The sequence below is a fragment of the Osmerus eperlanus genome, chromosome 28, assembly GCF_963692335.1.
Source record: "Osmerus eperlanus chromosome 28, fOsmEpe2.1, whole genome shotgun sequence".
Lineage (NCBI taxonomy): Eukaryota > Metazoa > Chordata > Actinopteri > Osmeriformes > Osmeridae > Osmerus > Osmerus eperlanus.
This window is the reverse complement of record NC_085045.1, coordinates 7590271-7703022: the sequence shown is the minus strand read 5'-3', so window position 1 is coordinate 7703022 and position 112752 is coordinate 7590271. Positions and strand designations below refer to the sequence as shown.

General features: G+C 43.9%; 7 protein-coding genes across 20 annotated transcripts in view; 2 read left to right on the top strand and 5 right to left on the bottom strand.

Annotated features, from left to right (window-relative positions):
- Nucleotides 1–8706: 8706 nt before the first annotated feature.
- pnpla7b (patatin-like phospholipase domain containing 7b) lies at nucleotides 8707–21377 on the bottom strand. 5 transcript variants are annotated; one of them, XM_062454307.1, is made up of 35 exons: nucleotides 21285–21301; nucleotides 21140–21188; nucleotides 20470–20510; nucleotides 20198–20272; nucleotides 20015–20117; nucleotides 19791–19873; nucleotides 19456–19550; nucleotides 19227–19370; nucleotides 18808–18967; nucleotides 18610–18690; nucleotides 18370–18498; nucleotides 18060–18140; nucleotides 17821–17935; nucleotides 17577–17660; nucleotides 17371–17477; nucleotides 17103–17261; nucleotides 16778–16855; nucleotides 16376–16581; nucleotides 16101–16232; nucleotides 15692–16005; nucleotides 14694–14843; nucleotides 14546–14609; nucleotides 14212–14380; nucleotides 13635–13817; nucleotides 13176–13294; nucleotides 12590–12746; nucleotides 12363–12479; nucleotides 12140–12209; nucleotides 11442–11558; nucleotides 11135–11283; nucleotides 10870–11022; nucleotides 10639–10755; nucleotides 10368–10449; nucleotides 10073–10188; nucleotides 8707–9747 (listed from the first exon to the last, which is right to left on the bottom strand). In XM_062454307.1, exons 3-35 carry the CDS (start codon nucleotides 20506–20508, stop codon nucleotides 9682–9684), a joined length of 4014 nt encoding a protein of 1337 aa, XP_062310291.1. In that variant the 5' UTR covers nucleotides 20509–20510; nucleotides 21140–21188; nucleotides 21285–21301; the 3' UTR covers nucleotides 8707–9681. The 5 variants fall into 5 exon arrangements, with proteins under 5 accessions (XP_062310291.1, XP_062310290.1, XP_062310289.1 ...); XM_062454306.1 differs by lacking the exon at nucleotides 21140–21188 and having other exon boundaries at nucleotides 21285–21377; XM_062454305.1 differs by lacking the exon at nucleotides 21140–21188 and having other exon boundaries at nucleotides 20470–20528; nucleotides 21285–21372.
- Nucleotides 21151–22876, top strand: mrpl41 (mitochondrial ribosomal protein L41). Of its 3 annotated transcripts, none has more exons than XM_062454313.1 (2): nucleotides 21151–21227; nucleotides 22324–22876. In XM_062454313.1, exon 2 carries the CDS (start codon nucleotides 22345–22347, stop codon nucleotides 22750–22752), a length of 408 nt encoding a protein of 135 aa, XP_062310297.1. In that variant the 5' UTR covers nucleotides 21151–21227; nucleotides 22324–22344; the 3' UTR covers nucleotides 22753–22876. The 3 variants fall into 3 exon arrangements, with proteins under 3 accessions (XP_062310297.1, XP_062310295.1, XP_062310296.1); XM_062454311.1 differs by lacking the exon at nucleotides 21151–21227 and adding an exon at nucleotides 21384–21496; XM_062454312.1 differs by lacking the exon at nucleotides 21151–21227 and adding an exon at nucleotides 21520–21638.
- Nucleotides 22877–25096: 2220 nt separating this feature from the next.
- On the bottom strand, nucleotides 25097–38353 carry dph7 (diphthamide biosynthesis 7). 4 transcript variants are annotated; one of them, XM_062454967.1, is made up of 10 exons: nucleotides 38211–38353; nucleotides 37581–37761; nucleotides 37299–37432; nucleotides 37112–37202; nucleotides 36856–36950; nucleotides 36541–36698; nucleotides 36175–36247; nucleotides 26695–26760; nucleotides 26362–26534; nucleotides 25097–25915 (listed from the first exon to the last, which is right to left on the bottom strand). In XM_062454967.1, the coding sequence occupies exons 2-10, from the start codon at nucleotides 37719–37721 to the stop codon at nucleotides 25452–25454; spliced, it is 1395 nt and encodes a 464-aa protein (XP_062310951.1). In that variant the 5' UTR covers nucleotides 37722–37761; nucleotides 38211–38353; the 3' UTR covers nucleotides 25097–25451. The 4 variants fall into 4 exon arrangements, with proteins under 4 accessions (XP_062310951.1, XP_062310949.1, XP_062310950.1 ...); XM_062454965.1 differs by having other exon boundaries at nucleotides 38125–38321; XM_062454966.1 differs by lacking the exon at nucleotides 38211–38353 and adding an exon at nucleotides 37841–38115.
- A 13-nt stretch (nucleotides 38354–38366) lies between these two features.
- dimt1l (DIM1 dimethyladenosine transferase 1-like (S. cerevisiae)) lies at nucleotides 38367–41390 on the top strand. Its single transcript, XM_062454970.1, has 12 exons — nucleotides 38367–38550; nucleotides 38706–38779; nucleotides 39062–39148; nucleotides 39234–39295; nucleotides 39401–39494; nucleotides 39606–39655; nucleotides 39759–39882; nucleotides 40041–40133; nucleotides 40267–40331; nucleotides 40450–40513; nucleotides 40713–40819; nucleotides 40906–41390. The coding sequence occupies exons 1-12, from the start codon at nucleotides 38493–38495 to the stop codon at nucleotides 40946–40948; spliced, it is 921 nt and encodes a 306-aa protein (XP_062310954.1). The 5' UTR covers nucleotides 38367–38492; the 3' UTR covers nucleotides 40949–41390.
- A 384-nt stretch (nucleotides 41391–41774) lies between these two features.
- On the bottom strand, nucleotides 41775–58053 carry LOC134015445 (kinesin-like protein KIF2A). 4 transcript variants are annotated; one of them, XM_062454961.1, is made up of 22 exons: nucleotides 57851–58053; nucleotides 53605–53699; nucleotides 52935–53057; nucleotides 52474–52528; nucleotides 52223–52339; nucleotides 51974–52018; nucleotides 50635–50735; nucleotides 50365–50460; nucleotides 50217–50271; nucleotides 49336–49498; nucleotides 48934–49024; nucleotides 48378–48441; nucleotides 48185–48276; nucleotides 47840–47982; nucleotides 47385–47589; nucleotides 46190–46300; nucleotides 46029–46096; nucleotides 45581–45697; nucleotides 43860–44010; nucleotides 43572–43673; nucleotides 43188–43323; nucleotides 41775–42776 (listed from the first exon to the last, which is right to left on the bottom strand). In XM_062454961.1, the coding sequence occupies exons 1-22, from the start codon at nucleotides 57909–57911 to the stop codon at nucleotides 42691–42693; spliced, it is 2277 nt and encodes a 758-aa protein (XP_062310945.1). In that variant the 5' UTR covers nucleotides 57912–58053; the 3' UTR covers nucleotides 41775–42690. The 4 variants fall into 4 exon arrangements, with proteins under 4 accessions (XP_062310945.1, XP_062310947.1, XP_062310946.1 ...); XM_062454963.1 differs by lacking the exon at nucleotides 45581–45697; XM_062454962.1 differs by lacking the exon at nucleotides 51974–52018.
- A 46064-nt stretch (nucleotides 58054–104117) lies between these two features.
- Nucleotides 104118–109316, bottom strand: plk2b (polo-like kinase 2b (Drosophila)). The gene is made up of 14 exons (XM_062454481.1): nucleotides 109091–109316; nucleotides 108845–108952; nucleotides 108618–108734; nucleotides 108334–108463; nucleotides 108013–108196; nucleotides 107586–107784; nucleotides 107224–107371; nucleotides 106973–107067; nucleotides 106665–106797; nucleotides 106326–106406; nucleotides 105979–106138; nucleotides 105676–105805; nucleotides 105355–105465; nucleotides 104118–105071 (listed from the first exon to the last, which is right to left on the bottom strand). Exons 1-14 carry the CDS (start codon nucleotides 109271–109273, stop codon nucleotides 104880–104882), a joined length of 1971 nt encoding a protein of 656 aa, XP_062310465.1. The 5' UTR covers nucleotides 109274–109316; the 3' UTR covers nucleotides 104118–104879.
- Nucleotides 109317–110412: 1096 nt separating this feature from the next.
- Nucleotides 110413–112752, bottom strand: part of si:dkey-190g11.3 (uncharacterized protein LOC567059 homolog) — an 11664-nt gene continuing 9324 nt past the window's right edge. For both annotated transcript variants that reach the window (XM_062454483.1, XM_062454482.1), the window contains one exon: nucleotides 110413–110870. In XM_062454483.1, the coding sequence (XP_062310467.1) occupies nucleotides 110691–110870 (180 nt within the window). In that variant the 3' untranslated portion in view covers nucleotides 110413–110690. The remainder of the gene's footprint in view (nucleotides 110871–112752) is intronic.

The window sequence follows — 112752 nt, the reverse complement described above, 5'->3', positions numbered from 1 at the left end:
AGCCAGTAGAACTTTTCTCGAAGCTCTGGTAGGTCTATATAAAACTTTTTTGAAGCCTTGCTCACAATTTATTCTGTGGCAGCACAATCACCATGTGATTTTTTTTATCATGACACTGGAGAAGAGAGGCCAGGAAGCTGACAGTGAAGACACATTAGGAGAATGTATCAGAAGTTGAAGACAACATAGAATATGACCCAGACCAAGAGGCTACTGATGTGGAACAATCCAGTGATGAGAAAGAGGGCCATGCCGATGTAGTTGTTACATTCATGTCAAAGAATAGGAGTTTGTCCTGGTCTTCATCCCCACCTGAGAGGACAGGTCGGCTGTTGGCTGAAAATGTTATCAGGATGACCCCAGGGCCAATGAGGCTGATTTTGTGCTATCTTAAATGTGTAATGGTTTTAAAACTGATGTCCTTGTTAAACTTTGACATAAAGTAGGCCTAGTCTGTAATAAGTAGCACAAGATGCTTCATTTGAGTATTTGTTATAGTCAAAAGAATCCATACATTAGCCTATGCTTTTTTCTTTAGTTTATTTTTATTTTTTTTACTAAAGAATGAGTTGGAGTTGGTCTACTTTTTTCTTTCTTTAATGTGGGGCCGGGTCGTTCTGTAACAGAAAATTACATGGGCCGGAGTGACTACCAGTAAGCTATTATTGTGGAGATGTTATTATGATTTCAAATGTATTTATCATGCTAGATTAGTTTATTATTTTGTTATGCACCGTAAATATCTAGGGATATATAGCCTATTAAAAGAGCATTATTACAATCATAATTACATTTTTTCATATTCATTGCTATTAAAATCAAAACATTTACTTACTTATGCATATTAATCAGTGTAAACGTAAAATAAAATAATGTGTATATATATATATTTTTTAAAGTCTGGCATTGCTCAGAGGGAGGGTCCAAATGTGTCGGTGGACCGTATTCAGCGCCCGCCATTTTGGAGACCCCTGGCTTACACACAAAATCCTTGCTTGTCACACAATTTCTGAAACCTGTCACTCAAACACCAGAACTACACATAAAATCTGCAAAACCATACGCACATTTTTGGCCTTTGACTCAGTTTTCAATTTCATAAAACACTTTTTGCAAAACACAACACAAAATTCTCCACATAACACACAAAATTCCACACTAATTCATCAGTGCCTCACACTAACTCCTCACATGTGCAAATACTCATTGCTTTATGCAACACCAACCAATCATGGCTTTAGAATAGGCCTATAAATAGCCTAATTTGAGTCGATTCTGTAGTGGTAGGTATAATTTGAACATTTACTGTAGAAATGATAACAGGTTTGTAACAATCTACTGTAATGCACACATAATATCTGTTTCATCACAACACACGGTATACTATACACATACATATATTTTAGCACCCATGCATCCATTGACTGCTGCACTGCATGATTGGTCATTTGGTCACGGTCTGGTGGATTACTGTATCATACTGTGCAACAGTACAGTGACTGTAAGAAGACATTCTGACAATATTGTAGAAAATAGTATATATTACTGTATGCTACAGTTCATGGCACACACATACCAATCCGTAATCACCTTTTTCAAAATTAGGTATGGTTTCTGTTCCACTACACTCTTTCTTTCGTACTGTGTAATACTGTATTCACAACCACAAATGCTCACAGTAAAAAGAAAAGTTTGGTTTCAATCTTGTTTTCGTGTTTACCATGAATTTTTCAACATCTCTGCCATTACAGAAATGTACATAGGAGCTCATGAAAGATGAGTTTTAGGTTTTGAATAACTGTGTGTATATGATATATCCAAATGTAATATTATGGCAAAGGTGTTTGCAACCTAAGAGAAATGTTTGTGATATTTTGAATGCAGTGCTTCATTTTGCAAGAGATGCAAGGCATTTTTTATTTTTGTGTGTGCAATTCTTGGATTTGTGTGTAACGTTTTGAAAAAAATACTAAAGTCCATCCATCCATCCATCATCTTCCGCTTGTCCGGGGGTCGGGTCGCGGGGGCAGCAACCTAAGCAGGGAGGCCCAGACTTTCCTCTCCCCGGCCACTTCCACCAGCTCTTCCTGGGGGACCCCGAGGCGTTCCCAGGCCAGCCGAGAGACATAGTCCCTCCAGCGTGTCCTGGGTCTTCCCCGGGGCCTCTTCCCAGTGGGACGTGCCCAGAACACCTCACCAGGGAGGCGTCCAGGAGGCATCCTTATCAGATGCCCAAGCCACCTCAACTGGCCCCTCTCGACGCGGAGGAGCAGCGGTTCTACTCTGAGCCCCTCCCGGATGACCGAGCTTCTCACCCTATCTCTAAGGGAGAGCCCGGACACCCTGCGGAGAAAACTCATTTCGGCCGCTTGTATTCGCGATCTCGTTCTTTCGGTCACTACCCACAGTTCGTGACCATAGGTGAGGGTAGGAACGTAGATCGACTGGTAAATAGAGAGCTTCGCCTTTCGACTCAGCTCCTTCTTCACCACAACGGACCGATGCAGAGCCCGCATCACTGCGGACACCGCACCGATCCGCCTGTCGATCTCGCGCTCCATCCTTCCCTCACTCGTGAACAAGACCCCGAGATACTTGAACTCCTCCGCTTGGGACAAGATCTCCTCCCCGACCCGGAGATTGCACTCCACCTTTTTCCGGTCGATAACCATGGCCTCAGATTTGGAGGTGCTGATTCCCATCCCAGCCGCTTCGCATTCGGTTGCGAACCGCTCCAGTGAGAGCTGGAGGTCATGGCCCGATGAAGCCAACAGGACCACATCATCCGCAAAAAGCAGCGACCCGATCCTGAGGTCCCCAAACCGGACCCCCTCAACGCCCTGGCTGCGCCTAGAAATTCTGTCCATATAAGTTATGAACAGAATCGGTGACAAAGGGCAGCCCTGGCGGAGTCCAACCCTCACCGGGAACAAGTTCGACTTACTACCGGCAATGCGGACCAAACTCTGGCACCGGTCGTACAGGGACCGAACAGCCCCGATCAGGGAGTCCGGTACCCCGTACTCCCGGAGCACCCCCCACATGAGCCCCCGAGGGACACGGTCGAACGCCTTTTCCAAATCCACAAAACATGTGTAGACTGGTTGGGCGAACTCCCATGCACCCTCCAGAACCCTGCCGAGGGTATAGAGCTGGTCCACAGTTCCACGGCCAGGACGAAAACCATTGCTCCTCCTGAATCCAAGGTTTGACAATCCGACGGACCCTCCTCTCCAGCACCCCTGAATAGACTTTCCCAGGGAGGCTGAGGAGTGTGATCCCCCTAAAGTTGGAGCACACCCTCCGGTCCCCCTTTTTAAAGAGGGGAACCACCACCCCGGTCTGCCAGTCCAGAGGCACTGTCCCTGATGTCCACGCGATGTTGCAGAGTCGTGCCAACCAAGACAGCCTTACAACATCCAGAGCCTTAAGGAACTCAGGGCGGACCTCATCCACCCCAGGGGCCTTGCCACCGCGGAGCTTTTCAACCACCTCGGCGACCTCAGCCCCAGAGATAGAAGGGCCCCCCCCAATGTCCCCAGACTCTGCCTCCACGTCGGAACGCGTGTTGGTGGGATTAAGGAGGTCTTCAAAGTATTCCTTCCACCGATCCAGGACGTCCCCCATCGAGGTCAGCAGCGCACCATCCCCACCATATACAGCGTTGACAGTGCACTGCTTCCCCCTCCTGAGTCGCCGGATGGTGTTCCAGAACCTTTTCGAAGCCGTTCGGAAGTCATTCTCCATGGCCTCGCCGAACTCCTCCCACGCCCGGGTTTTTGCTTCCGCGACCGCCAAAGCCGCATTCCGCTTGGCCTGCCGGTACACATCAGCTGCCTCTGGAGTCCTACCAGCCAACAAAGTCCGATAGGCCTCCTTCTTCAGCTTGACGGCTTCCCTCACCTCCGGCGTCCACCACCGAGTCCGAGGGTTACCGCCGCGACATGCACCGACCGCCTTGCGTCCGCAGCTCCGGTCAGCCGCCTCAACAATGGAGGCCCGGAACATGGCCCATTCGGACTCAATATCCCCGGCCTCCCCCGAGACATGGTCGAAGCTCTCCCGGAGGTGGGAGTTGAAGCTCCTTCTGACAGGGGATTCTGCCAGCCGTTCCCAGCAGACCCTCACATTACAAAAATACTAAAGTAAAAAGAAAAATTGTAATCAGTTGACCCCCCAGGTCAATGAGGCCTACAGGCCATGAATAGCAAATAGAAGTTCAAAACTTGTAACGTGTGCAAGAACTTACAGTTTTTTCCAATTGCTTAAGCACAATTTTGAAAACAGGGCTCACTTTGTCAAAACACAACACACGATTCACACAACTAGACACACAAGTAGCAGAACACCTCCAATCTTTTGCTAAATGAAACACTTTGTTCAAAACTATACAATCATGTATAAAAACCCATTTCTGTCACCGTATGCCACACACATGGCTCATAAAATTGGACTCTGTTTGAATCAGTTACACACTGTAGTGAAAAATGTAAAACACTTTTACACTAACTATTCTTTTCTAATGATATAACCTGCTTGATTTTGTTAGAGATATTGTTCCAGTAGAGTACGTACAAGTACATGAATATGTTGACCAAACACAACACACAAGACTAGTACTGCACACTGCTGAAAATATTTACTGTATTTCTCCACATTGTCTACGTAAAGGTTGCGTTTTGCGCAGAAAATCAGAACATATTTCAAATTGAAAACTGCATAGTAGGCTACATACTGTAAACACAGCAAATACATTTGTGGAGACAAATGAAAGTATTCAGCATATGAAATACAGTACATTGTTTCAATCATGGACTGCTGTGAATGTGTACAAAGTACTGATGTAGTGCATATAGTAGGCTACATGTTACTGTACTGTAGACAGTAGAGAATAGTAGTTTTCATCTGTGCTCTTGTTGAAATGTCCAAATTACTGTTGCAACAGTATATCTGCTGAGGTTGGGCTAAACTCTCTGTCAAGCCTCTCTCTCAATGTTGCCCCATGGTTCACAACATGGTCAACCAATGTTCGAATGTCATTAGACACTGTAAATTTGGCCCTATTCTTCCACGGCCTCCAGGTCTACCTCTCCCTCTCCCTACCACTCTTCCTCCATGGGCTCCCCCTCTCATCCTTACTCTCCCTCTTCCTCTTCCTGCAACATTGCCTTCCATTTTTGATGAGGACAGGTACACTGACCTGTTGCCTTTTTACAGAGAGAAAATGGAGGAAAACAAAGATCACTATCCACTACAATATCTACAAAGATACACTAACCACCTATAACAAAACCATCCGTCTAGCAAGGAGAGAATATTTCTCCAACATTATTACAGAAAATGCCAGAAATTCCAGAGTTCTCTTCTCCACCATTGACCAGCTGCTAAACACTGTCCCTGCCCCACCTCCATCCTCAGCAGTTAAATGTGAAGAGCTTGCTTTGTTCTTCAAGAACAAAATAACTTTGATCAGAGCTAGTATTATTAATAGTGGGGTCGAAACTGACATCAGTAGATTCTGCAACGTAACCATGAGCACATTTACCTGTATCACACTTGGTGAACTTTCCAAAATTGTCAACGAATCTAACTCCACAACCTCAGATATTGATCCTATACCCACAACATTCTTTAAGCGAGTGTTTGATAGTGTCTCAGGTCCGGTGCTAGAGATTATAAACACATCCCTTAGAACTGGTGTCTTCCCAGATGCCTTCAAAACAGCTGTTGTAAAGCCCCTATTAAAGAAACCCAAATTGGATAACAGTCTACTTGCAAATTACAGACCAATATCAAACCTTCCATTTATTAGTAAAGTATTGGAAAAGATAGTTTTAGTCCAATTAAATTATTTTCTTGAAGAAAATAACATCCTGGAAGTCTCGCAGTCAGGTTTCAGGAAATATCACAGTACTGAAACTGCTCTCACCAAAATAATTAGCGACCTCAGACTAAACTCTGATGCAAATAAAGTCTCTATCCTTATCCTGTTAGATCTCAGTGCAGCATTTGATACCATTGATCACGACATCCTAATCAATAGACTGGAAAAGCTTATTGGGTTCACGGATAGTGTATTGAACTGGGTGAAATCATATATCACAGGAAGGAAGTTTTATGTTAGTTTAGGTGACCATAGGTCCAAGAAACATGAGAACTGCTACGGGGTTGCTCAAGGAAGCTGCTTAGGTCCATTACTTTTTTCTCTTTATATGTTACCACTCGGCGACATAATCAGAGAACATAACATAGATTTCCATAGCTATGCGGATGACACACAACTATATATATCCACTGAACCCGATGATGCAACGGCCATCAATTCCATTACCAACTGCCTGTTGGCAATAAACAAATGGATGAATGATAACTTTCTTAAATTAAATGAAGACAAAACCGAAGTCCTACTATGTGGCCCCAAATCCAAAAGAGAGATGCTTATTAAGAATCTTGGAGGCTTAACCCCCTGTCTTAAACCAAAGGTTACGAGTCTCTGTGTAATCCTGGACTCAGATTTGAATTTCAACTCTCACATTAATAAAGTGACCAAAACAGCTTTCTTTCACCTGAGGAATATAGAAAAGGTACGACCATTCATAAACCAAAATGATGCCGAGAAGTTAATTCATGTTTTTATATCCAGCCGGCTGGACTACTGTAACGCACTTTTCACTGGTCTTCCCAAGAAAACCACTGAAAGACTCATTCAAAATTCTGCAGCTAGATTATTAACCAAAACTAAAAGGAGAGAACACATTAGTCCTGTCCTAGCTACTTTACACTGGCTCCCTGTTACCTTCAGAATTGACTTTAAGGTCCTTTTCCTCACATACAAAGCTCTACATGGACAAGGACCTAGCTACATTGCTAACTCCCTTATAAACTACACACCAGCTAGAACACTGCGATCATCAAATGCAGGCCTATTAGAGGTCACCAGAAGCAGTCACAAGAAGATTGGTGATTCGGCCTTTGTCAATTACGCCCCAAAACTATGGAACAAATTACCCATAAATATTAGGGAAGCAAACACTCTAGACATTTTTAAAAAACAGATTAAAACCTACCTTTTTACCGAAGCATTTAAGTAATTTTATCTCAAAAGGGTTTTCCTACTTTTATTAGTTATATTATTGTAGAATCTTGGTTTAGTAAATTTGGGTCATTATTTGACTTGCTATTTTTACTTTGTCTAGGTCAGAGTTGGCGAACTCTGATAGCGTACAATAACTCTGGTCGCGTGATTTAAACAAATATGTCAAACAATCTGTATTCTTGATCTGAGGCAAAGGATCCATTAACAGAGAATACGGCCCATACTCTTGACCTGGGGAAAGGATCTGTTAACAGTGTATGGTTTTATATATACAGACCAGGGGTGAACCAAATGTATGTGTGTTACTTGTAATCCTACTTTTATTAGTTATATTATTGTAGAATCTTGGTTTAGTAAATTTGGGTCATTATTTGACTTGCTAATTTTACTTTGTCTAGGTCAGAGTTGGCGAACTCTGATAGCGTACAATAACTCTGGTCGCGTGAAGTATTTAAACAAATATGTCAAACAATCTGTATTCTTGATCTGAGGCAAAGGATCTGTTAACAGAGAATACGGCCCATACTCTTGTCCTGGGGAAAGGATCTGTTAACAGAGTGTATGGTTTTATATATACAGACCAGGGGTGAACCAAATGTATATGTTACTTTTAAGATGCATGTTTAAAGTTGTTTTCTCTCTTGAACAGAGATCTTATTGGGATTTTTATTTTTGTTTGAATTTTATGTAAAGCACCTTGAGCTACAATTCTTGTATGAAATGTGCTATATAAATAAAGTCTTACTTACTTACTTATAGTGCTTACACCTGATTGGTATGTTTACAGTTTAGCACTTTAGTGCTTGTACACCTGACGCCTGTGTTTGATCCATTCGTTCACGTGTGGCATTTTACAAGGCAGTGTCTAAAAAAGGCAATGAAGTGACATAATCTTAAATTTATGTGTCTAATGTAGAAAAGTGTGTTTAGTGATTTGCAAAACACTGTGTGTAGTATTTTGCAAATAGTGTGAGGATGAGAATGTGCTTATCGTTGTGCAGGTCTGGGCTTCTGTTTTGCTCCTTGAGTGTCAGGTTTCACTAACTGTGTGTTATTTGACATTTTTGTGTCTAAGCAATCGGAAAAAACTGTAGCACCCATGCATCCATTGACTGCAGTGCACTGCATGATTGGTCACAGTCTGGTGGATTGCTGTATCATACCGTGCAACAGTACAACAACAATTGCAAAGAGCAAAGCAGAGTAGTAATTTCTGATCAATTTTGAGCTACTATGATAGAACATGTTTTTGTTCATCAAAAGACAATGACGGATAAATCTGAAATTTGTTTTGAGATTACGTAAAAATACTTCTCCCTGAGAACTATGTTTTGAAAAATGTGTTTTCTATTTTTTGGTGTATTGTTTACTGACTGCTCGATAGTGTATAGAATTTTGATCACTTTGTTTATGATTTGAGAGCAGTGTTTGATTTTGAGCACAGGTAAATCTGTTTTGAGGCGAAAGTTTCATTTTGCAAGAGTGGTTTTGTAAATAGTGCTTGAAGATGAGGTTTTGTGTTTACAGTTTTGAGAAAATGGGTGACTGTTTCAAGAAATGTGTTTTAGCAATTGTGAAAAACTGTAATAAATAGCAACCAGAAAAGACACCACCTTCAACTGTTTAATTCTTTTTTTAATCATAGGCCTACTGCAAATTCTGCAAGTGCTTTCACCATTGGCTTTAAAACAGATGCAGTTATTATTTTACAAGGCACCAACTAAAAGTTCAACATATCTAAATGAACATGAACACAACATAACATGTCAACATTATTAGACATAACATGATTAATTTAACACAAATCCCTGATAAAATGGCACAAGGAAAAGAACACAAAAGAAACTCTCAAATCTATATCAATATTACTAAATTATTTTAGATTTATGTAAAACAGTCTAACTAGATTGCTCAGTCCCTTTTTCATCATTACACATATAGGTCATATATGTTACATTTGAATCAAAAGTAAAAGACCACCATGATTGTTAAAGACACATGGCAGCATAAAAGAGAGTAGAAAATTGCATTGATATGTTTGCATGATAATGATAATGCCTGTACACATAAGTACAATGTAACTATGAATGAATGAATACTGCAACATTGATCGACATATAGCAGCTAAGTAAGGGAGTTGTGGTTTTTAAACACAATTTTCAAAATATTCGGTATGTATAGCAGACAGGTAAGTGAAATACTCATTATCTTATGCAGTTCCAGACCCAAGACAGAGTAATTGTTGATCTTGTTCATTGTTGCACCCTATGACGAGTGTAGCTTATCATGGTTTGCTCCCAGCTTTGAGCCTATAATTCACATTACATTTGTGTGTGTGATAAGAAACCTTTGATCAATCCCTTCTCTGAATGGGAGAAAATCCCTTCAATGTACTGAGTAAACACTAAAACTAAAATAAAAAGGAAGTTGTTCTAATTGGCCTTCAAATGAATGGACAATAGGTGGATGTCAAGCATTCTCTCCCCCAAGTAATACAAAATACTGCTTTTTGCACTGTCTGGACTGTCTGGAATAACTATAAGCAGATCTGTGACCCAGGCTGTATGTCAAGTATATGATGGATGTCACAGGCCGACATTGTTGGAGTGGTTCGGTGTCCGATGTCGAACACCAATCTGAATTTCTTCATCCTGAGAGAGGAAGAGAGCCAGAGAAACAGAGAGGGAGAGAGAGAAAACAGAAATTAAATTGAGTAGTTGCCAAGCCAGGTCACACCTGTTCTTGTTGGGATGATGTATTATTGATTAAACCTGAACTGGGCCAGTGGAAATCAAAACAAGCCAATAATAATTTATATATTTTTTGCTCCATATTTGATACACTTTGGATATCAAGTTCACTGTTGTGTTTGTTGCAAAGTTTTCTAAGGGCATCTTAAACTGATTATTTAGGGTAGAATTGTTTATTGCTTTGCTGGATTTTTACTTTAATGGTTTCCCTTAGTGCAGTACGTACTGTGTCAGCAGTCTCCTCCCCTTGCTCACTGTTGTAACAAGACATATCCAGATCAGACAGGGCACTCTCCACCGCCTCCTCATCATAGTCTGTCTGGTACTCCTCCGAAAACTCCTCTGGGATCGGGACAGCGACCGAGTGAAGAAAAAAGTGACATGGAAGCCTCAGCAAAATCTCTCAAGCATTTAAAATAGTTCTTTGTGGATTGAAAACGTTGCAAAAATCATGAATAGTTTGCACAATGAAGCTTTTTACAAATATTTAAATAAATAATTTGTTTTTCCTGTCCTCTTACCGTCCATCAGGGCCGGTTTAACTGGCTCAATTCTAGACACAATCTCTGCCAGGTCAGTAAAGGAGGCATTGGGACACGTCACCTAAAAGTCAAGAAGTGGTTCAGTAAAGAAGCCCAAACAAGCTCCAGTTTAAAGAGCTACACTACCGTATCCAGAAAGTACATAAATTCATCATACACAATATGAACAAACCAATGAGATAGGCGTAGGCAGAGGGATAAGCAGCAAAAACAAAACTGAACAGTACATTTAGGACAGGGTGAAACTCACGTTGCCACTCTTAGTTTTATGAAACTCCTCTTGGTGTCTGTCCTTTAGCATCTTGTCCACAACCCCGCTGCGTAGCCACACGTCAAACAGTGTTTTCCCATGCTGGTATCCCACTTCCTGAGACGGATAGGGGGAGAGAGAGAGGGGTTGAGCGATGGTGGGATTAGCTGAGATTAGAGGAAGCAGATGGAGAGCCTTTGGGACAATGAGGAGGAACAGAGGGACACTCACAGCGATTTCGTCAAATTTGCCAAAGTCCAGCGTGCCGTAGCGATCGATGGGGGGGCGTATGTACTCGCAGTAATCGCTGTCTTTCACGGACTCCAGCTGCCTCACACAGCACACATAGGCCAGCCTGGTCTGGATCTCTGCCATGTTCAACACCTGAAGAGAAGGGGGAGGGGGGGGAACCATGTCAAACTCAGATCAGACCATGCTGAAATAGAACAACTATATTGTGAAACTGACAGCTTGGTACAATGGAGGCAGGTCACACCTTGACTTTCTCTGCCAGGGGGTTGAAGCGTTTCCATAGCAACCACCAGCCGTTGAGCGAGTCGCCGTAGTTGGTGAGGTCGGTCTCGTCCTGGCTGCCCACGTCAACGGCTATCACAACCTTGGCTCCCATGGATCGCGCAACGTCAGCTGAGAAGACAGAAGCCACATTGTGTCACCCTATGATGCTGGAGGATTAAGGTTAATGTCATGGTCAATCTAATATGGCACATACTCACTTGTTATAATTTACCTAATAACAAAAAAATTATACCTTGGAGGTCCTTTGGATAGAATCCACTTCTTACCAGGCAGGTTGTTGATGTAACCTCCATCCATGAGAAGGTGTCCATCCTTAGGGTCACAGAGAGGGGGAAGGTAGCCCGACAGAGACATGCTGGCACGGACATACCTCCACAGTGATCCTAGACAAGCACCAAACACACTTACATTTACATTTAGTCATTTAGCAGACGCTCTTATCCAGAGCGACTTACAGTAAGTACAGGGACATTCTCCCGAGGCAAGTAGGGTGAAGTGCCTTGCCCAAGGACACAACGTCATTTGGCATGACCGGGAATCGAACTGGCAACCTTCAGATTACTAGCCCGATTCCCTAACCGCTCAGCGTAGGTGAGGAGGAGGTAGGATGGGTAGAATGAGGAGGTAGGATGAGGAGGTAGGATGAGGAAGGAGCTAGGATGAGATAGGGGTAGAATGAAGAGGAGGTAGGATGGGTAGGAAGTACAATGAGGACGAGGTAGGATATGGAGGAGGTAGGATATGGAGGAGGTAGGATGAGGTGGTAGGATGAGAAGGTAGGATAAGGAAGAGGTAGGATGAGGAGGTAGATGGGTAGGATGAGGAAGTAGGATGAGGAGGAGGTGGGATAAGGAGGAGGATGGATGAGAAGGAGGTAGATGGGTAAGAGGTGGTATATGGGTAGGATGAGCAGCAGGCAGGATGTGGGGGAGGTAGAACAAGGAGGAGGTAGTGAAGAACACACCATCAGTGTGGACCCTCATGGAGGAAGCTGTGATGTCTGTAGTGATGTTGAAGTAGGGGATCCACAGATCCTGTGAGAAGAGAACAAAAATGTGTGTAATATTTATTGTGTATTTAATAAAACAACTTTTCCATTAAATTTTCTTGTGTTTTCCTGCTGTCTTCTCCATTAATTAATTGCAATAAAAAAAGAAGATTTTGAATCAAATGTAACCTAGTCCCACCTCTATCTGTTTGCCCTTAAGGGCCGAGCTAACGCTGGAGTTGAAGGAAGCTCCGGAGAACATCGAGGTGACAGGATAAGTGAGGTCAAGGACCTTCTTGAAGATGGAGGTCATGTCCTGGGGGATTGAGGAGACAGAATAACGACACAGAGGGTGAAAACCGCCAGCTCAGCTGTCCAATGGACATCCCCCCCCCCCCATCAACCCATCGGAACACTAGCGCTCACCATCGCCCATTCCCGAGCTCGGACTCTCAAGCGACTGTTGCTCTTTTCCTCTGCGTATAACGCCCCAATCAGAGAGCCGATAGAGGTTCCACCCACCAAGTCCACAGGGATGCCTGATTCACTCAGGGCCTTGAGGATGCCGACTTGAGAGCAACCCCTGAGAAGAATCGTGAAGGATTTCAAATCAGTGAACACATGGACGACAAACTCAGTGGTGGGTCAGGAAGAAGAGGGTGTTTAGTCTAAGCAGGGATCACCCATGGCTATGTGTGGGGGAGAGAACCCACCTTAGCTCTGCTCCACGACATGCCAGAGTAAAGCAGAGCGAGAAACAGCAGACAAAGAAGCCATCAGAGAAGATATCAGCACAACCACAAACTGGGCCACCAGGAAATAAACAGGGAGAATGCCAACACACATGGCCAAACTGTTGCTTAAATGTCATAGGATTTCTTTTAGATGACGAAGCACAAACAAATATCTAAGTTGAATGGGTTTAAGAAATGCAAGGTTAGAAAAGAATGGAAGGTTAAACAGCCCAGAGTTGCTATCCAGGTCCAGTTTTTTGTGTTGTCAGTTACAGTACCTGGCTCCCCCTCCCCCCAGCACCAGTGCGATGGTGTTGCCTGTCAACACCCTGGCCAGGCGGGAGAAGTCCGAGTGACGGTCTGGAGGCTTCTGGAACACACGCTGGTACATCTCTATCTGAAGGTGATACACACACAAAAGGAGTAAGAAAGTGAAGCAAAACTACACCAAAGCTCTACTGTCTACTCCAATACCCAGTAGCTTTAGACGACTGTTGCAATTGAAAGTGTGAGCAGTGAAGCAAGACAGACTAGCTGGAGGTAGAGTTAACAGATTGATTCCCAAGCGGTGGCCACATTCTGTCTATTGGCTTATTCTGAACGACACCCAACTGAGGCAGGAGGCTAGTGTGTGTGTGTGTGTGCGTGCGAACAAGATCGAAAACGGGTGTGAGAGAAAACGTGACAGAGAGAAAGAGCCGGACAGAGAGAGTGTGTGTGTGTATGTGTGTGTGTACCAGCTTTGGCAGGCTCCTCTTGGAGAAGACCCTGCGCGGGCAGGTCAGGTGGAGGTGTCTGGAGATCCAGCTCCTCATGTTGAGCCACTCCACGGTGCCTCTCGGGGGGGGTCCATCCTCACGGTGCAACAGCACCAGCTGTTTCTGGGCTCGCACCGCGCTGCCCTCCAGCATGCGCTCCAGCTGAGGGCGCGGGCAGGGCAGAGTCAAACACAACACACGGGTGGTCACGCTCAAATTTCTGTTTTCTATTTTAAAAAGTACGTGTGATGTCTGTTAAAAAGCGGAACAGGATTTGAAATGACTCTGAAGTCAGTCAGACACCAAGAGGGTTTGTCTCAGCAGGTTATTAGCATATTAGCAACCCTAGCTTTAATATAACTAATAGGCTTAAAGCCTAATAAGCCCTATAAAGAACACATTTAGATGTCACTAATCCGTGTGCACTCATTACACTGCATCCCAACTCAAACAAGTAAGCCTACTTTCCATTGTACTAAACAGTTAGCCACTAGTTAGCTACTGTGGATCACAAGGTTTACCCAGACAGACAGAGCTGGGGTCGGTTTGGCCTCACCTCCCCCACAGCCGGGTCCTGCTCGCCCAGTCCCACGATAATGATGCAGTCGGCCTGGCGAATGCAGCGCTGGGTCCAGGGGGTGAGGCTGGGGTCGGACTGGTAGAGGACGATGCGGTGGATGTCTTCCTGTTGACCCAGCCAGCTGGACAGGCGGTACTCATGAACACTGACGGACGGGGCAGATGAGGAAACATAAAAGGAGGCAGATAAGGTGGCAGAAGAGTGCATTCATGCTGTTTGTTTCAAAGCCCGCTCAAGCTTACCTCAAACAAGGAATATACTGTCACCAATAAAAAAGAGAGAAGGAAATGTATTATACGAATATATCTACCTGTCCAGTGCTGCAGAGCCCAGTCGCTGCTTGATGATGTCACTTGTCAAGAGTAAAGTTGGACCTAGAGCAGCAATAACAACCTATTAGTTTGCAATGAGTGAAGAGAAACAAAAATGCTGGCGGTGAGAAGATTGTCTGTGTGTACCGATGGCAGTCAGTGCGTGGTGCAGCTCCAGGGTGAAGGCAGTGAGGGGAACCTCGTCTGACACGGGCAGGATGGTGACTGTGGAGAGGTTGGAGGCCGGGTTCCCCACATCCCACTTACTGCCCGGGGTGTGGAGGGCCAGACTACGAACTGGGGGGGAGAGAAAACCCACCAACAAATATTAACAGATAACTAGGGGTGCTCCAAGCAAGATTTTTGGGGCCGATCACCGATTTCCGATCGCTAGAAGGAGTATCGGCCGATACCAGTACCGCTCACCAATCTTTTTTTCTTTTTTCATGTTTTCTTTTTTTTTTCTTTCTTTTTTTTCTTTTTTGCCCCTTAGTATTAGTTAGACCTTGTACCGTTAGTAGTTTGTATAGTTACACTTGTACACCACTATTCAAGATTTATGATCCCTATATGTTGAATGTATGCGCCTTCCTGCCAAAGTAAATTCCTTGTCTGTGCAAACTTTCATGGCGATTAAACCCCATTCTGATTCTGATTAAGGGGTCTATTTGAAGCTAGCTAAATAGGGGTCTATTTATCATGTAGCATTATCTATTTAAATATTCTTAACAACAATGTATATTAAGTATAACAAAGAATAGATGATAAAATATTATGAATTACCAACAACTGTTTATTTAGTGGCAGGAAACATGTTTAACATATTCCCCAAAAAAATTCTCTAGGTAGGAGATAAAGAACCATGGGCAATAAAGTGCACAGCAAAAAAAAAGAATAATCGGCCTTTATAGTGTGTACCGATCTGTGTATTTAAAATGATTATCGGCCGATAATGATCGGCGACCGATCGATCGGAGCACCCTTACAGATAACAAACTAATATCATACCAAATACAACAAATATTATCATTGTTGATACACCAGTGTTGGAGGACACACACGCACGCAAATTTTGTTTATGGAGGAGACACAACACACAGACAGTACACGTGTGCACGTATTGCATAGTGCACACACACACACACCTGCCAGGGGTCCATTGACCTGCTGCATGTTCCCCAGGATTTTCTGCCCCAGCAGGTGGATGAGCCGGGTGACGACCTGGGGGTACTTCCTCTTGATGGAGTTGAGCGCCCCCTCTGGCAGCTTGGCTAACTCCGAGTCCCTGACAGCGTGCACCGTTGTTGCCCGGTTCATGTGGGTCAGGGCTTCCACCACGCCGATCAGGTCACCGCGGCCATACTCGCCTGTCAGCTCCTTCTTCCCATCATCCTTTGCTATGACCGACCGTAAGCGGCCGCTGAGGACTATAAAGGTACTGTCTGACTTGTCTCCTTGTCTGCAAGCAAGCACACAAGGAGGGAAGGAAGTTGGGGAAAGTTTAAGCAAAAGGAGGAACCTGTTTGAGGCTATACTGTAGATTTACAGCTATACCTGTAGACAGCACGACCTGCCTCCACTGCCATCCAGTCCAATGCAAAGTCGATCTGTCTGACAAAGGAAGACACCCTCTTCACCACCTGGTGAGCTACGCTCAGCACCACCCTGGGGTCCTCACGCATGATCCTGCATGGAGACAGAAACACACACACACACACACAATTAGACAGGACAGCAAAAACACGGTATCAAGTGTGTGTGTGTACATCATGGCACGTGCACGTGTAATTATCTGCACGTTCACACGGGGCATTCTGGCGGACGCCTACTCATAGAAGTGGGCCTTGGAGATGGATAGGAAGCTGCAGTCGCGGTGGGCGCGTACACTGAAGATGAGGGGTTCTCCTGTGAGCACGGCCAGGTGACCCACCATCTCCCCAGGGTGTGTGTGGAACAACAGCATGTCCTCCTCGCGGTCTATCATGCGCTGATACACGTGCAGCACACCCGAGATGACAAACTGCACACTCACGTCCTGGCACGAACACAGAGGACAAACGGAAAAACGGTAAGAACCCTAATAAGGTACCTGGCGGCTCATTGGGTATGGGTGCCAAAAAACAAATGTTTTAGTGGCTTGCTAATGACAGAGCTGAGATGAAGGTGTTGAAGCCAGGCCCTTGCCTCAGGGCGTGGCAGCAGCAGTGATGTGAGTTGGCATGCAGGCTGACCTGGTCCCCCTGGCTGGCCACCACACATCCGGCCTTGACCTGGCGTAGAGTCACCCTGCCCTCCAGCAGACTCAGGTCCTGACACACACAGGGGGCACGAGGTGGTCAGAACACACACAAAAACACAAGGAGCCTCCTCTGGGAATCTTTTCTTGATGACTTTCTTGATATCAGAATTGGCTTCACATACACCCATAGAACTGCACCTAAACCAACCTAAACCCTCAAGAAAGACAATGAAAAACTCCCACATCTGACATCTACTTCTGGTAGAATTACTGGATTGCTCACTTTGACCAATCCAATCAGAAAAGATGAGCCATACCTGCAGTTGGAAGACTTTGAGGAGGTCCTTCTTGGCAGCCTGGAAGATGGCGTTGACCTTGCTGTGGTGAACATGGCCTGTAGAGGGGCCCCCTGCCTCGGTGTAGTGGTGCACAGCCGAGGGGGTGTGGACCATGGTCACACACTTCTTCAGGATAGACTAGGGGGGAGGGGGACAGATGCATGGACGACAAGGACGGATTGGTTTTTAGCATGTCTTTATGACTTAGACGTGAGTAGGTAATGCACATTAGGAGTCCTTCACATACCTTATGTACAGAAGGGCTTGGCGGGTTCTCTTCCTGTGATGTCGGTTTCTCCTGCTCCTTTATCTTGGCTCTCTCGTACGCAGCGTTGAGGTCTGCGGTGGCGTTGTCTATGGAGGGAGACAAATAGTCATGGTTATAGTACATACAGTAAATCACAGTGTACTAGTTTGAGAGGGCATTGTGGCTGCTGTGCTTGACCGCTGTACCTGTGACCGCCATAGGAGTGGAGTGAGAACGAGACTTCTTGAATTTAATGGTGGGGCTCTCTGAGAGGTGGGACTTTTCTCTCTCTGGAACAGAACATTGTACTACTTTGTTGAGATAGATTACATTGCTCCCAGAGACTTTTGTACTATTTATATATACAATTTTGTCCTACATTTGCTGTAGTATTTATGTATTTTTATTACAATTTGAAATGACAGTCATAGTGATCCTTGTGTAATTGACCTGTGTTTTCAGCTCCCGGGTCCTCAGACCCAGAGTGCTGTCTCCGTAGACCTCTGCCTGGGTTGCCCTCCCCCAGCACACTAGCCACCGACACCAGGGGTATGGCCTGGCTCTCCTGAAACAGAGCCAGACATGGAACCATCAGACATGAGTGTGTTTCCCTTTCCTAAGAAACAATGACATGCAGCCATGTGTATCCCTCATGTCATGCAGGAGTGTACTTTACGAGCAACCAGTACCGGGTTGAAGAGCTCCGTGGTAAGGCCCAGGTAGTTGTGTAGGGCCAGAAAGGTTACTCTCTGCAGGCGAACCATAATGATCTACATCGAAGAGGAAGTGGACATGAATATAGATCCCGCCAAAAAGGCTGCACTGTATTTAAGAATTAAATCACACACAGAGCATAGCCACAATGTCCTTGACAGTACAAAATTCTCAGCATGGCGACTTTGCATTATCATGGAGTTTGGCGCTGAAAGGGCTTTTTGTCTGATCGATTGATCTCTCTCCCCTTGAGTTTAAAGGTCACCCTGTCATTGGATGCTATACCTGAATAACGCGGACCAGAGTCTCTGGGTATTTTTCAAACACAGACTGAAAGGCCGCCGCTGGAAGGCGCAGGATGGTGGTGGGGGTGGCAGCCCTCGCAGACACCGTCTTGTAAGGCGCCGGGTAACCCTGGGATACGTAGAGACATCAGGCAGGGCTTGATATTGTACAGGAATTACTCAAAGCGATGTGTAAAGTCAGCAGCTAAGTCAAAAAATCTGGGACAAAGGCTTGACTTACGGTGATGACATCCAGAATACTGAGCAGGCTGTGGACACTGTCTCCAGGTAACACCTCCTTAACTACTGAATCTGTGCCATCCTATAACAAGAAAAGTAAAAGGTTATCCTGTCATTTTCTTGCCTCGAAGATAATAGGATGAGATCATGAGATAATCTGCGAAAGGCATATGAAGAAAGAGGAGTGTGGTGGACTCACACTTTCACGGATGCAGAGCTCCAGGCGGCCATCTTGCACCACGTAGATGCTGTCGTCGGTGTCACCGGGGTGGAACAGGCTTTCCCCCTCGTGCAGCTGCACAAACACCATGTGTCGACAAAGCTCCAGGAACAGAGGCTTCTCAAAGTGTCCCAACACCCTGGACAAACACACACATGGACACACACACAAAACACATTGGAAGTATTTTACAGTCAATGGTGTATGCTTGTTGAGACCTCCTGATGTGCCTGACTTTTGGCTTGTGCCTAGGCCCATGTGTTGTTTTGTTGTATGCCTAGGTGGTGGTCGGTGTTTCCTGTATTCATGATTTTTTTATTTTGTCTGTACCGGACTTCAACGTGACTTGCTTTATAAATAAACATGTCAGTGTTGCGTACGTGTGTGTGTTTCCTCACCTGACGTTCTTCAGCATGTACAGCACCTCAGAGGGAAGATGAGAGTTCTGCACGTCAAACTCTGTGAGGTCAGCCTCCAGCAAAGAGGGAGGGGGCTCCTTTGGCTGCAGGGTCGGAGATGGCTCTTTACGAATACGCAGGATCCTACAGTGGCACACATCGGGACAGTGTCAGTATTGCGTTCAGATAAGGTTGGAACACCTTGTAATACACTGTCATAATGCCTTACTTGCGTGCTATTGATAACACTTTCGTTCTCTTCCTGGTTCGCTGCCGGGGCGCTGAGTTGGAGGTGGGGGTCGCAGCAGAAGACAAAGTCTGCACCTACAAGAGAGAGTCGTCTCACTTTATGGTTTAGGATAACTATGTACTATACTGATAAAGTGTGAAACAAAGATATCCCCTTGCAAAATATTACTGTGTTATGCACTATAGCATTCAATGGACCCCAGCCAACACCTTCAGAGTTCACAATGACCTATATAACTTCCTGGATGTTCCAGTCAAGACATCAGTGATGTTCCAGTCAAGACATCAGTGCCAATAGGCCATGAAATGACTGACCTTTCTCATGATCTTTCTGCCATAGAACATGACCTTGTCTCTTTTCCTAAAACGATACTGAGGAACTCCAGCCTGATCCTCTTCTAAAAAAAACAACAACAACACACGTATTCACATTCAGGAACATGATGAATTTAAATGTTACTTTAGGTTTAGTGGGTTACTTGGTCAAACTAGTTGCTACATGAAGTGATCTTTGAGAACAGTCAGGCTATTATACTGACTGGCCATCTTGTATCTTCTGTAGAGCAGAAACACCACAATGCCGATGAGAGAGACAGATACAACAGCCCCGATAAGCACACCAGTCCACTGTGGAGAGATAGGCTGACAGCAGTTAGGCTTAGAATACAGTAGGAAGGAAGCTATTTTAAAGCAGTAACAAAGGTACTGAAAGTGTTGGCTACCACAGAGGTCTCTGTTCTGTCCTCCATCAAGTGCTGCACCCTTGCTGTGATCTCAGTGCTGAGTGGAACCAGACTCTGGGGGAAAAAACAGCAAATACAGTGAAGAGAAAAGGTAGGCCTAATTTAACAACATGGGGGATTCGTGAAATGTGGAGGTATACACATTATAATAAACATCTGAAGGGGGGTGAAGATGTGCAAGAGCAAAGGTAAAGCAGTAGCACAAGGCTGTAATAAGGGAATTACAATGGACAGCATAGCAAACAACATACCGGATAAACACTGCAGCTTTCCTCATTTTTGTCATCCATTTCTTAGGACAGAGAGAACACTTAGAGAGAAGATATAGAAGAAGACATAATTACTTTCATGCAAAGATATTAGCTATGCTACACAAATCTGTAAAGCAATCAAGGCAAAGTGTCAGGTACTTGGACCTGTGTCCAAGCGACTGTCAGAGAATGCAGACTGAGAAATGCAGGTCACAGGTTCACTATAGGTTTAAAAACAACTGCTGACAGATCGCATGGCATTGGGTTGACAGAGTAGTTGTAACCAGACACCAACATACTGAAATGGACTCGCCCACAGGGCCACAAGCAAGGAGAAAGTCATGGGACCTCGTAAACAAGAGCATAATTATTCATTCATCACTGTGGAGTTCTTGGTGAAAAAAAATGTGTTTGTGATTCTGCACAGATTTTCTTCCTAACTGGCCAACTGAGATGTCGGTATCAGCATTTGGACTTTTGCCAGATCAGATGATAAACAAACTCAACTGATAAACAAATGCGATCAAATAACATGCCCACCTTTAACTACACAGCTAAAGGGCAAAACATACTGAGTAGAGCTTGTTAAATGTGTGTACACGTATGAGTTATTAATACTACATTATAAGTATTTCTTTCCACTGTTGAGGAAAACAGTTCTCTTGCTCACAACTTTGAAGTGACAGCCACTCCAGAGTGCAGCGGGGCTTCACAGATCTCTGTAATCACCCACTAGGCGAATTACTACAATTCCAAAGGTAGTCGAGGATAATAATGTTTGTGAATGATCTATTAATTTATAAAGAAACACTTACTTGAACGTATTCAACTGCATTCGTTACTGCATGCCCCCTTTTGTGTCCAAGTTTCTTGGCTTCCCACGCTCGCTTGTCAATCCCTACCATTCACTATGAGCATCGAGGATTTCTATTGGCTAGTTTAGACTCACTTAGGCCAATCAACAGCGATTTCATTCGTAGGCGAGATCATTCTACTGGCTCTAAAGAACTGAAGCATTGTTGTCAAGGTTAGTGATCCCCATAATAATAGTGAAAATTGTCATATTAACGTATTAGTCATCTATTTAGGAATTATTAGCAAACGATTTTCAGTAATATAATATTCAGTGGCCATGCTGCTGAAACTGTCAAGCATGATGTGTTTTCAAGGTAAAATGTATTGGACAAGGTAGCTCTAACAAGTAGTCTAACTAGAGCTACCCAATGTGTGCTTGAAGTTACTGTACAATTGGTTTAACGCCGGTAAGCTAGTAAATTGTACCAAAGCCAAGGGTCAGAGTGTACATCAGAAGTTGGCAACTTTAGTTTATCTAGCTAGCTAGCCTGGAATGCAAAGCTAAAATTTCGATACAGCTTGCTGTAGCTAGCTCTATCTTAGCAAGCTAATACATTCGCAAATAATCTTGCTCAAAAGCACACTAAACAATCCACAGTCACGCTACAGTAGGCTACCCCCCACGTTGCCTTTCCAGACACACGGTGAATTAGACTACAGTAGCTAGGATTCTGTTTTTTTACGCCACTAACGAGCTTAGTGTTTACTGGCAATTACAAAGTGGTTGACGTTCCCATCCCACACTTTAATTTTAAGCAGATAGCTAAATTGCATAGAAGATCATAGGATCACAATACGATATTATACTCGATCCTCGCTAACACCCAATAGTGTTTGGCAAGGAGACGTAGAATTGGATCATGATGAAGGTTCCTGATTCTAAATTGTAAACTTACAATTGTTTTAATAGTAATTATTATAATAGCATTGTGCAGTCATTGCCTCAGCAGTGTTTGGTATATTTGTCTGACTTTTTATTTTGAATTACTGCAAAAACAGGTGGAGTAACACTTGAATGCAATGGGTGTGCTCTCAGCGATTACTCGGGGCATTGTGAGAGGAGCAGATCGTATGGCTGAGTTTACCAGCAAGCGTGGTTCAAGGACTCATTACAAAGGCAGAGGAGCACAGCCAACAGGACGACTGACGTCCAGTCGAAAATTCATCCAAGTGCGGGAAATGATTCCACAGTTTGTGGTGCCTAATTTGGAGGGGTTCAAGCTTAAACCCTACGTATCGTATCGCACCCCGGCTGGAACAGAACCCCCGGTCACTCCTGAGAGCCTGTTTACTGAAGCAGTTGCCCCAAAGATCAAGAAGGACTTTGAGGAGGGGACATTCAATAAGGAACAACTAGAGAAATACGGATTTGAACCCAGACAGGAAGGAAAGCTTTTTAAGCTATATCCAAAGAACTTTGTGCGATAAACAGACCCCAGGTCTGAGTTATTTGTTTGTGTGTAATTGAAGAGGTTGGAAATTGTTATAGCCAATATTGTGAAGCTGACAGTGTTGTTGAATTTCATTGAATAAAACTTAAAACTGTATATCACGTAGGCTACTTATTCATCAATTTCAATGTTGTGGTGTATGTTCTCTTCATCAACGAACCGCTTGTCATCCTAATAATCCTCTCAACACAGATTAGGAAAAAAGAATTGACACGCAAGACTCAAGAATGAAAACGTGTTTCACGTCTTTACAATCATTATTAAATACCAACCAGTGAATGATATGGTGTTGACTTGATATGATTGGATAACCATGATGGTGTTAAGTGATATTCCTGATCCAACATACAGTTAGGTCCATAAATATTTGGACATTGACACAATTTTCATAATTTTGGCTCTGTATACCACCACAATGGATTTGAAATGAAACAATCAAGATGTGCTTTAAGTGCAGACTTTCAGCTTTAATTTCAGGGTATTTACATCCAAATCAGGTGAACGGTGTAGGAATTACAACACATTTTATATGTGCCCCCCCCCTTTTTAAGGGACCAAAAATAATTGGACAAACTAACAATCATAAATCTAATTGTCACTTTTAATACTTGGTTGCAAATCCTTTGCAGTCAATGACAGCCTGAAGTCTGGAACCCATAGACATCACCAGACGCTGGGTTTCGTCCCTGGTGATGCTCTGCCAGGCCTCTACTGCAACTGTCTTCAGTTCCTGCTTGTTCTTGGGGCATTTTCCCCTCAGTTTTGTCTTTAGCAAGTGAAATGCATGCTCAATTGGATTTAGGTCAGGTGATTGACTTGGCCATTGCAGAACATTCCACTTCTTTGCCTTAACCCTTGTGTTATCTTCGGGTCATTCTGACCCATCAGTCATTGTGACCCACCTTCGTATTGCGACAGATTTACCGCATACAAAGACAAAGTGAAGCATTTTCTTTTAACAGCTAGGCTGTCTCAGACCCCCCACATTGCAAAGGTTAAAAGAAAATTATTTTAATTTGTTTTTGTATTGGGTAAAATTGGGTAAACACAACGATGGTTCGTTATGAACCTTTGGGTCATGTGACCCGAAGGCAGCACGAGGGTTAAAAAACTCTTTGGTTGCTTTCGCAGTATGCTTCGGGTCATTGTCCATCTGCACTGTGAAGCGCCGTCCTATGAGTTCTGAAGCATTTGGCTGAATCTGAGCAGATAATATTGCCAGAAACACTTCAGAATTCATCCTACTGCTTTTGTCAGCAGTCACATCATCGATAAATACCAGGGAACCAGTTCCATTGGCAGCCATACATGCCCACGCCATAACACTACCTCCACCATGCTTCACTGATGAGGTGGTATGCTTTGGATCATGAGCAGTTCCTTCCCTTCTCCATACTCTTCTCTTCCCATCATTCTGGTACAAGTTGATCTTGGTCTCATCTGTCCATATGATGTTGTTCCAGAACTGTACAGGGTCTTTTAGATGTTTTTTGGCAAACTCTAATCTGGTCTTCCTGTTTTTGAGACTCACCAATGGTTTACATCTTGTGGTGAACCCTCTGTATTTACTCTGGTGAAGTCTTCTCTTAATTTTTGACTTTGACACAGATACGCCTACCTCCTGGAGAGTGTTCTTGATCTGGCCAACTGTTGTGAAGGGGTTTTTCTTCACCAGGGAAAGAATTCTTCTGTCATCCACCACAGTTGTTTTCCGTGGTCTTCCGGGTCTTTTGGTGTTGCTGAGCTCACCAGTGCGTTCTTTCTTTTTAAGAATATACCAAACAGTTGATTTGGCCACACCTAATGTTTTTGCTATCTCTCTGATAGGTTTGTTTTGATTTTTCAGCCTAACGATGGCTTGCTTCACTGATGGTGACAGCTCTTTGGACTTCATATTGAGAGTTGACAGCAACAGATTCCAAACACAAATACCATACTTGAAATGAACTCTAGACCTTTTATCTGCTCCTTGTCAATGAAATAACGAACTCCCATGAGGGAATAACATACACCTGGCCATGGAACAGCTGAGCAGCCAATTGTCCAATCACTTTTGGTCCCTTAAAAAGGGGGGGGCCACATATAAAATGTATTGTAATTCCTACACCGTTCACCTGATTTGGATGTACATACCCTGAAATTAAAGCTGAAAGTATGCACTTAAAGCACATCTTGATTGTTTCATTTCAAATCCATTGTGGTGGTATACAGAGCCAAAATGATGAAAATTGTGTCAATGTCCAAATATTTATGGACCTAACTGTATGTGGAAGAAAAAAAAGAAAAGCTGAAGGTGTAGAAAGGGCACAAATGACACTGAGGGATTTGTACATTTTTTATCCAAGTATCAAAAAAAAGCTCCACAAAGATGTGCCAAATGCCTGACACATTGAGGCAGCACAGTGAGACAGGTACCATGATGTTTACAGTGAAGGACATCCTGCCACTGTATGACATTTTAAATTTGACTGAAGCTTTCATAGCAGATATGTTGAATTGGTATTGGTGCTGGTAAGTTGGTGTGTTTCAACATTCAAGTGAGGTTAATCAATCACCCCGACGACCCATACGGAAATTATATAATCTATTGCTCCCTTTTCATTATGTACGCATTCTGTGTGTGAGTCCTTTGATAAAACGGTTTCAGTACAAGTCTTAAAGACCTCTGTGCGTCTCCTATTTCAGCGCACTGGCCTGGCTCCTGGCTCTCTCGTCTTCTGCTCCTGTCCCTCCCTGCCCCTCCGTGGTGCTGTCCTCTTCGGGAGTCCAGTCCCAGCGCCACACATGCAGCATATGGTCATAGAAGGAGCAGCTGGCCAGTAGGCAGGACATAGAGGGGCTGTCAGCAGCCGGGCGGGGAGGCACACCTGCCCCAGAGCAGGTGGGCGAAGAGGTGACACATTCAGGGATGTATCGTCCTGCATCGTCCTCAAGCGAGGTGTCAAAGCTGGCAGTGGGAGACTCATACTGGATCCTCAGGTGTTCTCCGCTCTCTGCCAGGCACTCCCTGGGCTCCGCGGCCTCATGTGGGGAGCCAGGAAGAGGCCCGTCCAGAGACATGTGGGACCAGTCAGCACCATAGGCCAACGAGTTGTGGAGGATGTATGAGGCGAGGATAGGACAAGATTCTCCGCTGCCCTCTAGAGGAACACATGAGAAAAATAATATCCTCCTGAGACCCAGGAAAAAAAGCTTTGGAAATCTTTACATTTACATAACATAGGTGTTTGGGCTTGGCTAATGAACATATTTGACACAAAATAAATGTCATAAAAGTCTTCTTATTTGATAAAGTTCTGGATCTATAACTTTTATTAACTATCTAGAATTACACAGCAATTCCTTAGGTTATTAACATTTGTGACCTCATTAGAAAGCACACAATGTCCTCAGTTGGACTAAAGAGATAGATACAAAGGGCAGTATGACTGCTAAGTCATTGCCCCAACACATTTCTTTTGCTGGGTTTCAGGCTGAAACACCTGAAACTGACGAACAGGCTGCAGGCAAATGTTGATTTGACAGTTTCTTTTGATTCACATGATTTAGAAATATTTTGTTGTCAGTGAATGTTCCTGAGACTAACCAAGGGCTTGCTGGCAGTGCAGGATGTGGAAGTCATTATGCATGCAGGCAGCCAGCAGAAGGTGCTCATGGGTTGGATGCCACTTCAGTCTCCAGACTCCACCACCAAGAGAGCTCTCACCGAGGGGCTGACGCATGCTTCTGCCGTCCCACAGCAACACCTGCTCATCATAGCTTTAGAAGGGAAGTTTGGACATTGACACAGTTATGTTTGTTGATAAGATCACCATCTCTGTTAAGTCGTGGTCGTGTGGATATGCACTTACAACTTGAGGCCTCAGCCTATGTTTTCTTTTTACAAATCAACTCAAATAGCAACGTTGCAGTCATTTACCTTCCTGTGGCAACAATGTGCTCCCTGTGTGGGTTACTGTGGATACTGCATACACCCATGGAGTGCCTAGTAAGAGGGAAAGTTCTGCTTACATTTGGCCCTTGTGAAGTTTTGGTGCACCCACTTACTTTACCAATAGGCCGCAAGGTGAACCACGAAAAGTCTTTTAGAAAATGATTCCCGCTCCACAGTCTGGCATCTACAGTCGTGCTTAGCTACCAAAAAAAAGTTTGTCGCTAAAATTCCAGTCGATTGTCGATGCATCTATGTTTTATACAGAACTAGTTTCTTCAGAGCGTAATAGGATTTTGGTGGCACGGTTTGACACGTGATTGTTCTACACCAATAAGGTAGCTGCTTTTTGTCCACATGGATGGATATGGTTGGCAAATAGAGGATGGGACCTTGCACGTCACCTGGATGATCAGAAATTCGGCCCCTGACAGTGTTTTGCATGTTATACACTGCGGCTGCAAAAGTGCCTGTGAGACAGGCAGATGTTCCAGTTTTTCGCTAGGACTGTGTTGCACAGACTTATGTCGTTGTTGTAATTGTGCCAACACAAAAGAAACTGAGGAACTGGAAGATAGAAGATAGAAGAAGACAGTGAGGACTGTGTGTCCTTAATCTGTTATTCCTTATTCTGTTTTGTACAGTTTTATATATTAGGGATGCTCCGATCTGATCGGCGCCGATCCATATCGGCCGATATTCCCATTATCGGTTTTGATCGGCGTTCTCAAAACGGCCGATCAAACATGACCGATCAGATGACATAAAATCTGCGAGAACTACTATCAGAGACGTTTCAATAAAACGTTAGATAGGCATTTCAGGCCGCCAATGGTAAGAAATGATTCTTTAACCTTTAGATGCGTGAGTTCTAAATATTTCCGACGCTTCCACCAGTTTGTTTTCCAAAACGGAAGCTAGCTAGCTTTAGTTAGCTTCCGTTACCTAGCAACCTAGCATAATACTCGTAGCAATGCTACTACCTGCTAGTGTTACTTGTTAGCCTATAATTGTACATTTTGAAGCCATACTATAGCGTTTGCCATAGTTTTTGCCTATCGGAAAATAGTCGGTTGGAATTTTCAGAATCGCACATGTGCGACGTTACTCTGTGAGACACGCATTCGAACGAAAACAGTCAAGGACAGCCACTGCTTTTTGGAAGGCCAAGAAAGACCTCTTTCCTGCTCTCGCACAAGCAGCACGAGTCTTCCTCTCTGCACCTTGTACAAGTGTAGATAGCGAGCGACTTTTCAGCACAGCAGGACATATTTTAGATGAGAAGAGGAACAGGTTGACTCCTAAAAATGCTGATATGCTTATATATAAGCATATCAGCAACACTGATCAACCACTCACTTCACGCACTCACTCACTCGGAGAGGGGGCATACTAGAGTACTAAAACCTTACTTCTGATTAAGCAGCATCACTGGAAGATTTTCCTATATTTATCAAGGCAAATCTTCCAGTGATGCTGCTTTGCACGCACTCACTCACCTCCGAGTGAGTGAGTGCGTGAAGTGAGAGAGTGAGTAAAGGATGTGAGAGTGAGTGAGACAGATAGATATACATGTTTGTAGGGGAGTCAGGTGGCTGAGCGGTGAGGGAATCGGGCTAGTAATCCGAAGGTTGCCAGTTCGATTCCCGGCCGTGCCAACTGACGTTGGGCAAGGCACTTCACCCTACTTGCCTCGGGGGAATGTCCCTGTACTTACTGTAAGTCGCTCTGGATAAGAGCGTCTGCTAAATGACTAAATGTTTGTTTTTTTTGTTTAATTGCTGACTTCCTGTGCACCTTTTATCTTTATTGGGTGTGCTCAAGCCTTCGGCGAGAGCTCAACCTTTGTTCTCTCACATATATATTATTATTATTATTTTTTTTTTTCTTTTTCTCAGACGTTAGTGATCGGTGACTCCATCACTCGTAACATTAGATTGGAGCAACCAGCGACAGTTTACTGTGTACCTGGGGCCAGAGCTACCGACATAGAAGCTAATCTCAGGGTGCTGGCTAGCACTAGGGCTAAGGCAAAGGCCCAAGCTAAGGCACATGGCGCACGCACTGATGATAGGTATGAGAATATTGTCATTCATGTCGGCACCAATGATGTTAGGCTAAGGCAGTCAGAGGTCACGAAGGTTAATATAGCTCGGGCATGTGACCTTGCCCAAAAGATGTGTCGGCATCGAGTAATAGTCTCTGGCCCATTACCTGTTAGGGGGACTGACGAGATCTACAGCAGACTTGTCTCTCTTAACCGTTGGCTCGCTTCTGTTCAGAACAGGGTTTTGGATTTGTAGATAATTGGTCTTGTTTCTGGGCCAAACCTGGCTTGTTGAAAAGTGACGGGCTCCATCCGAGCTGGAGAGGTGCTTTTCTATTGTCTAGGAATATTGAAGCTATTTTAGAGCAGGCCTGACACTCACTAGAACAAGCCGGGCCTCAGTCTCTTAGAGAGTCTGATAGGTATGTTGTGAGCTGTTGGGGGCCCGATAGCCTAGCTTGTAGTGTAGTCAGTGAGGTTGCTGATGTCGTTTCTCCCATTGAGACGGTGTCGGTCCCCCGCCCTTTCTCTAAATTTCGGCCTTCAAGTATTAGGAATTATACCAATTTAATATGTATTCAGCCTTGCTCCCCCGTTGCTCTTCCTACTAAGTTTTCTGATGACAGTGCCGCCCTCTCAGAAGTATTATCTACGTCTAAATCTGCCAAAAACCCATACTGGAATGTTGGGCTCCTAAACATCAGATCTCTATCCACAAAGGCCATTTTGATTAATGATCTAATGTCTGAATACAGCCTGGACTTGATTGGACTCACCGAAACCTGGTTAAAACCTGATGAATATTCCCCCCTGAATGAAGCATCGCCTCCGGATTTTGCGTACTCACACATCCCTCGTGTATCAAAGAAAGGTGGTGGTGTTGCTATGATATATAAAGCTAGCTTCAACCGCAGCCTAAAATCTGTAAATACCTTTAAATCATTTGAAATAATTATCATGAAACCACCAACTATTTTAAAAAGGAATAATGCTACTACTCCTGGCCCCCCTCCCTCATTTTGTATAGTTACTCTATACCGGCCCCCCGGCCCGTATTCCCTCTTCCTGGAGGAATTTGCAGATTTTAGTGCTGATCTTGTGACATATACTGATAACGTCTTGATTATGGGTGATTTTAACATTCATGTGGATGACCCAAAAGATCCTTTAAGTAAGGCCTTTACTGCTCTAATGTATTCCACAGGTCTCACTCAGGTGGTTTCCAAATCTACCCATCTTCACTCGCATACATTAGATTTAGTTCTCACGCGGGGAATCAAGATTAGTGACGTCATTGTCCACCCCCACAATCCTATATTATCAGACCATTGTCTGGTCACCTTCAAAATGGACCTCTGCCAGAGCCTTGGAGGCACTAAGAATATTTCTACTAGCCGCTGCATAACCCCAAACACAGCTCTGGAACTGGCTAATATTCTACCCGCTGCACTAGAAGTCCTTGACGTCCCAAATAAATCATTAAATACTAAAACGAGGGATCTGAATTTGGTTCTTCAGCTATCCCTAGACTCTGTTGCCCCTCTCAAACCAAGGAAAAGAAAGGACAAGAAACTGGCTCCATGGTATTCAGAGGAAACCCGCACTCTTAAGAGGTTCACTAGAAAACTAGAACATAAGTGGCGTACCACTAAATTGGAGGTTTTCCGCCTGGCCTGGAAGGACAGCTTAATGGAGTACAAGCAAGTCCTCATTAGGTCCAGATCAGATTATTTCTCTAGGTTGATTAGTAAAAACAAACACAACACTAAGTTCCTATTTGACACTGTTGCAAATCTCACTAAGAAAAGTACACTCTGTGTTAGTTCAGATTTCTCTCCCAATGATTTCTTAGATTTCTTTGACCAAAAAATGTATGCAATAAGGGACAAACTACAGACTAGTCCTGGAGGAGTGGCCATCAACACTGAACTTTCCCCTATACCAAGCATGCTGCATGTTGAGGCTCTCACTCACTTTAACCCTATTTCTATGGAAGCGTTCATCGAGCTGATAGACTCCTCGAAACTCACTAGCTGCCTTCTCGATCCTCTCCCTGCCAAACTCTGTAGGGAACTTCTCCCTATTATTGGATCACCCATGCTTAGTATTATTAAGGAATCTATTGTAATTGGCCAAGTCCCCAACGATTTCAAACAAGCTATTATTAAGCCCCTTCTTAAAAAACCAAACCTGGATCCAGGTTGTCTTAGCAACTACAGGCCAATTTCAAATTTGCCATTTATCTCCAAAATTTTAGAGAAGGCTGTGGCACAACAGCTCACTGAGCACCTCTCCTCAAATCAGCTTTATGAACCTCTCCAGTCTGGATTTCGTCTCCACCACAGCACTGAAACTGCATTAGCCAAGGTAGTCAATGATCTACTGTTAGCCTCTGACGCGGGTTCTTTCTCTGTCCTGGTTCTTCTAGACCTAAGTGCAGCTTTTGACACGGTGGATCATGAGATTCTCTTGGAGCGTATGGAGAACTATGTTGGGATTTCTGGTACATCACTTCAGTGGTTTAGATTGTATCTATCCGATAGATCACAATATGTCCACTATGATGGCTGCTCATCCAGGAGCTCCACTGTAAAATACGGAGTACCACAGGGTTCAGTTCTAGGCCCTCTGTTATTTTCTCTCTATATGCTGCCTTTAGGAAACCTAATTAGAAGCTCTGGGGTAAATTTTCACTGTTATGCAGATGATACTCAGCTATATATGTCTATAAAGTCTGGAGAATTTCCACATGCTATGGAAAAATGTGTTTCTAGGTTGAGAGCTTGGATGACTGCAAATTTCCTTTTCTAAATTCGGATAAAACCGAGGTTCAAATTTTCGGTCCTAAAAAATATCGAAATAATTTTTCCAATCTGACCTTAGACCTAGACGGCGTCAAAGTCTCTCAAAGCCAGCTAGTAAAACATTTAGGAGTCACAATGGACCCAGACCTTTCGTTTGAGTACCATATTAAGCAAATTACTAGAACTGCATTTTTCCATCTACGTAATATTGCCAAAATACGAAAATTTCTCTCAAAGGATGATTCCGAAAAACTAATACATGCATTTGTTACGTCCCGATTGGACTATTGCAATGTGTTGTTCTCTGGCCTCCCAATTACCCACCAAAAAAATTTTCAACGGGTGCAAAATGCTGCTGCTAGACTATTGACCAGAACAAGAAAGTTTGATCACATAACATCTACTCTTGTCTCTCTACACTGGCTCCCTATCCAAGCCAGAGCTGACTTCAAAGTTCTACTACTAACCTACAAATCTCTGCATGGATTGGCACCACTGTACCTCTCCGGTCTCCTTGCACCCTATTGCCCCGCAAGGACACTTAGATCTCAAGATGCCGGCTATCTGGTGGTTCCCAAAATTAAGAAAAAAACAGCTGGAGGTAGGGCGTTCTCATATAGAGCGCCTCTTCTCTGGAATAAACTACCCGTCTCAATTAGGGAGTCTGATACTGTTTCGACGTTTAAAATTAGGTTAAAAACGTTATTGTTTAGTCAATTCTACGACTGTTAAAGGTAAGTATGTTACTAGTTGGAGGCAACGGGGGACGGGTTGTTTCCATCCTTATTCTTTAAGTATAACTTATTTTAGAGTTCTCTTCCCCTGGAACAGATTTCATGTTCCAAATGAGGGGGGCTGTCGCTGTCTTGGTGTGTGGGGTTGCATCAAATTCCCCCTTTTTGCTCTGTTAAATTGCTGCACCAGTCCACACTTGACCGGTGGGGATCTCATTCTATTATGACTGTAACTGTTAGCTGCTCCTGGCATTCTCTAATCCCTGCTCTCCTCTCTCTGTCCCCCCCACACACATCCCTTGTGGTGTGGGGGGTTTGAGTTGTCAGCACCTGCCTGGTCGTCGGTCAGCCAACGCTGGACCTGGTCGCGAGTCTCCCGGTCCTGTCCTACATCTATAAAGTTGAATAATGGATTTTGGTGTTTTAAAAACCCATCGACACTGTATGTTTAGCCTGTGTTCTGCTCCTCTCTCCCACCAACCGTCTCTGGAGGAGGGGATCCCTCTCTGAATTGCTCCTCCCAAGGTTTCTTCCATTTTTTTTCTCCTGTTGAGAGTTTTTTGGGAGTTTTTCCTTGTCTTCCTTGAGGGTTTAGGTTGGTTGAGGGGCAGTTCTATGGGCATATGTGAAGCCCTCTGTGACATGCTTGCGTGTAAAAAGGGCTATACAAATAAATTTGATTTGATTTTTGCCCCCCTAAAACTCAGTCAATATTTGGCCTACCTAGACAACCTAGGTGTCAAAAGTTTCGTCTTGGTAGCGATTGAGTTGCTTCTATTGGGATTTACGTTCCGTTGCATGGTTTAGGCTGAAGTTAAGTTTTTGTGGCGAAAAGTGAAGCTAACGGTGGCTAATTTGCTAGCCACAGTCACTGACGTTACTAACGTCACTACGTCACTAACGTCACGAAAACACGCGTGACTACCTTTGGCAGAACATTCGTTTCGTATCTGTTAACTTGGGGGATAGCTAGGCTAACTATAGCTTTACTGCAAGGCAGCTAATTTGCTAGCCACAGTCACTGACGTTACTAACGTCACTACGTCACTAACGTCACGAAAACACGCGTGACTACCTTTGGCAGAACATTCGTTTCGCATCTGTTCAGGGATAGCTAGGCTAACTATAGCTTTACTGCAAGGCAGCTGCAGAAACGCCACAAGCAAAGAGGCCAGGGTGATAACTATTTACTCATTTTACTTTGTGATATGACACACAATTGTGATGTGTAATGTAACTACAATATAAGCTGATATTATTAAGGAAGTACATCTACTTTCGGAAACAGTAGTCTACTATTTCACTGAAGTATTAGCATCATGACATTATAGCCTGTGTTGCCCGGGCAACACATACTACAGTGGTCTATAATGTATCTGTTTTCAATCGTTAAAATACACATTCCTCACATATACATTTTCGTTGTAGGATTTATTCTGACATTAGTAAACAATTTGTTGGTGAAATTACCATTACCTGTGGTTTCAAAGCAGTGTAGCTAACTGCAACGCTGTAGCTTACGCGAGACACACTACAAAAACATACAGTACACAGCTGTTTAGGAAGTCAAACGGCGACAGAACATGTTCGGCACTCTCCTTACTTAAATCAAAAGTCTATCTAACTACTAACCTGAACTTCATTGCCACAGCCTAAACGTTGTCAATCTGTTCATGAAAATAATTAATTTCAGCCTAAACCATACAACGGAACGTTAAATCCAATTCAACCAACGCAATTGCTACCAAGACGAACACAGCAGTAGTCTACTAGTACTGTACCGTAGTAGTACAATTTACCGGGGCAGCTTCTCCACACAGGGCTATATCGCATTTTGCGTTGTTACTGACAATGGTCGCTACCAGTGAGCTTTTTATGAATGAGCGATTTTCCACTAAATAAATGTCAAGCTTATTTACGTTTTGGGGGGCATATTTTCAGTTAGCAGATGGTACTGTTTGAATCGCGATTCCATCTTCTACTGCCGGGTAACGTCGTAGAATAATCTTCAAAGGGGGTTCTTTATTAATGAATGAATGCAATGAGTAGGCTACATGCCTGAAAATATCACGAGAAGGGAAAAACTTAAAATGACGTTGAAGTCATAGAGATTAGGTCAATTTTTACACCGGTCTGACAAATGTATTCGTTTTGATTCAAAGATGAGGCTGCCTCTTGCAGGGGAAATGAGAAGACATCTATTTCATTCTACACTTCACTCGTATTTTCAGTTGTAAATGAGCAGCAAAAAAAACATTCTTTTAAATCTATTTAATCTTTATAAATAATAACTATGCATTTTCATATAAAATATACAGAAATCAGTTGTAAAAATGTCATTCAAAAACGGACCCCTGTCCAACCGACGCAAGCAAGCACACCCTACAATTTCCCCAGAAATTGTACCCTCTCTAGTTCTGTCTGTTATCTCCTCCTAAATGCAGACAAATTGACTTGAAACTGACTGACTTGAAACATATTGGATATAGCCTGTTTATGTTGCAGTTAAGTTTGTATTATTGGAATGATACATGAGTGGAATTTTGCACATGTGATTCTATTGTTGTGATTTTTATTTAAAGATTTATATTTTTATTATTATTTTAATATGTATTATTATTTACACATTTTATAGTAAGCGAGAGAGCTTCTACACTGGAATGTTGCACGTTCCCTGCAATAGAACGGATGGTTGTCAATTCATGATACTCTCTCGTCTCGTAATTTGAATACTTAAAATACAATACCAATGTTGTTAAGAATAATTAATTTCATAAATAATGCTACACAATAAATAGAATTCTTCAATCGACACCGTGATCGGTGATCGGTATTATCGGATCGGCAGATACTGATTTCAGTGATCGGTGATCGACACCAAAAAACCTGATGGGAGCATCTCTATTATATATCATATTTCATACTTATCATAAAAATTGTTTTTATGGTTGATCAGTGTTGTTTTCATTCGTGGAAGATTGAATGCATTACATTTATGCATTTAGCAGACGCTTTTATCCAAAGCGACTTCCAAGAGAGAGTTTTACAAAAGTGCATAGGTCACTGATCATAACAACGAGATAGCCCCAAACATTGCGGGTAGCAAAACATGAAGCATACATTGTGAAACCAAATAAGTCCCAAAGGGAAGAACAATAAGAGCATGTAGTTAGACAAGTTACAATTGAGCAGCAAGAACCTCAAAAGTGCAAGAGTGTACCTGTGGAAAAAGCAAGCAACAATAATATATTTCAGAGCGAGTACAATCATTTTACGACAGTTAAAACAAACCAACAAGAGCAACAAGTCTCTCAATAAGAGTCATTGTGATCCTGGAGGAAACTAACCTCAGGTCCAGCCAATCATTCCTAAGTGCCGTTGTACTCCCAAGTGAATTGAATATGACAACAACGACATAAGTCTGTGCAACACAGTCCTAGCGAAAAACAGGAACATCTGCCTGTCTCACAGGCACTTTTGCAGCCGCAGTGTATCACATGCAAAACACTGTCAGGGGCCGAATTTCTGGTCATCCAGGTGACGTGCAAGGTCCCATCCTCTATTTGCCAACCATATCCATCCGTGTGGACAAAAAGCAGCTACCTTATTGGTGTAGAACGATCACGTGTCGAACCGTGCCACCAAAATCCTATTACGCTCTGAGGAAACTAGTTCTGCATAAAACATAGACGCATCGACAATCGACTGGAATTTTAGCGGCAAACTTTTTTTTGGTAGCCAAGCACGACTCGTTCTTTTTTATGAGCTAAAGATTGTGTAGATGCCAGACTGTGGAGCGGGATGAAACGATAACAGGGTTCACCTTACGGCCTACAAGATGGATTTGAGGAATGGACATTGCACCACTAACAGCATCTCTCACCTCTTGCTGGTGAAAGTGGGAGAAGAGGGACCCATCCTAAGATCCCAGCCCTTAAGTTTGCAGTCATCCCCACCTAGTGCATTCCATTAAGTTGACGACACAGACAAGCATGCAGACAACAAACACAAGGTCAACCATTTGCAATGGAAGATAAAGAACAGGATGTATATGCCACTTGTCACAGAACCAAAACATGACTCACAAATCAATATGATGTAAATGCATAATCCTGACATTGTCTGGGCCAAAGTCAACATGCACACATCGCAGACAGACATTGAGGCAGTTAAACAGGGACACAAGGTCTGACTTGGGATAGACTATACACTTCAGAGGGTGTGTGTGCATCCAATGTTGGCGTGGTACCAGAGTAGATGAGTTGAGTGTCCCAGTAAGAGAAGGCAGAGATCCAGGCCTCAAACTGATGAGCCTTCCACTGTGAGATGATCGACACACTGGCAGACTCCCCCAGAGACAGAACACTGAGACAGCCAGCAGAGTCACTGGCCACCACACGGACATCACTACAGAAGACATCGGAAAAACTGTTAGGAGGACAACTACTAGAGTTCAATGACCTGGATAACAAAACACTGTGTAGGACTAAACTTCACATTATCTGTACATTGACAGGATGGAAACCATACCCATAGTATTTCACAAGCACTCTGTTTTAGTCACCTGTCACCTCTCCCAGTGGACCAGTCCAATGACAGAGCCAACCTGTCCTCTCCTACTTCTGCACTTGCCACAGGTTTCAGATCACAGCGGCCTTCCTACTGGAGACACAGATCCATAAGAGCAGGGGCCAAGCTATACTGAAATCTAGACCATGCGCATTATACGGTATTAAAGTATTACTATCTAGAGTTGAGCATCTATAGTTTGTGTGCTAGATTGATTAACATCGGAATTAAAGGCAATGTGGGTACCTCACCTTATTATTGGCTGTGAGTGTGTGCAGTTGTAGTTCCCCATTGGCTGTAGCCATTCCGAGTAACGGCTGTTCTGAGATTGGCACATGACACCTGTGAGCAAATTCATCAACACAAGGTTAGCTGAAAACAAATCTTCCAGCTATAGAGCAACTTAAATGTGTAGCCGTGGGCCTAATGGTTTTTTACCATTTTAAATCCAGAATAGCTGGCGTGTCAATGCGCTGCAGTTCAGTGAGGGGTGGGCACATAGGTCCTTCTTGTCTAAACTGAAATAGGTAGAGTCTGCCAATCCGATTGGGTGCTGCAGTCCCTTCCACAGCCTTTGGGATAAGATTAGTAGTTAGTTAGTAGTAGTAGTAGTGGATGGATATCCACCCCAGCATCATTCCTTTGTACCAGGTCACAAACATACCGGTAAGTGTATGAGTCAGATAGACATCATATTTTAATACACTGCTGTGCACTCACCCCATCTTGGCCTTTCTGCAGTTGGTATGTTCCACATGTCAGAATATTGTGCCATTGTGGGATTGGACACCACTCCACTGTGTCTGCACTCAGTTCAGTGTCAAACACCTGAAGACTGCGAGTCCTTGACTTCCAAGCCATATCCAAATATTCTGCATACTGTGCCGCAGCAATATGATTTCTGAAAATATGTCCCCCAAAAAATTACCACCCTGTTGGATGACATTTTACTGTATGACCAGCAGCTAAGACACACGTACCATATATAGTGGTAGAACTGATCGGTCCAAATGTATTCATTGCAATGTTGTAGTTTGTTAATTCGGTAAAAGTTGTGCTGGTATGCTGTGTACCTTGCTAACGTTAGCTTGCTAACTTTCCTCGCTGTTACAGGAAAATGATCTAAATACCATAGGCCATTGCCCGTCAAATATATATATATATTGTTATCTGCATCTGACTGTGTCAATAATATGCACACTGTTATGTAAATGTAATAAGCATAACTAATTACTGTACTGAAAAAGAAGAAACATAAACATACACGTGAAGCAGCCACTGCACAGCGCACACTGGACAACTTCCTCAACCCCAATACGTCACTAAAATGTCGGCATTTAAAATCCAAACCTTTTACAATGTTGCAAAATCAATCCGCAACCGTGACGTTTTTAAGTTAATTGATTTGTATAAATATACCTAAAACAATGTATACGTTTAACGTAATACATCCTTTCTAACACATGGTGTGTTTGTGGATACTTGATAACAGGATGTGCGTCAAAGCTAAAATCCACCTCCTCCGCTGTCTGTCGTCAACACGTGTGTGGCCAACAATTCTCTCCTCTGGATTCTGGATTACGTTACTGTATATGTCAAATTTTCTTTTGGAGAGATCACACAAGTTTAAACATGCCGAAGGTTCGAGCAGAGAAGAAAACTAGGCAGCATCAAGAGGTCAAAAACCAAGGTTTGTTTGAAACGCCAGCTGGCATCGCCTTAAAGTTTAGGAATGTGTCTAGATAATAGCTATCTAGCTAATCGTTAGCATGTTTCTTTGCGTTTGTATTATTTAATGTTTGCATTGCTTGCATATTATATTTGAAACATTTGGATTGCCTTTAGGGATCATGTTCAATACGGGCATTGGTCAGCACATCTTGAAAAACCCATTGGTAGTCAATGGGATCATCGAAAAGGTAAAGCGTTACCCTTTCCATTGTAACACAAATATGTTACTGCCGAATGACCATGGCTTTAACAATGCTAACATGGTATCCACCAGAAGTTAATTGCTTTCCTATATGCTTGCAGTTTATTTTAGTTCTGTGCACACCTCTGAACCTAGAATTGAATTGGATGTCCAGTCACCATGCACGGACAATGCAATAGTGTCAAGTTTTACTCTGCTGATCTGAGTTTTGGCTTGTTTATTGTAGTAAAATTATTTACATCGGTCTGTTTTATATTTGTGTCTAAAGGCAGCTCTAAGGCCGACAGATGTGGTGTTGGAGGTAGGGCCTGGAACTGGAAACATGACAGTTAAACTACTGGAGAAAGCTAAAAAGGTGAGATTCTGTCCATCCAGCAGATATGAAGTTGTCGTTTGAGGACCTAGAAGCTGATGTTGCTGTATTTTGTCTGTGTTCCAAGGTGGTAGCTTGTGAGTTGGATGGCCGGCTGGTGGCAGAGCTTCAGAAGAGGGTACAGTGCACGTACGTTTGTAACAAATACACATGAATCCCCAAAGATAATAGGTTTAATAACAATTGTTGAAAATATTCATGACTAGTTTTGTGACATGTTGTCATCCATAACAGACCTATGCAAACCAAACTACAGATATTGGTGGGCGACGTCCTAAAAACAGAGCTTCCTTTCTTTGACGTATGTGTGGCCAACTTGCCTTATCAGGTAAGAATTGACACTATTGTAAGTCATAATCCCATAACTATAGATATCTGTAGCCCTATTTTGCAGTTTCACACCTGCATCTAACATTTTCTTTGTGTGTCTATTGGTCAGATTTCGTCACCTTTCGTTTTCAAGCTGTTGCTGCATAGGCCATTTTTCAGGTAAATATGGTCTGACGCCCGGTAATTGCTCTAGTTTGTTCCCTGATTGGCTGGTTGGACGCACCACCACACCTATCCACATGTTGACCTTGTGCCATGGCAGGTGTGCAGTGCTGATGTTCCAGAGGGAGTTTGCCATGCGTCTGGTTGCCAAACCAGGAGACAAGCTTTACTGCAGACTGTCCATCAACACCCAGCTTCTGGCACGTGTTGATCACTTAATGAAGGTCAGTGTGGTTTACATTTTCTGGCAACCTAGCAAAACATTACTGCTTTCACATGTACCTAACCACTGAAAGTGGGTTCTTAAAAATGTGTGTGACTTGCCCCATAGATATAAAGGAATATGCCAGAAAATGAAAATGTCCTTGATTCTTTTTTTCAGGTGGGGAAGAATAATTTTAGACCCCCTCCAAAAGTGGAATCAAGTGTTGTTCGAATAGAGCCCAAGAACCCCCCACCTCCTGTCAACTTCCAGGTGAGTCCTGCTGCAAGGTCAATCGGTCGGTAACAGCTTATAGCATAGAGGACTACTTGGTGTTAAATGCAGTTGTTGTGCAGTACATATTTCAGTGAAATTAATTTTTATTTTGTTTTTGTACTCCCAAAAGGAATGGGATGGCCTTGTCAGAATTGCATTTGTGAGGAAAAACAAAACACTCAATGCAGCTTTCAAGTGAGTACCAGGCCCAGACCAAAGACCAGGGCCAAATAAACTTCCTGATCCCTACAGATGGCATTTATCATCATCATGATGAAAGTGAGATGAACCCATATGTCAATGTCAATTGTAGGTCCACAGCAGTTGAGCAGCTGCTTGAGAAGAACTACAAGATCCATTGTTCTGTCCACAACGTGGTGAGTACAAGCTTACCATTCCCTGGACTCGAAACATATTTTATTATTAACTGGTGTTTTATACCAGTTACAGTCAACCAACAGTTAAATATTTTGTCGTCAGGGACAGCAGTCAGCTAAAATGTTGTTCAGCTGTACTGTATTTAATATGCAGTAGATTTTTTGATCAGTGTTCTGTTCCTCCTGCTCATTGGAACAGGAAATCCCAGCCGACTTCAGCATCACTAAGAAGATTGAGAGTGTCCTGCAAGTGGCAGAGTTCAGTGAGAAGAGAGCCAGGTCCATGGATATAGACGACTTCATGGTGTAAGTAGATAGTTGTAGCTCACTAAACCATTTTTTGTTGTTGTGTTCCATCATTTCTCAGTTGTTCATTGATATACTGCCCACAGACTTCTCCACGCTTTCAACTCAGCTGGAATTCATTTCTCATAACCGGCTGAAGACGCAAGACCACACAACAAAGCCATCCTGAGTCAAATGGAACAATCATTCTTTTTCTTATTGGACAGATGAGATTGAGATAGAATGACCCACCTGCCTTAGAACCCTTACCTTATGTAAAAGAAGCTGTCAATGAATTAACAGAAGTGATCTATGCGTAGATTAAGTGTACATATGTAATAGATAAGAGGCAATGTGTACAGCTGTGCTATGAAGTGATACAGGTATATGGTCAGTGTGATGACAGTTACAGATTGAATATCCCTTCCTGCTGTCTGGGTCAGAGAACCTGAGTCTGAATAGCTTTTGGGGACTGTGACTCAGGCAGTGAATGCTGAGTCTCAAATGTCATTTTTACATGCAGTGATTTGTGATGCATGTAATTGCTTAACCTGTATCAGAGACACATGTTTATTAAAAGACCCTGGGTTGATTCATGTAATCCATTTTTATAAAATGTAACGTTCATTAAATCAACCTTTAACTGGTGCAGATAGCAAAAGAAGACAAACATTAAGCCAGGGTCTTCTCTCTTGTACTTTAATAACCTATCTACTGCTGTCTCTGTCCTTAGCTGGTGACGTCATTCTGTTTTATTGACTGCCCTCCAGCGCAAGACCCTGGTCCTGCCTCTAGGTGGTGCTGTTGACTGGGTTCACATGAGGCCACTAGTGGCTTTGTCTGCTGTTCTTGCAGGGCTGCTTCTCCACACTTTGCCTTCCTGGCTGTCTCGGGGCCCTACAGACACAGGAAATCTAACAGCTCAGTGCTTGTTGGCCACAGTATGAATGTAACAATGTCAACCGCAAAAGCCGACTCAAACAGGAGATTTTTTTTATTACTTCAGCCAGCGTAACATCTGGTGCAAACACTGAGCAACAAACCCAGCAGTTATCAGTGGTATTAACTATACATGTTAAGTTGTTTCAATTTTTCAAAATAAAAGTTAAATGGTGCAGACAAAACAATGTATTTTACAGTAAGTTAACAGGTAAAATGGGAAACGAGTGAACTGAGTGGCCACAAAACATGATATGGCACAAAACTCAACCAGACTACAAGTACGGTAGAACATCGTCATGTTGGAGGATATGAAGGAGGAAACAAAACACACTGATTACACTTCCCAACTGCTAAACTCAAGATGGAGAGGAAATAAAAAAAGGGGAAGAGTATGTTTACAGCTACGTATCATACACAGCCAACTGAGGGAGGGGGACACACCAAATCAAGCGTGGCGTTGGAGAAAGGTGGCATACGGATTTACGTTATCACAGTGAACACATGCATATGTGTCCGTAGCGCCATAGTCCACGCACCGGTGTAACATTGACCTACATCGGTCAGCGGGCAAGCCTGTGAACACTCGTTCAACAGAGGAAGTACAAAGAAGTACAAAAGTAAATAAATAAAATGGAACAGGGCCAAAAAAACTAAAGGCTTTAAAAATGTTTCAAGCAACCATCTAAAGAAATGGGGGGAAGGGGGGGGGGGGGGGTTCAGATAAAAAATAAAGCTTCATCCTCTTGTGTCTGATGCCATTTTTTGGAAAACAACCTTGGTTTGTGAGAACTGGGAAATAAAGTGAAAACTTTGAGTGTGATTGTAAAAAGTCCTTTTAGCTTTGCAGCCAGCATCTCAGAGAGCCACCTGGAGCCTCTAGTGGTCATGTTCCGGTATGTGCCGCTCTCTGCTGGCTTGCTCAAAACAAACACAGACCCTGCCACTCGGTCTTACAGGGCCCGCGGTCTCTTGGGATTAATCTGCTTACTGGCATGTTCCTCCTCCTGCAGCGCAGACCGGAATGACTTCACTTTATCTGGAGAGGGAGAGAGTAATGCGAGTTAATAAAATGTTCTAATTTGACCTGAATTTCTAACCCATAATGACAACTGGAGTGTTTACTTCAATAACTGTCTAGGGAGTGTCTAGAAACTATCTTCTTGGACTGAAGAAGAACTGAGAAGTCCAGGATAGCGTTTCTCCCCAAAGATATCCTACGGTGGGATTACATTTAGTCATTTAGCAGACGCTCTTATCCAGAGCGACTTACAGTAAGTGCAGGGACATTCCCCCCGAGGCAAGTAGGGCGAAGTGCCTTGCCCAAGGACACAACGTCATTTGGCACGGCCGGGAATCGAACTGGCAACCTTCAGATCACTAGCCCGATTCCCTAACCGCTCAGCCACCTGACTCCCACTGATTAGCTTATGTCTCTGCTCCCTCCCACCTCGGAGCTCAGTGAGGATGTCTATCTTCTGGTCCAGGATGTGTTCCAGCTGGGTGGCGTAGGTGTCCACGTCGTAGTCCACCTCCTCCGTCATCTCCAGCAGGACCTTCTCATCCTCCAGCCAGCGGATAGACTCCTGCAGCCACAGCAGGGAAATACGGAACCGCTTCACTACATGCCCGTATTAAAGCGATACACCACGACAGGGTGTGGTATGTTGCCAAATAAGCCATGGCAATATGGCAATGCTGCGGTCATATAGGCATGAGGTGGCAGCCGTGGAAGAAAAAAAACAACAAAACATGAATATATGTTTCTGGTTTGAGTGTGAACAAACTGCTGTGAGTTGCGAGGCGTGCGAGGCTGGGGTGAGAAGGGTCTGACCTGGAAGACAGCGCGGTGGTCCTCCAGCACCTGCTCCTCCATCTCCACCATCTGGGACACGGCCTCATGGAAGGTGAAGAGCTGCGGGGACACCTCCTCCTCCTGGGAAGAGACAAACCCAGCACACCCCAGAGAAGAGTCAGGGAAGAACACTTACTGAAAACAATAAAAGGCTTTGAGGGTTCATAACTAAGCTTGTCAATGTACATCTCGTCAAAAGGTAAACACACTTCCACACACACGTTGTAATGTCTGTAGCCGGTATTGAGAGGGAAAAGTGTTTCTTACATTCTGCTCACAGAGCAGTTTGAGGTCATCTCTCTGAGGGGAACTCCCCAGCCAGTCCTCATCGTCCAGCAGGTCTATCTGGTTGACGGTGTGGTTGTTGGCTCGACCGCCCTCCACCAGCTGGTTGGTGTCCACGGTCAGCTCCTTCACCCTGCCGTCCCGGGGAGAGCTTGTTACGATGGGAGTGGGCTCGCAAGTCACACACACGAGCAGATATGCACACGTTTAGACAGACACACACACACATACGGGGTCTCCTTCGCTGGGGTCAAAACATTGCGGATGTCACAATAACATCTTGTGGAGCTGGGGAGGGTGATGAAGACGTCCTTGGAAATGTTTCATCCCACTGAATAGTCATGAGGTGCAGTGTTTCCCCTAGGTTTACAGGGGGGGGCGGCGACCATGTAGAGACAGAAATGACACGCCATCGTGTAAATAACATACACAAAGGGGGTGCCCCCTAATATAATGGTAGGGGAAACACTGAGGTGACTGTAGTGACCGCACCAAGCCAATATGGTCCCACGTCCATGGAACAATCTCTACAGCTCGGAGAGGCTCCCGGGTGATTGAACATCACTTGATTCGTTTTTTCTTTAAAAAAAAGCCAAATATCACAAAAAGTACCATTATCACTTGAGCTTGGTTTAAATCGAGGGTCGCAGCACAACAAAGAACCTTCCTAGCTCCAATCAGAGCAGAGGGCCTGGACAGTGCTGTATTTAAACACGGGTATCTGTGTGGCTGGGGCTTGTGTTTAATGAAGGCTGACTGAGCTGATAAGGTAATACTGACCTGGTCCTGACCCAGCAGGTAGAGAGCTCATCCATTAAGACTGGGGATGGGAGAGGGGGGGGGGATTATCACTGTGTGGTAGCACAAGCCAAGTCTAATGCCTTGTTTGGGAACACCACCAGCACCACAGGCATGGCCTCCTCTCGTTAAAGAGCCACTGACTAGAGTCAAACACTGCCGAGAAACCACCTATGTCGAACGTTCGGCTCATTAGCAGTCGGATTTAGTGATGACTCGCTGTGTGGAGGACTCTGCAACAGTGACACATCCCGTGTCACCTGGGATAAACAGGCCCGGGCTGTTTATGGTGTCATGTAGCGTCAACAATATATGGAAAATGGAATGAAGCGTTGGGCCAGGAAATGATTCAAATGCACGTTGCACGCGCACAAAACACACACACACCCGCACACACACACACATGCTGAAACACAAGTGGCATTTTTGTTGTTATGCAGGGATGAAAAGTCATAGCATATCACAGGATGAAAAGAAATGCCGCATGCCCAGGCTGTAGAGGCAGGGGAGGAGGCAGAGGAGGTGGATGATTAGAGGCATCTGCAGGTGCAGAGATGGGCTGGAAGGGTGGGATATGATGAAAGGGGGCATTATGCACCAGCCATTCAACAGTTCCAAGGCCACAGAATGTTCTTTAGTAGTGTGAATGCCTTTAATACATCGAGTGAGCGTGGAGTACTTGTAAGTAGTACATGCAGCCATGGTAAGGGTGTTGAAATGATGTGTGTACTTGTGCATGAAGAAGTGTTCGTGTGTCTGCCTGTGTGTCAGTGTGTGTTTATCTGTATGTGTGTGTGTGTTTGTGTATCTGCCCGTATATGTGTGCGCGTCTGCCTCTGTGTGTTTGTCTGCCTGTGTGTCAGTGTGTGTATTTGCCAGTGTGTGTGTGTGTTTGCCATGACAACCTGCTGGGAGAGGTGGCAGCAAAGTCATCAAACTCAAAGGTGTGTGTGGGCGAGAGTTCGGGGCGACCTCCCTGGGAGAAAGGGATGTCTGAGGGACTGATCCCAAACTCCTTTACCCTGCTCAACGACCACCACCCAGCGCACAAAGGGACAGGGACAACAGCAGGAGAGAGAGAGAGAAGGTGAGAGGGTTAGACAGAACTACTGAGAAGGACAGACAGGTCATTTTTTATTTAAAACCCTCACGTCATTCATTACACCATTGAAGAAATTATTTGAAGTAATTCCATTTCAATATTGTTAAAGCAAACCTGTCCTTATATAACTGGGTCAACCCCCCCCCCATCCCCACCCAAAAACTGTTTTCTTATTCTCAAGTGACACATTAGCCAGAGATCAGGTATTACTGAGGAGTGTTCCAGTCATTCCCAGTATCACAGTGTCCTACCTGTTAGCGTAGCGTAGCGTGTTGAGGGTGTTTTCGCAGGAAGTCATGCCGGGAGAGATGGTGGCGATCTGACCAGGATGAGAGGAGGCAGGGGGTCAGGACAGGGATGTCTCGAGACAGGAAGGGTGGAGAGGGGGAGAGCCAAGAGAGATGAGGCTCACCATGCATGTGCGGGAGTTCTCCCCGATGAAGGAGTCTCGGAGGACCTGGGTGAGCTTGCTGGCCCTGAACGGTGTGTGGGGCTTGTTGAGGCCCAGTGCCCTGATACATTCCTGAAAGGAAGAGAGAGAGTGATTGAAAAATAAATAAGCTAGTAGCCAGTCTGCTCCAAGACCCCCCCCCCAAAGCTGTAAACCTAGGGGAAACACTGCAGACCCAGTAATTAGAAGGTTTCAACACCTTCTTAAACAACAATGACTATTCAAGGAAAGCCCAATTCAAGGACACAGCATTGTTTGAGACACGGATCAAGGTTAATGACTGGTTAAGGTAATTCTTATCATGAGAACTATCAGGCTTACAGAACACACCACGGTTACTTCTATTCTGCACAACACATAACAATTCAAGCACTTTCAATGACCCATGTCCATTTATGTCTATTTTCACAAACTATCAAGGTCTTAAGAAAATCCTTGTCTTCCATTCAAACTTTCAAGGACCAAGGAACCCTGAGTGAGTGCAGCAGTCCCATCCCATAACGACCCTGCGCTACCAACAGAGACAGCTGCTACTGCTAAAGGCCGATTTATACTTCTCCGTTTTTACGGAGACGGACACAGGGAACGCCCTCTCCGACGAGGAATTCCCTCTCCGTGCCCTCTCCGTGCCCCTCGGAGAGCTCTACGTGCACCTCCTGATTTTCCTGACTCTCCGTCTGTCCGTCCGTCATTTTACGGATACCCCTTGGCTGTGATTGGTCCGTATTAAGAACCGCTTGCATCAGGGGCGGGGTTGTCGTGATAAACAGGACAAACAGAATCCTTTGACCGCCATTGCTGTAAGTTTTTACAATTCATATTTCAGCTAAACAGTACATGTAAATCAGCATCTGAATTAAAATGTGACGAGAAATGGGCAGTGTAGTTTCTGAAAATGTGCGTATTTTATTGATGAAACGGCTAATTTGTACATTTGCTCCGACTTCTCGATAACCTAGGTAAATAAACACTCGATGACGACTAAAAAAAAACGTTGCGCCACCTACTCTTCTGGCGGTTAATTGTTTTCAGCACCCACAGCCTTCGGAGTACTATAAATTCAATCAATCCGTCCGACTCCGTCCGTCCGTAACGGAGTCGGAGAAGTATAATTCGGCCTTAAGACTCTCCCCGGTGCCGACCTCTGCCCTCTGACCTTGAGAGCCAGCAAGCTCTTGTTGATCTCGGCGCCCTCCAAGCGCGTCTGGCGGTCGGCGCTGGACGTGTCGGCGCCCCGCTCGTTGCCCGCCAGGTCGATCAGGGAGAACTTGCCATGCATCTTGCCCTTCCGGCGCAGGATGATCTGGAACACGGCGTGGCTACGCGACGAGTGGGCGTTGGCCGAAGTCTGGCCCGACGTCCTGGTGGAGGAAGATATGTCGATGAAAGTGCAGAGAGAGAAAGAAAGGAAGAGAAAGAGAAAGAAAGGAAGAGTGAAAGCGAGAGAAATATAGAAAGAAAAAAAGAAAGAAATAGTAAGAAAGAGGGTAGATATGAGACGAGGAGAGTGTGAGAGAACACGTTCAGACATGACAAACGGATGCTCTGTCCTGAGGTGGCCATGTTGCAGTAGGCGGTTTGTGCCTGCCTCCTCTCGCCTGCTCCGCTCACCTGCAGCTGTTGCCCACTTCTATGAGCTTGAGGACGTCCTCGGTACAGCGGACATCCTTCTCCTGGAGCCCCACCACCTGCACTTGCTGCCTGCCGTCCTCCAGCACGCGCAGCTTGGCCTTGCGGTTCAGCAGGTCGAACACCTGCAACCGCAACCCAGAAGCTTGTACGGGCAGCGCAGACATTACACTCCCAGCAGCATGACAGTCTAAACCTTTGCAACGCTGCAATTTGTAGGCCGTGGAGACAATACAGTCCGACAGAACCTCAAGTTCACAGAGTTGAACTTTTCATTTCTTTATAAAAAGAAATCTAGAGTCAAATGCTTTGTTGTGAAATGCTTACCTTTCCACTGTAGATCTCAAAGAAGGTGGCATACACCTGAAGGTCCAGCTTCTTGTAGTTGGGTTTCTTCAACATGAGAAATACGTCCCTAGCTGCAGGAGAGGTCGAGGGATTACGGTGTTTCAACAATAATACGATCAGGGTGCTTTAAACTGTCCAAAACAAAACTCACAATCCACTAAGAATTACTTACCAGCTAATGCATAAATTCCTTTAGAACAATCCTGGTTCTTTCCAGAAAAATCCCCACCCATAGTCTGAAACGCAAACACATGCATGAGAACCCAAAATCCAAATTTGTGTACTAAAAGTAAATGTCCAGAAACTAATTTGTTTATGTGGATCAGGGGTGGCACCAGATCATTTTTTATGCAGATGCTGAGTGGGTGCTAGATCATTGACAGGGAGAGCTGCAAAATTATATATATATATATATAAATACTATTAATAAATGAGCAAAACTTGGCCCCTCGTGATGCTAATTTGAATGGAACTGCAGTTGTGCTACCTGCCATCTCTGCATCCGTGGCAAACGTATCAGCGGACTGCTCCGTGTCAGGTTCCGTACAATTAACATCCGATTCTCCGATCGGATTTTCCAGAAATTATTTGGGTGCTTTGCTTTGGTATTTCTTGGGGGTGCTTCAGCACCTGCTAGCCCCTCCCTAGCTCCGCCCATGATGTGGATATTAAATACGGTTATAGGCATTTTCTATAGAAGGAGACGTGATGAGATGTGTGTGGCTCACGTGTGTTTTGCCACTTCCTGTCTGTCCGTAGGCGAAGCAGGTGGCCATGCCGCGCTCAAAGATGGTCTCTACCAGGGGCCTGGCGGTGAACCTGCAGGGGACACAGAACACACCTGTCACTGGCTACATACACACACACACACACAACACCTCTCATTATACACATAGAACACACCTGTCACCGAGTACACACAACTGTCACAAATTATATACACACACACAGAACACGCGTGTCACAGAGTATACACACACACACACACTCTACACCCCTCAACAAGGTCTCTGGCAGTCAATCTACATCACAAATAACTGGACTTTCAAAGCGAATAAAATGAAGGCATTAGAAGCGGTGTCTTTCCACCAGAGAGGCCACCGTCCCAGTGTGGTAAGCTGCTGTCTCACCTGTACACCATCTCGTTGGTGGTGCTGTCGTCGAAGGCGTAGTCGAAGCGGAACGTCTGGTTCTCCAGGTAGCGCGTCAGGTCCACCTTCTGCTTGGGCTCGTGGACCATCACCACGTCCTTGCTGGGGATGGTGATCACGTCCAGGTCCTTCACCGTCAACTCTGAGCACGCGCACACACACACCCCTTATTTTAAGATGACCCTCTCGATGCATTCTTTCATTGTCCATATTTTTTTCTCACATTACATTTACGCATTTAGCAGACGCTTTTATCCAAAGCGACTTCCAAGAGAGAGCTTTACAAAAGTGCATAGGTCACTGATCATACCAACGAGATAGCCACGAACATTGCAAGCAGCCAAAACATGAAGCATACATTGTGAAAACCAAATAAGTGCCAAAGGGAAGAACCATAAGAGCATGTAGTTAGACAAGTTACAATTAAACAACATTAAACTCAAAAGTGCAAGTGTACCTGTAGAAAAACAATCAACAGTAAAAAAATATTTCACAGCGAGTACAAGAATTTAAATCCGTTACAACCAACCAACAAGAGCAACAAGTCTCTCAATAAGAGTCATTGTGATCCTGGAGGAAACTAACATCAGGTCCAGCCAAGCATTCCTAAGTACCGTTGTACTCCCGGAACAAGTGTGTCTACACTATCATGATAAACGCAATGAGTCATCAGTCTTTAGTTGGAAAGCAAAGATACCCATAATAACACACACCCTAAAGTAATATCATACACCCTCAAGTAATATAATTCACTCTCCAGTAATATAATTCACCCTCGTAATATAATTCACCCTCCAGTAATATTATACACCCTACAGTAATGTAATTGGCCCTAGTGTTGTGAGAAAGGTACCACTTGCCTTTCTTGTTGAGTGGCCGTTTCCTCACACAGACACATATTCTGTGCTCTTCGATCTGAAAACACACAAAGATTTAGATATCCTGATTACATCTGAGCTGCGCCGAGTGTTTAGGGGCTCGGGTTAAACAGGACCGGTCACCGCTCACCAGGTCTGCGGCGGTCAGAGGCCGGTAGTCCAGACTGGCGCGGAAGTCTCGGATCATGTACAAGATCTCGTAGTTGGGGATGGTGGTGTCCACTTCCTGTTAAGAGACAGACGGGGCACAGGCACATATTCACTCGCCCATGTCGTAAGTCATCAAGCTCTGGGATGAGACGTCATGGCAAAAGAAGATGTCGACTCAAAACACCTCAGTTTTTAATGCACGTAAAAGAATGGAGTGGTTGGGATGTGAGATCCAGAAGAGGAGTGTTACCTGTGCTCTCTTCTCCCTCAGCTCCTGCTGCTGTAGCCTCCGCCTCTCCCTCTTCTCCTGCAGCTTCTCCACCTCCTTCACACAGTTAGACTTCCTCCGTGCTGGAGACAAAGAGAACCCCCCCCCCACAGAGCAGGAGATCACAAACCCTGGTTCCCCTCGCAAGACACACACACAGCATTCCTCTCAAAGGAGATCCCCTCTTCCTATTTTGGTTCAGTTTCTCCCTTTCTGTGTCCGTGAGTCTTTCTCACGACATTATTTTTCCCCCAATATCTGGCAACGCCCTCGTCCTATTCTAGGAGGAGGCTGACAAGACAGGAAATGGCAGCTCTAAACAAGCTCTATACGACAGCTCTTTAAAGACGTCTCTATGCAGCTTCTGTGTGGCAGCTCTATTGCCCACAGGAAGTTACAGCGGGCACGAAGGGCCGCCTAGAGAAGCTTGCTAGCCAGCGATATGTCCCAGCCTCCCCAGTCTCTCTCAAACGGCCCTTCATGTCTGGCCGGTTCCCAATAACACTCAGACACTGCTTCATGAGGTGGGGCTCAGAAAAGATGACGTCACGGACACAGTTCACACTATTAGGCTCATTGCATGTTTTTAGGCATTTTGTGACTTAGGACTGAATCAGGGTCAATATCACAAATGTAGCATGAAACAGGGATCAAAGTATTTGTTTTGCACACATTTAGACATGCGCAAAATAGCCCAAATCCCCAAGAAACTCCAGCTGATTAGTGCAATTTCAGCCAAATTCACCATTGTACCACATAATTTAAGATGAACCAAATTTCAGTAGTATCCACCATCAGGTTTCAGAAGAGAATTTAACACCAGAAAGAGAATCTGTAAGCACCACCCCTCCTCCTCCTCTCCTCCTCCTCCAGAGCAGAGACCAGCTGCAGCCCAGCGGTGCAGGCCAAACACCCCCTCCATGTCACAACAGAGGGAGGACTAATCTGTTGTAATCTGGGGGAGGCAAATCAGGTCAGAACCAGGTCAGAACCATCCAAGCAAGTGGGTGAGGGAGATTTGTTTGAGGGGACTGTGGGGGTGAGGGAAGAAAGGAGGAGGGGTTGAATCCTGACTAAATCCAGACAGGGGACAGGTCATTTAGCCGGGCTGAAAGCAGCGCTATCAGTCTCTGTGTGAAGCCAGAAGGCCCGTCTGCTGGCTGGATTGCCTTAGTGCTCTGCTCCCCCAACTCTAGCTCGGGAGACTTTCAGGCAGGAAGGCTTTCAGTAGAGCAGCACAATCACAAGCCTAGAGGTTGCTCAACGGATAGCTGTAGAAGTCAGACAGCTAGAGGAGGGGGGGAGGGAGGGAGATACATACAAAGCTGTCCAAACTCCTTTCTGGGTAGCTGATGCATGGAAGAGTCTGCGATAAACACGTGATCAACAAAGACAACATAAGCATTTCCATCAGCTTTCCAAGGAGGCCATATTCAAATCGAACTGTGGCGGCAACTGAACAAAACATTACTGTGTCAGATGACAGGCAAGTCTGAAATCTTTCAGATTTCCCCGTCTTCCCTATCTCTACGCCAGCAGGCGTCGGAAACTTTCAGGGTGTGTGTGTTACCGTTCTGCAGCTGCTGCTGGGTCTGGGCCTGGCTGGGTTGGGCTGGAGGCTGGGCCGGGGGAGGGGGGGCAGGCTCCGGCTGGGGGGGTGGGGCTGGTCTGGCTCGTGTGGACACCACTGGAACATGAAGGGTGGTTATTATTGGAAAATAATAAAATGACAAAGTAGGTTTGTTACATTTCAGAATTGACCCAAGAGGGCCTTTGGAGACAGAAACACAATTTAGAATGGAGGCGTATGTGGGAACACACCTCTGTTTTCCTTGGATGGAGTTTCATTCTTAGTGGGGGCTATTGTCCGCCGATTCTGCAAAAGAAACTGGTTTGTGAATGGATCCCAAAATGCAATGCGACTACTTGGTTTTTCTTGGATCTACAGTCAGAATAGGAACCCGCTTTCCCTTCTTGTCATTCAGATATCAAGACAGCCTCCCAATTCTGACTCCTGTACCATCTGACTCGCGACTATTACAGAACCAAGGGTCGCAAAAATAGACAAGGCCCAAAGTATCAGATTACTGCGTATTACTGAAGATCTCTTTGTTCTCTACAGCCGTTGCTGGTGTCCTGAGGCGTCTGTGAAAGCGAAGGCTTGCTTCACAACACACTTGCTGCTCTTATGCTGATCCGTTAAATATAAACAAAGTGCCCCATTGTTGGATCTGGGGAGGGGGGAGTTATGGGGCACTGCTAGGAGAGGACACAGGGCTCACCTTGGCGATCTTGCTGACCTTCACGGAACTGGGCGTGGGTGGGGGCGGAGTCTCTGGGCTTGGGGCGATCTCTTCGTCGGGGCCCAAATCGGGGTTTAGTGCAAATATGCTCTCCAAGTCGATCTGTGGAGACGGTAGGGGGTTATATATCACGCTCACCAAGTCAATTCATGTAAGAGCAATAGAAATGTGCAGAATAAACGATCCACCCCGCTGTTCAATATCTGTGTAAATGAGTAGGCAGGTGACACGTTCAAAAGACCAGACATATCGATGAGCATGCCTTGGATCAATGCCTGGACAGAGGGATGGGGGGGAAGAGCGAGAGCGAGAGTAGAGGGAGAGAGAGGAGAGCGAAAGAGAGAGAAGAGAGGGAGAAGAGAGAGAGAGAATACAACAGGAGGATTCTGCATTCAGCTGCTAACCAAAGATCACATACTAGTCTAGTATCTAGTCCAAGTCTACTGTACAGGCTTTCTGAGCTCATTCATATTTAGAGCTACAAGATAAAACCAGGAAAGGGGCTTTGTCGAGCGGAACTGTAGAACATGCCGGATGATTGTGTCATCTCTCCGGCTCTAGAATGTCTTGGGATCCATTATTCATGGGTCTGGGAGAGTGGAGTGGATGTTTCCGGAAGCTGCAGAGGCTCGCAGTACAACTCCTGTACCTCTTTCCCCTTGGTGTCTCCGTTCTCGATCCACTCCACGGTGACACTCTCGTTGTCCTCATTCAGAGAGGTGACCATCGCCTGGTGTATTCGGCCTGTAGAGAGGAGAGAGCACGTGTTCAGATAACAGCTGTAGATGAGGATGTGAGGATTCCGACTTGAGGGGCTGGAGGAAATTGCATTGTATCCTGGGACAGACAGGTCCTCCTGACTGAGCTGACACACACACGTGGGCGCAGTGCAAATTTAACTTTTTTGTCGACCTGCCAAAATGGCTAGTAAATGTTCAAATTTGACCAACCACTCAATAGATTACCATAGTTTTTTGGCTGGTGACTGAGCATACTGATGATGGTGGCATGGCGTAACACCGACAGCCATTAGCAATCTGTATCGCACATGCCTTTAATATGGCCCTGAGGTTTCCCCGAGGAATAAGCAGGGGCGCAAGGACAGTGTGACCTAACCCAGACAAACCCAGATTCCAAGAACAAACACGTTTCATCATAGTCCCTCGTGAAAATGAGTTTACGATTGTGTCAACGCTAGACAAACTTGTTTCTGAAAACCCCTCCGCCCTCTTGCTATTAAAATATTTGAACATGCAACGAACAACCAATGCAGGAACAGTAGTGTCTATTGTCAATTAGGCTACACATCCCTCTTAGCCAATTGCAGCAGCACATCGCTTCACTTAAGTAGTGCTTTCGAGAAACACGTGTCCTATCACAGTTGCTGTCGGTGGTCTCAAACTACCCAGCTGCTTGGCTGCCTCCCACCATAATCACTGGTTCCTCCACCTCTCATTGTCTTGTCTTTCGCAGGGCCTTGGCCTGACAGCACTGCAACAGCACTGCCGGCTCACAGTTGAAAGGGACGCGCCGTGTCCTGCCATCCATTATTTAGAGCTCCTGCCTGGCTTGAACGCTGCTTTTAGTGTTCTCTGACTGACTGACTCATCAGCAAATAGACCTGCTTCTCTTGTGAGGTGGGAAGGAGGGGGGGGGGAGCGAGAGAGACGAGAAAAGGCGGTGGGAAAGGCTCCAACAGACTCCCAAATGTCCACGCACAGACCCACATGGGTCTACTCCCTTACGCTAACAGAGAACCAAAACACAAGGATGACAATGGCTGTGTCTACTACCGCGCACTTGTGCACTTCGAGCACTAACTTTCAGTGCTTAGGGCGCATACACTGACATAACCAGCAGAATTCAGTGCACTGAAAGTACCTGGATGACGCACTGCAAACGGTCAAAAAATGCAGTGTACAATGATGGACACTACTCGCCCTAAACGGGCGCCATATTGGCTACGTAGCGGAAGAGGAGGAGCCCTTTCGGCAGCTTTTCATTTCATTTCTAAAATAATGGCGGACGAAATGACTCGCGAGCAGATTCGCCTTAGATTCGCGGGTGTCACAATCAGATTTGCGTCCGTCACTTCCCGCCAAGTGGTTAACTTAAGTGTTCCATTTGAGACAGCACTACTCAGCGACGGAGTGCACTACAGATGTAAGTGCACTGTATTGCAGTGCACTGTATTGCAGTGTACTTAGTAAAATGCGTGGTAGTAGACACAGCCAATGTTTGGTCAAGGGTTAGTTCATAATTTACTCAGTGGAGTCTAAGAGGTAGGGGTGAAACACAACAGCGGGGTGAGAAAGGGACAGGTTGGCCTTGATACACAGAACTGCACAAGGCCCTGCTCTGCTCGACAGTGAACATGACTTAATCATGGGGACAGCCTCTGGTGCTGTGATAGAGAACCTCTTGTGCTCTTCACTTCGGCAGAAAAAAAACAAATACAAGCTCCTCTAATGAAGAGTGACTAGATTCAACAACATGCTTCAGCTTAAGTGTATCCTTTCGTCAAAAAAGCACAAAAAAATGTATTTTGTTCACCTCCAGATGTTTTTTTAAATCTTATTTCTGCTAGCTATGGAACATGCCGCCGTCTGTTCCTCAGGGCTGGCTGTAAGATGTAGGCCTGGGCGTTTAAATCCAATGTCGGTTGGTTAGGTAGGTTACAGAGCCGCACTGGCAACGGCAGTACTAGAGTTGAAAACCACGCGAGACACGACACACACGGAACAGGAGGGCCCTGAGCTGGCTAAGAGACACTGGACTGTTCTGAAGAAGGATTAAATTGGACACGCATGCACACAGGCTCCCTGACCCACACAGACCTAATAGGAAAATCCACAGGCCTAAAACATGCAAGACATACACCCACCACTTTTTACCAAGTGGATAAGGAAGGAGGGTAAGTCTTCCAGTCACATGTGTTAGGCAACAACTTTGGGTGCGAGGAAAAGTGACACTTCCTGAGCTGATAAGTGTCATATAATGCAGTGACTACTGCCATGTCTAGGTATAAGTAGGCTTTATGTTCAAAGGTCACCAACAAAAAGCAACGAAGAGGAGGGGAGGCCGCCTCTCAAATACAAATGGAGACAGGACAACATACCTGCAACCTTGACTGCTTGGGTCATGATACACTGTAGAGCATGCTGACATGCTGCATTAGACACCAGTCTAACCTGTTCATGTTATTACCCATGCTGTTAAATTGTCGAAGTAACTCAATTTACTTCAAGAAGCTGTTAGCCTAATAGCTGTTCATTCACAGCCCAATCAAGACGTACTGGAGGGAAATCTCCACCTGCAGCTGACTTGATACCTACAGATATACTGCACACTGTTCACTACAACAACAAAGACGCCCAGGTGGATATCTGTGTCACCATTACATCAATGAAGAAGAATTCTACCATCTTTAACGGCCAAAATGGTTGAGCTTCAAATATGTTTATATCAAGACATGGGCATCATTTCAATGCAGAAATTGATGCAATACAGTAGATAATCCACATTTAAGATTAAGTATTTCTGATCCCATTCAGAGACAGCGAAAACATTGGACTGTTCTGGTCTAAGCTTTAGTGTTCGTGATGCCAGCTATAAAACTCAGTCAAAGAGGAGGTCATGATAACCTGGGTTTTGAACAGAGGCTGTTATTCAGCTCATACATTATCTTTGCCTACTTTCCCTATTATGCACTATTACTAGTCAGCTAGCTAACATTTGTTCAGTTCATGTGAGAAGACACCACTGCCCGGCCAAAGCCAGGATCTGGAGAGCTGCAACAGATGGGGTGGTTGGTGGTTGATGGTTTGAATCTTGGATCACCAGCTCCCATTAACCCCCCAATGCGTGGAAGCAAATTCGGTCTACTCTGACACGCTCACTCAATTTCAGATCCGGTCATTCATACCCTACAGACAAGTTATAGTATCTAGCTATAGTGGTTAAAAATGAAGGTATCACAAGTAGTCATCATGCCCATGACCAGACAGTATCGTAACATGTCGTGGTAATTTCTCATCTACGCTTACTGCTATGTTGCTGGAATAAAATGTAGCTAGCTAGCTAGTCACCTAAAGATTTACAAAAGGGGGCTGCGTAGTCAGCTAGTAAGAGAGAAAGCTTATCTAGCTTGTTTATGGCTATTACATAAATTATATTTCTATATTAGCAACAAGCCTCAGGGATGATAAGTAATACTAGCTAGCTAGGCTAGCTACAGTAAGTGGCAGTGTTTCATGTGGGACGGAGCCAATGTTAGCCAACAAGTTATTGTCGGGCAGGCTAACTATCCAGCTAGACTCTTGACTACCAAGATGGGACAGGTTTGCGTAGGCTGGATAAACTAGCATTAATGTTTAGAGTTGGCCAGAAAAACCAACGTAAATCCGTCTAGCTACTACTAGTACCAGAGCTAGTTAGCTCGTCAGGCTAGATACGTTAGCGTCTTGAATCTGTTACCTAGTTTAGCTAAATTAACATTAGCAAGCGAGTACTTTGTTGATTGTGTATCTAGTAATGCAACAAAGCCCGTATGTAATGCTACCTGACGTTATTATGTTGTGTTTGCGTTAGGTGTTACTTGGCCGACTCGGTGATTGCTAAGCCAGCAACTTACACCGGTTTGCAGCAGCTAGCTAGAGCTAGCGTTCAGTCCCAGCGTCAACAGTTGTTGTGCGACCAGTAACTACATCACCACAGCAACAATGCAAGGAAGCTAGCTAGCTAGCTTGCTAGTGGATTGGTAGCTATCAGCTGAAGGCTAAAACTAGCAAGTATCTAGCAACAGTAGCTAGCTCTAGCTAAGTAACTCAAATAACTTGCAGCGAGGGAAAAATCTATAGGGGCTGGAAAATGACCGGTCACTGTAAGAAACTTACCATCGCTTCGTTTTATTTCCACAAAAACGCCAACGATGATCTTCCCAAAACTAGCTGCCATTCTTCATTAGTTAACCTAAATGTCTTAAATGTTTAACAATATGTTTATTTCCAAAATATATATAAATCTAGTATGCAGAACTGAAATTTGATCGGAGGATGCAGGGAGGGACAGAAACAGGATTGAAAAGAATGAATCAAGTCATGCACGCAGTGAACAAATCTTTGTAGTGAACCCGATGCTATGAATCATTTCCCCCAAACGATTCATGTGTAACGTTATATGTACTGCATGGTAAAGTGAGTCATTTTAGAAGATCTGATTCAAATGATTTGAAATATGGACTGCGTCTGAACAGAGGTTGCCAAGTTTGACATATCCCCCTATAGAGGTTTTTTAAACAAGAATCTAGAGCTTTTTATATTTGATCTTTATTTAGGCAAAAAGAATAAGGTTGTAGTCGAATGTGCCTAATGTTTTGGACAATTGATTTTGTTCATCTGTTTTATTGATACTTTCACTGATGTTTAGCGACATGCATTTTTCAGAATTTACTGTCACCCTTGAACTCATGAAACAATTGTAAAACGTCATGATTAGTGAGTTCAAAACAGAGTTAGTAAATAAAACAAAATCTGTAGCAACTTTGCATTTAGGCCCACATGACATGTGTTAAAGTAAAGTTAGACACATTTTGCGAAACTAGCAATTTTAGAAAGGATTCAAACCAAAATATCCCACCCCCTCCCTTCAAAGCCACTCCTCCAAAACACATGAATGCGCTGCCTGATTACTGTGGAGAGGTAGGTAGGTAGACAGACAAGTACCCTGTCCAATCATTGCATTCAATCCGAATGCCGTCAGACATCATTAGTGGCGGTCCGACCTTGATTGGTCGTGTTGATGTTCCAGACGTGACCACGCCACTGTCGGAAGTACACATGGCCGATGTTCGCCGCACCTGAGTTTGAACCAACCACCTCCAATTCCAGGAAGTGACCATTACCAGCAACCACTACCAGCTACGCCAATGAAAAGCTAGCGCGGGTGGCCTGCATATACCTGAGGAGTGAGTTTAACCAACCTACACTACACTTATTACAGTCCTGCGACGCCCCGATATCGAATTGATTTCATTTTACTGTCAAACATTTAGATTTATTGGCCGTTATCAGGATATGAAGTTTATTTCAGCAAAGATGACAAAAGTGCTTCTCAACCACATTGCCTACCCTTCCTTTAAGTGTGATTATTTTGTTGTGTGTAGCACCCCCTGCAGGTCAGTATTCTATTCTTCATTCTGATGAGCACATTTGTCTTCTTCCTTTCTCCATGTAGACATTTATTAAACAGGGTTTTATAAACAGTGGAGTTATATTGTTTCGAGTATCCGGCAAATTGACTCATCTCATAACAAATCTTGTGTTTTTGATTACTCACACATTCAATAGTAAAAAAAAACTTTGCTGTGATGTGTTCACACTGAGACTAAAGATTCTGAATTATAATCAAAGCCCACTGATGTTTATTTTTTAGGATGCATTTATGGGTTTATCACAATCACTGAGCAGTGTACTTCAGTACTTGGAAAGCTTTGGGTCCCAACAAGTACGAACATGTGTGTCAGTAAGAGGATGGCCAGGCAGGCTGCGTGGGTTTATTTAGGAGGATTGCACAAACACTTATCTGACTCACTTAGCAGCTGGTCTCATGGCAACACACATCCATCTTACACTGTCTTAAAAACAGAGGGGACGTACAACTAAGATCCACAAAATGCGATGAGACCTGCACAGTTCAGCATAAAACTTTAAGATGACTTCTAGACAAATAATTATGAAGAAATAGTCATCAATCTAAAATGGCAGGATTTCCAGATTTGTTATTTCAGCATCTTCATCATTCCTCTCTTTCAAATCCTCTTGCTCCTCTTCATCTTTATGAAGCTTGTATTTTCATTCATGGGCTGAGAGTACAGTACATGTTGTACTCAGAAAGATGTAACCTAACCTCTAGATTTGCAAACAGAGGTCATGTTTCTGGCGTACTGATGACGTAGGCTAATAATAGAGGAGGGACAGAGTAGGAATCCATTGTTGCACTACAAAGCAGACGTTTGTGATTGACCCCCTCCCCATGCCCACACAGATGATACAAGTAGTTTAGTGAATAGTGAAGACAATATATTACCATGTTTATAACTTCCGGATATTTAAAACCGATTTTTATTTCAAAGCTAGTCTGCAGAGAGCATCAGTTTTGGAAATGCATTGACATCATTGCTGAAACTTTATTCAAAGTACATACGTCATAGATCCACATGAATTCTGAAAGCATGAAAGCTTGCAATGAAATTGCAAAGTGTTTACAGAAACTATTGTATGTTGAGTGAGAAAATCGTGATGTGATCATGTTAGTGCTTAGCCATACCAAACAATAAAAGTAGTAATTACTCCAAAATGTTAAATCTCTGACGATTATCGGGATGTTGTTCATTCAAAGACCCTTAAACAGATGTATGAGACAGGTTCTTTATGAACAGACCCATTTTAGCCTGGAGCAAATTCTAATATTTCCGGAGATGCTCTTTAAAGGGGATGCATTTATAAGAGACACCTATAAATATGGATGCAGTTTCATAGCAGTTTCATGTATAAGCAAGCATCCATTCTCGGCTGGTGTACATGCTATCCCCTTGAATTTAACACTAAGTTGAGGGAAGTTGACCATAAATGGCTCTTCTTAAGATAAGTATAAACGTGCTAAACACATCTGTTTGTTTAGCTTTCAAGTTACAGGAAAATGTGTTATACATGCAGTACACTGGTTACCGTATGTTATTATACTATAAACACTGTCCTTGGATTACAGCCTCTCATCACTCATCACAATAATGAAGGGCTAGTAAGAAATAGTCCAGAGTTAGAGAAACAATGTGTGAGACACCTTTGGAAGATAAATGCCAAAGACATAGATGTTACTGCCTTCTTCTTGAGAGGGTTAGTGATTCTTTGTTTAGAAGTCTCCACCCCCGCTTCAAGCTGCAAATATAAACACGAACTTTAGCTTGAGCTCTGTGTTATAGTGTCGATCTTGCCAGAGGCCATTAGTTTATCCCTTATGACAAACACAACACTCAGTTTTTTGTGAAAACACAAGCTTACTTCACAGTGTTTGATGTTCATGCAAACTTTCTAACCACCAGGGGGCAATATGTGTTTGTCATTCAGTCCACAGATGTGTACTCTGTTGAGGGCTGACCCACAGTAAGTAATAGAATGAGCCCCCTGCAGGGTTTACATGGCTGTTTCAGCTGATGACATAGACCAGTGTCTGTTTACATTTTGATGATGTATGTGAAGAAAGACAGTGTAAACAGTGAAGGGGCAGCAGCCAAGCAGGTGTTTCTCTGTCAACAAACCTCTTCCAACCAAGTTGCTTTGAAAGTAACTATTATTTTATAACAACTTGATTACTTGGTTTTTGATGGCATTGACTAGGTCACATTTGGACTAAATGTCCTACATTACTGTTTAAATGAATTCAGGCTTTGCTCAAATGTACAAATGTACTAGGCCTGGTTGCTGAGGGACAACGGTTGTTATGTGGCAAGGAATGGCCTGATGGTTGAGAACAGGAAAGCAACGTTTGTGTGTCATGTCAGATCAAAGCCACTCTGACCAGGTTTGACCCTGACCTGCATGATGCATTCTAACTGCACCCTCGGTTGTGAACACATACCCTTCACCTATAAGAGAGCAAGTTACTGAACTGTACTTCGGAGCAGTAATTATTATTTTTTGAATGATTTTTTAGCAGTATAATTATATTTACCACTTGTTTTTACCCATTGTTCTTTCCTTTCTACCCAAGTAGTACTAGTAGTACCCAAACATTTTATGTTTGTTATATTTTAACTTAATGCCTTTTTTTAGGTTGTATAGCCTTTTTCACTCTGGCATTTACATTTTAATGTTCATTAATGTGCACTCTCCCTCTTAATAAAATAAATTGAATTGAAATTGAAAGTGAGTGTAGGAGTTCGCTAGGGTCTCCGCTTGCAAACGTTGTTGTTTCCTGGTTCTACCTTTGTCTGAATTCAACAAGAGTAGAAAAAACATTAACAAGAAACAAACAAACAGTAACAAGAAAATAGCAAAAACATTGTATACAACATCTGTGAGCATAACACTATATCCATCAGGAAAATCCGGGGTTCTTTATGTTGTTCGCAGCACAGACATTGTTAATTTCATAGTTGGTACATTTCAGATCTCTGAAAACGATTTACAATTTTGACCATTTCATTCAGCACTATACATACTTAATGCGACTGGACAGACAGCACTCTGGCAGGAGACCAGCATGTTTCAATTCAAATAATATTGTGACATATATTTCAAGTTGCAGATGATAGATGTGTGATGTATTATATAAAAATCATCGTTGACTCTCCCCCCCACACACGCAACACCGCTTACTCAGCTTATGACAGGCCCTTTAAATTTGCATAATTATTAGATTTTACTGCAACCCAGACACGGAAGAGCGCGTAGAGCAGATAAAGGACAGGCGCTCCTTCCTCTCCTGTGACTGATGTATGGTCTCGACATGGATGTGAAGCACACAGTATGAATGGTCAAAGTTTTCTCAAACACATGCTTTACATGGAGAGGTTAAACTAGATGTTGATGCGTGCTGAGGGAAACATCACGCAACCTCAGTCCCTGTGTAGCTTTGATCCGAGAGACCTAAATATGTCCGAAGTCAGGGTCATCATTTCATGATTCTCTAGAAGACAGGATACACACTCAGGGAAAGAGAACATCTGAAACCATTGATTACATTTTTGGTACAAAAAAAGCGTATATGCTGTATTAACATCAGTGTTTATTGGCAAAGAGCTATAGAAGATAAGAGCGCACTCACTGACTGCGTTACTGACTGCATAAACTACGAGGACAATCATGTGCCCACTTGGAAAGTTTGCTGTTTTCCCAACAACATGCACTTGATTACCAGTGATCTGAAGGCTCTGCTCGAGAAGCAGAGTGCATTTGAAGTCGGTGATGAGGACGAGGTGAAGAGTGTCCAGAAGGGGCTGAAGGTGCAAATCCGTGAGGGAAAGAGAGCAAAAAGATGACCAAGATGGAGGACCAGGATGCAGAACAGGGTAAGGGACATGTGGCAGGGGATGAAAACCATGACAGCCCTTCCTGCTCTCCCCCCCACTTTCTGTCTGCTCTCCCTCCAAATTGGCCCCCACCATCCCCCCACTACCTCCCTCCGCAACCAATGACCCATCATCATCATCTCCCACCACAACCGCACCCCTGTTATTCACCACTGCCCAGTTGAGGAGAGTGCTGGAGAAGCTTCACAGGAGCAAGGCCTCCGGCCATGATGGCATCAGTCCATGTTGGCCCAGGGTGCTGAGGAGCTGCGCCGGCCAGCTGTGGAGAGTGCTCCAGCATTTATTCAACCTGAGCCTAAGCATTGAGTGGGTTCCTGTGATGTGGAAGACTTCCTACCTGGTCCTGGTGCCCAAGAAGGGGCACCCCACTGTTCTTGACGACTACAGACGGTAGTGCTTCCATCCCACGTCATAAAGAGACTGGAGAGGCTTGTTCTCTCAGTGCCTTCAGGGAACCCCTGCAGTTCTCCTACCAGTATCTCATCAGAGTGGATGACATCGTCCTCCATCTGCTCCAGAAGGCCTACCCCCCACCTCAATGGAGCTGGGTGCATGGTGAGAATCATTCCGTTTGATTTCTCCTGTCCTTTACACCATACAACCTCAGCTGCTGGGGTAGAAGATGAGGCAGATGGAGGTGGTTGCCCTCTTGGATCTCCTGGGTCATGCTCCTTATTCCTGCAGAGCTGTGTGTCTGACGTTGTGGTGATCAGCTGCTCTGGTTGCACTGTTTAGTTCCAGTACTATACATCTCACAGTTCTTGGTACACCTCACACAATATTAGGGATTCAGGATTTATATACTCCAATCATCTGTACAGTTTGCTAGTACATGCTGTTTATTGGTTCATGCTATTCACCTGCTATTCTTCGCTTTGCACTGTCAGTATTACCTTTGTCACCTGTGTGTCACCTGCATAACATTTTTTATACTTGTTTGTATATGTGTGTTACCCTGTGATGTAACCCTATGTTTAACCCGTGGACAGCGCTGTGTAGTATAAGTATTTTTTGTATTTTGTATTTTTTTTACCAGTGTTTTATTTGTATTTCCTACACCTATTCCTATTTCGTTTTATCTTTCCTGCTGCAATGCTGCAATTTTCCCTTGGGGATCAATAAAGGGGCCTGCTCCTTCTACTACTGCTAGTGACTTTTGTGCGGGTGTCATCTGCTTACTTTCACATACGGCACGAAGGGAGTTAGATTCCCAGCCACCGCATTTCCTACAACTTCATGTGACAACTTCATCGAACTGTAGAATACAAAAAGATAAACATTGTGCCATATCAATTTGATCTCCTGACACAACTTTGCATTTGGTTACAGGTATTGAGCATGGTCCTAGACCATTGTGGTGTGCCCGAACTATTCTCCCACCTCCTCAGGTGAAACCAGTTGAGTGAATTCATGTTCGTGTCTAGTCAGGGAGTCTGTCAGTTTGCAGATCGGGCTGTGTGCCCCCCATACTGGGGCCATCAGGGTAGCACAGCAGGCCATGCTTACCTCTCAACATTGTGCTGCCTAACCATAATTAAACACATGTTCCAAACCCCTCCATTGGTTATTTGTAAGAGGGAGAAAGTGAGTGATGGACGAAAAGAGAGAGAGAGAGACCCTCTGTTGGTGACTCTGCACCTCTCCAGTGGATTAGAGAAGAAAGCTCCTTGACCCATAACCAGCAAAGCAAGGATTGTGAGTGGGTGCAATCATTTCCTCTCCTTTCCTATGAAACTGTTTGCTACTGTGGGCTCCTGTTGATAGGCGTGGAGGTGTGTGGATGGTACTTGCGTCACACAGCAGACATTTGTCTTTCATGTCCACACATTTTCTAACCAAATTACATATCCAAGTTGTGTAAATGACCATGTAAGGCTCACTCCAATGCCTGTGTTTGATTCTGCCTTCTTTAATCGGAATCCCCTTAATTTCTCCCCCACAGACTTAAAAGCTACACGTGAAGCAACAATCTTGCACAGAGGGGGTGAAAATGGATGACTCATCCAGAGTTTCCATGTACCAACACTGTTTGAAATGCATTGCCATATAGGAAAATACAGTGGCATGAGGTAAAGAGGATAGGGATGAAGGGAAGTCAGTCAGAAACTCTCTTGTATAGACAACATCTGACTAAGTACCAACTCTTTATGACGTGTTGTGAGGGGGACGCTATCGCTATAGCAACCTACGGAACAGTAAATCTAAAACAGGAACAGTACACAGAGTCTCGACATCTGTTCAATACAAGCACAAAAAAAAAACGGAAGGGCAAGTCAACTCCCAAACGCTCCATGTTGCTCACAGAAGAGCACCTCCACTTGACATCTCACCCACACGATCACTGCTGAAGCCAAAAGACACCTGGGTGGGAAAGAGAATGCCACTTTTGTGCGTTGCACATGACAAATTATGTAACCATTATACAGCCTCCTACGTTGTTTGATGCCAGGTTTTTTGCCGTATTGTGTGTACTGTGAGATCCACTCTGTGGAACAACACCTGGCTGTCAAACACTGATGAAACAGTGAGATGTATAGACATACTCTAAAGTACGGACAGGCTGTACAAACCTTTGGTTTACCTCAAGCTCTATTTCCTTGGTGTCTTCTTCAGCCAAGGTTGTGTCTGGTAGGTTTACTACACAGCGCTGGGAATGTGATCTACATGGACAAGTGCATCCGCATCTTAGAGGTAAATGCCAACTCTTGTGGCAACATTTAGACATGTTCAACATGTTTTGTCTTTAGGCCACAAACAGCACTCGTGCCCCTTTGAAAAATACATGAAAACCATGGTTTTAAAAAACTGACATCAGTGTTGACTTACATGGTCTCTGTTTACAGTTTTTTTACTGAATATTGTCTTCACAGTTGGAACTAAAACCGCTTCCTATTTGTTCAACCTTTCTCTCCTGCCTGCCTGTGCTCATGTGAGCCTGCCCACACAGTCAATCATGCATCTTCAGTCATTACTGTGCCAGCCTTTCCGCCTTCCTGCCTGCCTACTTGTCTGTCTGTTTGATAGTCTTTTTGTCTCCCCTCTGGCCCACTGTACCACCCTATATCACTCTGTGTTCCCACTCCCTGCTGTGGAGGACACTCACTGCTTATGAAGTAGCTGGTTGTGTGTACGTGTGCGTGCACCTGTATGTGTGTGTATCAGGGCAGCAGTGACAGTACATGGGAAGTGTAAGGAGTGGGAAGCAAGGAGGAAGCATTTGGTGGAAAACACAACCACCCACTCCCTATTTCCTACTGTTTCATACTATGCCGCTAAAAATAATAACCATGAAGAATCCTTCTTCCAAAAGGCTTTTCTTTAACCCTTGTGTTATCTTCGGGTCATTCTGACCCATCAGTCATTGTGACCCACCGTTGTATTGCGACAACTTTACCGCATTTAAAAACAAAGTGAAGCATTTTCTTTTAACCGGTGGGCTGTCTCAGACCCCCCACATTGCGAAGGTTAAAAGAAAATTATTTTAATTTGTTTTTGTATTGGGTAAAATTGAGTAAACACAACGATGGTTCGTTATGAACCTTTGGGTCATGTGACCCGAAGGCAGCACAAGGGTTAAAACATCCTCTCCGTTATAGATTTAGACTTTCCATCTGAATCCTACGGGAAAACTGACTTGTGAGATTGTTGCTTGAAGTGGTCTTTGGAGGTATTTACAGTACTGCTACAGAGGGGCTGTAGGATGGTGTTGTCCAACACAGCATGCACAGTGGGCTCAAACCAGGCCTGTGTTGTTCTCTCACAGAAGGACTGGTTTACAGGGTGGTGGGCAGAAGGACAGTGAGCAGATGTATTGTTTGGTTGCCAGTCAGTGTACAGCAACTGCGCTCAGAGGACAAATAACTTAGTGTTCAGCATCCGTATTCTTTCAAAGATCCCCCACAAAACTTCTGTAGATGGAGATTATGCCCTCCCCTACAATGGATAGTGTGAAGACGTGAGACCGTACATTCTAATCTAATATCTTATTTAATTTTAACGCACTTTGTAGTGAAAATATTCTCACAGAATGTTGTCAAGGGAATATCGCTCTTGATGATGTCAAACAAAGCTATAGATGCCATCCGACAGGAGATGTAATGCTGGCATGTGGTGGGTGGGCAGATCAGTTGGCATGGCAGTATTAAGACGGAAAAAACTATTCCCTAAGGGAGTGGTTCCTAATTTATGTTTTCAGCAGGACGGGTGATCCTCTCTCCATGGAGTCAGCTGACCGTTGCACGTGATTGTCTCCACAGGGATTCCATAGTCCATATGTGACCCCCTGAACCAGCACTCTGCACAGAGAGCCTTGACTCGTTTACTGAGTGTGTGATTGAGTTTGTGCTATTTATTTGCATTACAGTCTGCACACATTGTTTGATGATAGGGATTTTTACCCACTCGTATGGCCGCTCAGTTGGAAGAGCTTGATAGTGGTCAGTGATGGTATGAATAACTGTTAAATACAATATGATCGAATGAAGCTTAGGATAATGCCACCAATGAATAATGCAACGACAAAGATAATATTGTTTGTTTTTGCTATCCTGTCAGTAGCTTACACCTCTAGAATAGGCTGGTATAAACCACCTTAAGTCATTTGAAAACAACTGCACCTCAATATTTCAATGTTGCTATTTTTAATACCATAATGACAGGGATTTATTCAGTCTGGTCTAGACAGAGAGAGTTACAGAGAGAGAGAGAGTGTGTGTGTGCACGTGTACGTGAGTAGGTGTTTTTTTGCATCTGTGTCTGAGTGTCTGTTTGTGTAAGGCAGGCAACCTGTGTGGTAAGATAAGGACAGGAGAGACGTTCAGGTCGGTTTGATTCCGAGAATGTCTTCCCAGAGGGTCTAGCCCAGAGAGAATCTCTGTGTCAGTCTGTGTCCATTTTCTCCCCTCCAGTCATGTCTGCTGGAGCAGGTTTTCTCACAGCCTTCAATCACACAGAGACAGAGAGATATAAAGAAAAAGAGAGACAGAGAGAGAGAGAGAGAGAGAGAGAGAGAGAGAGAGAGAGAGAGAGAGCAAGAGAGAAATTATTTCTCATATACATATACTCTCTCACACAAGCTTTTCAAGTTTCCTCAGGTAAGAAGTAGGAGAGATATCGGTAACACTTTATAATAAGTCAACGCTTTTTGGCATTTACAAAGTGTTAACTAATAGTTAGTTAATCCTTTATAAAACATTTTGAAACATTAACAATACATTATTAAATAGTTAATAAGCTTATTATTAAATGCTATGTTAATCATTAATAAACACTGTTAAACATTATGGATTTGATTCATAATACAATTCATAAGGTGTTTGATAACTGCATTACCATACTTTATAGACAGCTTGTTAATATAGTTGCAAACCAATAGTTTATAATCTGTTAATGGTACATGAGCTGGTATAGAAAGCATTAGCAAATGGTGAACAAACCATTTACATTACCTTTACAAAGCATGAGTAAATAACTAACAACATATTTACTTATGTCTTTAATTAATGTACGCCAAGTCGAATACATGATGTACACTAATAATTAGCAGATGTCTTAACAACTATTTTATAAACACTTACTAATGATGCAACTTGTGATTAGTAATGCAAGTTATAAAGCATTTACTAACTGTTAGTTAAGGATTTTGTGTTATTTATTAAGGTGTTCTTGTCCATTCTCAAACCTCACATTCACAAAGGTATCATAACAACTATTTTATAAACACTTACTAATGATGCAACTTGTGATTAGTAATGCAAGTTATAAAGCATTTACTAAATGTTAGTTAAGGCTTTTGCGTGACCTAATCTAAAGTGTGAACTATCTATGCCTTATTAAACATTTATAAGTTATTTATTAAGGTATTCTTGTCCATTCTCGAACCTCACATTCACAAAGGCTGAACATACGTTTCTCAAAAGGAAACAGACACAACACAATGTGATACACAAAATTACTATTTTATTGAAGTAATGACAGGCATGTGTCTTACTAACTACAGTACTTAGCTCTACTAGCCGAGAGTGACTGCGGTCGATACGTTATAACCTCAGTTTGATATTTCCCGGCATGACCGAACGGTCGAGGTTAGTAAGTTGTTTATTATATGGAATTTTTAGCTCTTTTCATTTAAAACATGTCGTTTTGTTCAGCTCTACAGTATGGAAGCAAATCGTTACCAAAATTCAAATGCATTTCCAGAAATGCATTTGCATTTTAAGAATGTGGCTGCATTATTTGACTCATAAATGAAATTAGTAATCAATCATCCTATTTTCATTTTAATTTTCTTCTTCAAGAGTGCTCAATCTTTCACTTAATTAAAATGAAAAATAAATAGACATTTGAGATTTAATTTTCAAAACATGCCCCAGCAAATAGATACCAAAATTCAATTTGAAATGTAAAATTTGAAAATTAAAATGCATTTCCATAAATGCATTTTCATTTTAAGAACGTGGCTGCAAAATCGTGACCACAATTCAAATTCAAATGCATTTCCAGAAATGCATTTTCATTTTCAAGAACGTGGCTGCAAAATCGTGACCACAATTCAAATTCAAATGCATTTCCAGAAATGTATTTTCATTTTAAGAACGTGGCTGTAAAATCGTGACCACAATTCAAATTCAAATGCATTTGCAGAAATGCTAAATGAACGAAAAAGCATTCTGAGCGGCGCAGCAGAGTGACGTCAGTAGCCGCTCTTCTTCAGCTCCCTGCTGACCGAGCTATCCATCTTGTTCGGTAGGGGGCGGTGTGCACATCTGCATTGCATTACATTGCAAATGTGCCGGGAAATTGATTGAATTGCCGGGTCTTTAGAGCAGCGTTCCCCAACCGGTGCCCACCGGTCCGCGGACCGGTAACGGTCCGTGAGTCATTTCGTACCGGGCCGCACAAAAAAGAATTTATAACATTATTTCCTTTTAATTGATTATCAGAGTCTGAAAGACGTTTTATTCTGAAAAATGACCTGATTCTCTCCTTCTCCGCGGGCCTTTTCCCCTGAGCAAAAAAGCTCTGCAAAGACGTGTGTTTCCTCATTTTTTAGCAAGTTTGTGGGCTTTATTGAACGGTATCATGCGCGTCTCTTCCTCTTGACACATGACAAGTGATAGTTACCACTCAATGAAGCCTGTTTGAGACAACAACTCTATCGGTGTTTTGGATAAAGGCTATCCTGAGATCGCCACTAAAGCACTGAAAACCCTGCTTCCATTTCCAACATCAAGCGGGATTTTCTGCCGTGACAGCAATCAAACAAAATTTTGGAATAGGCCTGAACTGGATATAAGGAACGCACTTCGGGTGTCACTGTCGTAGCTTATAGTCACACACAACAGTGGGACTGACACATCGAAAGCTAGCTAGTAACAATATGACGATGGAAAGCCAGGCTAAGAAACTTAAAGATGGGTCAATTGAAAAAACGGCCGTTTATTTTACATAAAACTCAAAAAACTATTTTTCGCTCAAATCAGCTAAACTATTTTTCTCGCGCGCTCCGCGCGCTCGCATTAGGTGTGGAAGTCACTAACTAGGATCACATCAAACCCAGAATGTACATGCATTAGCAGCGCAGCTGTCCAGGGCCTATCTTTCCTCCCAGTCCGTTCTGCCGGTCCGTGAAAATATGTCTTACATGAAAGCGGTCCGTGGCGCAAAAAAGGTTGGGGACCGCTGCTTTAGAGGACGCATCACAGACCATGGCGCTCCCTCAAATTGTGCAAACACTGTTAGAATTAGCTGAACAGGTAGAATCTAATAATATATCTGAGTCTGATGCCCGTGACCGAGTAGAACAAGTCATAGAGAGCTTGGCTGCATACTCTGCCGTCACAGATTTACACATTAATAGTAGCTCTGCCACTGTTTTATTAATTGTTTGACATCAAGTTGCTCAGTCTGTGATGCGTCCTCTAAAGACCCGGCAATTCAATCAATTTCCCGGCACATTTGCAATGTAATGCAATGCAGATGTGCACACCGCTCCCTACCGAACAAGATGGGTAGCTCGGTCAGCAGGGAGCTGAAGAAGAGCGGCTACTGACGTCACTCTGCTGCGCCGCTCAGAATGCTTTTTCGTTCATTTTGCATTTCTGCAAATGCATTTGAATTTGAATTGTGGTCACGATTTTACAGCCACGTTCTTAAAATGAAAATGCATTTCTGGAAATGCATTTGAATTTGAATTGTGGTCACGATTTTGCAGCCACGTTCTTAAAATGAAAATGCATTTCTGGAAATGCATTTGAATTTGAATTGTGGTCACGATTTTGCAGCCACGTTCTTGAAAATGAATTTCTGGAAATGCATTTGAATTTGAATTGTGGTCACGATTTTGCAGCCACGTTCTTAAAATGAAAATGCATTTATGGAAATGCATTTTAATTTTCAAATTTTACATTTCAAATTGAATTTTGGTATCTATTTGCTGGGGCATGTTTTGAAAATTAAATCTCAAATGTCTATTTCTTTTTCATTTTAATTAAGTGAAAGATTGAGCACTCTTGAAGAAGAAAATTAAAATGCAAATAGGATGATTGATTACTAATTTCATTTATGAGTCAAATAATGCAGCCACATTCTTAAAATGCAAATGCATTTCTGGAAATGCATTTTGCATTTGCATTTGAATTTTGGTAACGATTTGCTTCCATACTACAGTACTCAAGTCTTCACACGGTGTGTTTCAGGTGTTAGCACCTACCTAGCAACCAATCTGAAATCTGAGCAACCAAACCTAGCAATCTGCCTAGCGCTTGTCGTTTATCTCTCTGTGTTCACACTTTTCTGCTCTTTTAGAAAGTTAAGAATTTCCTTGTCGCTGTTGATGTCTTCGTTGTCATCTGGATAGTAAAACTCCTCAATCTCGCTCATTTTGAAGATGACATCAGCGGAGGGCAATAAGAATACGTATCAGACCGCAGGTCAATACGCGCATAGAATATAAAGACTTAATACGCGGCTGGCATGACTACCCATTAGCCAATCAGAACGCTCGTACTGTTGCAATTTAACCAATATGCTGTTCTTATTGGTTCAGAAGACGTTCTCAAAAGAGTTGTTGATATGTTGCCTTGGAGATGTAGTGACGTCACCAGTACAAGTCCAGCTGATTGCTCTGACAAGATGGCGTCTGCTCCAGATTCGCCGTGTTTGATTTGGGATCTTCCCACGTATTGTTGTAGTATATAAGAAACCAAATGTTTACTCTTCGACAGGTCAGCAAACGCTTTGTCGCCTCAATATGTTAAAACGATTTGTTTGTTTGTAACCCTCGACCTACGGTCTCGGTTAACACACGTTTTAACAAATCTCTGCTTTCAAAGGCATTTGCAGACCTGTCGAGGAGTAGCTAGCTAAACATTTGCAGTTTATTACAGCCATTTTTTTAAAATAAAATACAGCTTTGGGTAACCAAATTTTATACCAATTCTACTGTATCGCTTCTTAATGGAAATAAAATACTATTTTATTACCCAGGTAAATAAATTAACAGCAATTTCTTCTAAAAAACAAAAACACAACATCTATAGGCCTATAGTCTTTCTATAAATGCTTAATAAGGCATAAATAGTTCACACTTTAGATTAGGTCACGCAAAAGCCTTAACTAACAGTTAGTAAATACTTTATAACTTGCATTACTAATCAGAAGTTGCATCATTAGTAAGTCTTTATAAAATAGTTGTTAAGATATCTGCAAAGCATAGTGTACATCCTGTATTCGACTTGGCATACATTAATTAAAGACATAAGTAAATATGTTGTTAGTTATTTACTCATGCTTTATAAAGGTAATGTAAATGGTTTGTTCACCATTTGCTAATGCTTTCTATACCAGCTCATGTACCATTAACACCTTTTAAACTACTGGTTTGCAACTATATTAACAAGCTGTCTATAAAGTATGATAATGCAGTTATCAAACACCTTATGAATTGTATTATGAATAAAATACATAATTTTTAACAGTGTTTATTAATGATCAACATAGTGTTTAATAATAAGCTTATTAACTATTTAATAATGTATTGTTAATGTTTCAAAATGTTTTATAAAGGATTAACTAACTATTAGTTAACACTTTGTAAATGCCAAAAAGTTTTGACTCATTATAAAGTGTTACCGAGATATCCACTTGAGAGGGTCTTATGGAAACATCAGCTATTTTCACAAGAATGGATTTAGGTTTTTGTAAGGTTGAACAAAGTTGGAAAAAAACAGTCATGGCACACATGCTTTTTTTGTTTTACGATTGATTGCCTTTTATAAGCTCCCTACGCCCTTTGCTCAGGGTCCATCAAAAATGTACTGTACAGGAAAGCAGGCTAACCAAGCAACATTTCAGCAGGCCTGCAAGGTTTGAAAGGCTTGAGGTTTGAAGTTATTTCAAGGAAAGTTCTGTGTGATGAGGTATTACAGGAGGGGAGCACCAACACAGGTACCCTGCTTTCATTCCTCTTGATCCTCCCCGGTTTTCCAGCCCTGCCCTGTTCTACAGCACACCCCCATCAGCAGACGGTGAGTGGGCAGTTCAGAGCTGGAAAAGGATATCGCTGGGGAGCAGTGTTGCATAATGGTTTAGTTTCTTTGGTGGGTTGTTTCCATTGGCTGGGTTTCCTCTCTGCCCCCAGAATAGTGTTCCAAAGGGACAGTGGTGATAGGAGAACATGTTATATCAATGCTCTTAATTGTACTGAAACAGTGATGAAACAGTGCTAAACAGAGCATCGTCCAAGTCCTACCTACTGTGTGGCTCTGAGTACCAAAAGTTTTTTTTTTTTTTAAGTGGATCTTGTCTGCATGTGCGAGTGTGTTGAAGTCGGTCAGTATCACATCTTTGCTTCATCCCAGAAGGCCCTGGAGGACACTTTCCCCAGTCTGCAGGTCATGGGGACCCCAGTCTCCTATTGTTGTTCAGTAGGGTCAAATGTAACATCTGTACAATAGGGAAGTGGTTTTGCATGATTTCCATTCTCATCAAGAGTTTTGTAACGTGAAAATGTCCATGTCAAACAGGTTCTTTGGTACCGGAATGTAAGAGTCATTATTCCAAATGAAACCTGGAATGTGAAGGAAACAAAAACCATTCTTGTATATCCTTCTCTGATTGTTTCTCCAACAGTGAATGAAGCCTATGCATTGAATCGTACAGTGAACTGAAGCGCCAGTGAAGAAATATATTTATAATATTTGTAATTCAGTCAGTAAAATGCCACCACTGCAAGTAACAACTCACTGGATGTTAGGAAGCATACAATAATTTAGAATACTACTGTACTGTACCTCCATCCAGCTACCCCCCCTTTATTATCTCTATACTGTAAACTCAAGATTCTTCATAAAGTCCAATGGATACCTGTCATGAAAGCCTATTAAGTAATTGATTGTTTATGCCAAGTCTTTAGATGGGGAAGTGTTACAATATGTGCTGCCTATGGAGACCCTGGGACACCTCTCTCTCCCTCGGTTCCCGCGTCGCTCCCTCCCTGACCTGGGCGGTGTCCCACTTTCACAGCATTGTTCTCCAGGTTCCCTCCCCCTCAGTTATGTTTCCTGTTCAGCACAGGAAGTCCTGCCGCAGCTGTTCCCAGCACTGTGAACCTTCTTAATGCACACACACAAAAACATGAACACACACATGTGCATGCACACCCACACACACACACAAACAAACACACACACACTCCCTTCCTTCCCCTGGGCCTGTGAGCTCAGGATGTTCCCCTTTCCTCTAGTGATGACCCCCCAGGGGTGTTGAGATGCAGTCAGGAGCACGTCTGCTGCTGCGCTTACCACTGCAGAAGGCACCTCCCACCTCCCTGTACGACAAGGAGCAGGGGCTGTCCAGGTACAGCCCATGGACAGTCCAACTAAACCACAGTTCAGTGACTTGGAACTCCCTGGACCAATCTAGACCATGGAGAAAATGTATGCATTTAAATTATTTATGACATGCTTGTAGAATCGACTAATGAGAAGCAAAACACCAAAGCTTTTGGCAACACTTTACATTAAGGCTACATGAACTATGATGTAACATAGCAATACATGTGGTAAAACACTGTAAGTAACATGGGAATTTATGTGTTAATGGTATGTGGATGTGTAATGGGGATTAAGTGCTAGTGGTATAGGTTATTACAAAAGTGTGAGAAGGCACAGATTGAGGAAAGGAATCTAAGAAATAAATGGCAGTTGAAGGTTGTGTAACCAAATAACTTGTACCGCATCAGACTACCTAGAAGTTCCTGTGTAACTACAGTGTTGTACTATGGGTATTGCTATGTAGTTAAAGGAAGGATTGGTAAGCTTTGTCAACTTAGCAATTTTAGCTTGAGTTCAAAAGGATTCAAACCTAAATATCTCACCGCCTCTCTTCAATGATACTCCTCAAGCTTACAGTTCTGCAACGCCCACAGATATCAGATTGATTTCATTTTACTGTCAAACCTTTACATTTATTGGTTGCCATCAGTGTGAAGTTTATTTCAGCATATATGACAAAGTGTTTAACAACAACATGACCTACTCGGCCTTTAAGTGGCAGTTACGTACTGTACCCTAAAGTAAAGCGTTGCCAAGCTTGTTAGATTTTTGTATTGTTTACGATCCTACAGGGAATATTTGTAAAAGTTCAAATGTTTCAGCACACCTACTCTCTGGTCATTAGCACCAATTTTCTATCTTCACATGTCCATTCTAAAAGGAATCAAACGTCAAACAGGACTTTTCTTCACATGTTGCAAGCCCTCTCTCCTTTATGTTCTCATGCTCCCTGTGCCCAGGGTCACTTCCCAGGCATCAGGGAGAATGAGGGGAACATAAACCAATCTGGCCTGAGTGTGGCTCCAGTGCTACTGCACGTTGCAAGATATGGAACAATAGCCCAATGCTGATTCAGTAAGGATTGGTGCTCTCGATTGGTTGTCTATGTCCAGGCGTGGGAAAGCTCCTAATGAGCAGGTACTCAACAGATGGAATTGTGTTGTCTGCCCGAACATAAAAAAGCCTACTGTTGTGATCAGTCAGCCCTAAAATAAAATGTGAATTGAGTCGCTGCCATGTCAGCAATGTTTGTTATTACAGGGGCTAAGAGATAAGCTGTCTTATAATGGCCATAGTCGGGTCTCTCAGTTGACTCAATGCTTAGCAACCCACTAGGGCATTTTATACATTTTCATAAAGGTTTCATAAAAGTATGTACTTTCAGTGTATAGATCATTTTAATGAATGGTCAGGTGACTTCTTTTTTTTATTTTTTATTTACTCTTTCTCACATGAATCTCATAGAATTTCAGAACTTATATGTCTCTATGTAAGTAACATCTGTACTCTGCTTATCTCAAGTTTCCTGCCACAACTTTGTCCAGGCTCTTACAACCCATATATTTCAGAGATTAAAATAGAAAACAACTAAGGGGAAAAAACAGCAGGCGTATCAGAGCCACTTGGTTATTTCCGATTACGTATCACAACAATAACAAGGCTAAATGCAGCTTCCAACTTGCCATTTTCTAAAGATAGCTCCAGCTACTTTCAGGGACACAGCTTGAGCTTGTTTATAATGCTTATCTTTATATTCTTTATTTCATCAGCCAACAACTTCATTATTATTTAATCAGCTAACAACTGAAATCCTGTTGTAAGCGTCAGTAACAGTGAGACAAGTTGTAACAAGGAGTGATAAGAAACAAGTAGTGAGACAAGTAGCAGTAATCTTTCGAAACACGGAAAGACTCTTCCGGAAAGTGTCTTGGTCCATCCACCGAGGATCTGTCTGCGTCATGTCCATATCCTCTCTGGATCCCTAATGTTTGCCCTTTAGGCTAACATCCTCCATCCTCCCCTCCCTCCATGTACTTCCTGCTTCCTGCAATCTTAGAAGGAAGGATGTCATCCGCCTGTTCCCCTCCTCCTTGCAGATGCTTCCTCTTTTCCTTAACTTCGACACCCTCTGAGACAAGCTCAACAGGGATGTCCGGACTGAGGTGTGTGGTACAGAGATTTATGTGTGTGCGTGTGCGTGTCTGCATGCAGATTCACAGAATCTAACCAACTGTTTAATTTGTACTTGACATTCAAAAACGCTATAATTGGCAGAGGACCAGGGGCCTCATGTATAAAAGATTGCGCAGCTTTCATACCAGAAGATGGCGTACGGGAAAAACTTGAAAAGTACCTACGCACAGAAATATTAACATGCATGAAAACTGTTCGTACGCCAGGTCCTGTGCACCTTTCGTTTATAAATCACAATCAACGTGAGATTGACCGCACGTGAACGAGCCACTGACCCCGCCTTGCCTCCTCCCATAAATGAATATGCAGAAGGCCTATAAATGCGCGCCTGAGGTCATTTCTTTGTCTGAATTAAAATGGCTAAACACACAAAAAATGAAAATTTCACAGACTGTGAGATCAAGGTTCTAACAACAGAGGTGGAGGCGAGAAAATATGGCCTGTTTGGCGGCTTGTCATTGGCCTGGTCCTAACCAGACCCTCGTACATTTCATTTGTACAGAGGGTCTGGGATCGCTCCATTGACAAGCGTTAACTTCCTTGAAGGGTACTCTGTTGAAGTTTAAAACTATTGGATCTGCCCAGAGCCACTCTGATCTGCAATAACCAATCACTAGCGTTCGCTTTAGACAACGCCTTCACCACTACTGTAACAGAGCCGTAGCTGGAAAATCAAACTTTTCCCAAACCCCGTGGGGAGGAGGGCCACAACATCATGGCCACCAACAAAACTCAGCAAGGATTGTTCTTGCTCCGGCTTTAACTTATGGATATTCGGCAGAGTTGCCACAACAGACCGAATAGCTTCGCTCGCATCTTTCTCCGCCGCCATTATTGAACTACAACTCAAACTAGTGCATGACATCAACGTCATCGTTCTCAGCCACTCCCTCTGTTCGCTGATTGGACCTACAAAAAAATTGTTTCTGAAAACCGACTAATACACCGAAATCCCAGACCTAGTACAGAAGCAAAATTAAAATTGAGCGGAAGTACGTAGGAGGGCAGAGCCAGGCTAGCCTGTCATCAGGTATTAGCAACAAAAGAAAGTCGGCGGAGTGGAAAACTGTCACTTTTTGCACCCTTTCTTGTTTTTAACCTGTAGCATTTGAGATTTAGCTAAATACAAAGTGCATTACAAATACAATTATTATTATTATTATTATAGGGCCGTAAATGCTGTGGGCTCAGAGATCCGGACCATGGCAGAAATTAAGAAGAAATGGATCTGATGTAAAACGCGCATTTAGAATTGAATGGTGGCTCGTTTGACACCCTCAAGTTTAACAGAAGTTATTAAGTAGTGGTGGATTAAACAGTAAATGGGTTCTGGCATTTTTATGTGATCATCCACTAATGATCAAACTTTTATTTGTATGTTTTTTGAATAGTCAACGTCATAGACGTATGACAGTAACTGTAGTGGAAACTTTATTTTGTAATGTTTGGTGAGTTTCTGCACTTTTCAGTTAGAATTCGCCATGTTACAGAGCCAGACAAGACTTTGCGGACGGTCCGCACATTCTCATGTCTGCTCAAAAGTTTCCGTGACGGTGCGCACATTCTCACGTCAAGTTAATTTTTATACATCACACCGTGTGTGTGAAAACCAGCATACGCAAGCTTTTCGGGCGTAAGCAACGTTTATACATGAGGCCCCAGGACTCTGTTGATGACTGTGGTTTGTTGGGAATCAAATGTTCTGGGCTTTCTGGACAGCCAATAACACTTTTTGTCTTTTAATCTAACAGAATTGGATAACGGCCTGGGTTTCTGTTTATAAGTGCAACCCTTTCCCTTTATGAGTACAGCACATGTTACACAATAGGAAGTCCTGACTTCACGGAGGTCGATTTTGCAGTGGATTTATTGTTGTAACACTCTGGTCTCCTCCCTCCTGATAACAGATGAGTGTCATGCCTGCATCCTCACAGACCCAGCCTCTTCTACTTTACCAAACGCTGCATGTCAATCGACAAGGACTGAGAGCTTTGTCTGAGCTTTGCGTCAGTGGGCTACCTTGGCACTGGTGAAAAAATAAATAAAGCCCTCTTGTGTTCTGTAGTGTTTTTCCCCTCCACAGCTGAGACTAAGCTGGGAAGAGTCCTTCCTGTGTCAGCTCACAGCTGCAGTACTGGTGCCTCAGCCTAGGAGGCACCCCCCCCCCCCCACACACAGGCCCCTCTCAGATCTGGGGGAACGCTCTTGACTCAGTGTTCACATGCAGCTCTGACTAAACGAAGCGGGGGAGGAGTGAGAGACAGCTTGCAGGCCTGTAGGCCCGGGCAGAGAGCTGGGCCTGAGAGCTGGAGATCTCGTTAAAAAGAGGTTGAATCATCGGGATCCCATCATCGTGCAGGTGGGAGAAAGCTACCGGTGGCCTGGTTTCAGAGGAAGCCCTCCCACGAAGGTGGTCCAACCTTGGGCTTCCTGTTGAAGGGAATGCACCACCACAAGCCACCCACGCAACACCCGGCTGTGCTTGATTGATGTGTTTTTGTTGACTGTTGTGTTGTTGCTGGACTCAATCAAAGCAATTTCTGAAGCAACTGAATGTGGGGACACATCAGACATATTTTACACAATCACTTTCTAAGCTGTTATGAAGGTTTTGGATCTCCTGTAAAATGGTTTGGAGGAACTCTCACTCATTCCTCAAATCTGATTTGGGAATGAATCACGGTACAGTTCCTGACGCACATGTATGATGTCATGCTCTCTTCATAGAAAGGGAACAGCTGGAAATGAAATGTTCATGCATCAATCAGAGAAAGTATAATTGTAGCCAATTAGTTTCAGATATTCTTTCTATGAACTGCTTTGCTTTTACCATTCAGCACCATCTGGCTTGTCAGAGTCCTTTCACACATGTAGGAATGTGCCAAGGAGAAGTGTAGACGTGTTTGTGTGTTTGTGCGTGTTAGTGTGTGTGTATGCATCAATGCTTGAATATGTGTAAATCTTGGTGACTGCTAACCGACACTCTCTTAGGTGAGAGTAGGGAAGCCGGACCTGACGATGATGTCGTCACGGGATAACATGGTGACTAGGTGTTTCAGCAGGACTGTTGGGGGACACACACACCTGACTAAGTGTTCAACAACAGGAACTGGGGGAACACCACATGTCAGCCAACTTTCTCAACTAATCTGAAGTACAGACAGTGAAGTGTTCTCAAATCTTCTATGAGCTTGTGCCACAAAGCTCACAGATCCATGACAGATGTTACAAATTCATAATAGCTGTTATCCAAATATTGAAATAGGTCCCTGCTTTGAGCACCAATATTCTGTGTCTACAAGTGGGTTAAGGGGGGGGGGGAGGGGTCTACCAGCATTCCTCTTCTTGGGAACCCTAACATCTACCATTAGGCCAAAAAACAGTCCCTGACATGCAATATTTGTTTTCCTTAATTGGCAATCATCTCAACTGTCTTCCAAACAACCTCTGCATGTACTTTGTCATAAATAAACTCACCAAAAAGCTCTTGTATCTATCTCATCGATATGCTTCAAATATACTGAAACTTATGACTCACCATAAGATAGTTCTCAATTATTTATGTAATTTAGAGGTCTTACATCTTTGACAAGCATGGGGTGTTTTGCTGGGGCATGATGACAGTCTCAGTGATGTGGACTAGATGGAATGGTGTCACAAACCTCCTTAAGACGCTGGAATGTAGCAACGCCTGCTCACATAGGGACACTTTCCATAACTTACAGTTAAAGTTTGAATCTTTGCCAGGCAACTAGTGATCACTACTTCTACGCCCCATGATACAAGATGGTGGATGGTTTTGACACAGAGCCCAAAGAACAAGTGTGGACATGGTAAACCTTCCTGTTCTCGCTGCCTTTCCAAGCAAGCCTTCTCTTATCTCTTCCACAGCTGAGGTCAAACAAAACAGGATAAGGCTGTGTTCAGTTGCTCTTGTAGCATTTGGCTTTCTGCCAACCAACCGTTTTTCATGTTATGAGAGGCAAGTGGAGAACATGGAGGCGACATGGAAGATCATCACACAGAAACAGAACACTGTTTCAGGCCAGGCACACACTTCCTCAAGACTTTCCTCTACGCTTGTGACAGTCAGCATTGCATGCACTCCACAAACACAAATGACCTGGCTTGAAACATTTACTCGTCCACTGTTGAGAATAAACAGTATGTGTAAGAGACTGTGTATGAGTATACTGTGAGACTGTGTATGAGTTTTCAACACAAAACAAACAGAGCAAGCTTCCTCTCCCGTTGTTTATTGGCTAGCTAAAGTCCGACGTCATTCTCTGTGGCAATGCCTGACAATGTCAGCGTTAGCCGGTGAACAATAGGTGAGGTTAGACTTTGAGGCCAAATGTTGCGTTTCTTCCAGGGATGTGAGAGGTCGAGGAAGGAGAACGAGTATATAGAGGGAAGGAGGGAGAATGGGGGTTGGGAGAGGAAGAGGAGGGGCCATGTTTTCATCGACTGCAGGCAGCTGGAAAAGCAAACAATGCTGTGAAAGTAGCAATGTGCGGCCCCTCCCTTGGGAGTCCCTCTCCTCTACCTGTGTGAGGGGCGCTCCACAGTCAGCCCTCAGAACTACACTAAGCAACAGCTGTCTTGACAGAAACAAAGAGCCACCGCAGAGTGATGACATCATGTGTTTTGAAGCTAGTCATAAACAAAATTTCCCCTATTTTTCTCCCGACTTCCAAGGTAACAATTTAACCATGGAGGAAGGGAAATGTTGATGCACTACTGAAATGTTTTTCTTTCATGTAAAGAAAATGACTTTGAACCCTTCTAGTCAGCATTGAGACAAACTTCCAGTGTGTTTTAGAGGAAACAGGAACTAACCAGACTGAGCCACTCTATTCATATGTGGAGCTTCATCTTTAATTTACTTTATTTTTGGATATGATGTACTGTACAGTGTACCTAGTTACAGTTGCATTTGCGTAGTTGTTGTTTGTATCACCATGGAGTTAACTTGCTTGTACGTATTATTTCCCACATACTGTATATGGTCATCAGGAAGTGAGGCAAGTGAGAAAACTGGAAGAAAAACAAGATGTTCTCAGGCAATACCTGAGAAACAAAAGTTCAAACCATTAATAAGCTCTATTTTTTCACGTTGTACAGAATTGTCTCCACATTTCACTACCACTAGGCATTGAGTCATCAGAGGAAGTTGAATTATAATTTGGCAATTAACTGCTCCTGGGGAAGATGATGGAAGCCATGTTCCTGGCACCCTGCATTGTCACAATCTGTCACTGTTTAATTCTGAGACGTCTATCATCTTTAGTCATACAGCTCTTACGTTTTTATTTTGTTGGTGTAAGAAGCAACTTGATTTTGTTCTGTCACAACCTGACCTACCAGTGCAAGAAAATAGACAAAGCTGCATATTACGTAAAGTCTCTTCCGTTCCTCTGGTCCTTGTACTCCCATGTTATTGTCACCCTCCCGCCCTTCCCCTTCTCCTCTGCTTTTCCCTGCTGTCTATCCAGGCTTCCCGGGGGATCTGCTTGAGCCGCTGCTCGGCCGTGACCCTAAAGGACTCTCCGCCACTGTCACGGCCACAGCCGTGCCCCCCTGTTGTTTTTGGTTTTGCCCTGTCATTGTCTTCACCTGTGTCTCGTTCTCGTTAGCGTCATTGTCTTCACCTGTGCCTCGTTTGGTTCGGTGTATTTAGGTTTCTGTTTTGTCCCGTTTTCTGAAATTAAATCTCTGTTTATCGCAATGCCTCGCAACTCCCTTGCATTTGGGTCCTACCCCACCTCACACCCTGACAGAAGGACAAGAACACAAATGGACCCAGCAGAGAGATCACTCAACTTTTTCCTAGGGACCCGACTAGCCTTGGGTGGACCCCGAAGCCTGCAAAGGAAGACCAAGACCTGACTCCTACCCTGACTCCAGCCTCTGTCCTGCCCTGTGCCCCAGCCTCGGTCCTGCCCTGTGCCCCAGCCTCGTTTCTGCCCTGTTCCCCAGCCTCGGTCCTGCCCTGTGCCCCAGCCTCGTTCCTGCCCTGTGCCCCAGCCTCGGTCGTGCCCTTTGCCCCAGCCTCGGTCGTGCCCTTTGCCCCAGCCTCGGTCCTGCCCTGTGCCCAGGCGCCCCCGTGCCCACGCTCCCAGGCGTCCCCTCGTCCGTGCCCCCTCGTCCGCGCTCCCAGACGCCTCCCGTCCCCTGTGCCCGTCCCCTGTGCCCGTCTCCTGTGCCCGTCCTGCCCCCGGGTGGTTCCCCGGACCTGCTCCGGCCGCCCCCCGGACCTGCGCCGGCCCTCTGCCCTGCCTCCGGGTCGACCCCCGGACCTGCCCCGACCCTCTGCCCTGCCTCCGGGTCCACCCCCGGACCTGCCCCGACCCTCTACCCTGCCTCCGGGCTGACCTCCGGAGTGACTGGAAAACCAGAATGCTGTCATTGTCTTCACCTGTGTCTCGTTTGGTTCGGTGTATTTAGGTTTCTGTATTGTGTCCAGTCTTTGTCTTGTCCTACTACTACATGTCCGTGTGAGTACCCTATCTGTGACCTCTGTTTATTGCAATGCCTCGCAACACCCTTGCATTTGGGTCCTACCCCACCTCACACCCTGACAGCCACACCCCGAGTTCAATGCCTGGACCCCGGCCCGGCTCTGCCACCGGCCTCCTCCATCCTCATCAGCCTCCTCCACAGGAGGAGGCTGAAACATATTTTTCATTGACAAATGCATGATTGCGTTTCTGTGTCCCTATTTTACAAAATTAATGCGCTGTCGATGTCTTCTAAAACAGACTTGATGGCAGAATGTACATCTCAGCTCTCCAGCGGCAGCCATTTGTTGAAAACGAATTCAACCCAAGCGCTCTTTGGTGACGTGGTTGATTACGTTACTGTTGATCATCTGTCCATCGTATAAAGCCCGCCCTGACAATTTGATTGGTCCGAACAGCTCTTGTTCGGACATAGTTTTTACACATGTTTGTCCGCATCCGGGATGCGGACAAACATGTCTCAACATTTGAGTGTCACTAACAAACTTTGAGCAGAGGTGAGTGTATCTACTGTATGCGTGTGTGTGTGCGCCTGCATGTGCACGCACGTGTGTGTGTAAAGCCGCCACATGGGACAGGGGTGGTTGGTGCTGTCTGGAAGTTTGACAGCCTGACTGTCGAGCTGTGTGTTGTGTGGAATGTAGCCGCAGGCTCAGAGCGGAGTGGGTGGTGGTGGTACTCTGGCCTTTACACACAGCCCCAGCTCTGTCTCATCTTCACACACACACCCGCCTCCTCGGGAGACAGCTGCCTCTGCCAAAGGGAGAGAAAAAATGGGCACATGTCCATGCAGACTGTTATATGCATATTATTATTATAGAGAAAAGTTAGTGACGGAGACAGACATACATACAGTACCAGTCAAAAGTTTGGACACATTTTCCTACATACATACATACATACATACATACAGAAAGACAGACAACAAGAGTGAGACAGATGGACAGACAGATAGGTGAACAGGCTGTCAGCTGGACAGAAACACACATACATACATACATACATACATACGGAAAGACAGACAAGAGTGAGACAGATGGACAGACAGATAGGTGAACAGGCTGTCAGCTGGACAGAAACACACAGACAGATAGAAAAACACAGACAGACAGACAGACAGATAGACACAGACACTGTGATACACAGATGGATAGATAAAGAGCAAGAGAGGGAGAGAGGAATGGAGGGAGGGGGCTGCGTCGATACCTCCTCTCCAGCACCTCTCCTGCTGAGGTGTTAGCCTGAGTCATAGCTCCAGCTATGACTCAGTCGTTAGACAGTTTGGAGGGTTGGTGGGAGAAGCGTGTCCCAGTATCACCTTTTCCAAGCACGTCCGACATTGTTACCATGGATACCTGCAGGAGAACCGCAGAGAGCTGCACAGTGAATGAATGGACCGGCCGATTCGTTCATTCAAGATAAGCCTCCTCACTTTCCTTCTTGCATAAACACCGCAAGGTGGTCGCTGCCATCCTCAAAAAGCTCCAGTAGGTCCAATGACATCACTTCCCATCCAAAGCTCCAGGCGTGAAAAGTCAGAGACACCGTGTGAATATGCAGTGCTGATGGATGATGCCGGCTAATGGATCTTTGTTGCTTGGTTCGCTATCGGTTCACAACATGTTCCATCCAGCTCCTGGTTTTCAATCTCCGTTTCTCTAATAGCTTGATGCAGAGAGCCATATCTGACTTGTTTTTGAGTTGACTGATCGTTCAATTTCAACCACTTTTGCTTGTCACTAGGGAGACTTGAGTCCTCCTGAATGTCTGAATGCAGTGATTCTGTAAAACCTAAGGTTACAGAGCTTTGTCTGAGAGGCAATTTGAGCTCAAGGGAAGGAACACTTAGTTGGTGACAAGGTAAACATTAGGTAAACACAAGGTAAACAACCTTGCTAACAACTGCACCTCCACAAGCTTGGAGGAAACAGGCTTTTACGTTTGCATCGCCACTATGGACCAGCTGTGCTTTAGCATGTAAATACTCTGCTATAAAACTCTGCCCCCTCGCAGGGATGTGAATACATAACTCTTTGAAATCCTTTCAAAGGACAGCTCATTACCATAAATCTGACTTTCAAACCAGCTCTCAGAAACCTCTGATTGGCCTGGACAAAACGGGTACACTGTAAAAAAAAGGTGAAATTACCGCACTTTTTCTATAAATTGTATGTGTTTTTTTTCTGTATTTCTGAATGACAGGAAATACAGATAGAAAGACAATGGCAAACTGTAAATTTATAATTTTACATAAAAATTACAGCCAAATGTTGCCACTTAAAAATACACTAAAATGTCTGTTTACAAATATTAATAACATTTACACCAAAATGTTCTGTTAAAACACATAATTTCACTTTATCAAAACTACCTATTTTAACAGTTATTTGGCAGATATTTACTTTCATCCCACGGACAAATAACATAATTTTTGGTTTAGACATAGGAACCTTTAATTGTCAACTGAGCTCGGGTAGTTGACGTCATGCAATCCCAGCATGCACCAGTCAAAATCAAAGACTACAAAAGCCTGCAAAAGCCTTTTTGGGGCTATCTCATTGTTTATGATCATTGACCAATGCACTTTTAGTAAAGCTCTCTCTTGGAAGTCGCTTTGGATAAAAGCGTCTGCTAAATGAATAAATGTAAAGACTCCAGAGTAGGACGAAGGAAAGTTGATTAGATAGTTGTGTAGCGGCAACTCTCCTGTTACCCAGAATGCCCCGCGGCAAAGGTTTAATCTTAGTTAGATAAGCATTGTTTGGAGTTTTGTTGTTGTGTTCGTTCTGTTTTGATATGTGTAAAGTGATGGTCTGTAGTTTGGATACATTAAGTGTTCACCCTGAGTGTGAATGTTGTCCAGTTAGATGGCAATCTAACCTGTCTACTGTACTTAACGTGTGGCGAGCAATATTCCTCTCCAATTCGTACAGCTAGCCAGCGCAGCAGTTGTAATCTGAAGTGCCGGTAATATCTGTCGTATCTGGATACTGATTACAGCATCTGGATGCTGTATGTCGTGCACACGACTTGTTTTGAATAAACATATTAAAATGTTATATTTTGTTTACATTTACATTTACATTTATTCATTTAGCAGACGCTTTTATCCAAAGCGACTTCCAAGAGAGAGCTTTACAAAGTGCATAGGTCACTGATCATAACAGCGAGTAGCCAAAACATGAAGCACACATTGTGAACAACCAAAATAAGTGCCAAAGGGAAGAACCATAAGAGCATGTAGTTAAACAAGTTACAATTAAACAACATGAACTGCTATAAGTGCAGGTGTACCTGTGGAAAAAAGCAAGCAACAATAATAAAACAATATATCACAGCGAGTACAAAAATTTAAGTCAGTTACCACTAACCACAAGAGCAACAAGTCTCTAAGCAAGAGTCATTGTGATCCTTGAGGAAACTAACATCGGGTCAAGCGAACCATTCCTAAGTACCGTTGTACTCCCGGAACAAGTGCGTCTTGAGCCTTTTCTTTTTGTTGTGGCTTTATTGAATATTTTTACATATTGAAAATGCTGTTTGTTTACAGAGAAGTTTGATTAATAAAAGGCATATTTACCGGCAAAAAAAAGCCTGTAATGTAATATTACAGATATATCTTGTAAATTTGGTACAGGAAAATTATTTTACGGTTAATTAATATTAATGATTTTGTTTTTCTTTACTGTAATATAATGGGTTTAATCTGGCGTCCCAGCTGCCAGATTGTTCCTGTTTTTTTACAATGTTTTTTTACAGTGTAAAGAAGAACAGAACATTTGCTATTCTGTGTTTTTCAGGGGTATGTCACGTCTCTAAACGTGGTCCCTGATACAGAAAGAAGGGACCTTTGCAAACAAATTGTAAACAAAGGCCGTGCGACCAAGCGTGTCCTGTGAGACGAGTACAGTCACAGCAACATCCACACCACCTGAAGTGGTGTGAATGTAGCGAAAAGCTTAAAAGTAAATAATAAAGTAATAAAAATGATCATAGGGTGGAGAGATGAAAATAATTTGACAGTATGACAAGGTGTACCTGAAGTCGCCACAAATGATTTGGCCATCTTGCTTAGCCAGGTAGAAATTTTTGTGAATGACTGGTAAGTAAAGACTAAGCCCTCAGATATTAGCAGAATGCTGTTTGCACACATTCTGTGAATGCACAGATGACGTTTCGGAGAATCTTTTTTAATCTGTTGCAAAATGTCAAAAGGGTGGTTCTTTCCCATTGGAGGCGTGCCCCATGACTTGTAAAGGAATGCTTAACCCTTGTGTTATCTTCGGGTCGTTCTGACCCATCAGTCATTGTGACCCACCGTCGTATTGCGACAACTTTACCGCATACAAAAACAAAGTGAAGCATTTTCTTTTAACCGTTGGGCTGTCTCAGACCCCCCACATTGCGAAGGTTAAAAGAAAATTATTTTTATTTGTTTTTGTATTGGGTAAAATTGGGTAAACACAACGATGGTTCGTTATGAACCTTTGGGTCATGTGACCCGAAGGCAGCACGAGGGTTAAACTGAGTGACACCAGATAGATAAAGGGTCTGTTTGTGTGTGTGTGTGTGTGTGTGTGGGGGGGGGGGGGGGGGGGCATACAGTAGATACACTCACCTCCTGCCATGTTTCCCTATGTCAACCACCTGCCTTTACCACTGCATGTCCTTTCTCTGTGGTGCACTTTCATGTCTATTGTTCATAAATAAACTCTCACAGAGAAGGTGGAAGGAATTCTGTGTCAGAGCTTTAACTGGTGTTGTTCTTATCAAGGACTGTTGTTATAGAAGCATTCTGATGACAGAGAAGGCTCACAACGTTTTTCTTTTCATTTTTCATTCCTTCTCTCCCTTTTGCGTTCATTTTCCCCAACACCCTTTTCCGTTTTTATTCAAGTCATGGTCAACTGCTCCCCACTGTCGCCTGTCCACAAGTCACATTTCCAATGACAATTAGCTCTTTGTCTTTCTCTCTTCTTCTCTTCCTCTCTGTGTTTCTGACCAGGCCGGCTCTCTATCTGCGCTCTCTCCCCCCTGCACTCGTCTCTTTCTTCATCTCCACACTGGCTCTCTCCGCCCCCTCTCTTCGCCTTCCTCCCCCCCCCCCCCCGATGTGCATTAGTATTCTGTTCATCCACAGACCGTCTGAGCAGTGGGCCCGTGGCTGTCTACCCCTCAGAACCGCTGGGGTGGAGCAGAGCTGGTTGGTAGCATGCTTTATTCATATTATTATTACACACACACTCAACACTCACACTCAACCATGATAACACACTCCATTTCTCTCACTCACTTTTTTATTTTTATCTCTTGTTCTGTCTCTGTCTGTCTGTCTGACTGTCTCTTTCACTCTCTTTCTCTCTCTCTCGCTATACCCTTGGTAAGTGGTTGCAGTACCACAAAGCAAACCAGCCCTGAGTGGATTGCCGTCGGAGAAGACAGATTTCATTACAGCTGTAATGTGTTCTGTCACTGTCTCCGCCCTGCTGTGGCCCAACCCGTCTCCTTTAGAGCAGCCGAGACAATACAACACATCATACCTGACAACATCACAGCCTCTCCGTCGCATGAAAAAGCAAGACCCAACGACACAACACAACTGCATGCGCCTGTTTTCCTTGTTGTTATGGCTAAATAGGATTCCCATGACTTAGAGTTCATAGGAATGCCTTCTTTAATGCCCAACTGAGGGCCTCATTTACTCACAGGATTTAGCCCATTTCAGGCGTGAAATAGCGGGTAAAGACATAAAACCGTATTTACAAAGGCAGCGCACTTGAGTAAAAACGCAGATTATCGCTGCTGGGAGGGTATAAGGGAAAGTGGGTGTGTATATTTTTAGCTCCTGTTCGCTGTACTTTTTTCCCTTTTCCTCGAATCACCCATGGTGGCAGTAACATGCAGCCGGTTTTCCCCGTCTTTTTACGGCGCGCTAATTAACACTAAAGGGCGGAGTAAGGCGCTGATTGCCCGACGAGGATCTGGTTTGATAAATACCATGCAAAATGCGGAAATACACTGTGCGCTGTATTTCTGTCTCAGGAGCTCAGGAACGCTGCCCTTTCCCATGAGAAGAGCTATATCATGAAAAGGTCAGGTTGTGTGTTCCTGCTCATCATGAAAGGATCCGTACCTAGGGGTTCTCACTGATGAGGACGAGCTTAGACAGAACTGACTTGACTTCATGACATCATACCCCATACAGGATCAAAGACCGGTGGTAGTACAGGTTTCAGATGAGGTCTGGCCAGACACACACACATGCACACACCCACACACATGCCTGCATATAAACACACACATGCACTCATTCACACAGGCATACACATGAACATACACATCAGTGTACAGAGACCCAGATAAGCTTGCACACACACACAGTCACACACACACTTACACACGTGCAGAGACATGCAGTGTGTGCGCGCATACACACACACGTAAACTTCCACACTCACACGCACACACAAACTGTATAATCCGTGTTTGTTCTGCAGCATGCAGCCCTTTCATGGCAGACTGTGAATGATTCACAGCCCACAGGGCTAGATTCCTCAGATTACAGATCTGAAGAAGACTGCCTGTCTTCACACTCGCCCCTGTGATCTCAGCCCCAGTACTGCAGCTACTTTCACAGTAACACTCTGACAGCCTAGTAGTGACACACATTAACCATTGATTGGCAACTCTTTTGACCTCACTGACCACATTTCAAAAACCCTGTTCAATATCTACATTCTTTTGGCTTTTTTTAGCCATTTTAATTTAGGCACTTTGGCTTGGAATCTCAATAGGGCTGAATCATGGCTGAAAATGATCAAGGCACTTTTGTTTTAGGTAGCAAAACTGGAGTCATAATGTTTAGGAGGCATGACACAACAGGTCTCATAAGGAAACCAGTTTTAGGAGGAAAGCATGATGGACATTTGGAGAATCTAGAGTATGTGACAATGAAAGGATTTAAAGTTGGTTAACATGGAATTCCTCTCTCTCTCTCTCTCTCTCTCTCTCTCTCTCTCTCTCTCTCTCTCTCTCTCTCTCTCTCTCTCTCTCTCTCTCTCTCTCTCTCTCTCTCTCTCTCTCTCTCTCTCTCTCTCTCACCTGTGTAAAAAAGACTGTCATCAAAGAGGATAGCAAGAACAGCCAGGAAAGACAGACAGTACATAGCACTTTCAAACTCACAAAGGTTGCACTTTACGTAAAACAGGGAAGTGTCAATGGGTGTTGAAAGACCAAAATCCAGTGTTCAAATTGGGTCAGAGTTGGTAAATGTGAGTTTAAGCAGAGGTAGCCACAGGGCTGGGGACTGTGATCTGCGCAGCATCACAGGCAGGTGGAAGAGGGAAGGGACCAGGAACTCGCTGTTGTCCGTCAGGGAGACCGATGTCCACTTGGCGACTAGATCCAGCTTTGGCACACTGTCACAGATCGATGTCCACTGGCGACCAGGTCCAATGTTGGAAGACCGACGACCAGGCAGATGCTGACAGCTCAAACCTCCCACACCACAGGGGATGTGTGTAGCGGGGACAGAGAGAGATGAGCAGTAATTATAGAATGCAAAGAGAAACTAACAGTTACAGTAATATTAAGAACAAGGTCCCCACCGGTCAAGTGTGGACAAGTGCAGCAAGTTAGCAGACCAAAAAGGGTATTTGATGCAGCCCTAGACACCAATACAGCACCAGCCCCCCTCGGTTGGAACATGAAATCTGTTCCAGGAAAGATAAACTCTAAAATAAGAATGCCCCATCCCCCGTCGTCTCCAATTAGCAACAGAAACAATAACAGTAATAATATAGTAACAGGTTTACTTTATTTGTAAATTCAAGTTATATGATACATATGCAGACATATAGATGCTTTATTTGTAATTTAAAAGTTATACATGATACATATACAGACAAACACACACTTCAGGTTTGCATTAAAAGTACACACACACACACTTTAGCAGCCGTAGAACTGACTAAACAAAAACGTTTTTAACCTAACTTTGAATTTCGAAACGGTATCAGCCTCCTTAATTGAGACAGGTAATTTGTTCCAGAGAAGAGGTGCTCTATATGAGAACGCCCTGCCTCCAGCAGTTTTTTAAATTCATTTTGGGAACCACAAGATAGCCGGCATCTTGGGATCTTAGTGTCCTTATGGGGTGATTGGATGCAAATATACCAGAGAGGTATGGTGGTGCTAATCCATGGAGAGATTTGTAGGTTAGTAGTAGGACTTTGAAATCAGCTCTGGCTTGGATTGGGAGCCAGTGTTGAGAGACGAGAGATTAACATATGATCATACTTTCTGGTTCTGGTCAGTAGTCTAGCAGCAGCATTTTGCACCAGCTGTAAATTTTTATGTAGGTGCTTGGGAGGCCAAAGAATAATACATTGCAGTAGTCCAATCGGGATGTAACAAATGCATGTATTAGTTTTTCAGCATCATCCTTTGAGAGGACATTTTTTGTTTCATGTTACATCGATGGAAAAATTTAATTTTGGTAATATGCTTAATATGGTACTCGAACAAGACGTCTGGGTCCATTGTGACTGCTAGATTTTTGACGAGCTGGCTTTGAGAGACTTTGATGCCGTTTAGGCCTTAGGTGAGATTGGATACATAATTTTTGTATTTTTTAGGTCCAAAAATGTGCACCTCTGTTTTATCCGAATTGAGAAGAAGGAAATTTGCTGTCATCCAAGTTCTTATCCCAGAAACACGTTTCTAGAGTGTGTGGTAGTTCTCCAGGCTTTAAGGACATGTATAGCTGGGTGTCATCTGCATGGCAATGAAAATGTACTCTGAAGCTTCTAATTATGTTTCCTAAAGGCAGCATGTAGAGAGAGAATAGCAAAGGGCCTAGGACAGAACCCTGTGGTACTCCGTATTTTACAGTTGAGCTCCTGGATGAGCGGCCGTCATAGTGGACAAATTGTGATCTGTCAGATAGATACGTTCCAGGAGAATTTGATGATCCACAGTGTCAAATGCTGCACTTTAGGTCCAGGAGAACCAGGACAGATATAGAGCCTGCGTCAGAGGCTAATAGTAGATTATTGACTACCTTGGTTAATGCAGTTTCAGTGTTGTGGTGAGGACGAAATCCAGAGGGGTTCATACAACTGATTTGAGGAAAGGTGTTCAGTGAGCTGTTGTACCACAACTTTTTCTAGAACTAGAGAAATTGCTAATTTGAAATTGGCCTGTAGTTGCTAAGAGATCTGGGATCTGTTTTTTTAAGTAAGTATTTAATAATTGCTTGTTAAAAATGTTCAGGGACTTGGCCAGTCACGATAGATTCATTAATAATACTAAACATGGGTGGTCCACTAATAGGGAGGAGTTCCTTACGAAGTTTGGCAGGAAGGGGGTCGAGAAGGCAACTGGTGGGTTTTGATGAATCTATCAGCTTTAAGAACGCTTCCATAGAGATAGGGTTGAAGTGGGTGAGAGCCTCAACATGCAGCGTGCTTGGTATAGAGGAAGATTCGGAATTCATGGCCATTCATCCAGAGCTGGTCTGTAGTTTGTCCCTAATTGCATAGATGTTGTGGTCAAAGAATTCTAGAAAATCATCGGGTGAGAGATCTGTACTAACACCGTGTGTACTTTTCTCAGTGAGTCTTGCAACGGTATCAAATAGGAATTTAGCGTTGTGCTGGTTCTTTCTAATCAACGTAGAGAAGTATTCTGATCTGGACCTGATGAGGACTTGCTTGTACTCCAGTAGGCTGTCCTTCCAGTCTAGGCGGACAACCTCGCTACTGATTACTTTCATCATAGTAAATTAAGCGTGTGACCTACTGTAACATGTTCAGATATGTTAAGAAAATAGTTTATCACCCAGACATTACATGTCTGTGAAATATATATATATATGTTTTTTAAATGACAAATACCTCCCTCCCCTTGAAAAAAAACATGTCCCTTATGTGCATTTATTTCCAGGGAATTTGCGTGACTCAGTCACAATTCAGGGTTTCTACTTGCTCTGACTATCTTGTTTCTGACAAGGAACTGACAGATAGTGCCTTGGACCTGTTTGATATCATGTAATGACAGAGTAATAACAAAACACTGTGGTTCTGGCTGCAAAGCGAAAGCCAAAACCTTGAGGTTAGCCAACCACATGTGTACTATAGGTGAGCTGTCTCATCTCACTCCATTGCCAACTCACCTGGTGGCATTTTTGTCCCATGACTTTGCCAGTCATTCTTCTCTTAATTCAGGTTTACGTTTTTATGTTCCATTCCCCGTTAATTCTAATTCTCGGTTATCAGTTTTGATCCACTGTGATCATAGGGAAGAATGGGAAGGTTTTCACATGACCTACATGGATTATGATGTTGATGTAAGTAAAGTCAGCAAGATTTGGGCAAACAAAAATAACACATTTGGATGTGCAAAAACGGAAATAACTCAGATCAAGTAAACACACTCACACACAAGTTGTTGTTATTCCATCGAGGGCGCAGTGCACCTGTTGAGAAAAACTGAGACAATAGAGTAAAATCACCAGATTCATCACGTGCCACTTCCTAACCCGCTGCCTCCACCAGCAAATCCATGAATCCTTCTGTTTCCTGTTGTTGAGGAAAAGAGTGAAATCCACTCCACCCATTGGTCAGAGGGTGCACACTATTTTCTGAGAGAGCAAAAGAGTGAGTGTAGCAAAACCGTGATCATTACTGAAAGAAACATTGATTGTGTATACTTGACAGGGAGAGTGAAATATTATAATTGAATTGTTATGCAGTTTGTCCTGTTGTGAACTGCTTTAGCAACACTGTTACACTTAATCTTTAACGTCAGTAAAGCATATCGAACTGGACTCTTAAAAAACAGTGGGAAGAAACAGAGAGAGACAGAAAGAAAGAGGCAAGAGGAAAAGAGACCGAGAGGGAGATGGCCAGAACAAGAATTCGGTCCACAGCTCATTACTTCAGGATATGGTGGGCCTGCCTGTTCAATCGAGGCTGGTTGTTATTAATGTAAGCCCCCACAGAAAATCCAGTGCGTAGACAGACAGCCCTTTCCTGGATTTCCTGTAGGAAGGAAAGGTGTGATCCCACGCCCACTCTCTCAGCCAGGCAGCAGCACTGCTACTATCTGTACCACCTACAGACAGCTGCCAAGAGGTGCTGGTGCACGCAAGAGGAGGATTTGAATAATATAAAACAACATTTCAAGCACCATTCCTGCTGTTGTTCACTGCATGCTGAGTCATTAGCAGGCACGTCTGATGAATGAACTGTAAATGAGGGGGAAACGATGAATTGATAAAAGTGTTTTTTATATATTTTTTATTGGATTGTGAGCAATCATGCCAATGTAGAAGAGGCTTTCTGCTTTTATATCAGCTCTGTTCCGCTCCCCACTCTCAGGTTTAGATATTGGATAAAACCTTGTCACTGGGTGTTCCATGAGAGAATAATAAGCAGTCATTTAAAGAAAGGCTTTATCAGTCAGTAGCAGACAAGAGTTTAAGAAAAGCTGTCTGAGTCCCTAGAGTGTGTTCCAAATGAGGGTCTCTCTACCTCTTACTAATAATAAGTCCCAGTCTGACTTAGATCCTTTTATATAACAGTGTTCTATCGTACAACTGCACAGCTTGTTTGACTTGTGCATAGAGGTAGCCGTCGAAGCATGACATTGGACATAGTCAGATTCCTTGAAAAGAGAGATGAGTTGAGATTGAACTTTGGGTCAATTTGACTGACCTTAATTGTTGTAATTTCCTATTTCATGAGGCTAAGGGTTAGCAAACAAGCTAGCTAAAATGTAGTAGTCTTTCTTGTCCCTAAACCTAAAATGCACACACACTCAATAGCACACAGGCACACACACAGATGACACAGGCACACACACACCAAATAACTGTGCTCTGATATTGCTATTGAGTGCTGTATTGAACTCCGGTTATGTCAGCAGCGAGAGAGCTCTGACAGAAAGCATGCGGATCACAAGTGTTTTCAGCACGGTTCCTGCGTCATCTCTGACTCTGATTTCCTGTCCCCTCCCTTCCCCTAACTACTCTACCTCCCCACTCCACTGTACTCGAGCCTAACTGCCATTTGTCCACCCGCCATGGTCAGAACAGACACCCCCCCCAACCCCCCCCCCCCCAAACCTCCCCCCCTCTTTCCGGCCCCCCTGCGGCCAGCACATTAAGCCAGTCCCCTCGCAGACTCACCCACCGGGCTGATGGGAGAAAATCGAACACAGTACACCTGAGAGAGCCACATGCTGACATATGGCCCGGTGACAAAGAAAAAGGGGTTCAAATGTTCTTCATACACTCCCTTAATGGCAGATAAAATAGAATATATATTTTTGTGAACAGTAGGCTTATACATATGGCAGGCTTATACATATACATGCTTGAACATCTTAAAAAAATACTAATCATTAAATGTGGACTGACACATCATCAATCAGGCTAGTTATTGTTCTCACACAAAGAGATAACACCAGTATGCCATTATGTTTACAAACCATATAGTCATGTATACATGGAAAATCCTCCAGGTGTTACATAATACAAACCTGGATATACAGGAGCTGTTGCAAGATGTTTGGGACTATGAGAGGAGTTTCTTTGACAATGGGCGTGACACAAACACTTGAGCTTAGCCTTAGGTCTTACGTAAAGCCATGCCTGAAGGCAATGAGTAATTTTTCTGTGTGGTTGTGAGTGTGTCTGATGGTGTGTATCAGTGTTTGTGTATGACAGCTTTTGTGTACTGTTTTGTGTGTGTGTGTGAGAGAGAAAGTGAGAGAGCGAGAGAGAGAGAGAGAGAGAGAGACCTTGTGATTTGGGTAGTCACAGTGGTGACCTCATGTGAGACACCATTCTGGCTTTATCTTCTCATCAAATCATGTAAAAATGTTCAAAATACATGATAGGCCGAACCCTTGTGTTTTTGGTAACAAACTTCAATACCCAAACTTCAGAGATGACAGCAGTACCACAACAGTCTACCATTCTTGGAACATCACTACGTTTTACATGGGTGCTAAAAATACAGATGAAAAGAGATGAGATTTAAAGATGTCCTCTTTAAAAATGTAGTGAACTTCTTGAAACTTCTTGAGTTGTTTTGCAGCTAACTGTCTTGTACCTTAAGATTTGTACAGAACCATCTGATGAGAACCATTTTCCCATGCCTACGATGAGCTTCAGCCCACAAGGAACCTTTGTGTCTCTGAGATGGACACATACGTTGTCCCTGACACACACAATAACCTGGAACAAAGACAACCTTTCTACGCAGTTGTTGTTTTCAGGTAGAGCGAGTTTCTTGAAGTAGAAGACTAGGTATCAGTCCCATGCCCAGACATGTTCTGAGCCCAGGGCTAGAGGGGGGATGTTTCTCACCAAGTTTTGTTGTGGGATCCTAAGATCCATCCCAGATATGAATGCATGTGTGAAAATGCTTTATGATAACAACACAATAAGAAGCATTTATAAGAATTAGTTATTGATTAGATCATAGTTCATAAAAACATGCCTAATACATTATTAAATCATGCATATACACTATGTTATGCAACATGGTTTATTCATGATTAATAGATTAATAATAAGGTTTCAATTATAACTAGATTTTCATATCTTGGGGAGTGCATAACAATCTGTCGAAATTACTCTTTAGACTTAGACTCATGTAAGGCTGAAAGTTTCTCCGTTAAACCTACCCAGACATGTTTTCAATTAAACGTTCTAGAGACAAACACAGTACACGTGACATGATACAGTACATAGACAGTCATTGCACGGACACTAATCCACGTGGATGCACTGTCTAACTCTGAGTCATGAGTCAGTGCATGAGGGGGATCTGCAAGTGGGCTGGTAAACGTACCTAAGGACACACACATATGCACAAACTTTCAAACACACACGTTCAGACTTACAAACACACACGTTCAGACTTATAAACACACTCGCACAAACACGGACACACACACACACCCATGCATACACACAGACACACTACCGTTAGAGGGGGGGAATCATACTGACCAGCTGATTATGTGGGGAGTGAGTAACACAGGGTGTCTCAGTGTTCCCCTTCTCTGAGCATCAATCTGTCAGCAAGGATAAGAACAGAGGCCAAACCCTAACACAGGTGAGTGACGAGCACAGGACTGTCTGAAAACAACTCCAGAGCTCTGAGCTCATCTAGGATACAGAGAACCAGACTTTAAAACTTGATAAGGATGCTGCTACACCATCAGCCAGGTGTTCCACTTACACCACTCCTGTTCTGTTCTGTCATATTCTAATGGACAAGCACCAGAAAAGTCAGCAGTTCTTTGTCACCAAATGTATCGAAACATCTTCAAAAATCTCTAGACTCTTCCTGTGTCCTGTTCAGCCAATCCCTCTTCAGACCAAACAGTTGTCAGAGTATTGTTCCCTTGCCATCTGCTGAAAGAAACAAAGGATATCCATTAGGATGTGTCGTTCTGGCTCTGTTGGGGTGGTGCAGGAGGGGATTGGTCTGGGGTGGTTTATACACAGGAAACAGCTAGGTTTCTTTTTTCAATCACAATTGAATCTTTACTCAATTTTATTTTATTTTTTTCTCTAATTCTAGTAGACTGCATACAAGTAAAACAACGCAAGTAACAGTGTTGGACTGCCTTCCGGTGACCATGAGTAGCAGCGGTGAGCGTGACTACAGTAAGATAACCGGATGTGTGCTGAGAGGCTTTCAAAGGGCTGAAAGTGAATGGTTGCCATGGAAACCTCTCCTACTTGGTTAGCTGGCGGAAGTGGAGACAGACTGTGTGATAAAGCAGGCAAGGAGTCAGCGTCTTTTGTATGAAAGCGCACGAGGTCTTTACTTGAAAATAAACAAGGTTTCACAAAACAAAGGTCAGACGCCACACGGCCATTAACATGAAACAAGAATAAGACTCCACAACGAAGTCGGAAACATCTCGGCTTATATAGCCGTCCTAATTAGTCCCAACACAAAACAGGTGCGTATTAGAATTCCGGTGACGTAGACCGGCGCACCATCGCCGTGCGCTCCATGACAGACTGCCTATTATCAGTAATGATCTATTGATCTATTCATTGACTGGATAGTCCGAATGAACCCATGTGATGCCCTTACCCGAGCCTCGATCCAGATTCCACGCCCACATCTGTGTCCTGTGTGCTGCTTTCTCATTGTCATGTCTCATTTGTGCTTCTCTTTCACCACTCCAGCACGGACTCAAAGGACTGGATGTTTGGTTTCCCTCTCGGAAGTTTACTAGCCCAACCCTCACCTGAATCCACGAGTTACATGTTGTAATCCTTCATAAAAGCCTTTGGTCCATCATAATACTGTAAGATCTTACATAATACTGTAAGATCAAACTACGTTGAATAACAACCTTGAAGGAGTATTTATTATGCACTCTCTCAGTATAGCCAGTTACATTACGAATCACACTGCTTTTTGCACTGCATTACAAAATTGTATCTTGTACATTTGTATTTTTTGTAATATTTGTATTTTTTTATTTTTATATTGTAAATTACGGCAACTTATATTTTATTTTATTGTATATTTTATTTAATTCTAATTCCACTTAGTACTGCTAGTTTATGTACCCTTAGTATAGATAGTCCACATATTTAAATTTTAGGTCCCTATATGTTTATTGTATGCACCTTCCTGCCAAAGCAAATTCCTTGTCTGTGCAAACTTTCATGGCGAATAAATCCCATTCTGATTCTGATTCTGAATAGCGAGGATAAGCAACGCTGACTTCTCTATAAAACTTTCTTCCGTTTTTGAATATTTTAAAAATAAAATAATAATAAAAGTTGTCTAGTTTTTTTTTTTTCCCGACAGGATTGCTCTGTGCTGTCAAAGTCCCAAATAATATATTTTTCAGGGAAAATGTGGTGTTTATTTCATGCTACAGGGACCCTTTCCTTTCTGTGTGTGTGTGTCAATTGGCAGATGCTTGAGCTTTTGGGTGTGTGTATGTACATCTCCCCTGAAATGCCAGGCACCACCAGGGTCTGGGAGCCTCCCTAATGGACCTCTCTCTTCATGCACAGCCGTCAGAACACAGAGCTGGGGGGCCAGTTCCAGGGTTCAGAGTAGATCAGGCATCTCCTCCACCACCCAGTCTACAGATACACACAGACATTTTACAGAGCCTTTCTCAAAACCAGGCCTGTGCTAGCCTGACGGCTCTGTCTAAATGCCAGCGAGGCATGGAATCCAGCCAAGCCATTTGCATGAACTCACTGGGCTTATTTACACAGATTTGGAACAGAATGATCATCATTTGTTAGATTTTAAGAGCAAAGAGTCAGGAGTCTCTCTCTGGCTGGTGTTGTTGGTATTCCTTGGTTTCACTGACATGAGAACCACAGAAAGGGGTTGGCAGCTTGTTGTGGCTTTGCCCCCAGGGACAGAGGTGAGAATGCTGGAAAAACAGAGAAAAACTGAGAGAGCACGAGAGGGAGAAAGAGAGTGCTATTAAAAAGTAGTTGGGAGGTCTGAGTTGGTTTGAAATATAAGTTTGATTCTCTCAAACTGCTGACTTATACCTGTTGTGGGCAGAGTTAAACATGATCTCCCTTTGGGGAGAAGTATACATAGGTTTTTCGGTTTGTCTGTCTCTTTTTCTTTGTCTCTTCATCTCTCTCTATTGTGAGTCAAGGGATAAACATCCACCCTGAGTCTTTGGTGTTTCCCACTGGTCCATCTTCTTCTCTTCTTTACTCTATCCATGTGTCAGGGAGTTGAAACACTCATCTCTCTCGATGCATACAAGTTGAACCCTCCCCCTGTCCACATTTAGCTAGGGTAGAAAAAACATGCCCCCTCATCCACACACTTACAGAAACAACAGCTTCTGTGAGGCTCTGGAAGTCACACTGCTGCTTTGTCTGTTGATGCCCCAGGCGTGTGTATCCAATACCTGCCTTAAGGGGCTGCAGTCTACAGACACACCAGTGCTGCTGGTGATCGAATTGTTTGGATGGAGGGTAAGTGGAGCCGCATATGTCTTTAGTCAACACAAAGCGACACAGGATGGGAGAAGCAAAAAAAAGTGGGATGGGGTTGAACACAACTTCAAAAGCTTTTTTTCTTTTTTTTTTGGAAAGAAGCTTAAAAGAGAAGCTTTTCAATGCACCATGTTATTTTTTGTATGACACAGCAGTATGGAATGACACTTTGATGCATTCATACAAGTGAGAGGGTTGGCATCTTCCATCACAGGATTGGCGGTGACATTCACAGTGATCAAAAGCTCTAAAGCTTATTTATAATCTTTTATTAGTGAGTGCGTCAGAAAGGCAAGACAATACTGAACCACCTTCAGACATGTTTGTGGTTAGACGTGCCACCTGAGAATTTTGGCAGGCAAATTGAATTTTGAGCCCTATGAAAAGTGTTAAGCTTTATTATTACTAAACCAACTAACCTGAAATGCCTTCTCACGAGAACGTGAGACATTTTAATGCAAGAAACATTAGGATTTAGTGCAATAATAAAACTGATATAATTGACACTTGTTGTCCATTTGGGTTACTGCAGTGTTGACAATAAACCCATCCAAGTGTTTTACAGTAGTGACCTTGGTCAGCTACAGTGCTAACCCTACAACTATTGAATGGTTGTAGCCCATAGCCACAACTAAAACCAGATCACAAGGCTTTCAGACACAGTACTCTAGAATGGAATTATTCACTGTCCCACATCCCAGCCAGTGTGAGACACCCATTGAGCATGTTCATATGAAATAGTGGGAGCTATTAGCTGTAGTAGCTGGATATATTAGATGTTCAAGTCCAGTTCAAGTCAGGGCAGGCCTTGGGTGTCATGGACTTGGCTATTGTGACATGGAAGTGGTGTGATCAGTTACTTGTCAGTTATATCAGGAACATTGGTTTTTAAAAATATATTACCACTATACCACTATAGTACCACTCGCCGGTAACGTAAAAGTATTGTGTTTGTGTGTCTCACACACAGGCGTGAGTGTCCGACCCGACCCGAGTGGAGCAAGTCTACACGGAAGATTTGGTTTCTGTTCATTGTTGATTTTTGTTCATGAAACGCCCAAGAGTGCAGTTCACTGTTTTTCGGCCTCAAGCGTCCTGAAATGTCTGTGTGTCTTCACAGGGTGAAGGACAACTGCGGACAACTGCGGACTGAAGTAAGTGGCTCTGCTCCTTCTTACTCACTTTTTAGCTCCCTTGGTTGCCCTAATTACACACCATTACCGGTAGCTCTCAGACAGCTTGAATACAACCGGTGGTGTCTCATTTATTAATAGGTGGCTTTGTAAATAGAAACAATCAGACAGTGAACGTCACCATCGGGCTTCAGCAGTGACGAATGCAGCACTTATGATGACTCACTTTCAGAATTACAGGGGACACCTGGCAGGGGTAAGGCAGGGGGTGGAAATACAACACACACTCAACATGCATTAGGTCTCAGACAAGCACGTCCAAAACACACCCCTCTCTTCCTCTCTCCTGCTTCCTTTTTATATATGCATATACACACATACACGCATACACACACAAGCACATTTAGAAAGGCACAACCCTGCCCCCCCCCCCCCCCCACACACACACACACACACACACAGACACATACCAACACACATAGAAAAGCACACTTACACAGGCACAAGCCTCTGCCTCCACACACACACACACACACACACACACACACACACACAAACAAACACACACCCTCACCCCCAACCACTTCACCTCCCACTTCCCATAAAATACACACTCCCTATAGCCCCTCCAAGCTAGATCATCATCTGAAGTTGGTGAGCTTTTCCTCATCTGATGGTTAATCGATGAAAGGGCATCGGGACCAGTAAAGACATAGATCTCTGCTGATTCATAGTCACCCCGGCTCTCTTTTCTACCCTCCTGTTGGTGTCAAGTTGGTGGGAGGAAGAACTCTGACATTTGAATTGGAACAGCCTCCAAATCCCCCAGATATGCTCTGTGTATCAGACTATGCAGATACATTTGACAAAAAATCCTTTTTTTACAACTGAAATCCATGAACTGTTCCAAGATCAACTGAGTCATACTTCCATCCAGAGAAAACTTACTCAGTGATAGCCGAGGAAAAATATCCTCTTAACACAAGGGCTTAAAGTGTGAAGCGTTCTGCCTTTCCAGCACACTTTTGCAGCTTTTTATGACTAGCTTTGTAGCTGAGAAACAACTTCCATTGGAAAAATTCCAGTTGAGGCCACAACCTGATAACTTAAGATCTGACGAAGACCCTCTGGAGAACATATTTGAACTTTATATGGGTCTATCTAAATGACTTTTGAAATTAGCACAGTTGAATCAAGTTCTTTAGAAAAATCCTCTAAGGTCTCGACTCTGAGCCCGTATGTCATGTTGAGTCTCTGGAATCTGGAAGTTGATCTCAGGTCGCCTCTGTCCTTCTCTCTCTTTCATTAGTGAGAGTAAAAAGACAGTGAGTCAATCCGGAATCTGCACAACATGATGCTTTTCTGCTCATTGGTCCACCTGCACAGATGAGACTGGAACATGAGGTCTTATTGGATGTGAGGGGTGTGCGGGTCATGTCAGAGTCACAGCTGTTGGAGAACTTGACGTCAGTGCTGTGGTCTATTTCAGTTAGTCTCACACAAAGATCCCATGACTACCCAGCCTGTCACTATCAATTCACAGAAAGACAGGCCTGGAAGTGACATCAAGAATTTCTGTGTCTTCCTTTTCCTGCTTCCAGTTGTGTCTCTTGACAGCAGTGAGATTAATTTATTAATATTAATTGTGTCATTGTGTAAATGATGTCCAATATCATACAAACACGTTAACCTCATAAACACAGACTGACTGGCTTTTAGGACAATCTTCTCCCCATCCAACACAGCAACTTTCACCAACTTGTAAGTGTACTTGTCACTTGTAAAGGCAATGAGTAGTCAAACGGCATTCATGAGATTCTGCGTTAATTTATTTTCAGATGCCAAGCATCACTGCATTTTGAAACAGAGGTACTTGGCAACAGGTGTCATGGCAATGGGATGAGATGAGGAGACTGAGGTGAAAAAACGGAGGAGTGAAGACACGCTCCAGAGCTTACGTAACTGAAGTGGTTCCATTGATTTCACTGTTAATGTTTCCGTGGCAACAGCAAATGATCCAAAGTGAACAGATAATTTCTGTGTGTCATATGTGTCTGGACAACCATTGTGAAGATACTAGAGAAAAAATGTTTCTTGAGCGATACATGAGTCTTCCTTTCGAATAAATATTGTCACTGACCTTCCTGTGACTGATGTTCCTATTGTAATTGACTTACACCTTGCCTCTTTGCCATTCTCTGGCATCAGAGTATATTAAAGCATTGAGGTGACCTTTCTACAGTGAAGGGAAGTGTCGGTGAGATGTATAATTCATCATCTTAGAATATAGAAACAAAAAAATTATGTTTCTTAAGGCTAAACGGATGTATTGCACAACAAACCAGTCACACCACAGAGGAAATTATTTTAAAGAAAAAAAAACACTTATTATTAAATAAATAAATACACTTTGTACACAATAAGTTATGCCCCATTACTTAACAAGGTAACGGTTCTTTCTTAGTGGGTCTGTACATGAACTTCACCATAATCCCCCTCTCCCAACCTCCCCAGTCCAACAGGGATGTCAAACCTTTCAGACAGAAATGAGTCACAGTTTGAAGTGGGTATGCAGTGTGCCATGCACACACAAACACACAAACACACACACCCACACACACAGCGTCTCTCCGCCCGGCAGAAGCGCTGTTTTTACAGGCTCCAAGCACAGCTCCAGCCTTTGTGGATGGACTCATATTGGACACAACAACATTAATGACAACAACAACAACATTTAACAACAACGTAAATAGACAGTTCCTCTCTGGGCCAGCCCAGTGTTACCCTCCTCACCCCTTCCTAACATGCTCCTCCCTTTGGTTACACATTCGTACCAGAATTTCCAATTGTTGATTTCCGGTTTGCGGTCTCCTCTTTTCATTTACATGTCATCAGCCCTTCACAGTCAAGCCTTCATGTTCCCTATACACGTTTCATCTCCTTCAGGATCTCTCCATCCCTCTCCATTTCTGACAGGATTTTCACCAGTAAATTGTCAGAGTTGCAGTCCCAATTGCTCAGCATAGGTCCATCAGTATAAACTGTCCCCCCCCTTTAAATTGCCAAGCTGTGGGAAGAGGCCCCCTCCATGTAAGTGGTTCCTCGGCTCCGCGTGGGCGCTTCCTGTTCAGTTGCAGCGCTGCGTGAGCATGTTGAGGGAGTACTCCATACGCTGGCGCAGGTCACTGGGGCAGCCGGAGGCAAGCAGGGCGCTCAGTCTGAAGGTGGTGGAGACCCGGTCCTCATTGATGTACGTCAGCATGTACTCATCCCTCTGGGTGCACAGGATGATCTTGGTGTGGTCATGGTAGAAGTTAACCTGGAGGGCGAGAGATGGAATACAGGGGTGGGTGAGTTTTCTATCAGCACGGTATACTGTGATTGTCTAAACAAACAGTTGTGTTCCGTAGATCACTTTGGCTTGGGACCATATGGGTGTTTGGCATGTTGCAAGGCATGCATGTTTTGTATAATCTGGCTTGTGAGGTTGTGTGCATGCTAGTTGGTCCAGAAGAGCTGTATCCTCAGCTCCAGTATGTACGTTGGCTTGTGAGGTGGAAGGTGTGCGTAGGTTTGGACAGGAGATGAGACCGGGTTTTTACCTGAAAGGTGCCATCGTTGAAGAGCATCATGAGGGCGCGGTCAGACTTGAGCCACTGCAGAAGGTAGAGTCTGGGCAGGTGTGTGTCGGACATGCTCACTAGGTCTCCGCCCTGAGAGGGACACAAGACGCCAACGCCCGAGTTAGAGTCGAGAAGTCTCAAAACACATTATCCAAGAAAGAAGAAGGAGAAGGGGGAGAGAGAGACAAAGAGAGAGTGACAGAGAAGGGTGACATTTCCAAGGAAGAGAAAGAGGAAAGGGAGACTGTATTCGTTAAGTAGAGGAAGATAAGTAATGTAACTGTGGAGGTGAATACTCACATCCATCAGATTCTCCTCCATGTAGTGGGCAAAGTACTTGAGCACTGTCACCTGAGCAACAAAGTGCTCTGGGACCTCCGTAGTGGGAAAGACAGAACACTGTCCCAGCTCAGCATAGTAATGGATTGTTCTGGAAAAGGAGAGAGGAAAAAGAGAGGGGAGGAAGAGTTAGTAAACCTCACATGAACAAACACGAGACCAACGATCAAACGTCGCTCAGCAGACAACAGTCTACCCTGGGGCTGCTAGACACATAACCATCTTCCAGTGCAGCTGGATCTAGGTCTGACTGAGGACACTTACTTCCTGTCGGGGAGGAGGCTCATGTGAGTGCCGTTGTTGAAGAGAACCCCCACGGTGTGGTCTGACAGCTGGTAGCCGAAGCCGTACTTGTTGGAGTAGTCGACCCACTTAGTCACCCACTGGAGGGTACCGCAGCCTGGGCCTTGGGGAATGTTGTCCGCTGTGGGGGAGGAGGAGGGGGAGAGAAGAGGGGAGGGTGGGGGGGTTAGACTGCTAAATTGACAAACATGCATAATATAGTAACAGTGTATTAGATTCATCTCTGAAACGATGCAGCCCCTACGTCAATGGCGAGTGCACGCATTTAAAAAGATGTCCATGGTTGTGACTTTGTGATTTTTTCTTACCTTGAGGCATGTTTTCCAGGCACCCTCTGAAAACGCTGGCTACAGACTCAGCCACACAGCCCGTACTATTGTCTTCCAGACCTAGGAAAATAAAAGCACAATATTAGTTTTGCGGCCGTGTCAATCCGTCTGCGTCGTTAGCCGTCTACATCATTAGCTACTTATAAAAATCCTTGCTATTGAATCCACATCTTGCAATCCCATTCAAGTCAGGTTGGCTACTCATCAACACACACATACACTGTCACAACATGCCTTTCACACCTGTGTGTGTGTGTGTGTTAACAACTCTATGTGTAGCCAACCATGCGTGTCATGTGTCCCCACGTGTCAACTCACATTCGCTGCTGCTGCTGCAGCTGCCCAGGCTGCCCCTGACGATCAAGCGGATGGTGTCACGCGCTGTCGGAGCCTGACCCTCTGTTACCGGGGCAACGGGAATTCCGGCCGATGGCAAGGCTGGCAGAGTGTCCTGGGGTGGGAGGACACAATGGGTTAAGGCGTGTGCCGTGGCTCTGAACTGAGTCAGCATGTCTTGGGTCAACTTGTGGTCTGTGTGGATACAGTATTGATTCTGAGGTTGGTTGCCTAACCAGGAGCGGCTTGTCTGACGGTTTAGAGATGGTGACTCAGCAGGTTTCGCTTACCTCAGCCTGCTGTTTGTTCTGCTGCTGGCTGATGACAGTCTTCTTCAGGTCATTTCGCAGCTTGTAGATCTCCTCTTCTTCTTTGGTTAGCTTATCTGTGATAGACAACACACACTGTCAGCACTGTCTTCCATTCAAAACTATAGGAATTTGAGTGTGCCAAAACTGCCCCACTATTACTCGGCCTATCAGCACAAGCTTAGAGTTATTACTGAGGTGACTGGGCCCTGGGTGATAGATAATGTACTCACTCAAGGTCTCATAGTATTTGACCTTGTCCCTCTTCCCACCAAACAGTGCGGCTGCAGCCTTCTTGAAGAAACTCTTGGCAGGGCTGGAGATGTGGAACTCTGGTGCAGAGTGGCAACAGCTTGCTGGGAGACGCTCTGGCACAAAACCCTGCACAGAGGGAGAGAGACCAAGAGAGAGACCGAGAGAGAGAGACCGAGAAAGAGAGAGACCAAGAGAGAGAGAGAGACCGAGAGAGAGAGACCGAGAGAGAGAGTCAATGTTGCAACGCTGCACCAAAGACACAATCCATCCCAAAAAGGAAGTGACCGACAGACCGACAGGGCGCGTCCAGACGTCGTCTGTAGTGTGTGCGTCTTCTCACCTGTGTGAAGAACTCGTGTCTGAGGATGTGATCCAGGTGGGGTCTGTCCTCAGGGGTCTTGGCCAGCAGGCTACCAATGAGCTGCTTGGCCTGGAGGGACAGGGAGGAGGGCAGGGAGTAGCGAGCCTCGCGGATGCACCTGTAAGTCTCCTTCAGGTTGGTGGTCTCAAAGGGGGGTCTGCCCAGTAGCATGGTGTACCTGGGACACAAGAAAAGACACGTGAGCTACTGCTGGCCGCTACGGTGTCTTCACACTGGGCCACCCTGCGGGACAGGCTGTCCATTTCCTGATCATCTGAAACGTCACGCCACCGTTGTTTGGACCAACTGTCACCGCAACTCTTTGTTGGTCACATACGTACATTCAATCAAAGCTCCCCAAGAGACTGGTTAAGTCATAAACAAAGTGAAGTTCCACTGGACTTACATGACACAGCCCAGGGCCCAGATGTCAGACTCGCAGCCGTGGCCTTCCTTGTTGAGCACTTCAGGGGACAGGTAGTTGGGCGTCCCACAGATGGTCTTCCTCCTGCTCCCCACTGGCTCCAGTTTGGCAGCTAGGCCAAAGTCTCCCACCTTCAGCTCCATGGATTCACTCACAAAGAAGTTACCTATCAAGGGGAAAGGAAGGATTGTACTGTATAAATACTCAGCATTGTAATGCCAAAGGTTTTACACTGACAGTACTTCACATATATTTAACAACCCAGGTTATGTGGATGGTGTATAGTTACTGCAGTCTTCCTACCCAATTTGAGGTCTCTGTGCAGGATCTCTTGTTCGTGCAGGTATTTGAGTCCTGAGACGATCTGACGCAGGTAATAGCGCACCTCCGGTTCAGTGAGCACTTTGCGTGTCTTCAGGATATGAGCTAAGGACTGCACGGAGAAAACATACCATGTCAGAACAAGCACAAACTCGATTAGCTGAGAATACAATCAGGGGCAGGGCGCAAATGCAGAAGTATGCAAACATTTCGGGGGATGGAGGTGCAGAGACAAATGGGTAGCAGTTCAGCTACAGTCTACTCACTCTTCTACTGCAGTACTCCAATAGTATGTAGATGTTGTCCTTGTCTTCGAAATGGTGATAAAAATGCACAATGTGTTTATGGTGAAGCATTCGGTGGAGTTCGATTTCCCGGTCGATCTGGTCAAAAGATATACCATGAAATAAATGTACTGTATAATTTACTAACCAATATATTATGCTGCACACTCTTAGACTATTGTCCAACCTCTGGAGGGAACCGAGCTTACCTTTTCCCGTTGGTGAGTTTTGGAGACGCGCGTGTGGGGAATAATTTTGGCTGCGTAAACTTTGCTTGTGGACAGGTCTGTCATCTCGTAGCATTTCGCAAAACCTCCCTGAAAAGAAACACATGTACAATGTATACAATTATGAGTCAGAAGCTTCAAAAAGGTATACAATCCACCCAATTATAACATTATTCCAAAGGGAATCCTGACAGCTGTAGCTGCGGTGTTGTAGACTAAAAGCTGTACCTTTCCCAAAACTTTCCCACGGCAGTAACATTTCCCGGTGGCAGAATCTGTGATAATTCTGGCCATCTCCGCCGATACATTATCCTCTGCTCTTTTTCTGTGCAGTTCACTGGATCGAGGTGTCGGCTCGCACACCCTGTTGCTGTTGGCCGGCTGAGGGGCGATATTCATTAATATTTCCATAGTGGTGCAATAGCTTCGTGACTCGTATGGTGAATGCGGTGGAGAATTGTCTGCTCGGCTTTATATACCGGCATCCGCCCCATGGTCTGGCCTCTTCGACGTCACTGTGCTTGGAGTAGAAGTATGGTAGGGTAGGTCGACTCGACTTCTAGTCAAGACTGGAATATTAATGTCTGTTGCTGTGATCATCTAGTCTATGGAAGAATTAGATAGATTTTATACAATATCAACATGAGCCTTCTCACCCCCGTTTAATCATCGTCATCATCACATCCACTACCAGTATCTCCAAAAACAGACATTTATACGTAGTTTATGGGGAGTAATTCACACTTAAGGAAACAACTTAAGGATAGTCAAATAGTAATACCTAAGATACCAAGCAGGGGTAAATGAAATTGTTCTTATCAAGTGGAACCTAATAGCAGCAGCTCCAGTCAACGCTGCCTGAGTGAACGTTTTACGGTAATATGTAACTCTAGCGCCATCGTGTGGCGATTATAGAACATAATTCTGTCTATGTATGTAGATGTTGTCCACGACATAGTGTACTGTATGGATGAGGAGTTAGTTTACAACAAGCAGCAATTTATATGACTGTACCCCATTCACACATGGTTACATCTTATAGCGAGGCTGAGTGTCCTATTGCTGAGTGCCCAGTGCTGTTGCTGGCATGTGATTCATGTTTATGAGTATAAGTGTATGCTGTGCACGTGCCTCGTGTGTTTTCTGTCCAGTGTGCAGAGTCAGGAGCAGGCTGGTGGCCAAGGAGTGTGCTACATGGAGAACGTTGCAGGCTGCCACAGAGGGTCTAGTCTGACCCTTCTGAACCAGTCCCAGCATGGTGTTAAGCAGGAGGCTACTGAGTCCACAGTCGTCGTCCCCCCCCAGTGCTGGCCTGACTCCCTGATTGTTCTCCTTTAATGCAAGTGCACCAGGCAGACCACATGTAAGCCACATGAGTGGCACGTTCATAGCACATGAAGTGCTGTGTCTGTGCATGTGCTCAAACTATGAAAAGAGGAGTGCAGATTAACTTTGAGGCAATCGACATGTTACCATCACAGGCCACTGACGTGATATTTGATTAAATGATGTACCATTAGGGAAGAAATTAAATACTCATAACCAACATATATGGCTACCATTTTATTCATAAAATGTTTTTACATCCATTATCAAAGTGGCTCAAAACTGGTCTATTTGGGAGCTGAGCATCGTATGGAGTTGAGAAAAGGGAACTAGTCAGTTGTAAGAAATATTTTCAAATGAATTAAATTGGAGAAACTCAAGCAGGAGGCAGAATTCATACGTGACCACATGCACACGTATCTTCTTGTTGGATCTGCAAAGGAACATCGATGATGCTTCTAATCAGGAGAGGAGTGTATAGGAGAATGCCATTCAAAGACTTTCATACTTGACCTCTTGGGTTCAGTTTTAGGCGTACAGTGTTGATGTCATAGGCCCAGGCCTGGTCCAAGCCGCTGCCTGAGGATGCGTGGCTGGGCCACTGGGAGAAGGGGAACCGACATGCGACGACACGGGCATCATCAGCGAGTTCTCTTAGCAACTTCTCAGCCAACATCTCCATCTAAGGATGGATCAAAGGTTTAAATCACTGACCATCTCAGAGGCAGAACATTGGACATTTCAGAGGCATTTTAACTGCAGGTTTTGGTTGGTTGTTTTGTAAGGTAATGTTATAAGGTCGCTTTAAACGTTTTTTTTTTATTGCATAGTAACTCAAAGAGCAAGGTATGTGATAGAGGTTAAATCAAATTTATATTTTGACAGTGACATTGAAATGAGTTGGAAAATACACATAAAAAGTCATTTGAATGCTTGCTGCATGTTTTAGTGAAAACAGCTCCCTCTAGTAGAAATATAATTGCAATTCATGGGGACTGTTAGATTAGCAAAACACTAGTGCATAGTGCCCGTGATGCAGTCGGTGATTAAGATGTTAGTGAAACAAATACAAATACAGATTCCTTGAACTACAGATAGTGAATAGTGCCCGTGATAAAATTGGTGGTACACACACACAGATTCCTGGAATTATAAACAGGATACAGTGCCCGTGATGATGTCGGTGACACACAGATTTCTGGAATTATAGATAGATAGTGCAGTGCCCGTGATGCAGCTGGTGATGACAGTTCTTCTCAGTGGTGTTGGTACCTATATTTCACAGATCACAATTGAAATTCTCTGTCATCCCTGAAGTACTTGTTCAACCTCCACATCTATTCTTGTCAAATTGCCAATGCTGTGGTAGCCTACATTCATACAAATAATTATGTCGCCTTCATTGTTGTTATGTTGATCAAAATCTACTATATTGGTTCTCTGTTATTTACATTTAGTCATTTAGCAGACGCTCTTATCCAGAGCGACGTTATTGTCTTACCACCACAAACATCTAAACATAGCATGGACGCCTGGCCAATAAATTATATTGAAAGGCGGGTCTTGGCGTGTCCATAGTGGGATTCATAATATCACCAGAGAATGTCTAATATAGGGAGAACTGCCACTCTTGGGAAACTTCCGTCTGCCGAACTGGTTGCACTTCCTCTCTACTTCCATATGAAGGCGCTAACGGGCGAGTGCAGAATGAATGGAGGTCTATGGAGCTATACCCCTCAAAATGCACTTTTCTCAGGATATAATTTTTTGTCTAGTAATTTGAATGTTAAATTCGAAAGGGAAGGCAAACAAATACACACTGCTGGGTTTTAGATTTTTTTTTGTCTTCTTTTTGTTCTAAAAAGCCTTTTAAAATGTCAATGACGTCATACACATTGTACGGCCAGAGATACTGCTTTACGGCAAGCTCTGAGTCTCTTCCTTTTTTCTCAAGGCATAGACAACACAGCTGACACAAAGAACTTATACCAGAGCCTGTTTAAGGAGAGCCTTGCCACTTCCTATTAAGCCCCATTGTATTTAGCTCCATAGACTCCCATTCAACATGCACTCGCTCGCGATCCCCCCCAGTGGAACTCTGGTGGAACTGCAACCAAATTCGGTACAATGGGGCTTACCCTAATAGGGAGTGGACAGGCTCTCCGTAGACGGGCTCTCATATCACCTCCCCCTTAGACACGAGCTGTAGTAGGCTAATGCTTATGCTGGAAGTTTAGCATCGTTAAAATGTACAAACGACCACTAAAGCGCAAGGGAGGTGCAGAAAAATTACGGGAGAAAAAGATTTAAAAATCTACAGGCGAATGCCTCAAAATGTGCCAAACTTTCGGACATGTTTGGGGCTGTAACTGCTTGCATTACCTCTAGAGGAAGGAGGAGAGGTGGCTGGCTCAGAGAAGCAGAAACAACATACTGACAGGGAGGAAGCCGAGGAGGAGGAGAGTGGCCATGACAGGGCCATGGGAGCGAGTGAGGAAACGATGGGAGAGTAGTTGACGACGTGGTAAGGAGTAGGCACATTAACAGGGACTCTCAGGAAGGGA

Coding starts and splice junctions, on each gene's coding strand:
- pnpla7b (XM_062454306.1), bottom strand. CDS start 20,508: ATGGATGACAAAAATGAGGAAAGCTGCAGTGTTTATCCG. Junction 20,273..20,469: donor AAAGCTGCAGTGTTTATCCG/GTATGTTGTTTG, acceptor TTTTTCCCCCAG/AGTCTGGTTCCACTCAGCAC. Junction 11,023..11,134: donor CCCTGGCAGAGAAAGTCAAG/GTGTGACCTGCC, acceptor CCTTCTCTTCAG/GTGTTGAACATGGCAGAGAT.
- mrpl41 (XM_062454313.1), top strand. CDS start 22,345: ATGGGTGTGCTCTCAGCGATTACTCGGGGCATTGTGAGAGGAGCAGAT.
- dph7 (XM_062454967.1), bottom strand. CDS start 37,721: ATGGCTTGGAAGTCAAGGACTCGCAGTCTTCAGGTGTTTGACACTGAA. Junction 36,951..37,111: donor CACTCACAGCCAATAATAAG/GTGAGGTACCCA, acceptor TGTCTCCAGTAG/GAAGGCCGCTGTGATCTGAA. Junction 25,916..26,361: donor GCACTGCCAGCAAGCCCTTG/GTTAGTCTCAGG, acceptor GTGTTCCTCTAG/AGGGCAGCGGAGAATCTTGT.
- dimt1l (XM_062454970.1), top strand. CDS start 38,493: ATGCCGAAGGTTCGAGCAGAGAAGAAAACTAGGCAGCATCAAGAGGTC. Junction 39,495..39,605: donor TGGCCAACTTGCCTTATCAG/GTAAGAATTGAC, acceptor TCTATTGGTCAG/ATTTCGTCACCTTTCGTTTT. Junction 39,883..40,040: donor GTGTTGATCACTTAATGAAG/GTCAGTGTGGTT, acceptor TCTTTTTTTCAG/GTGGGGAAGAATAATTTTAG.
- LOC134015445 (XM_062454961.1), bottom strand. CDS start 57,911: ATGGCAGCTAGTTTTGGGAAGATCATCGTTGGCGTTTTTGTGGAAATA. Junction 52,529..52,934: donor AGGTCAGCAAGATCGCCAAG/GTGAGCCCTGTG, acceptor TTTCTTTTGCAG/AATCGGCGGACAATAGCCCC. Junction 43,324..43,571: donor ACCACCGCGCTGTCTTCCAG/GTCAGACCCTTC, acceptor CTGTGGCTGCAG/GAGTCTATCCGCTGGCTGGA.
- plk2b (XM_062454481.1), bottom strand. CDS start 109,273: ATGGAAATATTAATGAATATCGCCCCTCAGCCGGCCAACAGCAACAGG. Junction 108,197..108,333: donor GCACAGAGACCTCAAATTGG/GTAGGAAGACTG, acceptor TCCCCTTGATAG/GTAACTTCTTTGTGAGTGAA. Junction 105,466..105,675: donor TGGAGGAGAATCTGATGGAT/GTGAGTATTCAC, acceptor TGTCCCTCTCAG/GGCGGAGACCTAGTGAGCAT.